This window comes from Sparus aurata, chromosome 5 (assembly GCF_900880675.1).
Source record: "Sparus aurata chromosome 5, fSpaAur1.1, whole genome shotgun sequence".
Lineage (NCBI taxonomy): Eukaryota > Metazoa > Chordata > Actinopteri > Spariformes > Sparidae > Sparus > Sparus aurata.
This window is the reverse complement of record NC_044191.1, coordinates 33,716,739-33,860,917: the sequence shown is the minus strand read 5'-3', so window position 1 is coordinate 33,860,917 and position 144,179 is coordinate 33,716,739. Positions and strand designations below refer to the sequence as shown.

General features: G+C 44.4%; 1 protein-coding gene across 2 annotated transcripts; it reads right to left on the bottom strand.

The window, feature by feature from the left end:
* Positions 1-27,057: 27,057 nt before the first annotated feature.
* Positions 27,058-139,951, bottom strand: zmat4a (zinc finger, matrin-type 4a). 2 transcript variants are annotated; one of them, XM_030418446.1, is made up of 7 exons: positions 139,752-139,951; positions 121,674-121,775; positions 97,762-97,851; positions 74,440-74,596; positions 61,675-61,896; positions 49,430-49,526; positions 27,058-30,386 (listed from the first exon to the last, which is right to left on the bottom strand). In XM_030418446.1, exons 1-7 carry the CDS (start codon positions 139,836-139,838, stop codon positions 30,359-30,361), a joined length of 783 nt encoding a protein of 260 aa, XP_030274306.1. In that variant the 5' UTR covers positions 139,839-139,951; the 3' UTR covers positions 27,058-30,358. The 2 variants fall into 2 exon arrangements, with proteins under 2 accessions (XP_030274306.1, XP_030274307.1); XM_030418447.1 differs by lacking the exon at positions 61,675-61,896.
* Between the last annotated feature and the right edge of the window lie 4,228 nt (positions 139,952-144,179).

Genomic DNA, 144,179 nt, shown 5'->3' with positions numbered 1-144,179 from the left:
CGTTCAAAGGCCCTAGCAACGATGTGCTCGCCTCGCTCCCCTGAGTCGCGTCCAGGATGTCTGTTGTCACCCTGCTTTGACTAGTGACGAACACGTCCGGACAAGTTTCTTGGTGCTACCGTGACGTGCCACTGCCAAGTAGCCTACGGATCATTCAATGGGCCAAATTTAAAATGCTCGCGCATTGAATTTGCCACTCAGAATCTCAGAATTAATTGCGTTACTTTTATAACGCGTTAATTTGCAGTGTAATTAATCTAATTAACGCATTAAACTGACAGCCCTAGTTATTACGAAGATGTTTTGTGTTGAGCAGATATCTACTAAAGTTAGCATGCTAACCAGCTAGCCCCAGGTATGACAACCTTCTTTCTCCCAGTGCTGCCAAGCTCCCTGTTCTAGCTGCAAGGCTAACTGAGCTAACAAGCTAACAGTAGCTACCATCAAAGAATGCAGTTAGCAGCAGTTAGCTGTTACTCTGGTGATGTGTTTCCCCTTTTTGCAGGGAGAATTAATTCAGTTCTTACATAATTTATTGAATCCGATATGACTTGAATAATGACAGTTTAACAATATATTGGATTTCGAGATGAGAATCAATACTCGTGACATGTACACATGATCCATACTTGCTGGCAGGAGGATGAAATTGTTATATATTATCATCTTGGGTTTCTATTGACTGCTTTAGTGCGGTTCAATAAGTGTCTCTTGCTGTTTTGCCCCCATGTGATGCTGAAGTTTCACCTTTCAGCGTATTACAAGTCAGCGTAGCATCAAAATGAATCTGAAGCAGTTAGTTTAAGGTTTAAAGTTGCTTTAAAGTCTCAAACTCAGAAGATTTTCCCTCCCAGTTGATTTGGCAACAGCTGTGTGTGCTGTTGCTAAAGTCCTGAGTGCTTATTTAAATAATAATAATGATGATAATACACATCCCGTTCTACAAGAAATCACAGGTGTATTAACCACTGAGGGCTGCAAACATCTTGAGCTGCTACTCAGTAATGCCAGAGAAGAAGAGCAGCTTGTGTTTATGCAAATATGCTGAATAAATACGGCTGAACAAAAGGCACATTATCCCAAAAATCATGTTTGTTATTATACCGATATTGGTCATAAAACTAAGTAAGTGACAAAGCAGTCACACCTGGGCCCACATGAAGGCCGGTCGGGTCAACGACTCAGAACTCAGAACTCACGTGTGTCCTTAACGACTCCCACACAGAGTTTAAAACCCTGCAGCTCCTCTCTGGTTAGTTAGAACTGAAGAAGCCTCTTGGATGAGACTTGAAACATCCTCAAGAAACCAAAACACATCTTGTTTCCACGATACGGCACCTAGATTTACCAAGACCTGGATAACTGAGAACCTTCATCTACATAACTGACTAAATGTAACCAAGTTGGAACACAGAGCATCACACATGACACTGATCTAATGCAGAACAATCTCTCTTCAGTCACTTAAATGTTGGACTGGAGGACATTTTGTCTTGAGACGTCTCTTCAGCTCACTTGGCATCATTGCTGACAGGTTTTTCTTTCCTGCAGAGGAGGCATTTCCGCGTGGGACAGCTCGGTTGGCTCAGGTTTGGTCATTTCAGACGGTGCTGAGGGCTGAGATGTTCTGTATCAGCACTTCTTTGAGCGCAGACAAATATTTCCATCATCCCACTTGCTCTGACAGTCGCTAACCAACAGCCAGAAAGTGTTAATGTGCAGCACAGTTTTCACAGCCACCATTTAACTGTCCGAGAGGCACCAGCAACTTCCTTCATCATGTTACAGCGTTTCAAGATCAGGTACCGGATGCCTCTGTACTTGATGAAGAGCCAACATAATAAAAGGGGGCACTGTTAAGTGTTGCCAGTCTTTGTTAAGACTAATTAAAATCACAAATCATTTGCCACGTCAGATGTGATGTGAGGAACCTCCAGTCTTGATGGTCTCTCTAGTCTCAAGAGTTCAAACAGGCTCTATGTCACAATTTGTAGCACTTTACATGAATTAATCCCTTTTTATTGGCTGTATGTGAGCGGATTGTGTTCTGACATGAACAAAGACACTTTCCCCATCTGTCTTTGTTGCCTGTACAAGCCTGCGGATGATTTGTTAAAGTTGTTCAACGCTGTCGGACTGTGGATTTCTTTGTGAAGGCCTCGGGTTGGGTGTCCTTGAATGACCGATGTGCCATTTACAGTAGCTGATAGTTGCTCCTAACACTGCTGTAGCATCACGGCTACAAGCTAACTATCTAACGGTAGCTTCGTAAGTGACACTTAGCGGTTTCTTCTGCAACAGAACTATCCGTCCATCAGGAAACTTGTTAAAGGGATATTCCAGTGTAAATTTAATCCCTGGTCTAAATCACCGTGAAACTGTGTTAGACTCCCTCTCGAGAGATGAAGTTAGCAGACCGCTAATTTACGGAGTTTTATCAACCTCAGAAACGACCGCACGACAACAATACACTGCAGTAAATGGATCCAAATATAAACCGCCACCAAAAAGCCACAAATAATGCTCAGAACAGCACCAAACTTCAGCAACAGTACAAATAGGGTCTCAGCACATAGTCCGGGGCATCTAACCTCCGCTAGCTTAGCTGGATTTCTACTGAAAAGCTGACTAAATTTACCACTCTTCTGCAGCAGCTTCCTGTTGACGGGAAGTCCCGACGAGTCGATTACCGAGTGCAGTAGAGTTCCGCGGCTCATGGATGAAAATGTATGATTATGACTCCATGGAAAAGCAATCAAAGTTCATATGTGTCTTACCTGCCAGTTTATAACAGTTATTATTGAGAGCGGACAGGGAAAAGAACGGAATTGAGCATTTCTAACCGCACTCGGTAATCGTCGCGTCGGGACTTCCCCGACCCGGAAGCTGATGGAGGAGAGTTGAACTCTGTTTTTAGCTTCACAGTAGAAATCCAGCTAAGCTAGCGGAGGTTAGATGCCCCGGACTATGTGCTGAGACCCTGTTTGTACTGTTGCTGAAGTTTGGTGCTGTTCTGAGCATTATTTGTGGCTTTTTGGTGGCGGTTTATATTTCGATCCATTTACTGCAGTGTATTGTTGTCGTGCGGTCGTTTCTGAGGTTGATAAAACTCCGTAAATTAGCGGTCTGCTAACTTGATCTCTCGAGAGGGAGTCTAACACAGTTTCACGGTGATTTAGACCATGGATTAAATTTACACTGGAATATCCCTTTAAATCCCCTTGGTACTGTAACTGGCCTCCATTGTTTAGAAGGCTGCCAGTTAGCAGTAGTTAGCAATTACTTTAGGAACAAGTAAACTGTCCAGATCTGTCAAGGAGGGTTTTGTATTTCCAGCTCCTACAAAAGAAAGAGCGGTAAAGTATGAAAGACATATTTCCTTGTGGATCTCATGGTGTCCACCCTCCTGTTGTCACCTGTGTAGGTTCTTTCCACATCTGCCGCTGTGTGTGCAGCTCTCAGGTGTAACACAAAGCGACTAAATGCACCTGAAGCTAAAAAAAACTCCATGAAGAACTCGAACAATCACATCAACCCTGTGTTGCAAACATTCCTTTGAACCGCTCACATACAGTTTCTGTCTGAGAGATACAAAACAAACAGAAACCCTCGCTAGATGACAATAAGATGTAAATGTGATCAGAACAGATGAATAACAAGAATAAACTGGATAACAAATACTCCGTTAATCTCATTATCAGGAGGGGACACCTTCACCTGATATGAATTGCTAATGTGAGAGCAGCAGTGCCGCTGATGTTTCTGCAGATAAGCGGCGGCGTGTAATTTGTTTGCCGATGTGATTACGTTTATCCCGCTTTAATGCAAAATGATTGGGTTACTGTTTGATATGGGACTGAGCCCGGTGCGCCGACTGATCCCAGAAAAATGAAAAAATTGAATCCTCTCGCTGTAAATAAAGCTGCTCGAGTCCATCCATTTGGGTTTGTACTCCGGTGTGGGCTGTTGTCTCTGAGGTACATCAAAGAGCTATTAAGACTCGTGAATCACACTGTGTTTTACCGCAGCGCCTGAGAAATGATATGATTACAGGCCAGGAACGGCCCCTCGTGGCCACTCAAGCTCCAGTGTGGCCCCGCTGTGGGCAGATGGGCTGTGAGAAAGAGAGAAAGGTCGAGTTTGGAAAAAGAAGGAAGATCCTGCTAATGTATTTAATTTAGAAATTGCAAAATGAGTCAGAGGATTGTACAAACAGGTGCTGGGAGCGCGGCTAATTTCAAATTCGACCGATCGCTGAGCAAACATTCCTGTAGCCGGGCTAAGAAGCAGCATCTGGTCCGTGAAGTACCACCTGTGTTAGCAGTTGTCCTCTTGAAACATCTCCATCGAGCTCCTGGCTGATGAAAATCACAATATTTAGCCGTACGCTGGGATGGGAACAGACAGCATTAGCTCAAATATTGTTGCTAATCAGCTGAACGCCTGGGATGTAAATGTAATCAGTGTACAGGCTTTTAAAGAAGTCTGTGGAGTCTCATGAACAGATCTGTCACAGTTGGTATCCTCGTCTTTGCAGACACAATCTGTGGACAGACACTCCTTCAGTTAAGACGCAGGACAAATTATACCCACATTTAACCAGGACGGAACAAAACATCTGTTGTACAAGATGCATGATTCAACTGGCTAAGTATAGCCAAAAGAGGCAGCTGTAATATTTATGAGAACGTGTTCTAAATCTCTGCCCGGAAAGTCAGACGATGCAACTGCAGTCTGAGAGGGGCCGGAGCAGACGGGGACAGTCCACACAAACACACTCTAATGGCTCTAATGGTGGACGAAGTCTGTGTCTGCAGAGCCGACTTCAGAGACGGAGTTAAACAAAGACATAATCAAAGATGGCAGAAGTGTTATATTGCATGTAAACACACATCTACTACTGCTCTGAGAGTTTGCCTGCAGGGCACATTGGGTTTTCAAAACACTTTTCCATCTAACGTTTTAAAAAGTTGTAGCTAACAAGATGTGAAGATCTTATTTTAATGTGAACATACGGTGCATTCTGAATATCCCAACATTTTTGCAATAAACTTCCGTACGCAACATTTACTGCTGGAGATGTTGCACGAGAGCAGCTCAGACCCAAACAAACAGGTGCATTGGGCCACACCAGACTCCATAGACAAAATCGTTAATTTTACTTAATTGTCTTCTCATCAGCAGCTCTGGTTCAGCTAGCGGTCCTATTTGTCGACTCAGCTGCAGGGTTAGGAGAAAACCTTCCTGCAGGCTGCTTGCTCCATGTCAGGGGCTTAACTTACATTCATGCCCCGATAAATAACTTTCCTCAAAGCTACCAGACTCCATAAACAAAAAACAGTATTTTTTTTCCACTTGAGGGGAATTTACTGCTGAAATCAACCCGTAATTCACCGAGTCAGATGTGAGAATATTCTGGGTCTACGTGATGTTTGTCCACACAGGCAGGTGAAGTTATCTTAAAGGGATATTCCGGTGTAAGTTGAGTCCATGGTCTAAAATCACCGTGAAACTGTGTTAGACTCCCTCTCGAGAGATCAAGTTAGCAGACCGCTAATTTACGGAGTTTTATCAACCTCAGAAACGACCGCACGACAACAATACACTGCAGTAAATGGATCCAAATATAAACCGCCACCAAAAAGCCACAAATAATGCTCAGCAACAGTACAAATAGGGTCTCAGCACATAGTCTGGGGCATCTAACCTCCGTTAGCTTAGTTGGATTTCTATTGTGAAGCTAAAAACAGAGTTCAACTCTCCTCCATCAGCTTCCGGGTCGGGGAAGTCCCGACGCGACGATTACCGAGTGCAGTTAGAAATGCTCAATTCCGTTCTTTTCCCTGTCCGCTCTCGATAATAACTGTTATAAACTGGCAGGTAAGACACATATGAACTTTGATTGCTTTTCCATGGAGTCATAATCATACATTTTCATCCATGAGCCGCGGAACTCTACTGCACTCGGTAATCGACTCGTCGGGACTTCCCGTCAACAGGAAGCTGCTGCAGAAGAGTGGTAAATTTAGTCAGCTTTTCAGTAGAAATCCAGCTAAGCTAGCGGAGGTTAGATGCCCCGGACTATGTGCTGAGACCCTATTTGTACTGTTGCTGAAGTTTGGTGCTTTTCTGAGCATTATTTGTGGCTTTTTGATGGCGAATTATATTTGGATCCATTTACTGCAGTGTATTGTTGTCGTGCGGTCGTTTCTGAGGTTGATAAAACTCTGTAAATTAGCGGTCTGCTAACTTGATCTCTCGAGAGGGAGTCTAACACAGTTTCACGGTGTGTTAGACCATGGACCTTACACCGGAATATCCCTTTAACACGGTCAATAGTTGAACATCTCTTATATAAAACCTTTAAAAAACAAAGCAACCTGATGCAGTGAGGTCCAGTGAGCTGTTCTGAATACATGTCGGCCTCCACTGTCTTGTATTCTCCCTCTGTTAGCCCCTCACACACCTGAACACAAATACCTTTTGTGTCACACCCTTATTAAATGCAGTGCCTGATGTGATGCATATAATGGCTTCAACTTTTCACACTGCATTTTGCTCAACTTGGTGAAGGTGGACCATTAACCCAGGGCTTATCTCAGCAGCTAATAGACTACAGCCAATCACAAAGTGGTGCTCCCAACTTTTGGGCCAGGACCCGTCCGCCCTCACATAAGAATATGTTGAGCTCCAACTTTTCTGCTAGCGAGGGCAGAGCTAAATGATGCAAAGCTAAATGAGGTACCATTTGCCAACAGCAACCTTCAGGTGAGAGTTGCCTCGGGCTAAATAGGGAACCATTAATAAGCACTCCTGCTTAGAATCAGCCGCCGTGAAAGAGAGAAAAGATGGTGTCGACTTTGTGTATATATGCAATAAGCCACAGCAGCATTTTACCAGTGACTAACTGAATAATTATGGAACAAATAAATATAAACACATAATGATGTCAAATACAAATGGGGCTTTGCTTTTAGTTGGTAGCCACGGGTGGCTGTAGCTCAGGGGGAGAGTGTTGTTATCAGATGGTCGCTGGTTTGATTCTCTTTGTCTGCATGTCATGAACGCGAAACTCTCGCCAAAATTCTGCTTTTTCCTTTGTGTAAAAGCATAAAAACAATAAAAGAGACACTCACGTTAGCAGTAGCTTGTTCCGCTCGCCGCCGTCCTGCCAGTGGAGAAGTGTCGATCTCAGAATGTGACGTAACCTGGAGGACAGTTAAGGTGGAACGCTCCTAAAGCTTAGTTCCATATAAACGCAGGATAATTTGTTGTTTTGTCGTTAGCGAAAAACAATATTGACCTTGAAGTTGAAAAAGGAGCCTCATATAAGAAACAATAGTAAAATCAAAAGCTGGAAAAGTCACGTGAGATCTGGCGTGGATAGTTGTTGCTGGAAGACAGTAGTTCCACCTTAACTGTCCTCCAGGTTACGTCACATTCTGAGATCGACACTTCTCCACTGGCAGGACGGCGGCGAGCGGAACAAGCTACTGCTAACGTGAGTTGTTCAAAAACATTCTTTTTAGTAAACTCTGTGTACACAAACAATGTTCTCAATGCTCGTGTTCATGTGTAGAGACCCTGGTGATACTACCAGCAAAGTTTCATGTTGTGTCGAGACTTCTTACTGTTTTAAAAATAGAGATATTGATGCTATCGCTAAAGTGTCCGTAGCACTCCCATTGAAAATGAGTTTGACCCGAAAACGAACATACAGTCAATCTTAAAAGTGTCTCTTTTGTTGTAATTCTGCTTTTATACGACGGTTTGACTCGGGTACATTCACAAAAAAAGGTTGCATTTTGGCGAGAGTTTCACTTTAAGTTACAGGTAGCTGTGAAGTTAGCTCGGGCTCGAGGTACCGAAGTAGCTCTTAGAGTCCTTCGCCCTGTACAACACCGATCAGCAACACGTCTTCTCGGGTCTGTGCGTCACACTTTCTTCCATCGGCGAGTTGTGACATTTGGCTGTCAGCCATCCTCGAACGCGCTGTTAACTTAACCTACAATAGACTTTGTTGCCTGTGCTTCACTTTGGACCTCAGACTGCTCAAAGAAAAAGCTGTTATCAGTTAGTTTGTCTGCATGCAAACTAACCTAAAGACCGACATGCACAAACATTCCCAGCAATTAACCGATGATTGTGTAAGAGATCGTAACTAATGTTGTTCACCATCATTAGTTACAGTCCTGCAGACGTCTGGCCCGCTCCGCTCTCACGTCAACATAACAAACAGTAAGGAGCAGTTAAGTATGCGAGTCGCACTCAAAATTAATGTGATAATAATTTGTTAACGTTAAAAAACATGTAACTGTGACTGTAGCCTCGTCAGCACTGGTGATATATGAAGTGCCCTCACTGCTCCTTTGCACTTTCCTTTTAAAAGCCGGCTCATGAAGCTCAGTCGTCACTCTTCAAAAATATTTATGCCATGTTTTTAATGACACCAACTTTATTCCACCACGTCGGCCTTCAAGTGTGCTATCATCCTGCGAGTGACATCCTCCGACCGCCGATTTTTTTTCTTGCGAGCGGGACAAAATTTCCAATGTTCCCGACCGGGTTAAGCAAAAGGTTTCTGCTGCATTATTGAAGAGGACGTTTTCTAAATCCTGCTGTCTCTGCAGCTTGTACCCGAGGGGAGATTGATGGGCAGATATTGCAGCAGGAGAAATATATTCTCATAGGTTTATTTTTTCCCCTTTTTTATTTATTTTCCTTAAGAGCAATTTATCAGCTACAGCGGGTGACATTTCAGACGACACTGCATCAAACAAAAACCTCGGATAAAATTACATTCTACTCTAAATATGATGCCTGATGTGTGTCTTTGCGTGTGTGTGTGTGTGTGTTGATTCAGCGGCAGGCTGCGGAAAATCCTTCACAACACGCGTATCTACATTGCATTTCACGTTACGGATGGAATTGAATTCACACGAACAGATCTGCTTCTTCTGGCTTCACACTTCTGACAGAACTTTTAAATTACCAAAATAAAACCACGTTTGCACAGACAATCAATATCACTCAGGTGACCGAAATTAATGAAAGCTTCGGCTCAAAACTGGTTTACAAGGTTGGCTGCTGACGTGATCTAGATTTAGTTTTCGTTGAAACGCAGACCTGGTGATTTCCCAGCGGAGATGTTGTTTCATAAACTATAAGTCACTTTCCTCGGGCGGTGATAGAACTGATGAGGAAGACTAAATGATTCAGCTGATCGCCATCGACTGTCTGTAATAATAAAACGACCATCAACAACTTTTGGTTAGTCGAAGTGTTTTTGTTTTCCACAGAGGTTTAAGTTGAAGATATAATATTGTTAAATCTCATTGCTTGTGTTTTCTTACAACTAGTTGCCAGTGAATACATCTCAAACACATAAATATGGTTCCCAGGTTTAAAAAATACTTGAAATTGCCCTTTAAAGTACACTGATCTGCAGCCTATGACTGTCAGATGCTTGTATTTTCTGATCTGTGATCTTTAAAAAGGAAAAGTGCCTTTCAGTCAACCGATCTCTTCCTCTGTGAGCCTGCAGAAATATTTTAGATACGTTTTAGCGTTTGAAGAGCCGGAATAAATAATCAGCGTGTACCGATCAAAAACACTTTGAAACTCTGCTGATAAATAATGGATAGTTTGTGCAACAAGGACCTGAAGTAGTCGTAAAGAACGGAGAGGCGCGAGGGACCGATGCTGACTCAGAAGATTTATAGACACGTTTTAATGGGATTTGGTTCCTGCCCTATTTTCTCTTGTTTGATTTCTGAAGTTTATAATAAAAAAATAAATACTTTAAATACATTTCCCACCATAAATATTTGATATGTTCTGATCTTGCATCTACATTAAGTCCTTTTCTCAGATCAAGAACAAAGCTGGAATATTTAATGTTGTATCTGTTCAGTTTTTTGGAGACTTGCACTCCCGGACGGTGGACAGTTTAATAGAGCCGATCAAATGAAGCCGATGCGATTCAGTGAGAGCGGCCGTAACTGGAGCGGTCACAGTTGGCCACCAGCGCCGGCGGCCTGTGTATTGAAGTGACACTCGATACGGGACGGGACGGCTTTTGTACAGAACCGGGCTGACGCTGATGCAGCCGGAGGATTGACAGCGGGACAGGAACTCTCTCCTGGCCTGTCCCGTCTCACTTCGGCTGATGAACACAACCTGATAGGGTTGAGAAAACACTTTGAGGGGGTGCTGCCTGATATCAGCTAGCCGGGGCCGCTCAGCTCGACAGCGAGCGAGCGAGCGAGCCGAGATCCTGTCGACAAGAGGCTTTCATATCTTTCCTGAGAAGCTTACGCAGCGCGTCACGCACAACACTCCAACACCCACGAGTGAGAGTGAGGGATGTTTCTGGGGCTTGTCGCTGAGCAAAGCATCCAGTGGACCCGTCATATTTGTGTGGTGTAGACTTTAGGATTAGGAAACAGATCATTTGTCGAAGGTCACAAGAGGGGGGCGGCTGACACCTGTGAGGTGAAGGTCAAGTGACCAACGGGGACGATGATCAGTATCAGTGGGTCACTTTTACTTTTCTCTGAAGCTTTGTTGTACCAAGAAGATCATCGATGAAGAAACACCTTAAACAAATTACTATATAAACTGTCTTAAGTGTCACATTCTTTGTGCTTTCATCTTTTGTTGACTTCTTTCAAAGCAGCCCTGAAAAAGTAATCAATGCAAAACTTCCCCTTCCACATATTTACCTGTGTTGCCATGACGACATCCCTCCTGTCGTCTCTCATGCTTAAATAAAGTGCACAAATATCTTCTGAGATATACCTGAAGCGGATCTGAGGCTTCAGCAGTCTGAGTTAATCACATCAGTTGGATGTTTTCCAACTTAACAGTCTTTTTATTACAGAACTCCCTCTTTGTGTTTCCACAGATGCTGTTTTTTCCGATCACTAACGTAACAAGTGAAATCTGGACTTTAGGTGGGACTGTAACTTTGGAAAAGTCTCCTCTTAACTCAGACTGCTGAAGCCTCATCAGATAAACTTCACAACACAATGAGGGCTGGATTTTTATGTCCCATCACTCAAGAAAGCTCTTCAGAAAGGGATTTTTGTGCAGAGCTGGACAGACGAAAAACTTCTACCCGATTTTAGCCCTATTTGCATGGGACTAGTATTACGAAGTTTGTGTTTTATCTCGAATTTACTGACATTATCCCCCGGGTCGATCGCACCGGAGCCCTTGCTGGAGCAGCACAACGGTTAGATATGGATATTTTTAATATAATAACTGGTGAGCCTGTTGAAAGATGGAAACATGTTCCGTACCGCATGCTGCCATGTAATCCATCTAATCATCTTTTGATATTTCGCTCTTCTGATGAGCCTCCTGAATTTGCACCCACAATGCTGTCAAAACTTTCATTTATAATTCCCAATGCAGCCTCCATAATTCTCGACCAGGAAAAAGGCAGAAAAAAGGTGTGGAAAACACACATTTTTTTTTTACAAATTAAGGACATGGCAGATTCGCACGGGATTAAGATCACAGACGACCTCCACAATCATTACAAATTACTGGATGTCCCCAGGTTATAGTAGTCCCGTGCGAATAGGGCTTTCTTCATGTATCTCTTTGTACATTTGAAGGCATTATACCTTTTTTAAAGTACATGGTTCAACATTCACTCATACACCAGCTGACCTCCATATCATCTTTCTAACATGGAGTGATGATGATGCATTCGGCTCAATAACTTTACTGAGCCCATCATTACAGATGTTTGTCCTGTGGATGCACTTTGGTCACGTCCTCATAACCCAGTTTTAAATGCTAAAGTTTAGTTTAGTTCACGTCCAGTTTGGGTATATGTGTGTTATGATGAGCCAACGAGGCCTTTAAGCTCATTTTAGTTGGATTAACGAGAGGAACTTGAATTCAGAAGGTGTACAGTCGTATTTTACTGTTTTGAAAGGAAGACGGACGCAAGAGTGTTTCATTTCTTGACATTTTGTGGATTTGTTTTGCTCATTTAAATCCCTAACTTGTGGTATATCTCCTCGCTGTAACGAGGGGATATCAGACTATTGCCTCTGGAGGGACAAGGTGGTTGTGGCTAGCCAGTTAGCATGCTAACTTCAGTAGTATCGATGCACAATGCGTGACGTCTCTGACATAACGTCAACACTGTTGTTTCCTCACACTCTGTTGATAGTGTTAATTTCTACACACTGTATCTATTCACAGGGACATCACATTTTCCTTACCTGAGATTTTACGTGTAAACTTCACATGTGTCGGCCTTTCTCTCACGTAGGATGTGGCTGGTGTAGGATTGCAGCCCTCCCGAGGTGCAGAGCTCTTAACACCTGCGGCAGTGTTTGTGAGGAGCAGTCTTTTCACCAGCCATTAGACTAATTGAACAATTAAGAGCTTAAGTGAAAAGAGAAACTCTCAGCTGGTCTCCGAGTCTCAATTTGTCTCACATCTGTCCCAATTACCAGGTGGTTTGTTAGGCGATACGTTTGCTTTTGTCTTGGCAGAGAGCAGCGAGAACTCGGGCCTGAAATATTATGTAAACTCTCATTAACACTCTGCTATTGAATCCTCATGAATGGAGGATGAAGCAGTGACATTTGACTGGGGGGGAACATTTCTGTGCCATTTATTTCTGGCAGCTACAGACAATTTAGTTTTTAAAGCAGTGCAGCAGACTGGTAATTATTCATTTGACCTTAAGAGTCCCAAAACCAGCGTCGTCGATCAAATTAGCCGAGTTCATCGCAGTTCAAGCTCCTCTGAGCATCAGCACGTGTCAATCGGAGGACTGAGCATCCAGTTTCCATCAACACTCTTGGGGCACAAGATTTTTTATACGGACACCATCCACTGGTTCCCAATCTAATCTATTCTCCATGCAAACAAAACTGTTTTGAAAGCAAATGCACAGCTGAGCACGAACGCAGAACATTACGCTGCGTTGGTTTTTGCAACAGTGGTTCTGAGACGAGCGTCCTGCAGTTAAAAGTATTAATCTTCTGGGTTAGGCGGCACCAGTGATGCAACGACTCCCTGCATTAAGCTTGTTAGTCTTCATGTTGCTAATTTGCACATCCATTTTTCATGCCTCGCGTCTCCCGTGAAATATACGATCATCAAAACATTGCAAATGAGGTACACGCAGAAATAATTAAAGAGGCTTCATGAAATATTTAAAAGGCGGAGGTCCATTTTTTTTTTTTTTTTTCCCTGATTTGCGTCTGTAATATTTCCATTTAGATTATTCTCTAATTGCAGAGTCAGTTGCTCAGATTAGTCGCCAACCAATTTGCTAAGCGTCTGAAACGGGAAAGAAATGTAGGAATGTGAAATCAAAAATAGTCGATAAGAGCTCTTTGAAACAAAGTCTGCAAAACATTACACATATAAATGATCAGGATGATGACATTAATCTCGCAGCTTCGGCCCGTTTGGCATGTTTATAAATTAAGTAGTAGTCGTACCCTCGCTCGCTTTAAACACGAGCGCTGCAGTCTACAGTTTCATACAACTTAATCTTCTCCTCCTCTGCTGCATCTTCTTCGAGTCGAGCTCATAAACTGACTGACGCTTGAGTAGAAGTGTACTTTCATTGCGGTTCAAAGATGTGGACAGTTTTCTTTAAGTTCCAGAGGACGACAGCACGATTCTGCAGGGGTTCTGAGAAGAGGACAAAGAGTCTCATGAGTCACAAAGGCGTATTAAAAGGAATACAAAGCGGCGGCGGCAGCAGCTCCGTGAGTGCTCCGCTGCCTACGCTCGTGCCTATTCAACAGGCATTTGAAAAAGTGCAGGACGTATTCTGAAGATAACCCAAAGGCCAAAGCAATTACCGACAATACTGACTTCACTGCACTTGACGACCGGCTCTTTTCCCGTGGTCGATGACCCGAGGATCTCTTGGGATAATGGCACACTTGGAGTCCAGGTATTCTCTGCTGAGCTGCCGCTACTTTGCAGACGTGTCCCTGCAGTCGCTGCCCTGTAGGACTCGGTCGCTACGCACACTCGTAGTCTGATTGATGACAAAGTGAGTGACAAGTTTGACCGCGGGCATACAGACTCAGATGTAGTGAGTAGAGATGGAGGATTTAATACGCCAAAGCTCTGACCAGCTCTGCAGTGTGAATACATAGTTTGTGTACATTTGAGGTCATAAAGGTGCACAGAGGTAAAGTGTATGTACTGTTCTTCTAAAGGTTAATGTACAAGTGTTTAGAGTGACTCTCAGGACCGTTGGGTGTTTGTAGGCACTGTAGGTGTCTTTAAAGGGATATTCTGGTGTAAGTTTAATCCATGGTCTAAATCACTGTGTTAGACTCCCTCTCGAGAGATCAAGTTGGCAGACCGCTAATTTAAAAATTTACGAGTTTTATCAACCTCAGAAACGACCGCACGACAACAATACACTGCAGTTAATGGATCCAAATATAAACTGCCACCGAAAAGCCACAAATAATGCTCAGAACAGCACCAAACTTCAGCAACAGTACAAATAGGGTCTCAGCACATAGTCCGGGGCATCTAACCTCCGCTAGCTTAGCTGGATTTCTATTGTGAAGCTAAAAACAGATTTCAACTCTCCTCCATCAGCTTCCGGGTCGGGGAAGTCCCGACGCGACGATTACCGAGTGCGGTTAGAAATGCTCAATTCCGTTCTTTTCCCTGTCCGCTCTCGATAATAACTGTTATAAACTGGCAGGTAAGACGCATATGAACTTTGATTGCTTTTCCATGGAGTCATAATCAGACATTTTCATCCATGAGCCGCGGAACTCTACTGCACTCGGTAATCGACTCGTCGGGACTTCCCGTCAACAGGAAGCTGCTGCAGAAGAGTGGTAAATTTAGTCAGCTTTTCAGTAGAAATCCAGCTAAGCTAGCGGAGGTTAGATGCCCCGGACTATGTGCTGAGACCCTATTTGTACTGTTGCTGAAGTTTGGTGCTGTTCTGAGCATTATTTGTGGCTTTATGGTGGCGGTTTATATTTGGATCCATTTACTGCAGTGTATTGTTGTCGTGCGGTCGTTTCTGAGGTTGATAAAACTCCGTAAATTAGCGGTCTGCTAACTTGATCTCTGGAGAGGGAGTCTAACACAGTTTCACGGTGTGTTAGACCATGGATTAAACATACACCGGAATATCCCTTTAAAAGATCGTTGCCATGAATTCTTGACGAGAAGTTTCGGTTTCCGGGGGACCATTTCTGTAAAAAAAGAGACAACTAAATGGGTGCTAGGATACGACCAAATCACATCCAAGACACCATCCTCGCTTGAAAAGATGGAGCCTTTGAATACAGCCACGTTTAAGATCTTTCCTGTTGACGTCTCTTTCACCCACTCTGAATCCTCCACAAACACACATCGCCATTTCTTTCCCGAGGATTTAGAAGTGACATTTCCATTTACCCCATGGAGAGCGAATTGGACAGTCTTCAACCACCATCTGTTTCGAAGAGCAGATTGTAGTGACGTGTCTCTGCAGGAATCTGATTAGTCACAAGCATTTTATTTTTCAAGGATTCTTAATTGAAGACTAGAAACACCTCAACATTTACAGAACAGACATATAACTATTAATCATTTAGAGACATCTCATGATATTGTCTGTGGCAGTTTAATCTATCTGAAAGTCATTTTTATTTCATTTCCAACCTGTTTTTTTCCCCCTTAAAATGTCTTTTTTTTTAAATTGAAAGAAAATATCTTCCATAAAACCTTATCTTTCATGCTCAGAGGACTTTGAATCAGAGTAGGTTTCACATTTTTTATTTTTTTTTTTTCTCCGTGGCTGTATTGCGTGGGAACAGCTCCTCAAGATATTCCCTTAATGTTATTTCATCAGGCCGTCACTCGCCAGCTTTTTAAATTGAAATTCCAGCAGCACGCACCCACATCTACCAGAGAGCCAAAGAAGATGGAGATGACATGCAGCAAAAAGAAAATGTGACCCACTCTCTGAGGGGAAAAACACAAAACACTCAGACTCAGTATCTGCACTCCATCACCACACACACACACACACACACACACACACACACACACACACACACACACACACACACACACACACACACACAGGATGGCATGTGCTTCCATTGCATCAGTCCCATAACTGTCATTAGAGGATTCCAACAGTACCGACCTCCCAGCCGGCGGATCAATATGCTGGCTGCCTTCTGGCCCGCAGCACATAATGGTGTCATCAGTCGGGCTGCAGTCGGCGCTGATAGAAGAGCTCGGTGTGCTACTTGGCAACTGAGAGGCCTCGGTAAAGTACATGAAGCAGGGGTTAACTGCCTTCTTCAAACCCACCTACGAGGAATCCTGTGTGGTGGTTTCAGCCGGTGTAGCGGTCCCAACATTTGTTCTTGATATCCTTTTTATTTCAGCTGAATTTCAAAGTGATCGCAGTGGATTCAGATCAGCTGTGTGCAGACTGGCTCATAATTAATGAGTGAAAGCAGCTTGTCAGGCAATCAGGGTGTGACGACGCCCTTTTTGTGAAAGCTTAAGAGAGGTGGTTCTGATTCTGTCCTTGACTCACTGCAGACCTCGGCCCAACAGAAACTCAGCTCTGTTGAGATTTATTTGCTGCCCCTGTTCTTCCTAATTGAGGGAGGTTGTGTGTATTCTGCAACCCAGTTGGGCGACCAATCGAAAGTATACTTACATATGTATTTTTTGTCTATATTTTTATGTGCATTTGTGCTGGTTTATACACATTGTACTGCCGGTACCGACACGCTGCTGACGCTTTTAGTCAAGAACACATCCAGATCGTCCTGCATATTTTATAAATGATTTATCACTAAATCAGATATTTATTTTCTGAATAGAAGAAAAGCAGGGAGCAATAATCTGGATGATCCAAGCATTTGAGAATTATGCACCTGCTGATCTGAAACAGGGCGGATACAAAAACATATTTTCACTTGTTTTGAATGCGAGATATGAAAATTGGCCCTGATGAGAAAAAATGTTAGAAAAACATAGCCGGCTGTGTCTGAGTCCACATTCACGGGGTCCAGTAATCCTCTGGGTCAGCCGGCACACACAAGTTGCTCAAACTTCATACAGAAAACAGTTAACAGCGCTCTTTAAGTGGCACAGGTAACACTAGTTTGCTCTTAAATATATGTGCCTGAAATTTGAACAGCTTAATTAAAAAAAAGGAAAATTAGGGACATTTTTATGTGTACTTTTATATATATTTAATTGGTACTTGCAAAATGATAAAATAAATGAATGTGGAATGCTTTGAATTCTAGTTTGGTTTAGTTTCTTGTAACGCAATTTGTTGAGATATCTCTGGGATTTAATTACCACCAAAGCTTTCAGCTGCAGCAGCTTCTAACAGCCACCTTAGATGCCTCGCTTGCTGACAACAGTACAGGATTCTGGCCTTACATGAACCCCGGCGAGCTTCAATCACATGCTGCAGTTGTTCCGCTCGTTACGGTGCATCCCTGCAGGGGCAGTCGCCACGTGGCGGTGCCGGCTCGCTCCGGTCGTCCTCTTGTTGTGCACCGAGCTCGGCGCTGGTTTCAGATCGTTTAGGTTAACAAACGGCTGCAGAGAGAAACCAACCTAAAGCTTTTTTGTATACAAGCATGTCAAGCACGCAAGAGAAGAAGTGCTCCAGGCTTTTTACCTAAATAAGAGAAGCGACACCAGTTTAGAAATACTGTGTTGCAACACTTCTGGGAACGAACGAGCACAAGAACCAGCGAAGAAGCGCCAAGATGGGAGCGACACCAGAGCCTAATGAGTGCAGACGATGAATCTTTGATTTGAGCCAGCAAGTCAGGAGTCGTCCCCTGCCACGGTGGCCGGGAGTGTCCCTGATGTGCACTTGCACGCAGATGTAAAAACACAGCACAGGCTACCACACACACACACACACACACACACACACACACACACACACACACACACACACACAGCCTTCAAGCAAAAAGTACAAAAAACAAGGGTGAAACGCTAATTAAAAATACATGACATGGCTTATGGGAGTGCCTGTGAATTTGCATACATTACTCAATACCCTGAAGGTGCTGCTGGAAATCGTGTGCCGCTGTACATGCAACATGCAACATACAGCCAAACACAACGTAATTAAACTTGTTGAACATGCGGCTATTGATTGTATTTAACCAGCGGCAGAGTCAGGAAGACACACTGTCAGCCAGCGCGGTCGACTGCAGACAAAGACGTCGACAGCAAACTCGATTTTGAAGTAGACAAGAAGACAAATCATCCTCAGGTTTGTATCAAAATCCTGCTTTTGTCTTTGCTTTACTACAGAAATCTTCAGCTTAAATTAAATCTGAAATTAAGCAACAACCAACAGCTTTACAAATTGTATTTTAGCTCTCTGGCAGATAAAGGAATAAAGAACTTGATGCTGATCCAGAAGCTGTTCTGTGTTGTGTTGTGTTGTTGTGTGAGAAGGAGGTTAGTGTGCCGTGCGTGGTTCTATCAGCCCTCGCTGGTGTGGGAGGTGTGATGGCAGGTGATGCAGCAACAGAAACGGTGCCTCATGGTAGTCCTGTTTGACTGGCAGCCATGCCTCACACACACACACACACACACACACACACACACACACACACACACACACACCTGTAACACTAAGCTTTCTCTTTCTTTGTTTGTCTCTAATTGAAAATACAACTTTGAGATTTTCAGGCCATCGATTAAAGATGTGGAAGTCAGTCACATTCATCTTATTCATCTTCAGTTCATCACATGTGACGCACATTGTTTGACATTTAATTGGAATTGTCTGCGGGAAGCCATTCTGATCGCATCCACGTACAAAATCATGATTGGATTCACCAAATTAATGTGATTATCACGGTGCGTCAGTGTCCCACTAGTGTGCCTGAAGACTTTAATCCACTAAAATGAATTAGCAAGATTAAAAGATCTGACACCTCAGGACGAGTGACAGCACAAAATACAGCTTTAATCTCACATCAGCTGTTGAATCTTTTAAGAAAATTACATTTTATATGTATAAACATAAATACTTTGACTTGTGACGGCACCACTCGAGTGACGGCTGGACGGATGCACCTCGACAAGCGTGAATTTCCTCCAGACGTAATCTGTGTGTTCCAATCGGCTTGCCGTAGAGAATGGATTGGAGGCAGGTGATCTCAATACTGGTCGTTCAAATCCTCCAGCTTCTACTGCACCTCACAGGGTGGAGGTTGACATCTGGTACCAGTCTTTCCATAAACCTTCATCTAAAGAGCGTAAAAGTTGTTTCTGACCATTTGGAGTATTTGTCTTTCACACAGTTAATGCACATGTTGGGTTTATTGTACTGTAAGGCTTTAATTTTATATAGAATATAATAGATCCTTTTAACCATCCGACAGTCGCACACATGAAATTTAAAACGTGCATCCTCACTCACAGATCCTTGCTCATTGTGTAACAGTAATAGCTCGATGAATCGCTGACTGCAAATTAAAAGTAACATTAACTCTGCCCGTCACAACGAGCCGTAACACACGACTGCTGAAAAAAATGATGTATTACAAAATCAAACAAAAAGCTTTTGCACATCTTAAGGTCGACAGGTGTGTAGGAGAAAACAAAAGGCCGACAAAATCAGGAAAAATACCCCTGCACACTGTCCACTTCAGTTGAAATTAATTTTACTGACAACAAAGTTTCAGTACTTAGACATGTTATCTTACAAGACAATGGGGAAGGCTGTCTTAAGTTGCAGTGGCGTGCACATACTTTTTGAAGGGCAGGGGCGAAAAGAAGGGCACTTTAGCACGCATTTTGGCTCCCAAGAAGGCACTTTAGTACGCATTTTGGCTCCCAAGAGGGCACTTTAGCACGCGTTTTGGCTCCCAAGAGGGCACTTTAGCACGCATTTTGGCTCCCAAGAGGGCACTTTAGCACGCGTTTTGGCTCCCAAGAGGGCACTTTAGCGCGCATTTGGCTCCCAAGAGGGCACTTTAGCGTGTGTTTTGGCTCCCAAGAGGGCACTTTAGCACGCGTTTTGGCTCCCAAGAGGGCACTTTAGCGCGCATTTTGGCTCCCAAGAGGGCACTTTAGCACGTGTTTTGGCTCCCAAGAGAGCAGTTTATCATGTTTTAACCAGCCAAGGGGGCAGTTTAGTTTGTTTTGCCAACCAAGAAGGCACTTTGGCACACGTTTTGGTTCCCAAGAGGGCACTTTAGTGCGCGTTTTTTAACAATTGCCCCCCCCTTGTGCACATCACTGTTAAGTAGGGATGTGGACTCACACCACAGGCGTAGTGTTGCTGGTCCAGGTGTGTTTGATGGGATTTTGAGGGATGTCTGATGTCAAGATCTTTTTTAAATTTGTTTTATTCTTGCAATAAATAAGAAACAAGCACAACTCACTTATATCAGTACGTGGTGCTGAATCCCTCTTGTAGCGAATAAACAAAAGAAAAATAAAGGACAGAACTCCCATCAAACTTTATTCTCGTGACACTGACCAGTCGACCTTCTTCAGCGTGTTTTTTGCCAGAATACACAGTGTGATGTCAAGAAGTCACAGGATTAAAGGAGCGATGAGGCTTTTCAGACGGTTCAGGTGCTCGACGGGAGAGAGGAGCTTCTGTCAGCGCCGACTTTGACCTCAGCCTCTTTCTTTTAGATGCACAAGAAGCTTCTTAAACTTTGAAGGAAAGGAGAAAAACAAAGCAAAAGAGGACACCACACAACTCTTTATTTGACATATTCAGTATCTGGATGAGCAGCTGGAGAGATGTCAGCCTAAAATGTGACAAGCTGGAGAAACAGAACGAGGACTGAGACATCTGAGTACATAGAGCGCTGTCCGGCTGCAAGAGACAGGAAGGTGGAGGAGCTGGCCGAGTGTCTGCAGGCCATCAGACAGGACGGAGAGCCCTGAAACTGCAGCACAGTCAGCAGAAAGACAAACTTAACTCGGGCGGCAAAGTGTGAGAAGTACTTTTACTCTTGCAGAGCAGATATCTGACCACTTCTGCACCGCTGCAGAGGAAGCATTAACTTCCACACCATCCACAAACGCCGCGTGTGCTGAAACTTCACGTTCTTGTATAAAACTGATGAAACCGCCCCTTGAAAAAAATAGCAACATCGCACCACCACGTTCACATTCACAGAAGATTAAAGATGATTCACTTCAGAAGGACTCATCAGCACCTCCTGCAGAGGCTCACATGTAGAGCTGTGGGTAATGATGCTGCCAGCAAATTGCTGATTAAACATGAGAAACTGAGATCATATTTATTTTACGGTACGCGCTTTTCTCCGAGCGGGTGATCTTTGATAAGCCGAGGAAGCGGTTCACTTTTCCCTGACTAAGGTTTTTTTTTTTTTTTTTTTAGTCCGGCTGTGTTTTAACGCATGTGAGACTGAATATACTTGATACTGTGTGTGTTCATGAGGTGGGCGAGGCGTCACATGTTGAAAATGAGCTCCTGTAATTACAGCAGAGCTCCGTCGGCTTCAGGGAAATTTTCAGAAAACCTGCGTTTCAGCCTCAGAAAATTATGAGGCAAAAAAATATATATATGTTTTATTAATGTGCCATTAAAAATTGATTCATGTTCATTACGTTCTCTGATAACTTTCATCCACTCTGCATGCAGAGAGGGAGAGAGAGAGAGGGAGAGAGGGGGAGAATTTCATTTCCTCGGTGAAGAGGCATCAGCGGTTTGATGCAATAACTTCTAAATAGTCGTTATCAGGAGACGGCTAAATCAGGGTCAGAGTGTGGAATCTGCTAAACGTCTCGTCGAGCTTTCACAGACTCAGTAGTGGAAAGAAAAATGTCTCAAATTGATTTTAAAGAATCCCTGTGTGAATAGAAAACCCGTCTTTTACTGGTGTTGTATGAAAGTGCAGTGGTTTTAGAAATGAGTCCATATCTCAACGTCTTTTACATCAGACAGCAAAGGTGAGTTTTTTTCAAATGAACAGGAAGACGCAGTCGTGGCGAGGGAGCACACGGGACGACGGCGAAGGCTGTGATGTCATAAGCACGTCGACAGTTTGTGTAATCGCTCTCACTGCCAGAAGCGGGAGATAAGAGTAAAAAAAAAAAGTAAAATTATCTATATATCTATCTAAAGAGGACATGAAACAACCTAATATTGCCAAATGTTATAACAGATTTATGTTTGGTACTAACCAACACTTTCGCTCTGTCTCGTCGCCGCTCTGACATCAATTCTTTTTACGTATATCTCATTTTAAAGCAGAAAAGAAGGCTGGTAAATAATAAACCCACAACAGTGACGATTGCACAGACGCTCACATCTGGTTATTACATCCATAACTTTATAAGAATAGAAACGCTTCTGTTTGACACGTCCAGGTTTATAGTCCCAGGTGTAAACAGACAGCGCTCAGCTTAATAAGTAATATTTGTCACACAGAATCGTGATAAGAGGCAGTTTTAAGCTTTGTTTTCTACACGTCTACATCATAAATTCATGTCACAGTATACATTTTTAAAATTTGAGTTGTTGGAGGCTGAACACATTTATTCTTTCTTTATTTCTTTCTGTTTTATTCGGGCGTCTTTAATCTTCCGTACAAAAAACCCATCCAAAGATGACCTAAATAATGTAGTGTAGTGTATCATAGATGGTATCAGCTCGCAGTATAAAGAGCCTGTACGTTTTTGTCCCCCTCGGATTGTTAACCCGGCTGCCGGCACGCGGCGCTTTAGCAAAGCTCCTTAAATCCCTGATTCTCTCAGTCCTGCAAAGAGCGGTAACGTTGGACGGGTTCTGTCCCAGATCCAGGAATCGTTCTCTCGTGTTTACTCTCTCGTGGATCAAAGACGCTGGAGGTGTTCATACATGTTGAGGTTATAAAGAGCTCACACTCACCTCAGCCCCAGTCCTCAAAATAACCCTCCTCTTCTTCTTCTTCTTCTTCTTCCTCTTCTTTCAGAGGCTGGGACAGAGCTGCACCAACCCCCACACATTCTCCCTCGCTCAGATGTTTTTCCAGCCTCCAGCTCCTCCTTTGTCGCTCTTATCACGCTCAGGTAGAACATTAGAGATGATCTGATTCCATCTCTGGAAGCCACACGTCTTCCGGATCAAAAGGATTCCTGCACGTCGGGTTTCATTTTGGGGGCGGTCAGGAGGCCACGACGTGAAACAGGATTACAGCGTGTCCAAACAATAAAGTTCGGGCCTCGACCGTCCAAACTGAGAGGGGAAGTTTTAGTGAAGTTACGCAGGAAAAATATACTTTACAAACTGAACAATTTGTTCAGGTTTTGATTGATGGCTCTGCTGGAGAAAAGGTGTCAGTGACAAATTGATGAATGCAGTCTGAAGCCTGAAAAGAGAATTTTAATGATCCCTTCAGAGGTCGACACTCGGGCTCCTTCTCCACCCAGAAACCAATTTGGGGAACCTTCCCCCCCCCCCCCCCCACGTTTACATTCAATTATTCAAATTTGAAAAGAGGTGAATTAATGAGTCTCGCTTCCTGATGGGAGGCTGTTGTGTGCGTAGATTAATACGAATCATTTATCTTCACGGGTCACGACGCGCTGAGTCCAACCCTCGCTGGAGAACTGTATCAGGAGGAGCTTCGCAGGAGGAGACACGGAGAGACTGCGATCGTATCGGTCAGTTGTTCAGGACGTTAATCGGTATTACACGACAAAACAATGTGATGCAACCAATCAGAATAAGCCCCACGTCAGTGTTCGGTGTGTTATTGTCATGATCCTGGTTTTATGTTCTCTTACTTCCTGTTTTATTGTGAAACTGTGTGTCTCCCGCCTCACTCCACCTGTACATCATCCCCCTTTGTCAGTTTGTTCCGTGTTCTCCGGAGTTTCGAACCCGTGTTGTCTCCAATGTCTCCGCGTAGGATGTTTTTGGTTTTTGTTCCTCGTATTTTCATTGATTTGTCTTTTTGTCTCAGTTCTGGTTCACCTGGATTCTTGTTTTTGGGGTATTCACTCAGCGTTTGTTTAAAGGGACAGTGTGTAACGATTTAAGTCATTTCGTCCATAAGTAAGTCCTCATTGGTGAACAATTACCTCTGCCAACAATCTGACTTATCCTCCTGAGCGAAGAATTACCTATCTGAATATACATAGTACGGGCAAGCTCTATGGAGGCCGCCATGTCTTTCCGGTTTTAAAAAAACTATGGACTGCCGAGAGGGACACAAAGCACTACGTGGTACTACGTAGTAAGGCTAAACGCTTTTTCGCTCAGAGCTAGCTTGACTGCTGAACTGAGAGATAACCTCTAGTTTTATAGCCTTAATAACTAACTACACCTTTACCTCATTACTTGAATCAGTAGAAAAACTCGACGCTGTTGGGAAAGAGTCCATATTTTGAAAATGAGTTTCTTGTCCGTCAGGGCCACCGTAGCTTCTGGAACGTCTCCAACGTCTTCAGAACGGGAGGGGTGAGCAAAGGAGTGTTGCAATGTAGAACCTCACAGCTAGATGGCGCTAAATACTTGATATATTACACACTGTCCCTTTAATAAAGCTCGCCTGTTGTTCTTGAATCCCGTCTGACTCCTGAGTGTTTTCTTTTCTGTCTTCCCCCTCTCTCGTCAGATTAAAACAGTTATTGTTTAATCCCAACGAGCAAAAACATCCAAAAGACGTTAACTCAGTCTTTGCCTACAGTGGGAAGACTTGATGTGACATCCTTGCAGGTTCAGGGATCTTTAGACAACGTCCACACTGTCTCAACTGTATTAAACACGTCATGATCTTTAATAAAGCTGACGAACAGCTCACCTGGTAAAGTGCACGCTCACGCAGGCTGCTGAGGTTTGCAGCTCGGGGTTTAAATCCATCCTGTAGCTTTTGCTGCATTAAGTAAAATTTTATACCGAGCCACAAAAAAGTTCTTCAGGCGTCTGTGACTGAAGTCGTAAAACACGTCTGAAAGTACATCGTAAAAACGGAAAGGATGTCAGTCGGACGTTACGAGTGAACGTTAAAAAGACGTCAAAGGGACGTTAATTCTGACTCCTCAACGTCGGCGGAGACGATGAACTGGCGTCTTCTGGACATGTTGTTGCTCGGTGGGTTATAAATGTTTCTCATCTGAGAGGAAGCTGCAGAATTAAACTAAACTTGAATAGACTCTTCTGACAGCTGACATTTTGCCAAAGGTTTAACAGACTACAACACTTCAGGGTCTCAATTCAGGGTCTGCATCCTTCAGAGGAGCATTTGAAGGCCAATAACGTCACAACACCGTGCGAAGGCTCCTCCAGATGCTCCTTCTTTCTCTCTCTTTTTAGAGGATGCACCGCTACGATCCTTCGTGGCTTCACATACCCCAAGATTCTTTGTGCGCCTGAAAAAGAAGAAAGAAAGCTAGAAAATGGCGACATCGCGTGGCGTAGATCTTCACTTTCGCGGGCCTGGGCGGCAGAAATCGTGACGTAAGGGTAAAACATCTGGTGACGCAACCAGGAAATGCTCCAAAGCAGTGGCGTGCGCAGACTTTTTGAAGGGCAGGGGCGAAAAGAAGGGCACTTTAGCGCGCGTTTTGGCTCCCAAGAGGGTACTTTAGCACGCGTTTTGGCTCCAAAGAGGGCAGTTTATCATGTTTTAACCAGCCAAGGGGGCAGTTTAGTGTGTTTTGCCAACCAAGAGGGCACTTTGGCACGCTATTTTGGCTCTCAGGAGGGCACTTTAGCGTGCATTTTGGCTCCCAAGAGGGCACTTTAGCGCGCGTTTTTCAACAATTGGGCCCCCCCTTTGTGCACATCACTGCTCCAAAGGCTAGACCGTCACATTTAACAACGGCTGACGAGGTTTACAAGGTCTCTCTGAAGGACTCGCCTTCAAAGACCACAAAGGCCGAGTCCTTCAGAGGATGCAGACCCTGAACTGAGACACAGCTGTCTGCTGCATCGTCAGCGTCCTCGTCTTTAACCCTGACACCTTTCTACATGGAAGACAAAAAGTGCTCAGCTTGTTTCTTCAGTCATGTAAAACAAACATTTGAGTTTATATTACCCACCGTAGCGCTCCTTCAGTGCTGCACATGTAGATGGGTGCGGTCCGTCCGTGCTTACTGAGTAATCCTGTAATAATGTAGTAACGATCACGGGTTTGGATCATCACGGCGCCGACTGTGGCTGAGCCCATCGAAAAACGCTCTGCAGTTTATTTATTTATATTTATTTGACACCTTTTTCTCTCGCTCTTATTTATTCAGCACCTCTCTGGCACACAGCCCGGCAGCGCTAACCAAGCGTTCACAGCCTGGTGCTCTGCCAGCAGTCGACGCTTCATCCCCACACAGAAACTGGAGTTTTTAAAAAAAAAACGTGTCTTATAATGAGATGATGTGTTATTTGTCATTATATTGGCGACGCTTGCGCCACGAGCAGGCTTATACGTGGACAGATGTGACGGAGAGCGACCCAAATAAACCAGAAGTGGGTCGAATCTGGCCGATCAGTGAAGGCCATCTTCAGTACTTTGACTTTGGTAAATGGACTTGAAATTTCTACAGCGCTTTTCCAGTCTACTGACCGCTCACAGCGCTTTACAACACTTGTCACATTCACCCATTCACACTCTGACGGCAGAAGCTGTCATGCAACGTGCCAACTGCTAATCAGAAGCAATTCAGGGTTCAGTATCTTGCTCAAGGACACGTCGGCATGCAGCCAGGGTGAGCCAGGGATTTGAACCAGCGACCTTTCTGATTACTAGATGACCTGCGCTTACTTATGAGCTCTTCTGGAGAATGTTTGTATAAGAAAAACCCCCAAAAACTCAAACTGTGATGTAGGAAGAAACTTTTCCTGTGGCAGGTTATACAGGACAGACCTTTTTAATTATCTGATTGTGTTTAAAATATGTCATTAAAACAGATAATAATGTGATGTATGTGCGACTCTAAACTTCCTTCTGCTTCTCCCATGATAAAGTTGCCGTGCTGCGCTAATTACCGTCATTGCAACGTAAGACGTGGCTGTAATTAATGTAAACAACGAGATTTAAAGAAAAACAACGGGATACAGAACGCAGCTCGTGTAGTTGCAAGTGTCTTTTTATTCTTTTTATCTCAGACACAATAGAGCACATAACCCAGAGCACAGGGGGACGAGAGGGTGAATGTATGTATGAGAGGCGGACCTGTGATTCAGGAGGAACGACCCGATCCGGAAGGAAACGTCTGGACGATGATGTCATCACTCGGGCTGAGCAAAGCAGTTCAGTGGATTTTTTTTTTTTTTTTTGTTTTTGTCGACTTGCAATAACGAATCATACGTGCACTTCTTATTTGCAATATTTAAAAAAACACATTTCTATAAATCGTCGTTGGTGGTGGAGCCTCTCGCGTCGGCTGGCGGTTCTGACATCAGCCAGCAGACGGGTTCTTTTCTGTTTCAGTCCGCTGATGATTGATGTTCTTCTCCTCGTCCTCCACAGTACAAATCTCCGGCTCTCGGTGGCGTTCGCGTGTGATTTCGGCTTTCAGTAAACTTTTAAGAGGTCGATGCAAAACATAAATAAATTAGAAATAAAGGAAACGCCTTAACAATGTGAGTCAAAGCTACATTTCTGATCGGACACAGCACAGAAACTGTAAACAGGTAACAAATCAATCTGATCCACAACAGTGATAAATATATATATTACTCATTTATCAGTTTTCCTCTTAAAATTTCATTTGTACAACACTGTCTTTAAAAGAGAACGAAAGAAAGAAAGAAAGAAAGAAGAATGCTACATTAGCTTTTTGAATAAGATATATTTAAATATACGTATATATAAAGCTGAATTACCCTTTTTTTTAAACACTCCACAATATCAATACTCTGTTACAGTTCTGGTTCTGTTCGTCGGACCTCATCTAAACCAACCACAAGGCTCTATAGTGGAATGGATTCAGTACAAGTGAATGTTTGACTCACTGAAGCAGCCACTTACACCTCCCTGAGATGAAGACCATGCTGAAATGAAAGCATCGTACCCAGAGAAAACGTTTCCGAGCCTGTGACACCGAACGCGTCCTGCGACTGAATCTGTCGCATCACTCTGAGTTTGTGAAAGACATCAGGTCCTCTATTACCTGTTCAAACTGGAAGAAATCTAAATATTTTATTTTCTGTCCCAGTTTTTGTAGTATTGGACATCATTTCTGGTATTTTGGCGTTTTTTGTTTTTGTTCCCATCACAGCTGCCGGCCCGGTTCTGCTCGGTTCTGCTCGGTTTGACAGGGATTTAGCATTTCCACCACAGCTGCACTACCTGCTCGAAGGTGCGTCTTTAATCTAATGACACACCTGCAGTGCTAATCGAAATAATCAGCGCTAATTCAGCTACAAATATGTTTCATTTCCTATAACTTCTTCACAATAAAAGCCTTTATTTAGTCATTTAGAAGCTTTTATTATGAAGCAGCGTCACAGGAAATGTTGTGTTTTCACCAACATGTCTCCTGAAACAGCTGAAGCGAAACAGTCGAGATATTTTAAAGAACAAAGAAACTAAAGATTCAGTTAGAAGCTACAAAAAGTACCGAAAGCTGAACACGCGGACTTTCTAAGTTCAGAACCGATTGTTTGAGACGGGTTCTTGTTACCGGTTTGGCCGCAGTAGAAACTGGTGATGGAAAAGCAAATCAGAACACAGCCGGGTTTTGACTCAGTGCTGTCGAACAAAAAAACAAAAAAAACGCCAAATGTCCTCACAGAAGTAACTGCTGAGATCTAGAAACACGGTGCAATTAGCAGAACAAATTGGGTCCAAGAAACCTGAGCAGTCGGGTCATCGGTTGTAAACAAGCCAGCAGTTTAGCCAGATCACCTAAAACCACTTCACCGGGAGGTCAAAGTGAAGGTGACACCGAGAGGGTGAGTAAAACGCTGCGCAGGTAGATACTGCTGTCTCACTCCTGTGCACTGATCTGAAGTCCAATTCTGAGGCGGTTCTGTAACTGGTTTTCTAATATTTGTCCTGTTCCACCCCCGAGTGCGAGCAGACAGATAATTCACTTCAGGCTGGATGATCACAAACGTCCCTCGAGGACACGTGTAGGTGAACAGGAACACGGTTGACCAGGTGTTGGTTTGTCAGCAGGATTACACAAATTCTACTGAACAGATTCTAACAAAACTTGGATGGAGGACGGGTCTCAGTCCAGAACAGACCCGGTTAACTTTTGGTACAGAACCGGACTCATGGAAGAATCCAGGATTTTTTTTTTCTCCCACGCTTTTAGACGGTGAGATTTTGACATTTTTCTTAAAATCTTGATTGGTATCTATGAGTGACTTTAATTTGATACAGATCCTCATAAATAATTCACATGTGGGTGTGACTGAACTGGGTTGAGGTGTAAGTCAATCAGCCAATCAGCTTGCACACTTCTGCACTTCATGTCGTTGAGATGTGGGACGATGAAGACGTGTCTCTGCACAAGAGTTTGTTCAGGTTTAGATGTTTCGAGAGCCTGAAGCCGAACATCTGTCCCTTCATCTTCACGTCCATCGATGGAGTTGGAGTAATAATATTCTGCTCGCTTCACTAATTTAAAGTTTTGTTTTAAAACCCGCCTGATCACCTGACTGCTCGTCTCTCGTCCCTCTTTAATATCGATGTCGTGTCATTCCCAGATCTCAGTAATCACTCTGAGTGTCGGCTATAACCTCAGAACAAGATTGGACCTAAATTGTAATCTGACTGAGCCTTTTTTGAAAAGCTTTAAAAAACTCATAACTGCATCACATTAACTCTGTTGGTCTCCTTTTTTTGAAAGCACTTTCAGAGCCACGGACAGAAGTCCTTCACTGTTCAGTACAGCAGACGAGATGGAACCATCACGGCGTGAAGCAGGAGTCCAACCAGTGTCATTATTGCCATCAACCCCCCTTTTTTTTTTTTAAAGCTGCAAAAGGGGGTTTAGCTCCGCTGCAAGCATATATGCAATAAAAGCAGTATAGTTGAGTTGCAGTGTGTGTGGATACAGCACGGTTAATGATCTCAGACTGTCAGTGGATTAAAAAAAAAAAACACAGTACAGAGCTGCAGTGGGATGTCAAAGGTCGATGTTTTTAGAGCGGCCAGCGATGCAGGAAAAAAAGGGTTTAAACTGTACCGTACACTGACAGGTGAGACAGTCGATGCAGTGCAGTGTTACAAAAAAAAAACACGTTGTTTTCCTCCTCGTCAGGGCGGCCGAGATAGAGAAAGAAGAGGGAGGGAGATTGAAGTGATGTGGAGGAGGGCAGAAGCAGGGCAGAGGCAGAAAAAAGCAGGGCAAGCTGACCACAGCTTGTCTGACATCAATCCAATAGTTGGTTTTTAAATCTTCGAACCCACGCTCACTGGACGCATATCTGATTCTTCAGGCTGTTGGATGAAAGACAACAGAGAGAGAGAAAGAAAGAAAGAAAGGAAGAAGAGGGTCGGGTTAATCAGGGACTCACTGAACGTCTCATCAGAGTTCTCAGACTTTTATTATTACTCACAATACAACACGAGAGAGAACGAGGTCATAATGCAAACTTTTTTTATAAACGAGCTGTTCTCAGAGGAAAATCAGGTCCCCAGAACACTGTGTGTAGCTGTGGCAGGGTCCGCCACATATAAACACGTCTGTGTATTCAGTCAGACTTTGAAAAAAGGTGCTCGTCTGTTGTTTCACGGTCAAACGCATCACAAACGTTCGACCATGACTTATTTTCAGAGACCTGTCGTCGTGAGAGAAACGGCAACGTCGGAGGTTTTTCAGAAAATGCTCCCCAAAAGACGTATGTGGACATTAAAGTGACAAAGAACGCCCCGGGTCGTTATTCTTACGGTTCTCGTCCGTACGTAGAGAAAACAGGAAGCGGTGTGAAGTTGTTATAAAGCCACGGAGTCGGAGACGTCAGGGTGGAGGAATGGAGCCACAAAACGTCACTGTAGGTGTTTTTAACCTCTAATGTTCACAAGCAACAAACAAATAACTTTCTGTTTTCTCCACAGAGAAGCAAACACAAACAACACGGGACAAAATGAGTTTATTCATTCATTCAGTCTTTAATGGAGACGTGAAAGCAGACAGAAATGGAAATCTCCTGGTAGAATGAAGCTGACGGGCGATGAAAACAAAACAGCAAAGTGAAGGTGAAGTTTATAGAAACCAAATCAATAGTTACTTTACAACAACAGCGAGGAAATAAAAGTATATATTGGTGTGAGATCAGAAACAACTGTGGTGTCTTTCAGATCAGAAAAAGCTTGTGTTCATCTGGAGGACAGACTTTGTCATTTATTTCAGACGACATATGTCATTTTCTCTTGGTATTTATCAAACAGAAACAGAAAACCGGATCAGTCTTCCGGGTCAGAGAGGCTGAGCTGTGCATCGTCAATCTGTGAAACTTCTACCTACATGTCTTCATTTCAAAGCGAGACCCGATATGTTTTTTACACTTTCAGCCCACGCTGCGTCATCGACATTAACTGCGTGCGAGCAGGGTGAGTCCCTCCGGTGTCGCCCCGGGAGAAACACTCATCATCGACCCATTTGGGGCTTTTTGAGCGTTAGAGAAGAAAACAGAGCTGTGAACGGACCGCTGCAGGCGAGCTGCCGCATAAATCAGCAAACTGTATTGTTCGATTTATCAGGGAATTAAATCACCTCCACTCCTGCCAGTTTAAAGAATCAATTATAATCCAGTTAAAAAAAAAACTAAAGGAACTGTTAGAGGTGATTAGTTTTGGCAGAGTTATTCGGACCCGGAGCTGTTTGGACGGATTGATGATCAAAACAGGAACTGCAGTTTTACATATCAGCAAAATCACGGTGTAATCGAGTACAGCAGGGACGTTCTGATGGGTTTAGTTCCTCTTCTTCTCTTCTAACAGCTGGTCAAGAGGTTGCGTGACCGAATAGCTGCGTGGAAACATTTCACGAAGCGCCGTGCAGCCGCTGTCTGTCTCTCCTCAGCGATCAGAACTCAATCAGTCGACCCACAGAGGACAAGGACTCACATGTCAAGACGAGCCCTCGGCTGTTTGCCTCGTCGACGGCATGAACAGCATCAGCGGCTGCCTGTGGTTTTAATAGCACAGATGGAAATAAATGGAGAGGAAAACCTGCAGCGTGCCCCGGTGGGGATACGCGGCGGCGGTGGAACCGGGGGCGGAAATGTGACAGATTGACAGTCGGCGTTGTCGGTGTTGTTTTTATCTTTACTGCATATAATCAATGCAGTTTCCTTCCTTTCTCTGAAAATGGGAACGTCGTCTTCAGGTGAGCTGAGCAGAGTAATCAGTGTGTGCAGAGACGTCCCGCTGCGTGAGACAAAACGCCGTCGACACAACAAACTGTCACGCTCATTTTACCGGAGAGCTTAATGTGGCAGAACGACGCAGGCAGACATCAACATGAACACACAGGATGAGTTACTGAGCTGAGTCTGTGGCGGCGACGTTTTCTAACCCTGAACCTTCAGGACGGACGCAGAGCAGCTGTCACTATCAAAGGATCACACACACACACACACACATCATGCCGATGCAACGTCAAGTAAAGTTTCGCAGTCCACGAAAACATTTTCTGGGACTCCACAGGAGAATAATGTTGCAGCGTTCTCCTCAACAATTCAAGCAGATGCATAAAATATCACCGCAGGACTCGTCTGGTGTTCTGGAGATCAAAAAGTTCTCTAAAAAGACGTTATCTGAACCTTTTTCTTAATGCCAAAAAATCTTTAGTGTGGCTGCTTTGCTAAAAGTGTTTATCTGAGGTGGGCGCAGAAGCTCGGCTACGTGTCGAGAGTGTAAACAGATACTTAGATTCGCCGGGACGAGCTTTATAGTTTGTTTTAAAAAAGTAAAAACAGCCCCGAAAGACTCCTCATCGACCCTGGAAAGGTTTTGTGGACCATGAAACGTCACCTGAGATCACCGAGTTATCTAAAAGACGTTACCTTCACCTTTTTTTTTTAATGCCAAAAAAATCTTTGGTGTAGCTACAAAGCTGCAGGCTCACGGGCTCGGCTACGTGTCTGGAGTGTAAATTACGCTTCAGATACTTCGACTGGCCAGGACGAGCTGCAAGGAGCCATTTCTAAGATTTTTCCGTTTGTTTTAAAAAGTTAAAAACAACCCAAATAAACTCCCAATCGACTTCAGCTGTTTGGGAAAACTTTGGAAAGTTTCTGTGGACTATGAAACGTCACCTGACTTTGCATCAGCATGACGGGTGAGGAGATAAAGACTGAATCCTCATTTTTGGGGGGAACTTGTCCTTTAATAACCAAAGCATACGGTTCTGTCACACGTATGGCTGCAGTGTCATCGAGCACAGGCGCATGAAAACGGGTAATAAAATGTGTTTCAGCACGATTTTATTGACTTTATTCTGGGCACGTTGCTGCTCTAAAAGCAGATGTAGCCCAGAAAAATGTAGAAATAGTTAAAAACACGTGTTGAAAACATGCAACTTGACAGAGACGATGTTCACACTGAACCACCAACATGATATTTTAAAGGTAACTTGCTTTGACACAACAGAACTGAAACTCTATAATCTTCTCTCTTGGCTGACTTCTGTGTGACTGTCTGTCTGAAAGCTGAGGCTGTGGCAGCAGTTCTGTCACAGAGGAAGCCATATTTCTTTTTCTTTTTCTTTTTTTTTGGGGGGATCCCACCTCTGCTGAATGAAAATCTCTCCCCTGACTGTCAAAGGAAACAAAAAGCAGATGCCGTCTGTGAGCTGTAATCTCAGTTCGGCGATAAGACGGTGATGCATCGAGGAGCAACAGTGCAGCTGTCAGGTAACACGCCGCCTCCATCAGCCTCCATCACAGCTGACAGGAAGGCACACGGACGCCCCGCCCCCCCCCCTCGCCAGAGCTCGTGGTATTTTCCTGGTGTTGAGGCTTTGAACATCCTCTGACTGTACGCATGGAGCTGTGAATAATTCATGCATGTGTAGACAAGCGTTAAAGGTCGCGTGGAAATCTGACACGACCATAAGTTGAGCTTTACGGTTTGGATTCATTCATCGGCTCGTTGAGGCGCCGTGCGTGGAAGCTTAAAGCTGCACTGATCAGTGTTAGCTTAACGATGGGTCACATGATCGTGTGTAACGTGAGAGGAGTCGCCGGCTGTGATGGAACCACCGAGCGAGCGCCGACCCAACTGTGCAGTTCCTCTCGGCTCTGCGCTGCTTTTTGCTGTTTGCTTTCACTCTTGCTGGTTGCTCATCTGTTGTCTGGAGAGCCAATCAGAGATCAATGTAGGGGAATGGGAGAAAACGAGGTTTAAGATTGATTGAGACATATCGGAGGAGCACATATAGAGATGACAGCCGGAGTGAAGCAGTCAGAACTACGTTTAACGAGGAGGTGAAGGATATTTGCAGACTGACGTATCCTGCAGTTAAAACTCTTGTTTCTGGCCGTTTGTTGACTCGTTTTCTGGAAGTTTAAAGAAAGGAAAAGTTTATTGTTCTCATGAACATTGGAAAAAGTCCCATTTAAACCCTAAAACATGGAGGTTTAAACGAGCAGCGCCACGAGAGACAGTTTCACTGTTTCCTGTGAAGCAGAGCTTAAAGGAGGATGAATATTGGACTTAAATTCACCATGTTAATAGAAATTTGACTGCAAATGAATGTTGCCTGGTCACTGTCAGATGTGGAAATATTACATTTATTGTGATGTTAAGGAGGAGAGGTATTGGAGAAAAGCATCTCGAGCAGAAAACACAAAAACAACCTTTAAGACCTCAATAAAAATGCCTTAAAGCGGGAAAAAATGCATTTTCTGAGAACAGCAGCAGCAGATTGCTTCATTTCTACACTCTTCCGGCGTCATTATATGTGTGAATACACACTCAATCACATCCTATACGTTGCAGTGTTAATTATAGTGCATTCAGGATTAGGTGGAATCTCTTCTTTTCATAATTCCCCAGATGAAACAACGGCAAAAATGACTTCCAGGCATCATTACGTTACACCAGTTCTTCTTACATGAAACCGCATTTCATTTGAAACGTCGAGCTGGAGTTAAAACACGAGTGTGCTTCGACACGGGAGGTCCCAGGAGTTCAAATTTGTCCAATTTAGCAGCTCATCACACCGGTGAGCAAACCAAACCGCCGACAGCTGGATTACAAGCCGCCTCTGAGAGCCGTTCTTACACTCGCCTGCTTCTCGTTGTCGGTTAACGCGGCCTGAAATGAAAGAGGCTGCCTGGTAAACAGCAGGTCAGCAGCTCGACGCCCTCGGCGGTCGCTCCCTTCTTCCCTGTTCGACTCTCAAAATATCCGACACACTCACCACAACACTAATTCACGAGCCTCCCGTTGGCTGTAAATACAGATGGACTTTTTCTTTCACGACAACCAGGAACATTTGACAATTTGGGGACAATTTCCCCAAAGCCAAGAGTTGTATTCAAGATTTAGGACGTGTGTTGTGAAGTGTAGAAATCAGGTTCAAGCACAGAAAATAAACTTGAATATAAAACTCGAATAAACCAAATAGTTTTGTTCCAGTAATCGCAGTGGATTCAGATCAGCTGCTGCAGACCGGCTCCTGATTTAATGAGTGAAAGCAGCTTGTCAGCCAATCAGGGTGTGACGACGCCCCTTTTTGTGAAGGCTTAAGAGAGCTGGGGCCTGACACCTGGGTCAGACTGGTTCTGATTCTGTCCTTGACTCACTGCAGAAAACCTGAGCTCCTCTACAAACCTTCAGTTGTCCCATTTTATTTCATTGAGGACTTGAGAGGTTGTCAAAGTATATTTTCAGTTTCTGATTATTTCTCTTTCGTGCCGGTCGGGCCGGGTATCGAGGGGGGAAGACAGCGGCACTGTGGTGGGACTGACGGGGTTTAATGAACTTTACTGCAACCTGTCGGAAAAGCTGAGTGACGAGCGTGGAGTGTAAACGGTTTGACTTCTGGCCAGGTTATTTTCTGCACATAAAGAACATCTGCATCGGTCTTGGATAGGGATGGACCGATCCGATATTAAGATCGGATATCAGCCCCGATATTTACGAAATAGTTTGTTTTTTCTCCTCCGTCGCAGCACATCCTACGTCATTCATCAGCAGCATGTGTGTCGCATGCTGATAGAGTTGAGTTAACTGTTAAGCAACATGGAGCGAGTCAACGAGTCGGCTGTGTGGAGATATTTCACGCTCGCCACGCCAACTAGTTCGACGGCTGTTTGCAATGTCTGTAAAGTAATGTTTCGAGGGGTGGTGGTAGTACTGCAGAGTACAATACTGCCAATTTAATCAAGCACAACCAAAAGCACCGTGCTGAGGAGCACGCCGAATTCCTGCAGCTCAACAAAACCAAAAAGGGAAAACAAAAAAGGAGCGGGAGACAGCACAGCCCAGCAACTAACTTTGGCAGATGCACTTCAATGACGCGAAAAGTTTCAGACGGAAAGTTTGAGTTTTAGAATTCATTGTTTTAGATGCTCAACCAATGTCGTTGTTGAAGAGGAGGGCTTCCGTCGTCTACTGGAATACTTGGAGCCAAGGTACTCTCTTCCATCACGCAAGTATTTTACCGAGACCGGTATACAGTTTATTATTAATTCAACAATGGTATTTGGTATCGACAGATACACAAAGCCCAGGCATCAGGATCGGGACTGAAAAAGTCGGCTCGGTGCGTCCCTAGCCTTGGAGGCCTTGACCGTGCAGACGTACTGTACAACACTTTTGCATATTGATTGCTGTGACTCTTCTCCACCTCTGAATGACAGACAAAGTGCTGGTTGTTTATTAAACTCCTCGGCGTTTCACGCGTTACTAATGAGCACTTTGAATAGATTAATCAGTCAAGTGAGCGCACCGACAAAAACATCTCACGGCCTTCTCGGTGACGGCGACAAGGGGGCAGATTCAGTTGTTGAACTCAGATTCTTGCGTCGAGTTCCTGAAATCGTTTGCCGCAGTTCGCCTCGCTCTCTATCAAAATGTCAGGCCTCAAATGTGCATCCTCCCCGAACCTGACAGCAGGACAGGCTTTTAAAGACGCTCGGGGATGATACATGGCCTTAAGCCCAGCCTTCAAATTCTGCTGCTCCACACACTCACAGATTTAAAGTGAGGAGTAGAAATTTTCAAAGCTACTCTGTATCAAGACTCCCAGCTTTCCTCTTAAGGCGAAGAGGGCTCTCATGAGTAATTCACCGTGCAGCGGGTGCAGGTTACACAGCTGCACGACCTCCAAAGTCCAAGAGAACCGACACCACGCTACACAACTCCTCGAAACATGGCTACTCTGCAACTTGTGTATTCCTGTGGCGTGTGACAAATTGTGTCAGCACATTACTCTGGTGAGGCATTTTTCATGCATAATTCATCCCGGCGCCTACATTCCACATGGACATTTTCAAATCCCTTTGAAGTTAATTCCCCTCTTCGTGATAAACAGCCTCGCTCGCTTCAGCTGCGTTGCGGCTTTATGATTGTCTGTGTCGTCTGTGTCGGAGGGAGTCACCTGTCCGAAACACTTTTGCTGTACAGTACCGAGGCGCCCCAGAGATTTACATCTGATAATCCACCGTGCAGAAAATAAAGCTTCCTGAGTAGTTTGGTGTGTTTTTTTTTGTACATTCGAGGAAAAATTCAAGGACAGTTAAACATGTTTTGCACTGCACACACAAACACACACAGTGACAAAGTGACTTGCACTGCTTGCAGCTGAATAAAAAAATAAAGCCTTGAGGGGAAAAAGCAAAGCACACATGCACATGTACTACTCCTGCATCCAACATTTGACTCCTCTGCATCCTCTGATTATTTTTGGTATTAATTGATCAGTTGCTGATATGAAACAATAATATAAAAATGTCAATCCATGTTTCATAAAGCCCAGGACAACCACCTTAAATGTCTTGTTTTGGTGACAACCCAAGATGTTTGGTTTTTACTCTCAGAGAGGAAAGAAACCAGAAATACATTTTGATAAAAAAAAAAATGGAAACAATTTTGTCCTCTTGATAAATGACTCAAACTGATGATCAAAACATTCTGTAATTAATATCATAGTTGATGACTGTGCTGAAAGTGCTGGATCGTAGGCAGCTGGACTTGTTTCAGTCTCATCCAAGAGGATTCCTCAGTTCTAACTAACTGGGGGGGAGCTGCAGGCTTTAAAACGATGTGTGGGAGTGTCCTTACAGAGTCATTAAGGCCACAAACTTGGAGCTCAAACCTGTCCTAATGACTCTGTAAGGACACTCCCACACATGGCGGGAGTGCCCTTTCAGAGCCGTTAAGGCCACAAACTTGGAGCTCAAACGTGTCCTTAACCACTCTGTAAGGACACTCCCACACATGGCGGGAGTGTCCTTACAGAGTCATTAAGGCCACAAACTTGGAGCTCAAACATGTCCTAATGACTCTGTAAGGACACTCCCACACATGGCGGGAGTGTCCTTTCAGAGCCGTTAAGGCCACAAACTTGGAGCTCAAACGTGTCCTAATGACTCTGTAAGGACACTCCCACACATGGCGGGAGTGCCCTTTCAGAGCCGTTAAGGCCACAAACTCGCAGCTCAAATGTGTCCTTAATGACTCTGTAAGGACAATCCCACACACAGTGTGTTAGAAGTGAAGTCAGGGGATTAGCAATATCATTAAGACTCATCTTCTGGGAACCACGACTGCTGGAACCAAAATTTATCAAGTAGACATTGATTAATTGCACTGGATCATCCTCTGGGAATCATGAATAAATGTTAAATATTTTAGGGAAATCCCTCCAGTAATTGTTGAGATATTTCAGTCTGACTAATGACCAAGGCACCATCTCCGCTATAAATGAGGAGCTAACAGCATCGATCATACCTCTGATTTAAAGCGGGACGCTTGGACAGATGGAGGTTGTACCGACGGGACGTTTCATGTTCTGAGGTGGTCTCTGTTACTACGGCAGACACTATTTAAAACCCTGTAACTAAATACTATGTACATGGACGTATGGACTGGCGTTCAGGAGTAAGAGATGATTTTCAGTATTATAAAACACAGAACAAAGCGTATACTTCCAGTGAAGTACAGGGAATTAAATGAATAATGGTTGGCATCTCATCTAGCATCAGTATCAGCGGGCCCCCAAGAGAATATTTGCAGAAGGGAAATGGAGAAAGAGAAGAAAGGCAGGTGAACCGACTGGCACTTGCCCCACTTGGAGGTTGACAATTGCCTCCTCTGTAGCCAACTGGGTCTCTGAGTTATCTCCCCGTGCACCGGGGAATTAATCAGCGGCTTGATGGTTGGGGAAATGAGGCTGAATAATAAAAAGCATTGCAATCTCTCTGGTGTGGTTTCCTTTTGTCCCTTTTTCCCACCCACCCCGAGATCATTGTCGTCCCTGGGAGCTGCGCTTCTCATCAATACCCACCTACCTCGCACACATAAAGCGGTTTGTAAAAAAAAAAAAAAAAAACCCTCCGCTGAGCAGCTAATGGGTGCAAGGTGTAGAAATGGCCTGGCCATTCGCGGAGCTCCCGCTGTGCATTGTTGTAAATCAGAGAGCCATTACACCGGGAGATGAGCGCTGCGAAAATATGGGCACTGAAAATTTCCCCTGCCTGGAGCTCTGGCTGTTTTCTGCTTCAGCACACAATGCACTGTACATGCTCAATATTTAGAAGTCCAGTCCTGCATTACCACAGGTACGAACAGACTAGGCCTGCACGATATGAGGAAAATCTGCGATGTGCGATAACACTGTTCAATATTGCGATGACGATATAACTTGCGATAAATAAACAAATATTGAAGTTTGCATGCTATTAACTATATAGTTAATGATGACGTCATTAACTATAACGTTAGTTTTGAATTGTTGGTGTAGGTCTTTATGGTTGTATTGCAGGTGGTGATGGAGGTTTGTTGTGTTTCCTCTAGAAGTTGCAACAACTGCTCAGCATGTTTTACACAGTACCTGGCAACCACCACCAAACTGATGCCGATTAATTCTGTCAGGGTAGCTAACGGCTAGCTGGGGCTTCATCTGATTGGCCCTTTGTATCCATGGCTCCGTCTTTAAATGTTGGCATGCTCACGGTGCATGCATGGCGCACGTAAACAAAATGATTGTTCTTATTCATCGCATGTCAGGCAGTCTTTTGCGATGTGTTTATCGCACATGTTCATATGATGATGATGATGATGATGATGATGATGATGATGATGATGATGATGATGATGATGATGATGATGATGATGATGATTCGATTTATTGGGCAGCCCTAGAACAGACCCAGAGAGCAAACATTGTTGTGGCCCAGAACTAGGGCTGGGTATCACCAGGTACCTCGCGATACGATGCTATCACGATATTTTGCCCACGATAACGATAATATCACGATACAGCGATTCTGCGATAATCGATATATTGCGAGGAATTTCATCCACGATACATCACGATATCTGTGTCACTGAAGAAATTCAGAATTTATTGACTGCACTGAATCCATTTCACAGGAATTACAAAACATTTAAACAAAGAGTATATTGCACAGTGTCTCTTCTTAACACACACACTGACTTCAACTATCATTAAATATCTATGTGTGGGTTTCAGAGCTACTTAAACCATTTTTTTTTATTTTATTTGGTTGTATACCTATGTTTGAATAAAGATAAAGCTGTCCTCCGAAGAGGGGTGGGTGGTGGTGGGCCAAAAAAAAAAAATATATATATATACTTTTTTTTTACATTTTTAAATAGCGATATTTGGCACCAGTGTATCGATAACGTACCTCAAGACGAAATATCGCGATATATCGTAGTATCGATATTTTGGCACACCCCTACCCAGAACAGACACGTTCATGTGGCCCACATACAGCGTTGAACGATGAAACTTGGGCGGTCCACTCCTGGAGCAAGTGGATAGTTTCGTCTAAATTGAACAATTCCACACCTCAAGATTTACATCCAGTGTCAAAGCCGGAACATGTTTACTTCAAGATGCAAGTTTCCTACAAAACGTTGTTCTGACGTAATGAGTTTTCTTTGTAGTTGTCACCTAACATTACGTCTGACAAACTGTCACAGAGTGGCGATTTGTATTTACGACAGTGGTGCTAAATGCTAATTTCTACATCGTGTTGCTTTAAAATGGGACACAGTATATTGTTGTTTTTTCAAGGATGCCCCAATGGCCATTTTGTTTATGCATCTAAATAAGCAGCAGTCAATTACCCAGCAGAGGCTGCAGCTCCACAACATCTGTACCGAGCAACCGGCTGAATCCTCGCCTCCTTTTCAACAACGTAAATATGTTGTCTGAATTGCAATGAGAGGAGCTGTCGAGGCTTATTAGAGAGCGTTCTTCCATGCTTTTGAAGATGTGATCATTTGTATGCGCATGTTTTACTTGTTTTGAAATGGGCTGAACGGGAGGGAAGAAGCGATGCTGGTGGTGATTTGTGGCAGGCGGAGCCTCAAGGGGCTGATCGCTCCCCGAGCCTCGCTTCTAACGGCGACTTCAACGCCTGAGAGAACAAGAAAGGGAAGACGGTGGATAGACCTATCGATGACGCCCAGAGGAATTCTGCATTGCTGGGTTGATGCTGTCAATTATAGGCAGTCGGTGGGGAAATACTGAAGAATAAGACGTAGAGTTATGAAGTTGCACTGGTCGACATTCAAACTACTGAAAACTGAGAAAAATATGAGATTGTGAGAGCAGGATGTTTATTTATTAATGACAGTGAGAGTTTAAAATTTCAATGAATTCAGCATCAACCAGATGAGAATTTACCTCAAGCTACAGAGTGATGGAGAGAAGACAGCTTCTGTCTAAACACATAACAATAAAAACGAAACTGTTCCATTTTTAAGCAGTTGTGTTTTCTGTAAATCACCTTATTTGCCTTTTGCATCAATTGCATCTAAAATATGGACCAAAGCCAAAGAATCCCCCATCCAGCAAAAAAACAATCAGGATTGTGTTGAGAAGATAAACTGCCAGAGAATTGGGGGAATGAGCAAAAAAATGCAGAGGAACGATTGGAAAGGAAATGTCATACAGCCAAACTGAGCTGGAGAATCAATACGCCTGCCTCTGTGCTGCCAGGCCTGTTTCTAAAAGGGGCATGTGTGATGTGCAGCTTCTGGGTGTTAAAGTGGACAGATGAGAGCAGAGGCACTCAACACAAGGCACGACCGGGGAGACACAGGTAGGAAGGCATCCAGGCTCCCGCATTACGCTATCACATTCTGTTTCATGTCTCTCTGGGCTGAAGCGTGTGCAGCGAGCGACCAGGACAAACAGAATAAATCCTGCTGCTGCTGTCAGACGAGCACAACCGGCTGGATTTAAGCCGGCTGAACACAATACATATTATTACAGAGCGTTCTGTTGGTGCAGAGAGGACACAGTGTGAGTCACAGCACAGCACCTTTACACATAATCATGTCATCTCCCCCGTCACACCATCGTATTGGGTTAAAATGACACCTTGAACTGAATCCCAACTCCTGAGGATGGCTCTGTAACTTTCAGCAAGCCAATACTGGTCAGTCCGACTCAAATACCTCAACAGCTGTTGGTTGGATTTCCAAGGACTTTTGTACAGACGTCTGAGAATAAAAAATCAGAAACATGTTTATGAATGTTGGACAAAAAATGTTTTTTTTCATACTTTTGATTTCAAGCTCGGATCAAATAACCTTTCAGGATTAAACTCCAGGTAGAATAAGTGTCCCACATATGAGTAGTAGGTTATTTTTACATTACGTCTCATGATGTATTGAACTGAGGAAGCTTCAAACTGAATGTCATCGCTTTGGCCCAAATAAAAAGATCCCAAATGGACCACAACTTCATATATATTCCAAACATTAAACCCACTGAAAGCTGAGCAATGTGCTGATGGAAAACATTGGATCCTGGAGTTCAATACACTCTACCAACACCCTCATGGAAACTTGCTGGACCCGCCAGCAAGACAGGAGTAACCCAAGGAACGCAACGAAGAGCTCAAGGCGCCAACATAAAGCACATCTCTGGGAAGTCAAATCCACAGAGACCCAACCTCACGGCCCACACAACTCAAAGGATCCACTACCAATGCCCTGGTGCCAGATACAGATACAGTTCACCCCCCAAGCCTTCACTGGTGGCTCTGGGGAATCTGGAGGCCGGGTTGATGCCTCGAGCTGTTTGTCAAGATCCTTGGGTTATTCCTGAGCAGTTGTTTGGTCCACATGAATGTCAGGACACAAGGTTTTCCTCTGGAAGCACCTCACAACACAAGTCAGTATTCCATCCATCCATCCATCCATCCAAAGCCATCCATCAGAAACAGACTCGGGTTAATTATCTTGCCAAAGGACACGTCAACATGTAAACTACAGGTGCTGGGGGATCGAACCGCTGACCCTCTAATTGCTGTACAAACCTCTCTGCCCCCTGAGCCACAATGTTGTGGCTTATCCTGATCAATTATATCGACGGCTTCCTAAACAATTCACAACCCGCTTTTGCAATCATGTTGAAATAACTGTCTACTGTCACAGCATCATGTGGTCTGTTTGCCTTCACGCCACAATCGAACTGCAATGAGACCAATTAACCAAAGGAATCGCACTAACTGGGCAAATTTACCGGAGTTTGTTTCGACTAAATCAAACAGGTAAGTTGTGACATCATCCTCAGGCTGTAGACTTTCGTTTGCAGGTAGTTCAGAATCTGGGAGATCAGGATAAAGTGGTTTTGATATCTCAGCCTTGATTTGAAGCCATGGATTTGCACGAGTTGATGAGATTCAGTGTGCACATCAGCCAGAGTGGATGATTATTATTATTATTAGACAGAAGCAAAAGTCTGCAGACATTAATTATGTATGACTGACCATTTCCTGAATATTTCTTTCTTTCCAATTGAGCGCTCACTGTCACAATATGCCACAGCTACAAAAAAAAATCTCCAATCTGGATGGTGAGATGTGCCTCACATTAGTGATTATTCAGGCTTCCTGCTGGGGCGGGTCGATGCATTCGACTGAACGCAAACTGTGTGTTTTCCCACAAATGAGTCGAGTTTTTCTAAGTTTTTAAAGTGGCCAGAGGTCAGCAAAACAACTCACCGGTGAGGAAAACAATGCATTTACAGTCCCTGTGCCTTTTTTTTTTTTTCCTTTTCCACAACAGCAGTCTCAAAAGAATAGATGTCAGACTCGCGAGATAGGAATACTAAACAGTCATCGTCAGGTTTACAGTTACATCCTGCAGCGGTGTTGGCAGACGGTATGTGGCTAATCAGTTTCTGCAGCCTGTTAGCATTAGCATGTGTTGTTCATGCATGTAGGATGTAAACACACACACAGACATGTAGCGGCCCGTGATGGATGGCTATCCTTGGAAGAGGTGATGGCACACTAATTACACTGTCAGCTCGGGTTGACCTATCGATGGCAGCAGAGTTGAATACACTGCAGGATCGCTCACATTAACAAGTGATTTGTCTTGTTTTTCGGTTTTAATGTGATGGCTTAAAGCTCGGGTCGGTTTGTTATTCCAGAAGTACCTTTGTGTTTGTACCCCGACGGCAATTGATAAATCTAACGTCCTCAAAGATCCTCTAATAAGCACTTTCAATCGTTCTATTCAGCTCGGAAAAAAAAGTAAAGAAAAGAGTTTTCCACAAGGTTAAGAGTGTATTTGCTGAAGATATTAGCAAGCTAGTGGCGCAAGAATGAGAAGAGAGTGCAGCTAAAACTTCTGTGTACATGCTAGCCTGACAGCGTTAATGCTAACAATAGCCATGTTTGCTCATTAATGTTCATTATGATAATTAGATGTTTCCTTACATGTGAGAGAGACATGAGGTAGCTGGATATGGTTAGCAATGATTCAGCTGTTTGCTAACTCCGTAGCACTGAGCTTTCAATCCACCAAAAGCCATTTGCATTGGAATATTCTTTTAAAAGCTTACAGCACATGTTGCCGTTTGCGATTAGTTTTGATTAATTCACTACAAAGCTTGTAATCATTCGATGAAAAAATGTTTTTAATCACTTGACAGCCCTGAATAATAATTCAAATTGAACTCTGGTGTTTTCATTAAATGGCTGCCAGCCCAGATAGAGAAGTTAATCAGTGATGAGAGACAGCAGACAGGTAGCACCGCGTCCACGTCTCCAACACTGTTTTAAAATGTGGAGAATCATCAACAGGCCGACAGTCAGAAGTTGTTTCCATCTTTCTGAGGAACACAAGCTCTGTATCTGTTGTGTATTGTGTCTGTGTATCTATTGTTTTGGCTCCTGAATGAAGTCATGGATGGATGTAAAACCATGTTCCTCATCTAACTGAGAGACCGACTGCAGTCCCTGTCACTGATTTCAGTTTTGGCTGGTGAAAAGACGCTTCGTGATGCTCGAGATGTTGATTTCACAGTGCACAGGTACAAATGTGACAAAACTACAGTTCTGTGAAATGTGGTTAGCTGTCAAATGTTGTTATCTTGGCATTCAAATGACCAAACTGTGTCGGTTTACACGAGAGGAGAGGTGGAGTAACAGTGTGTGTCAGCGATTGGACTGGCTGTTTTGAATATGTGAAGGTGGCGTGTTCAAGGTTAAACTGATATTAAAACTGGTATTAAACAACTTGGAGTAAACATTAGCCCTTTTTTAGATAGAAAAGGCGGCACATTTGCTCCAAGGTAAGGAGGGCAATGTGCCGGCCTGTCTTTCTAAAACCGAGGCGTAATATTCCTCCTTTTCCAAAAGCCGCCTCTGAGGTAGGCGTAAACATGTGACGTGAAGCTCGAAGTTGGGCTGTGAATGGTGACATAGAATTTGTCTTCAAAATAAGAGCTTTACATTGCACCCCATTGGAGTTTAGAACTGGGTTCTTAGCAGGGGGGTTTTAATTTGAAAGTAGCGACCGTCCTTAGCTTGCCAACACAACAACAAGCTAACACAACCAAACAGCTACAGAGAGCGAGGAGACGCTAGCATCTCCTGGATCTCAGCGGCTGTCCAGTTGTTCATCTTAATAACCGTGGATGAAGTGGTGGACTGACTGCTGTGATCAGCTGTTTCCTGGTTTTAAAACTCCCCGGCTGTGGGTCGCACAACAGTGCAGGTCATCGACACCTCCGCCCACCTCACGCAGAGGCTAGCACATTTCCGCATCGTTTGTAGATAGCAGGCGAGGCGGAAATAAGTGTACCCTCCGAGGCGGAAACTGGTGGACCAAAACAGACCCCCAATTTGCTCGCCTCTGTCTAAAACCGCGGACCGATGCCGCCAAAAGGACGGGCAAATTGGCTGCTTGGTGCTCTGTCTAAAAACGGCTACTGACAGCACAGTGTAATGGAGGTGGAGGATGACACCATCCCTTTATATTGTGAGCTGGATTTTTCCACGTTTAGGTTGAGTTTTGACAAAAAGGAAGCGAGTCTGAGGAAGAGGCATCATCATTTTAGTCACTTGATGAGTTGCTCTGTTGTCGTGTCAAAGTCTGTTCCCCCGTTCATTTGTCTCATCTCACCACCAGGACTTGAGAGGGATCAAAACCGGCGTTCTTTCTACAAAATCTGCCCACTTATTTTTTACAACCGGCTGTTTTACTGCCTATTTTATAGAACGAAGATCAGTGTTCGCCATTGTCCATCTACAGAGCCTTTTGTTTAACCTGTTAGCTTGTCTTGCTTGGTTGTTAGTTGCTTGTTGCCAACAATATCACCAAACATTTCCCCTTCCATGATGAACTTGTTGGTAAAATGACTTAATACTCGTCCTGTTGAGTGCTTATCTTGGCCTCAGCGACGAGAGGCCGTACTTCAGGTATTCTCTGCTACAGGTGTAGAAACTGTGGAGGTGAGAGCTGCGACAGAGCACGACTGTAAAGAGGTGGAGGAGGTGGTGATGGTGGTGGTGGTGGTGGTGTGTGTGTGGGGGGGGGAATACCATAAAACTACATCAAACTAGTAATTCACAAAGACACAGAGTCCATTAGGTTAGAGTTTCCTGCTCTGGATGCATCGGGGTTGTTGCACTCGTGTAGCTCGTTAGAGGAGTTATCGATCACACCTCTCATTAGCACACCTGTCATGAACGGGTCATTTGTTCCCCTCCTGACTCAAAATTGAATTTTCCCGCCCCCTCAGCTCATCTGAGCCGAGAACAGTCGCGTAGCTGTGAGCTCGGTACAATCCGACCCTCTTCGTTCTGATGTGATATCAACACGGCGACCGTAGAAAATCCCCAAACGTCGTCTTGTTTTAACTTCCTCCTCGTTTCGCTCGACTGTTCTCCTGTCACTTTATCTTCCTGTGTGTCCTGCTTTTGCTCCGTCCGTCAAAGCACTTTATAAACTGCTTTTTAAAAGATGCTCTATAAATATTAGATATTAAGTTATTATTAATTGTGCAGCTATACGAGGACAAGCTCCCGCTCGCTCCTGTGAGGCTCAGATGGACTGTAAATTCCGCTGTGTGTGATTCTGTTCCCGGTCCTGCAGTGATAAAGGACGACGGACACATTTGGAACAGATAAGCTTTTATTTGCTTCGTGTAAACTGGCATTAAGCAAATGACCTCAATAGACCCGAGGCACCTTTTTGTGGGTTATGTGGATGAAATCAGGCTGGTTGGGGTGGAGGTGGAGGTGGAGGTGGAGGCTCGGGGGCTCGCGTGTGGTCTGAAATCCCTGCGAGAGATTTGTCCGTGTGTGTGTGTGTGTGTGTGTTCTGCATGGAGCCCCGGTGGCTCCAACATGGCGGTGCAGCCATCCGTGACTAAAGCACGGGGCTTTTAAACGGCATGTCACGTCTCCTGATGCCAGCAAATCCCCCCCGTGGATGTGTGCAGCCAGAAACTGGCCAACAGGGGGAATTAATTCCAGGACATGTACCATGGAAGCCCCCTTCACTTCACACCTCCTGCCTGCGACCAACGCAAAAACACACACACACGGTTTACAGTCCTGTTAATCCTGCTGAAACTGCTTTGGGTCAAGAACCCGACGCAGAGGAGACGCCGAGAAAACAGAAGAATAAATAAGCAAACGTGGGAGTCGAGTTTGAAGGACATCGTTCGCCCTGAAGTCACCTGACATCGTGTCGGCTGCTGCCGGCCGTTTTCATTTGACTTTTCGTGTCGACTGAGCAACACCAGAATTCAACCCAACATTTAACTGACCAGCATTCGCTTCTTTTTACATCAACATCTGGTGGGCCTTTTTGCTCCCTGGATGCCCTGATGTCCCGCATCGTTACGCAAATATCCCTCCGTCACACCATCTGACGGACGGATGGCATCGTGGGGTTGTTTGTGTGGTATTTGTCTGCAGAGAAAACACAGTGTCTGCTGGATGTGTACCTTTTTCAGTCATTGATCTAATCAATTTTAGCATTCAACACGTTCCTACTATCTTGCAATCAAGTTTTAAAACTCACCAAAACACTTATATAATACATAAGTACATATATATATTGATTAAGCATCAATCTATCCCTTTTTTTTCTGTCTTACTATCATATGAAGCCAGATTTCTTTCATTGACTGAGAGTACTGCATCTCCACAACAGGTCGACTCATTATCCGTATCAGCATTTTAATTTTCCTGGTTGTGGTCTACTTTGGCTCCGCCCACAACACTTCTCTGATTGGTTATTATTCTAATGACCTGTAACCAATCAACATTGACGGGGTAAAAGTACATGTGATCGAGCCGTGATTTGCGTTTGATATTCACGTGGGTATGAACTGCGTCAATATTTGGAATAAAACATCAAGCTTGCTGTTTTTCATGACGTGTTGTCTGACGCAGTATTACAGCCAGCGTCACCTCAGCACCAGTTTCTTTTGGTGGGGAAACTTGTAGATTTGTTTAACGGCGCTTGAAATCTTCAAAAAGCCTAATTGCGGTATTCATTTACGATACCTGTTGTGACTGGCGGGGAAGCGGCTGTGTTCAGTTTTTTTGTAAAATGAGCTTTTGTTTTATAGCTTGTTCCTCAAACAGAAGCCTGCTGGAGAGCGACTTCCAGCAGGCCGCGGGTTTGTTGTGACTAAACTGTTCGAGCTTGTTGATTCACAGCTTGAGTTTGGCTGCTGCCGGCGCCGCAGCCTCCAGGTAGCTTAAGTATAAAAGCAGGAAAAAGGACTCAATTAGAGAATTTTCTTTCAAACTGTATGCTGAGTGCCCCTCGGCGAAAGTGAACTCATCAGTTATTCCTGTCTCGGTTATGCAGCTCTCTACGATACTATCATCGTGCAACGCAGAGTGAATCTGAGGAGCAAAGCCTTCGTTAGGATGCACAAGATTTCAAGGCTGCAGATGAAAGCAAAGTAAACAACGTATTTTGAGCGGAGCGTTTAGCACCGCAGCATTAATAGTTAACAGTGGGAAATGGCTCTGCTGCCGCAGTGAGCGGTGGCGTGATCCACTCACTTGTTTTGGTGCTTTGAGCCCTGCAGATGTGCGTGGTACTGTGCCACCGAGTTCAGTGTGACGCTGCAGACTTCACAGCTGTAGCTCCGTTTCAGTCCTGCAAGTACAAAGAGACACACGTTACATAAACAGATACAGGACGTGAACAATCTTATAATTTCACAGCCTTATTCAGTACAGTTGTAGGACTCACGCTGTCCCACGCACAACAAATACCGAATCAATCAGACCAGAACGAGGACGCATCTCAGTCTCACTGCAGGTGAGTGTTCCTGTGTGTTGTCACGTCTGCAGTAAGAGGCTGCCGATGCTGATGGAGCGTGAAAAATCAATCGCAACCATAAACAATGACATTTCATTCATTTCAAATCCCGGGGAAATAAATGTCACAGCTGAATCTGAGAGCTTGTTCTTCACACACGTATGCTTCAGTTGTTGTTTTTTCCAGAGAGAGAAATATTTCAATGTACTTGAACCAAGGACGACTGATGATACCTCACCTATACGCCTGTGTTCTGGTGTGTTTTTTTAAAAGCCAGCTCAATTTGAGCTTCTGGATTTAGTGTGTTAGCATGCCAACGTGTGTGAATTGGCACTAAACACAACAGAGTTGAGGTTGACGGAGATGTTGTTGGTTTTGACCTGATGTCAGGCGTTTACCGAACCACGGTAATTAAAATTGATCCTGGCAGGAAACGGGTTGTTGTAGTTGAGATATTTGTGGACAGACTGACTGACAGATTTGTCTCAATTCAGGGTCTGCATCCTTCTAAAGGACTCGGCCTTTGTGGTCTTGGAAGGCGAGTCCTTCAGAGAGACCTTGTTAACCTCATCAGCCGTTGTTAAATGTGACGGTCTAGCCTTTGGAGCATTTCCTGGTTGCGTCACCAGATGTTTTACCCTTACGTCACAATTTCTGCCGCCCAGGCCCGTGAAAGTGACGATCTACGCCTTCAAATGCTCCTCTGAAGGATGCAGACTCTGAATTAAGACACAGCAACTGTCTTCCTGTATTTAAAGTTACATTTCTGAGCTCATTTATATCTTCATACATCTATTTTGGATCTCTACTGGAAAGAGTTTAAACGCTTTAATGTGCAAACAACGCTGTCCATTGCTGCAGCACCTCGATTCACCCTCTGTTTTTAGTGCCTGTCTCTTTAAGAAGCCTCCTTCTGTAAGAGCGCTGTCTGCTCTGATTGGTCAGCTCTTACAGGTCTGAGTAGGCACCGCCCACCGTGTCCCCACATCGGCTCATGGGGTGTTTGTGAGGCGTGGCTGTGGTTACAAAGTGACATCACAACCTCAAGGAAGCCCTGATGGCTCATTTCTGAATACCGGCTGTGTGTTTCCAGCATTCACAGTATTAATAAAACTCCTCGATCTGCTTTCCATTCAAAACAGACACGGAAATTTAAATTTCTTTTAAAATATGATACCTTTTTACAAAATAATTCCTTTTCTGGAGCCTGATTTAATGACATTTAAAGAGGAAAGTCACTGAGAATAAAGAATAAACTCAACTCAGGAAAGATTCAGTACCTGAGACCTTGAGCTGTCTGATTTATTCCGAATAAACAAAATGTAATAAACTGTCTCATTTCTTAAAAGATCGTACATCAGCGATGCCCTCAGTGTGATTGCGGTTGTACACAGCCAAGCTCCCTGTTGCCGCAAATTACGAGCATCCCGTGTAATCGCTGTCATGTCGTACTAATCTTATTGTGGTATGAAAGATGGCCGTCCTCATTGCCTCGCTCTCACAATTGAGTTAGCTCCTCCATAAATATGCCTCGGAGCAAAAGGCCAGGAGAAAATAAATGTCGCCCTGCGCTCATTGAATCACATTTCCATATCGTCTTCAATCAAATTTCCCCGCATGAATGATACGTTTGCTCTCCGTCATCACACCAGAGAACGCGCCGCCGAATCTTTAGCGAAACGGTGGCGGGTGATGCTGAAACGTTGACGTTCGCTGACATCTCGCTCCTCAGAAGTTGATGTCAGCTGTTTACTTCCCAACGTTTTGATGGAGGGGAAATATTCTGCAGACAGAGGGAGAAGCAAATCCCTCCCTTTCACTTAACCCCCCCGATAAGCTGCACAATAACCACCCTGTCAGTGGGCTGCCACCGGGATTGAGATTTCAATTTTGCGCGGCCGTCCCCAGACGCAGTCATGAGCTGACATTAAAGTTCTGCAGCGGGCGGCGAGGGTCTGGCTCTGCAGTGGCCCCCCTTTGACAGCTTGCTTCTCAAACAATTTCTGAAAGGGTGAGAGATTGTACAGCAGCCCAGGAATCCATCACTGCCAGCCACCTGCGGCTCTTCCCTCGCGGTGCTGCCCTGCATGAGCGATGAAGCACCGGGAGCCTGTAGGCCTTTCTGCAGTGCCTCCATTCGATCACCTTTACTTCCTGCTTTCTGAGGCATCACCGGCGTGTCACTGGAGACTCGTTTGTTTTGGTTAACTTGTCCCTTCGTGGAGAGCAGAGGCAGCTTAGGAGAGCGCGCGGAGGAAGACAAATGTGCTCTGCAGCCTCATTTATTTGGGGAAAGGCTGGAATTGTATAAAACTATAGTTAGAGATCGTGGAGCTGATGCATGCAGAGGGAAACTCTCTCTGATGTCTTATATCTTCATTTGATATCATAAGTCACTTTTTAGAAGGCAGCAGGGATGTAAAGGTGTGCACTGACAGAAAAGTTATTGCCATCATTCTTCTACCTGGCTCTAACTTCTCCTGGGCCTGAAACCATGTGCTGATTTATTTACAGAATAATAATTTAGAATAATGGCACCGACCCACTGAGCAAAAACATGACGCCCAAGAGACGTCAAATTAACGTCATCGTCTCAAGATGTTCACTGAGGATCCAGAGTGCAACGCAGACTTAATAAAAATGTTTTAAACCACAAGCAGCTGTCCTCCGGATGTCGATGTTGTAGAGATGTCTTAATTATAATCTTCAGGGGGTCTTTGGAGATCATCTTGTCACTGAGATACTTTGAGATTGACTTCATCTTTGTACCAGTTTAATATCATCCAAGTATGAAAGTGTGAGGGAGTGAAATGATGACGAACAATGTTTTCATTATTGTAAAACTAGACAACCGTGACTTATCCCAAAAAGTAGCCTATTAAAGACACACAGCAAGTTTCCGTCGAGCTCTATTTGTTTTCTTAAAGCTGAGAAAAAGTGAATCAAACTCAGAATTCTAATATTTACAACATAAATGAGGTTATATCAGAAAATCAGACATATTTATTTGTTCCATCAGTGAATAAACGAGCTGTTCTCAGAAAACAAGGTCCAATAACACTGTTTGGTGTTAGAAAGGTGGCAGGGTCCGCCACATGTAAACAAAGGAAGAGAGTAATGTGTTGTCCTTTAAGATCTTGTTTTTGTTTATTCAGTTTATTCAGTCATGAAGACAAAGAGAGGTTGATTATTTAGCTTGTTTAGAGAGTAAAACATGAAGATCTTTCTCTTTACTGTCTCAAAACTACAGAATGCTCCTTTAAGTTAACAGGAAAAGCTCAATAGATACAGCTAAGATCCTGTATGATTTATTCTTTAGAGTGCTTCTGAATCAGTATATTAAAAACTAAAGTTGAGGACGCTGATTCATTTTGTCCGATACAGATTCTGCAGATACTTTAAAAGCTCTATTTTGAAAGTTAATAAGCTGCTAACCAATTCAACACACTGGAAGGCTCATAGAAACAGATCTCTGGTCTGCGTCTGTATATCAGTTGGGTTATTTCATTTGCAGCGTAGTAAATCTCTAGTTGTCTCTCAGCTAATTGAGACCTATTGCCGGAGCCCCTGGGAGGGAGCACGGTGGCGGGTTCTGACTGATCATCAGCTGTGCGGTCCTCTCTGTGTGGACTGTTTTATGAGCAGGGAGGACGCTGGTGCAGGTTCCAGGGGTTCATGCTAAATTAACCAGCAGCCATCTGCCCCCACTCAGATGGCTGCTGGTTGAGCTCGTTCCCTCTCTCGCTCTCTGACTTGCAGCGGCCGGGCTGAAAGAGCATACGTTAAATCTGAATCCGTACGAAAAACAAATTGTTTGCGACTGCTGGCTGGATTATAATGAACTGCTTTGTGAAATCGACTTTCCGGGGTGAAAATCATCACTCAAAAAGTGTTTTCAGCCCCCTTGAAGCGACACTCACCAAATCACGGATAAGATTGGTATCTGAAATTGGACGCAGTTAGGAAATGGGCAGTAGGTAGAGATGTAATGTCTTGATGAGAACGGGCACAAGCTGGAAACAAACGGCCGGCCCGCTGCTGCTCCGATCCAGCGTTTAAATTGAACCAGTTAGCGGACGCGAGGACACATTTTGCCCTTTTTGTTATCTGCTGAAGAGGACCTTGATCAGCTTGTTGTAATTTGCCGGTCTCGGGCAATAATAGGTCTATTTTAGGGTCGGGGGTGGGGAGGAGGTGGGGAATGTAACACACAGCCAAGAGCAACAGCTTGAGAGCTGCAATTGCAGCGATCGACAGAAGGAAAAGGAGGAAGTGAGAAACAGTGGAGACAAAGTGCTAAATCACATCTGTCACAAACCCGTCTCCGATTAACAGCGATGATGGAGTCTGGAAAAACACAATTTGTCTGTCGGGGATGTTTGACAGGCCAGACTACCGTCTAAATTTAGTGGGTTTTTTGGCGGCTACACGAGAAATCAAAAAGAAAAACCGATGGGTGACCAAAAATAATAGCGATGAAGGAGCCGACTGCAGCTCGATCAATGAGAGCATGACAGACAGCTCGGACGGGCAGTGTTATCATCATTTCTCCTTTCATGGCATAAAGAGGCCACTTCAGGTCAGACCGCCAGGCTGGAACCTTTTTATACCTGCACACTATTGAACTACATCACTCTCCAGGTGTCAAACTGTATATTGAGGTTCAAAGCCCTCAACAAGCTTTAAAATGACATGAAACCATTAATGTTCTGGATCTGTGGTGAATACAGACGCCATCCTGGTTTCTTCTGAATGGTTGCTGGTTTCATGCTCCACCACGGTTTTGCTCCGTCGTCTGTTCCGGCGATAATTACAGAATCACGCCCGACCACAGTTATACGTATGTGTTAAAAACACAACAACAAACAGACAAAAGCTGATCGTTCCCAACCTAAGGATTAGAAGAAGTGCTCCGATTTGTCTTTTTTTTTTTTTTAGATCCTTGTGCTGACTTCAACACCGGGGGTTTTATTGTGAATATTAACCTGATGGTATGTTGTTGTTCAGTTTGCTTCATGAAATCTTGCCGCTTCACACCATCAAACTTGTAATGATGTTGGATAAAATGTCTCTCTGTCAAAGGTAAAAATAACTGGCAAGATCATAAAAGTAAACAAAGTTTTCTAGAGAGTAACATTTTTATTAGACTCAAGCTTCGGAGCGTTTTGTTTACAGGACATGGACACGATGATGATGATGATGAAAATAAATCAGATTTTTTGGATAGTAATTATTTATTCTGCATGCTTTCCTGTTTCAAAACAAGGAAGCGTTTGTGTTTCCACTGCAGGAAGCGTTGGATCAGATGATCTATAGTAAAGCCACATCACTTGAAGAAAATGTGCCGGTCCAGAACTGATCTGTGGACAGTTTAATAACAGGAGTTAAATTAAAAATATTCGTCTAAATTCTAGATCATCTATGAGTTTTTCACACCACAGCTGCTCAGTTTCACACCACTCCTACAACCCTCCTCTCGTACCGCACTGGACCAGAACAATGTCGTGTCATTGCGAGAGTACAAACTGGCACCTCTCTAGATTTATAACGCGCTCTTAACAGTGATTTTAATCACACTGGGCGCCATTAATTTCTCTTGTATCAGTACTTTTGAATAACGTTTTACATGAGGACATTCAGGATGAGGACTTGGAAAGCCTCAGTTTTGATTCTGAGCTCTCTGCGGTTCACTGGTCTGTGTTTGAGCTTGTTTGAAACATTATACACACATTATTATATACACGGATGAATAAGCACAATATAAGACGGGGAACTAGACTTAAACAAACAAAGACAAATAAAAAAAGAGAATAAACCAGCTGGAGAAGCAAAAACAATACAACAAAATACAAACGCAACAACAGAAATACACAGCGCACTAAACAGAGAGAGGAAAAAGAAAATATTAATAAAATTAATGTGGATGGATGGAAAGGGAGAGAGGATGGAAAGGAAGGGATGATGGAAAGGGAGAGAGGATGGAAAGGGAGAGAGGACAGAAAGGGAGGATGGAAAAGGAGGACATAAAGGAAGGGAGGAGGGAAAGGAGGGGAGGAGGGAAAGGGAGGACATAAAGGAAGGGGGGAGTGAAAGGGAAGGAGGACGGAAAGGATGAGAGGATGAAAAGGAAGGATGGAAAGGAAGGGAGGATTGGAGGACAGAAAAAATCAGATCTGAATTTAGAGACAAGGAGCTCTCAGAAGCAGTGAACACTTGCTGCCGTTTACTTTATTGATGAAAGGTGTGGATGGAGCCAGGTGGCCCAGTGAGAGGTGACCCACTGAGAGGTGACACGATGAGAATTGACCCAGTGAGAGGGGACACTGAGAGGCGACCCAGTGAGAGGGGACACTGAGAGGTGACCCAGTGAGAGATGACCCAGTGAGAGGGGACACTGAGAGGTGACCCAGGTGGACATGAAGGGTGTTTCAGATGTTTCCATGCAGACTTCACAGCAGCCTAACTTCACAGCCAATGAGATCAGTGGGAGATGACATCACTCTATATTAAAGCAATTAGAAACTGAACGATCAGGAGGGGGAGCTCTGCAGCATGTGTGTGTGTTCACCCTGTTTCAAATATAATGACTCTCAGTAGGAACATATATCAAGCCTCTCCATGTGAAGAGCTCCCTGCACCCAGGAGGAGCTACGTCACCAGGACGAGCTACGTCACCAGGAGGAGCTACGTCACCAGGAGGAGCTACGTCACCAGGTCGAGCTACGTCACCAGGAGGAGCTACGTCACCAGGAGGAGCTACGTCACCAGGACGAGCTACGTCACCAGGAGGAGCTACGTCACCAGGACGAGCTACGTCACCAGGACGAGCTGCGTCACCAGGAGGAGCTACGTCACCAGGAGGAGCTGCGTCACCAGGACGAGCTACGGTACGTCACCAGGAGGAGCCATGTCACCAGGAGGAGCTACGTCACCAGGAGGAGCTACGTCACCAGGAGGAGCTACATCACCAGGAGGAGCTACATGGAAACCACTGACAGTGTTAACTGACTCACAGGTTGAGCTCACAAAATTATAATGTTTATATTTTATTTTTTTTAGATAAACAGGATAGAAATCACTTCCTGCCAGGGTTCAGTTTGTGGTTCAGTTATTTCCTGTTTTATTTTGAAGTTCTGTCCTGTCACGTGACACGCTTTGCTTTTCATTTCCTCCCTTTGTCTGTTTCCTCGCCTGTATATAATCGGCTTTTGGTTCCTAATTCCTCGCGTTATTCCTGATTTGTACTTTGTTGTTTGATTCCTTTTGTGTTGTTTTCTGCCTTTTCGTTGCAACATTTTTGGATTTATTGCACTTGAATTTAGGACTTTATGTTACCTGCCAGCCTGTGTGTTGGTGTTTGAGTCCTCTTTGTTTAACTGTGACACGTTCTGTACAGTAAACAGCCGAAACAAGAAAAATAATAAAAGGAAATGACATGCTGTGCTTCAGACACTCCCCCCCTTGAAGCTTCACAGAGTCGGAGACTGCAGCTCCTGTTTCATGGAGACAGTGTAGGAAGAATAAAGAGTCTCTTACAGCCGACCCATTATATCCCCATGCATTAAAGAGATTTCGTAGCAATCATCTCTTTGTAGTCTTCCAGTTGTAGATAATTGCCTTCATCTACGGCAACATGTGCTCTCATTGGCCAGGAATTTACCAGAGTAAGACTTTCACTTTCCACCCTTACAGGAAATGAATGTTTAATACTTAGAATTAATTCCAAAATCTGTCTTTTATCACATAATCTTTTATCACATAAATATGAATCAGGGTTTGAGAGATGCAGTGGTTTTCAGAAAGTCTGCAGCTGAGATTATTGCCTTTATCAGATAATATGCTGATTATAAATTCTGAAAAATGCTAGTCACAATTTCCTAAAGTTCCTAACGTCTTCAGATGGCTTCTTTTGTCCGACCAGCAGTCCAAAGACTCTTCAATCACTGTTATAAAAGAAAAGAAAGAACGGCAGCAAATCCTCACATTTAAGAAGCTGAACCAGCAAAGTTTTGACATTTTTGTTTGCAAAATGATTGAAACGATGAATCAACAACTCCTACATTAATCGATCACTGCATTCCTAATTGACAGCATCCTTATCAGAACAAACGTGGACCATAAATAGTTGCCTCAATAAATTAACTGAGACTGAGTTATAGAAATAAACTTGACATGTTAATTCTGAACTGTGTCTGGATTTATAACGAGGACTGGTTTCACACTGGTTCTGGGTCCTGACCGGTCAGCTTCATAGTACAGATGAGCTCCTGCAGCAGTCAGCTCCACTATCTGAACATTTATTCCTTCATATATGCATTTGCTCAATTATACATTGATTGAGGCATTTTAAGTTTGCCCGTTGTTTTCCACATATGCAGCCGTCCACTACGGTGACGTGTCGTCAGACTACATCCTGGTTGTGTTTACATTTTGGGGACTCTATGGAAAGCAAAACCACAATATTGACAGATTACAGTGTCATGAAACTTCTGTTTAATCAGTTAACAGCAGATTTATTTAACACAGACGGTCGGTTAAATGTAATGATTCTACACGCCAATAAAAAAGGGCTGCATCAGTCAGATCTGTCAGATCGGCCGCGGATGATACTGACTTTATTAAGCGCACGATCGCCGATCTATCTGACCCCCTGATGATTACACCGTCACTTCTTCTATAACCAGGACAAAGTGCTTTCACAAATTGCCCTCTTGGACAATCAACTGCAAAATGATAACTCTGCAAACATCACAGTCCTCACTGTGACGGGAAAATGAAACGTCCCATCTCAGCAAAATATTCACATAGAATTAGATTTCCTCTCGTTCCTGACGCTCATTCGGTTCAGACTCCCTGCGTGTGTTGGACGTTTTACAAACTACAGCTATTTGCAGTAAAATATAAAAAATGACCAAATGACTTGGGCGCGCAGGTGGACCGGAGGACCTCTGCTGCATGTCACATCCCCTCTCTTTCCCATATTTCCTATCTGTCTACTGCTTAATAAAGTTGTCTATGCTGGAAAAAATCTTGAAAAAAAAAAAATGACCAAATGACTAAAAGCAATTTGTGAGCGCACAGATCAGTTTTACAAAGGCTATATTTTCTCAAACAGGACGGAGAATACGCGCATATATGTGTCGTTATGGTGTATACAGACAGCTATAAAAGTTTTAACAACGTCGTCTTACAGAATGGTTTTTCATCATGTGAGGGTCGCGGCTAAGAGCTCGCTCTGCCTCCGACATATTTGACCCCTCGACGTTCTTCTGCTCTTCAAACCAAACGCAGGACGGGTGGAGCTCTAATGGCCCGACGCTGCATTTACTCTCTTTCTCTGTTTGTTTGCCATCAACCCTCCACAGCCGCACCGCAACAACAATATGCAGACTCCGGGATGATGGCACCTCCTCCTCCTCCTTTTTTTTTTTTTTTATGGGAGCTGTTGAATATTTCATCTCATGGCAATCTTTCAGAGTCAGACTGCACATTTTGTTTTTTTTTCTCAGCGAGTTGAGAAAGTGCGCGAGGACGTGCTGGAGGTCAGGGAGAGGGAACGGCGAGCAGAGGACGGGCGGAGGGAAGAAGGAAAAACTCGGCACAAAGGAGATGCAGAGAAAGATGAAAAGAAGGAATAAAAAAACAAAAAGAAAAGTGCTCCCAGTTCCCCAGTTGCAGCTTCACCACCCTCCCTCCCTTCTGTCCCGACCGCCTGGTCGCCCGCTACGCCTGCTGAGGTCCCATTCTCTTCTCCGCAGGCTCACAGTGCTGGTTTTGCCTGATAGGATGATTTGCCACTTCATTACTAATTGATAATCACCGGAGAGAGATACTCATTAGCCCAAGTGCTGAATAGTGCAGCGAGCATGCTGACATTTTCAGCCTCTCGATAATGACTGTGTTGATGTTGGCAAATCCGTCTCCTCCTGACACAGGGAGGGTGTGAGAGAGATGGAGTCAGAGATGGGGACGGCTTCAACTTCGAGTGGGGAGAATCATAACCCGTCCGCAGGAAAGTGCTCATGGCTCGGTACCTCAGATACAATCACATCAATTCTCAGTGCAGCTGTACTGACAATATTTCAACCACAAACGTACAAACCAGATTTTTATATCCAGCAACAACACCGACTATCATCAGTCCGAATCTCTAGTGTTGTTGTTATTGAGAGCATTGCTTATAATAAAAAAGGGGAATTGCAGGAACGGGATGTTCACATAATCACACAGTTTAGACTCTAATCCTCAAACAATGAGAAGAACTTAGCACTGAGCTTCCTCATGATCTCTGCATGACTGGGAAATGTTCAGATTCGGTTTGTTTGAGACACTGGATCGTGCAGTTTAAAGTTATTCTGGAAGCATATTTTGTTATATTTGCATATCATCACGGCAATCAACAAATCAAGGCCGTCACAGGGCTCTAATAAGCCGGTCCGATTGTCTCGTCGGTGTCTGTTTGAGTAGCTTTTTAGCATTTTAAGTGGGCCAAAAGTTCTTTACCTGAAATAGAAATATCATGTACATGCAACCTCAATATCCAACACGACAAAGCTGAACCGATTCACTCAATTTGCCCTCGACCAGACACAGTGCACCTATAGGCATGAAGAGCCAATCAGGCCCACAGTTTGGGGTCCGTGTCCAATCGGTTCTGAGGACTTGTTCCTCCCCTTGGTCACGGTCACGCTCCGGTGCCCTCTACAACACCTCTGGGCTCCCTCCGCTCTTCTGGCAGCCGGCCTCCTCCGCCGACTGGAATAATACTGTGTAATTGTTATTGACATATTGTGACTGCGAGAGGATAAGCAAGAACATTCTCTCCACCTCCTGCGTGAAATTAACAGCTTGTGACAGCCCGGTGGACTGCAGAGGGAGTCGAGCTGACAGCTCCAGCCAAGAGGGCTGCCGTTCAGCACGACGGAGGACGGAGGACTTACAAACGATCAGAAGTCTTTCCAAACGTAATCAGGATTATACTGACACATTATTGGCTGATCTTACAATGTGTAGTTTGTAAGAAATGTCCAGAATTTGATAGGAACTACAGGAAGTACAAAGTGTGGTATTACGAGACAGGACAGGCCGGGTTAGCTAGTTAGCATGCTGTAAGCTGTATTTAGCTGTTCAGCTCTGGTTTCATTTGGTCGGCTCTTGGCTGACATCTGGCCATGCTGTGGCCTGCTCGTGGCTCGGTTCTGGCAGACAGGAGCTGCCCGCCCACGCGCCATCAGTCCATGCAGTACGTGGGCCGGATGAGGGTGTCTGGTGCCGCCTTGCTATCAGGGAATGAACTGGTGAACATGTTGGAGCATCGAGCCGCTAAAGAAACAGAGTTGTTGTTTACAGGATCAGAAAAAAGCCCATAAAAAGGAACTTTCACGGGGTTTAATAACAAATAATGACATGAAGTGCCTGCTGTCAGGTTCAAGCAGGTCAGAGGTCACCCCTGGGACCCTGCAGGGTGTTTGTGTCCTGCTCAAGGACACTTCAGCTCGATTCAGCCTCAGTCTGCCGGCTGACGAGGCACTCGGACCATCGCTCTGTTAAAGGATGTGTCTCCTAACACCAGGTCACCCCCCCCTCGTCCACTGAGGTACATTATACAGTGGATGAGAGGCCCCGGGGTCGACTGGACTCTATATCACTACTTAACACCTTGCCATAGTCGCTCTCTCGGTCACAGTGCATAAGTCTGAGTCTGACACAGCCACTGGCACCGGGACACGACGGAGGAAGCTGTCCAGGACACCGAGGTGGTGCACAAAGAGCTTGGCACAGCACCAACGCCCGGCTGTAAGCGCATGCAGGACTGTGGTGTCGACCCGCTCCACCCCGCCTTAAATCCGTCATTTTAAACTAGAAGGTGCGATGCAAACGGATAGTGTTTCAACCGCGACGTGCTTCATATCAATAAACCATGACCAGACGATTTAAAAAAAAGCATGAATGTGATTTCAAATGTCCGCAGCAGCGTCCGTACCTTTCATCTCTCCCATGTCCAGGGTCTTGCCCAGCTGCTCCAGCAGGTCGGCTCTGGCGGCGTTCTTCTTGTGCTTTTTGCCATCGTAGTGTTGTTGAGCCATGCCGGGGTTGTTGAACCAGGCGTTGCATAGCTGGCAGTAGCGGTCCGAGTCGCGGCGCTGTCGCGGGGAGGTCATGGGAGACGTGTCTGGGGAGCTCTTTACAGGACTGGGGGACGCCTCTGAAGGGAAGATGAACAAGAAAAACACAAAATGGGGATTCTGCAGTGGGTCCAGAGACAAGGCACCAAGAAGCATGTAGCTCATGAGAAGTTGTGCTTTTACTTCCATAATCTGATAACTCTCAAGAAAAAACACGCCTTCATAATCACTCCACAGCCTATTTTCTCTAAATACATCCAACTAATGTACGTCCCAGATCTGTGAGATGTGCGAGCGCCCTTCCTGTATTACTGAGTCATCAAGATATCGATTTATGTGGGAAAGTAAACAAAAAAAACCCCCCAAAAAACGTTTTTACGATCACAAAAAATCTTTTATTGGCATCTAAAATTCCACAAAGACAGCAGCACCTCCTTCTGACGCTCTCAACACTCGAGTATAAAACAAATCTCAAAAGAGTAAAAAAACAACTTTAATTCAAAATGAGAACGAGGATTCAAAGTGTTAAGTGGTGTTAGCGCGCGGTCTCGGCTCAGTCGAGGTGTCGGAACAGAATCAATCTCTGTTCCTTCACATTCACACAGAAAACCCCTCGCAGTGTTGGAGCCCAGCTGTCGTTAACGAGAAGGTAACGAAACGATTAGCTAGAATGTTGCCAGTCCTTAAAGGGGCACTACGTAGTTTTGGAGAGGGAAAATAAGGTCCCATAACACAGATTGATGTTGCGGCAGGGTCCGCCACATGTAAACAAAGTAAAAGTAAAACACTGCGTCGTCCTTTAAGCTCAGTTTGTTTGTTCTGTTCCGTCGTGTGAATCATACTTTTTATTGTCCAGCGTTAATTAGCCAGCATTTCTTTTCACCTTGCCCCATACTGGAGTTGCCTCGCTCTTCACTCTTCACTCTGAGTGTGATTTTGGCCCTAATTGTTTTGGCTAAAGGCAAATGCAAACTGAGCAGGATGATCACCTCTTTCCTCTCTTTGCAGGATTGTCTGCTCGATTCTCTGCTTCAGGATAATAAAAAAAAAAAAAGAGCTCCACTGTGCTTCAAAACATATTTCCTTAAAAGTGAATCATGTTGGCGATATTTTAGCTTATTTTTATAACCACATTGCAGACCACTAATGACATGTCACCACAGCCTTAAACCACAAGTTGGCTTTTTTTCAAAGTGTGGCCCTGCAGCCGGCAGACCGAGGACAAGGCGAGGGCTTTTAATGAGCGCTGATCAGCAGCCACGTAACGATGACCGCGGCTCGGCGGAGTGCAGCCCTCTGAATAACAAGCCGTTATCTCCATTAAATGCCTGAAGTGGAAAACCCAAATTCTACTTGGCAAACGGATTAAAGAGCCTGCTCTCCTCGTGGCTGCCCACTTGTGCCGTCATGCATGGATGACAGCGTTAACCCCCCCCGAACGAGCGCCGCGCTGCACCGAGAGCTCCCCGACACAAAACAGCACTATCAACTTAATCAGTTTTAACACTCGAGTGCTCGACGCGGCCTAAGTCAACATTTAGTGTTGTCCCATTATGTTCCATTACACCAGTCAACATCTCAGAGTGGCGACCCGAGAACCTCCGCTGTCAGCGTTTTCGTTCGCTGCGTTCAGCCTTCAGTGAGTCCGAGCTGCGATATAAGCAGAGCTCACATCTGCATTATATTTCACATTCAGCGCTCTGTTTGGAGCGCTCGCGTCCACGGGAAGCTGGATATTATGTGGGATTGAATCCGTGACTTTGTGGTTACAGGGTGACCTCGCCCACTAATAGGCCAATGTAAACTGTCAGACTTGATTTAATCCCTGTAGTCCCCCTTTTGCAAGGATGTCAGAGGTCGGCTGCAGAATAGAAGCCCGGGAGCTGTTGTGGGCGTAACTCCTCCCTCAAAGGAGAGCAGCTTTCAGACAGCGAGGCTGCGCGTCCGCCATCAAGCTCCCATACCGAATCCAAGAACTTAAACTAAAACCATCCACTAAAGGACCACACACAGGAAACCCACCTGCTCCTTCTGATGACTACAGTTTGCATCCTGACGCACACTGTGTAGAGAACTGAGAGCTGTTCTCGACACCTCTGGCATCTGAAAACATAACCAAACATAAGCGCAGCTCTCGCTTTCGATAATAACATTCAGGCAATTACCTGCGAGAACAGAGAGAGGTGTGACATAAAGTGGAGGAGAGGATTTAAAGGCTGAGCGAAACTCAAAGAGGGTGAGATATTTACTGTTTGAGGAGAAGCCGAAGAACAGAAAGGAGGAAATTACTGATCCTATAAAAACAGCTGCGTGACTTTAACAGCAGTGACGGTGTTTACTGTATCACATCAGCGTCCTCGTCGTCCTCTGACATGATCTGAATTAGTGATTATTTAAACATGGCCTCCTTCACGTCACCCAGTCTGTGACCTTTTTGCAGCGCAGATCCAAAATGCACAGCTCACTCAGCATGTAATGGACACGAGTCGTTTCCAAATCATCTTCTCCCCCCTCGGTCCGAAAGTCATTTTCACCCACTAAACGTCTCTAACTGGTGAATACACAGGGGCACCATCACATTTAGGGGAGCTTTTAAGGCTTCAGAGTGCAGGAGGAAACCAGCCGAGTGCTCTCAAACAACCTTTTTTATACAAAACTACAGCAGCGATAAGAATTCACATAACGACGGCTTTTACAAATGATCATGACAGCTCAACTAAACACCGCAAAAATAGAGAAAACACATTAATACAGACGTGCTGCAGTCTGGAAACACTTCCCGCTGCAGTTTGTGTATTTGTTTGTCTTCTTTATAACCTCAATTTAAAAAAAAAAAAAACCTTGTTGACATTTGTGAAAGGGTTTCGCTCATCACGAACCTCGGCTCGGCCTCACTGAGCCTCACAGCGAGTTTCAGCTCATTGTTTCCACCGTCCAGCTGCAAAACGCTGTCTTAGCTCTCTCGCTGCCCTCACAGCGCTGTCTCACCTGCAGCAGGCAGCTGTTCCTGCAGAAATCACCGCTGTACACTAACCTGCTCGGCACCAAACAGCAGATGGACACAGTTTTGTTTTATCCGCCTGCTGCCGGAGACGAAGCTGAGGGGAGCGAACCAACACAGAAAAGTTGTGGGCTTGAAAAAAAACCCCAAAACAATGAGCTGAAAGAGATGCTAAAAATGATCTCTAGAGCTGAGTGGGACTGCAGATAGTGGGTGATGGTTATCTGTAGATTTGTCATTGTAAGTCTCGCTGCGGCTTCTCGGACTGGAATAAATCCGGAAGATAAAACGAGCGCAGGGGAAACGGAGACAAGCGGAAGATTTATCGGCCGTATCTCCTGTGTTTTTTTTAAAAGACGGCCAAAAAGTTAAGAGGAAGAGGAAAATGAGAAGCAAGGAGGAGAAACTCCTGCTCGGGGAAATTAAAGGAGCGTGATTACAAGACCCAAACAAAGATCATTTATCATCATCAGTGTGACCTCGCCGCACAGCATCCTCCTCCAGCCAAGTGTAATCACGCTGATTCAATATTCAGACGACTCGTATGTCAGAGTGTCCTCGCCGTTCGTCTCGCAGCCCACCGGATTTTTTACCTAAAGTATTTACGTTCTCTTGGAGGTGGCGCGCTCCTCATTCATATCCGGAAGCTGTGTTATTTGCGAGGATGACTCTCCAAGTCCCATAAATAACCCAGCGGGCGCACAAAGGAATGAAACCCTCTTCCTCGCATTTAGCGCGTCATTAGAGCCATACTGTTTGACACCCCATCCTGCGCTTTGATTGAGGGGGGTTCAGCTCGGTTCAGACGGCGGGGCTCTTCGCCATCGCCGAGAGGCAGATGGCGTCGGCTCGGCGTGGCACCTGCTGCGTGGAGGACACTTTAAACTCTGTGAAAAGGCCCCTCGCTTCTTCTTTATTACAGGTTTAGGAATCGGCGCGATAAAGAAAGAAACGTGCCTTTATTTTCGCTGCACGGAGACGAATTCACAAGCTTTGGACACCCGAGTACGAAGCTGCAGCTCTTTCCTGAAGGCGTACGATTTCTTCTGACGTCTGAGAAGAACATTTTTTCTTTTTTTTGGGGGGGGGTTGGGGGGAGAATCGTCAGCACACGAGGGGATGAATCATCCCGGCCTGATGGTCCTGATTTATCATCATCAAGTCAAGGAGACAGTACACATGCCACATTTCATAATGGCAGCCATGTAGCTGGTTAGTCAGAGGACGGACGCACACACACACACACACACACACACACACACACACACACACACACACACACACACACACACACACACACACACACACTGCAGCAGTTTATTGGCCTGATGAGCTCTCGGCTCTCTGACCAAATGTGAGGGTGAGGAGCTCTGCCTGTTGGATCAGATTGTAAAAAAAAAATAAAAATACTGAAGCGATCCAGCACATCTAAACTCCTTCTGTCTCAGTTTAGAGCTGAAACCACTTCAGCAAAACGCTTCGTACCGTCTGCATCACCAACACTTCGCCTCCAAAACTCACTCGAACCGGCAAAACACCTCAGACGTGTCTCCAAATGGGCTCGACTAAGACACGACTTAACCCGAATAAATATCAAGTCATTCTTTGGAAACGAGAGTGTGATCTCTATCAAAGGGGATCATAGAGTCAGAACTGGAATCCTACTGTTCTACCTGCAGACAACAGACATTATGACATCCAGCGTTATCAATAAAACATCATTTAGGTGACTGGTATTTGATTTTGTATTTCCATTTTTTTAAATGTAGAGTTGAAATAAAGGGCTTTGCTGATGGGCTTTTTCTAGTTACTTTCATTCTTAAAGTGGAACTTTTGCCAAAATGCAACCTAGTCTTTTTTTGTGAATGTACCCGAGTCAAACGTTCGTGTAAAAGCATAATTACGACGAAAGAGGAACTTTTAAGATTTACCGTATTTTTGTTTTCGGGTCAAACTCATTTTCAATGGGAGTGCTACGGGCACTTTTACGATAGCATCAAATCTCTATTTTTAAAACAGTAAGAAGTCTCGACACAACATGAAACTTTGCTGGTAGTATCACCAGGGTCTCTACACATGAACACGAGCATTGAGAACATTGTTTGTGTACACAGAGTTTACTAAAAAGAAGGTTTTTGAACAACTCACGTTAGCAGTAGCTTGTTCCGCTCGCCGCCGTCCTGCCAGTGGAGAAGTGTCGATCTCAGAATGTGACGTAACCTGGAGGACAGTTAAGGTGGAACTACTGTCTTCCAGCAACAACTATCCACGCCAGATCTCACGTGACTTTTCCAGCTTTTTATTTTAGTATTGTTTCTTATACGAGGCTCCTTTTTCAACTTCAAGGTCAATATTGTTTTTCGCTAACGACAAAACAACAAATTATCCTGCATTTATGTGGAACTAAGCTTTAGGAGCGTTCCACCTTAACTGTCCTCCAGGTTACGTCACATTCTGAGATCGACACTTCTCCACTGGCAGGACGGAAGGCGAGCGGAACAAGCTACTGCTAACGTGAGTTGTTCAAAAACCTTTTTTTAGTAAACTCTGTGTACACAAACAATGTTCTCAATGCTCGTGTTCATGTGTAGAGACCCTGGTGATACTACCAGCAAAGTTTCATGTTGTGTCGAGCCTTCTTACTGTTTTAAAAATAGAGATTTGATGCTATCGCTAATTTGCCCATAGCACTCCCACTGAAAATGAGTTTGACAAGAAAACGAAAATATGATAAATCTTAATCTATTTCGTCATAATTATGCTTTTACACGAAGGTTTGACTCATAAACATTCACAAAAAAAGAGAGTTTCACTTTAAATCTTCTCTCTTCTCTCACCTTTACCTGTAAATCACAGCTGTCTTGTTTGGAGATTAATTTCTCCCGTAGTAAAAAGATGAATATATCAGGCCCGAACACATCTACTACTATTCAAAGTATCATTTACATCAGCTGGAGGAACAGCAGCTAACAAGAGGAATCAGACGGGAAGCTGTTTGTCCAACTATGAGGCTATTCCTGTAAATGTGTGTTCTGACCGCTGTGGAAAGTGTTTGTGGGTAATCTGTAGGCGCCGGATGCAGGTTTGTTTCCGGTTCTGGAGACAGATAGAGGCGTCCCCGTCCTTCAGCAGACTCTTCTCTATGGTGGTAATTAGTCACATTCAAATCAGCCGGCGTTTGTCTCCGGGGAGACGCACAGCAGTCGTGTCACATGAAAAGCTTACATTTCAAAAAGGCAGCTTTGCATAAACATCCCTTTTTCTTTTCTTACATTAATGCAAATGCATTTTTACAAACTACAGAGCAACGTTCAGGCTGTATTATTGACAAGGAGCTGAAAGCAGCTCTGAGAAGCCGCCCCGCTGCGAGCACTAAACGCTGCTCTGTGTCGTCACTTATTCATTCAGCTCTCTGATTTGTGCATTAGGAGAGTATTTGTGTGAAGATTTAGTTAAACCAGTCTTGGTTAATGAAAGGAGACTAAAAAACCCATTAGTAGTGGATTAAACATGTCATTTCTCCGGCACTAGTTTGGAGCAGCGAGTTGTGCTGGAGAGCCCGATCCTCCTCCTCGCCTGGCATTTGTATGCAGACGGCGACGCAGTACAAAGTAGACCTATTTAGCGTGAACAGAGTTATAAATCTGAGGCGATTCAGCATCTGTGAGGAGAGAGAGAGGGGGGGATCAAAGTGCTCCGAATCCGTGCAGTTATCTCTTCCTACAATGCCGCTGCTCCCTTTTGGGGCTTTTTCGACTCACCAGCTTCTCGTCTGCCTGCAAACCAGGAAACGAAATATATTCTCATATTTTTATTTCGTCTCTGAGGAAGAATCCACTGCAAACCAAACAAACATCTCCATCTCTGAGACTGATTAATGTTTGCGAGGCTGAAGTCTGACTGCAGACTGTTTGTCCTTTTAGACAAAGAAGGTGGAAATGGGAAAACAAGTTTGAGGAAGTTATCTACGAGATTGCTGTCGGGGGTGCGACATTTTCTCATTTAAACTACTCGTATTAGGCTGAAGTCAGGAGAAAGTGGGAGAGGGAGGGAGAGAACAGGAAGCTGCAGAGGTATGATGTCGATATGACTGTCTACAGGTCGCCTTCAGGTCTATTTTTGCAGAGATGTCACGGTAAGAACAGGCGAAATCCACATTTCTAAATAAAGCGCGACTCTGAACTGCTAACACAGACGCCAGAAACATCACACATTTGGGTTAAAAATGCTAAAATATAAGAAATGCATCTCTGCAGCTTCTGTTTCTCTTCCCATCATCATTACACAAGTTAAAGGGATATTCTGGTGTAAGTTTAATCCATGGTCTAACACACTGTGAAACTGTGTTAGACTCCCTCTGGAGAGATCAAGTTAGCAGACCGCTAATTTACGGAGTTTTATCAACCTCAGAAACGACCGCACTGACAACAATACACTGCAGTAAATGGATCCAAATATAAACCGCCACCAAAAAGCCACAAATAATGCTCAGAACAGCACCAAACTTCAGCAAAAGTACAAATAGGGTCTCAGCACATAGTCCGGGGCATCTAACCTCCGCTAGCTTAGCTGGATTTCTACTGAAAAGCTGACTAAATTTACCACTCTTCTGCAGCAGCTTCCTGTTGACGGGAAGTCCCGACGAGTCGATTACCGAGTGCAGTAGAGTTCCGCGGCTCATGGATGCAAATGTGTGATTATGACTCCATGGAAAAGCAATCAAAGTTCATATGTGTCTTACCTGCCAGTTTATAACAGTTAATTATCGAGAGCGGACAGGGAAAAGAACGGAATTGAGCATTTCTAACCGCACTCGGTAATCGTCGCGTCGGGACTTCCCCGACCCGGAAGCTGATGGAGGAGAGTTGAAGTCTGTTTTTAGCTTCCCAATAGAAATCCAGCTAAGCTAGCGGAGGTTAGATGCCCCGGACTATGTGCTGAGACCCTATTTGTACTGTTGCTGAAGTTTGGTGCTGTTCTGAGCATTATTTGTGGCTTTTTGGTGGCGGTTTATATTTGGATCCATTTACTGCAGTGTATTGTTGTCGTGCGGTCGTTTCTGAGGTTGATAAAACTCCGTAAATTAGCGGTCTGCTAACTTGATCTCTCGAGAGGGAGTCTAACACAGTTTCACGGTGATTTAGACCATGGATTAAACTTATACTGGAATATCCCTTTAATGACGATAAAGATATTGTAAAAGCACTATCGGAGGGTCTCGAGCTGCTGCACTGCACCAGACTGTGAGCAGAATCCCTCCTAAATGTGTGAACATGTAAATGTATATAGTTTGCACAGCAGAGAGGCCAGAACGGGATTTATTCATGTTAACACTTCAGTTTAATTGTTAATAGACGGAGACATTTAGAGTCATCAGATAACAGTCTCAGTTAAAACCATGGTCGTGTTGCCATACGAACACTTTAGCTGCACATTTTCTCCAAATCACTTCCCAGTAAAAAAAAAAAAAAAAATCAGTTCAGGGGGGAAAATAGGTCCCGACATTAAGCTGCAGATGTTAAAGGAAGTGACATTCATGGCGAAGCTATTGCGCTTACGGCCCAGACAATTGGAAACAGGCCAGGAATGTGCAAATAGAGAAACCATGTGACTGTGATTCTATAAAAAAAAATAGCAAATTAACATTCATTCAGCTCCAAAATAGACCCTGAATAGGAATTGCAGCTCATTGCAACACTGGCAGGTTGAGATTCAGCTGCAAATGCACGCAGATGAGCGTGTTGCTATATGGGTCAGTGGAAGTATTCCCATTAGCACGACGGCGCCGGAATAAAGGGCAAACAGGGGCTTTCTGTTAGCTTACAGAGGCTAACGTGTGTGAGAGGAAACAGCCTGTGGGAGCGGCATTAAACATTCATCTCAACTGTCGGGTGAAATTCCTGAATGTTTGAAAAACTTAATCGGAAATTCAGAACAGGAGCTCACGCAGGACTTCTTCCAAAGTGGATTTCAGAACGATAACTTTGCGTTTTTTTTTTTTTTTAAAGTTCAACGTTGGTTCTGAGCAGTCGGTGCTCATCACTCACATTCAAAAAGTCCCGTGACACCAGAGCAGAGATGCTCAGGGATCTTTGCTGTTTTGGGGTGAATGAGGAAAAAGAAAAAAAGATTTTTGCAACTGTATAGCGTCTGACAGCAGGCCGGAACAACAGGCCGTCCCCAGAGGCAGGCGGTTCAACAGAGGAACTCGGCCAGTCCGCTGACGTTACTTATGTAGAAATCAATAGCCCGGGCCTCCCGGTGCCCTGGATTTATCTTCCTGACATTTTCTATTTGTGACAGATCTGGGTGCCTGTACAATAGAAGTGCTCTAAATGTTTCAGAGAAAGCGAGCAGCTCCTGGATTTCAGCCGGATGGAGGCTTGTTTGGACAAGTGTAACAGATCCAACATTTTAGTGACAGACTCTTTCCCCTTCATGAGCTTTCTGATGCTTTATATGCAACTACTGTGACGCTATTGTGTTAAAGTCTAAAAAGGATCCGTAAGAAGGACTGAATGTTTGTACGTTTTATGATTTTTAGTGGTAAATATTGTCAAATATCTGGATATCAGCAGCTGAAATCAAAGAGAAGAAGGTATTTTCTGCCACATGAGGAGGAGGAGGCTCCTCAGGAGCTCGCTGGGTGTCAGTACGATTGATGGCTGCGTCTCCCCCTCGTTTGGCCGGGACGGAGCTGCCTCGGTTCTGAACCATTGGCCACAGATGGCATGCTTAATGGCCGTGTCCGTCACTGACATGTGGCAGAGAGAGCAAATGGCAAAAGGGCGCCGGCTGAGCTCGACACCATCAGACTGCAATCAAAGTTGTTAGGAAGTTAAGTACAAATGCAATTAAACCGAGTCAAAGTTTCCTCGAGGTTATTTAACTGCGAGGCAGCTGGACCGGAATCCAACTTTCTCCAGGCCCGAGTTACGGGCCTCTAGCCGAACACAGGCGGTAAACAATTTAAAGTTTGTTTTTTGTTAATCCAAGAGTTGAATAGGAACACTGCACCGAGCTCGTCCAGGCTCTGCTTCATACGCTCCCCAACACCATCAATATTTCAACCAGTCAAAGCAGGAGCAGGGCGAGATCGATCCGAACCCCCAGAATAAGAAGAAGAAGAACAGAGCACACAGGTGGACGCTGAACTGTAAATGCCCAGGAAGGAGTGAAGGAGCTTGGTGAACATTTTGCTTGTGACAGCAGCGATGACCCAGAGTGCCGAGCTGCTCAAGATTTCTTTTTTGTATACAAATAAAAAACAAGTGGAGCCCCTGTTGTCATTTCTGTCACGTCAGGTGTGCAGCGGAAACAAAACTCATTTCCCTTCCGCCTGAGCGAGCCCTGCAGACTTTACAGCCCAGCCTCTGTCCTGTCCTCTGTGCTAAAATGATATTCTGGCGCTGCTACAAAGCAATGAATTAATCTTTTCTCTCTTCTATTCAGCGAGCGAGTTCCAGGATTTGTCCGACAAACATTAACTCGAAGAGGAGAGCTTTGTGCGCCAATCTACCGATTCGATCCTTCCACTTTAGAGGGGAAATAGGCTGCGGCGGCTGAAGCGGCGCTAATGCAGGATAAACTCAGGACGCTTCAACAATGGGAGACTGGAGATAATACCTCTATAAAAATGCACCGCCTTATCAGCCAACAGACAACTTCCAACACATTTGAATAAAAGCAGCGGTGGCGATCTGAGGGCAGGAAGTTAAACTCAGAGTGCATATAAATGACTCGGTCATCTGCAGCAAACACGCCGCAGTAAACAAACAAAGGCTCGCGGCTCATCTGTCCACACCCACACTGCTCGTTATGGACTCAGGTGTCGGCCTCCAAAAAACAAAAGTTCCTCCTTCACTTCCCCCCTCTGTGATCTTCACTCATTATTCAAGCACAACTGCCAATTTGTAAGCAGATTCAAGGAGAGCAGCTGTCAGTGTTTCACAGCAGCAGCAGACTTCAGTCGGCCCAAAGGTAAAAAGAGCAGTTGGTGATTAAATCTAAATAAAAACACACAGAGACTCGAGTCAAAGCAGCCGACTGCAGCAGCTTGCAGGGGTTCAGTTGCTGTGAATAAGTTGTAATTGGCCCCAAAAAACACGACATGCAACATTTTTCTTTTTTAACAGACACGGATTCCACCGGGCCGGGTTCAGCAGCGGCGGTGGAGAACACGCACCACGTTTTATTTCTGATGGAAGCGGACTGATGCCGCCTCGACCTCCACCGAGCAGGTCGAGCCAGACGGGAAGTCAGACAGCGGAACGGCGCAGTGCATCGCGAGAGTTTTCAAAATAAAACTGATAATAAAGTCTGGCGCTGACTTACAGGAGATACAGCGCAACAACGTCTGAAATAGTGCCAATAAAAAACAGACAAGTAACGAAACAGTTTAACTATGTAGAGGCACAACAATCACGGAAACAAAAGGGAGGTGTAATATTCCTTCTTTTCCAAAAAGCCGCCACTTGGGGTAGGCGTAAACGTGACGTGACGTGAAGCACGAAGTTTGGCGTGAACAGTGAAGCAGGTCGAATTTGTCTTCAAAATAAGAGCTTTACATTGCACCCCATTGGAGTTTAGAACTAGGTTCTTAGCGGGGGGCTTTTAATTTGAAAGTAGCGACTGTTAGTAGCTTGCCGCTGCAACAACAAGCGGACAACGAAGACGGCTAGAAAGACCGAGGAGACGCTAGCATCTCCTGGATCTCAGCGGCGGTCCAGTTGCTCATCTTGACGTCTGGACTGACTGCTGTGATCAGCTGTTTCCTGGTTTTCAAACTCCCCGGCTGTGTGTCGCACAACAGTGCAGGTCATCGACACTTCTGCCCACCTCACGTAATTGCCGGCACATCGACAGCTCGGATTTACATAGAAATGGAGGTGGAAATAAGTGTACCCTCCGAGGCGTCACATTGGAGGACCAGAACAGACCCCCAATTTACCGCCTTCTGTCTAAATCTGCAGACCTAGACCTAGACCTAAAAACGACGGCCACATTGGTGGCTTGCTGCCCTGTATAAAACCGGCCACTGAGCAACAAAAAACAAACTTCACATGGACTGAAAGAAAGCAGCATGGCTTTTAGAGCGCTAGCAGCTCAAGCTAACAGACACCAGTGTTTTCCTGTGGACACGGGTGCTGATAACGAAGAAGTGACAGCAGATGTTTGGTTCCAGGAACAACAACTGGAATGAAAAAGTTCCTTTTACGTTCTGACCCTCACACCATCTGTGTGTGTGTGTGTGTGTGTGTGTTTGTGTGTGTGTGTGACGTCACAGAGCACTTTAAATCAGAACCGTGCACTCGCACACGAACACACACACTGGGAGGGAAAGGCTGCTCGCTTGGACTCAAAGTCAGAAACAACAGAGGGAGAGTGAGGCGGACACACACGTCGGGTCTGAAGCGAGAGCTGCTGCATAATTATTTAAAATCCGCTCCGTGGTTCTACTCCACTTCACACGTACATAACAACACCACCGCACATTATCAACACATATGGCATCTTACGCCTCATTCCTTGGTTATTTTCCTCCTCAATAATGAATACCCTGTGGAGACGTTTCGCTCCTCTATCATTTATACTCACAATGTATTTTTAACAGGGGCTATACCTTTGGTTGTGATAGCAGGCTGCTCCCCCAGTAGTAGCTTTAGCCTCTTGGCGTGGATTTTACCCTGGTAGTGTGACTGTGCCACCACCGCTGAGGTGAAGGACATGTTACACAGCGTGCAGCACTTATTCTTGTCCACGTCGCCCTCGTCGCTGCCCTAAAAAAAAAACATAAAAGCACAGTGACATCTCATCAATGATGAATCAAAGCATCCGACATGACAATTATTTATCTTTGGCAGCTTTTAAAAACAGGATTCAATCACACCCGAGTCAAATGTTTTATGAAGAAAGAGCAGCACAGTGTGAAAGCAGGACAGCTGCACATTGAACACATCACTAATCTCCACCTCTCCTCCCCTAAAGTGTTTAGATCCTGGCGGGATGCAAATTAAGTCGACTCTGCATTTTCAAGGGGTGATAGTCGGGCCAGTACAGCCAATGGTGGACCGCTCTCTGAGCCTCCATCTGTGCAAGCTGCACCAAAACCCATTATCCTCAGAGAGCGAGGAGGACGCAGAGCAACCCGCCATTGCACGCAGCAAGACAATGGGATGCTACTGAGAAATGAGAGGGAGGAGGGAGGAAACACAGCGGCCCGCCGGGCAGGCCGGGTCAAGAGAGGGATGATACTCAGAGAGGAGGAAGAAGAGGAAGCGAGGGAACTCCACGACCTCACTCAGATGTCTGTTTGCACCACACATAGCCAGCGAACAGCGTGGAGCGATGTGTGTGTGTGTCTTTACAGGCGGATTGCCTCAGCTTGAGAGGAGATGAGATACAAGCTCGTTCACCTTCATGCTGTACGTACGGCTGACTTTCTGCTGCGTGTTTCTTCGAATGCAGCTTTGATATACGCTCACGACGGACGTGTTTGGATTCGAGCTGACTTGTGATATCTGGGCCCGATCCCGATACATGCCCTGTTGGGATAGATATCTCTGTAGCTAAGTAGCAAGTTAATGTTACATCTCATCGCTGATTTGTTCAAGACAGTCCCAGAAATGTCCGGTTTTATCTGTTTGAATAAGCGCCACATCTACGGATGATATATCAGGGTTTTGAAGGGTTGTCATATTTCATGCAGGGAGATTTTACTGTATGGATTCAGAACAAACCTGCTTACTGACATTAGATGAAGCTGCCAAACTTTCTGTTGCACGTTTCTTCGAATGCAGCTTTTAAATACGCTGATGACAGATGTGTTTGGATTCGAGCTGTCTTGTGATATTTGGGCCTGATCCCGATTGACCCGCCCACTCAGCCGGACCCCTCCGTTTGGTGCCTTCAGACCGAGTGGTCAGGTGTCCTGAGTCATGTTGGGGTAGATATCTCTCTAGCTAAGTAGCTAGCAAGCTAATGTTACATTTCCATTGCTGATTTGTGCAGGACAGTCCCAGAAATGTCCGGTTTTATCCGTTTGAGTAAGCGCCACATCAACGGATGATATATCAAGTTTTGAAGGGTATTTCATGCAGGGAGATTTTACAGTATGGACTCAGTACAAACCTGCTTCCTGACATGAGATGAAGCCGCCAATCAGCTTGTTTGACGTGCAAATCCACACAACATGTTTGAAAGATTTGCACGCTGCAAGCCGCTGTACTTTCAGCTTCTGGCAAAAAAAATAGTAGTACAATGATTTTGTATAATCAAGGTTTGATTTAAAGCATTTGTTAGCTTATTCATTAACACATGTATCTATCTTCACTGTCCAAAATCATTTGGACGTCAGCCAAACTAATAACAGATGCAAACTTCTGCTTTCAGCCCTCCGCACACTGTTTGTGCTCATTACGGCTGCTGGATGTGAGCCGCGACACAACAGCTGCCAGCTTACACCGACTTTATTTTAGAGCTTTTTAAACAGCGTTTAATTTTTATTCCGCTCGGAAAAAAACTAATAGGTTATTTCAGCACTACTCAATTACTCCCAGCACCACTCGATCGCTTTCAATTATCCGGCAGACGTACATTTATATTCACTGCATTAGTCTGCGGCCTGCGCTCGGAGAGGAGTGTTTGTTCTGTCTCGAGGAATCAACGTGTGGACGAAATCATAAATATGACAAGAGGTTCCGGTAATTGCACCTTTCATCTGACCATTTCTTTTTATTTCACATTTGAAGAAATGAACGCCGTCAATTCAGCAGCTTTATACTCTCGTCAGAGGAAGACTTTGAGATGATCTCTGCCCACAGCAGCCAACCTGACCAGCCAGAACACCTAGAGAGGAGACGGAGAGATCCAGGAGGGTAGCGATGCTCATCCAGCTTAGATTCAAGGCTCCTGGCTGAAATCTGGTCGCAAGAAAAACAAAAATGGGACCCAAACAACGGGACATCAGAGACTGGAATGCACAGTGTTTCCCAGATGTCGGACTTTTAATGTAAGGTGGGAACACTCCGGCCCAAATGTTTGGGGAAACTCAGACGAGTTCGGGAACAAATCTGTTCGGTGTGCTCAGCTGTGTTGGAAGCTTTTGGAACCGCGCGGACGTTGTCTGATCAGATTCAACTTCCAAAGTCTGAGAGTGCCGGCAGTCGGAGGATTGGACGCCATCGGATACTCTGATTGGCGGCGTGCTAGTGTGTGGGAGGGGCGGAAGTGACGATGGTAAACAAACCACTTAAAAAGCGATTTCTCTGTTTCACCTGGGTTACTTTTTCCCTCCTGCGACGTCTTCGTGTAATAACGAGCTTGAGAGCAGACTGTTTTCATGTTTTGGATTACTGGCACGAAACTAGCGCCACCTGATGTTAAGGAGAATTATTGCATCTCGCGCAAGTGCAGAGCGTACGCGCTACTGTGTAGCTGGCAGCAGCCGAGGCGGTCTGTTTCAATGCAACTTTTCTGCTGAATGGGTCAGACGAGAGGCAACAGAGTGGTTGGATAAAGGCAGTTGGCCGTTGGTTTGAGTCTGGGCCGTGTGTGGGCCCTCCACATTATCACCACCATTGCAAATTCAAAAGATGCACTACATGTTTACAGTATATTTGCATATAAACAGCTTAATATAGGATCTGTGTTTTGTAGCAAGAAGGAGTTTATGAACTTCCTTGTACCTCGTGCCTTATACTAAGCCAAGCTGATCAATAGGCAAACTAATCCTTTACAGGCCAGCACACTACTTTTTAAACTATCCATCTAACCCTCCTGCTTTCTACATGACACCATGACACATTATGGCGGGTTCGCTGCTCTGGTGCACAAACTGTACACGGAGAGAAACTATTGATCAGCCTCATTCCATCCCCGTAACCGCAGGGAGAAATGCATGAAATTAGCGAAATGTGACGCTGTTATTGGTCTGCTGGAGCTATGAAATTGGAAAAAACCAACAGCGTTGTTTGTGCTTTGATGCGCTGGATCAAAGCTGCATTGACTGATGGAGCTGCACGCCCTGACTGCATGTGACACGACTCGCAATTATTATTCCAGGGGAGCAAAAAAAGTGTTTGTTTACTTCGGAGGCATTTGCATACAGTACAGTCGCTACATTAACACAGGTGACATTACACATTCACCTGTCTTCATCAAACAACCCGTTCTCCATCTCATTATGTTCCCTTGCACTCCCAGTGGAGGGTGATTGTGACTTTTCACCACATTCTCACATAAACACACAGCGTGATGAGCCAACATGTGTCCAACTAACACACCGTGTGTTTCATGGGGCACTTTAACTAGTGATGAAAGCAATTAAGCTAATTAATGATTCAATGATGAACTGCACACAGGCCTCCACAAGTCTGTTTCCACTGCACGATATTTATCTTCAACGTCGACATGTTTCTCATATCGGGTCCATGACAGGATCAGAGTTCTGAGAGGTCAGCTGGTATCGGCTCCAGCCACTCGCGACCATTAATGGATGAGCAGTTACGGATGAGAAAATTGGGCCGAGTTGTTATTAATTTTGGGGATGGTCAATGGTCAATGGAGTCCACCTCTCTTGGGCTCTGTTGGCTCAGAACCTGGTCCGCCCATCAAAGTAAAACAGCTTGTTGTGATGGAGACAGGTCTCTGTGAACATGTGGGTCCAACAGTCCCTGTCGTGCATTTGTTCATTTCCTTACACATTACATCAGCAAGCCTTAAACCCAAGCTGGGTCAGTACGACTCCCGGATCTCTCACTTCTCCTCCCCGGTGCCGTCCGGCTGGTCGGGATGAATGAGAGAGTGATAGCCTCAAAGTCCAGTGCTCTTACTCCAGAACCAACGCTTCCTTTTTTCCAATGCTGATTAATGTGTTTCTGTCATAGGTACTGTGTGCGTTACAGTGATAAAGCCAAAGAAATACCAAAAATGCAGCATCTCATTGCGTGTTCATGCCTATGAGATGCTGTGAGGCGATCAAAGCTTCACTTCTGACTTTTGTATTTGTCTCTTCTGACAGACGCATCAGTGTTGCACAGCATCGTCTTCTACTGTTAATACGCTGGCTGTCATTGTCGAGCGTTCCCAAAACATCTCCTGCCTTAATAACGGCTAAGATACGACCGAGTTCCTTTGTGAAGAAGCGCTTTTACTTCTCGACCAACACACCTTGTCAGAATTGTTATTGACTGCTTTCCTCCGGTCCGATTATATACTCACAACATGCGTAAGAATTTATGTTCATCCACGTCGAACGATATGATCGAAGAATAAAATATATCCTGCAGTCGAGATCATCACAGCGTAAATAAAGCTGCAGATGTGTTTCACCAGCGGGGGCTCCCGTATTGGACCTTTTACTGGAAATGGTATTTGTAGTAAGCTGTAATCTAGTACAGATCAACCACTGTGTGTGTGTATGTGTGTGTGTGTGTGTGTGTGTGTGTGTGTGTGTGTGTGTGTGTGTGTGTGTGTGTGTGTGTGTGTGTGGATGAGGGAAAAGGACAAAGACACACAGCTTTTCCTCCCACAGTGTGTGATAACTGAGGAGCACTGCTGCACACTGAGTCATTCCGACACACACACACACACGCACACACACACACACACACACACACACACACATATAGCCCCTCCTCCTGCCCTTGGCCTTGTCCTTCAGTAACTCTTAGCACACTCATGTATGCACACACACACACAGACACACACTGACATGCGCACACACGCACGCACGAACACACACACACTTCTTTCAGCTACCGAGGTGGTGGCAGCACATCCACTAGATTGCAGGATTTCATCGCCATAATGAGCAAATATATATTCAGGAAGGGACCAAAATACACCAGGAGATGAGACGCCACCTCCAAGTAGGAAGGATCCATAATTTCATGGTTAATTAAAACTGGATAAACGAAGAGCTAATTGCAGTGAAATGTGATTAATGAAGCGGCGGGTTTCGTTGTCGATGATGCCAGATTGACAATCGCAGTTAAACATCCAGAGAGCGGCTCTACCGCTGTCCTATATTCTGGATCTGGGCCGGTTACAGCACGTGCAGTGGAGCAATAATTCTAATGTGACTTGATTACCGCGAGTATCTGAAGGAACGGTGGAGGGATTTCTGATAAGCTCAGCAGCACAGATTTTAAAAAAATTATCTTTGTTTCTTTCCATATTGGTTTCCGGAAAGAAAAAAAAAGAAAAATCCATGAGTCATCTGAAAAAAAACCCAAAAAACGCAACATATCCAACCTCTGCCATATTTCAGCAGTCATGTGTGTGTAGTCTCAACCCAACAGTGAGGAATAATTGGAGTTCTGCATTGGCAGAATATACTGCTGCGCTGCACTTCTCTGAATATGTAACTGATGGAGGCAGGGAGACAGAGAGCGAGGGAGAAACGTTGCATTTGGAGAGGAGAAAGTGGGAGAGAGAGCGAGCGAGAGGAGGGGTCCGCCTCATTCCCATTCATGTGAGGCATAATAAAATAATCTTTTTGATTTGCAGGCAGTAAATTCTCTTTGCTGTCAGCGCCGTGCTGCACATTTTCATCTTGGTTTAAGTGAGGCGCTGTGTCCCTGCCCGCCTGTGTTTGTGGCGTAATGCAGTCGGGCTGTGATGTCTTACTGCACCGGACCGTTGTTGTTGTTATTCTTTTGTGACTGCATCAGAAATGCCGCGGCGTCGACATGCACGAGCTCGCTAGACAACACTTTCTTTCTCCAGCGCTAGAGTCAACAAGCCGCACTGCTTCTTGAGGTAATAGCTTTACCCTGCGACCAGCCTGGACGGGATTGGCCTGATCTTGGCCCGGTTTAGCAACCCGTATAATGCCTGAGCTAAATCTGGAGGTCAGGGATCTCTCACTACTCATGTGCATCTCCCCTAAGGCACATGCAGAAGAAATAGAACAGCCAAGTGCAAGGGTAACCCTGCAAAAAAAACAAAAAGACCTGCTCCAGACATGGCTGTGGACAATGCAGTCCATTGCTGCCAAGCGGAGCATACAGGGGAGCACTAAACAGGTCGGACACAGCCACAGCTGCTGCTGCTGCTGCTGCTTCAGCCACACGCAATCAAATGACCTTCAAATGAATCAGCAGGCAGCGCCGGGCCAGGACTCACCTAAAATGTGTGTCACAAGGACACGGTGATAGAGAGTGAAAGTGGCTTCACACGTTCTGCTCTCAATGTTTTACTTTCCCGTTTTAAGCCTCAGGCACAAACACATGAAGCACACACGAGATTTACTTCTTGCATTTCACACTGCACAGATGTGTGAAACATCGCGTGATGAAATGTCTTCTCTCGTTCAAAACTGTTAGGTAACAAATGAAAAAAGGATTTATCACCCCTCCGCTTTAATTCAGTCGGTTGTGATTGAACAGTACCAACAATGGAACTGCTGAGATTTTGCGATGCACTGGAAAAAAACTGTTGGCTTATTTACAACCTATCTACCACTTTAGTTGGAGGTCAAATGTTGGAAGACCAACAACGCTCAACTTTCGTCATTGGAGGCATATTTACTAATTTTGCGTCAAACTTGGCAGGTTTGTTGCAGAGAATCCAACGAAGTACAGCGTGGAATGTGCTGCAAATATTTTTATACAGAGTTTCTGAAGCGAGGGGGCGTGGACATATGACCCCCTCACAGGATCTCATGGGGAAGCAGATGTAGACAAAATGGAGATCAGCACATTGTAGTGTGAAAACGAGTATGGATGTCTGGAGAGACGCGGTCAACACAGGATTTCTATTCCTCAGAGAGAGCTGGAGGTGAGATTTTAAGTTTCGGTCAAATCAAATCAATTGTATTTATATTGCTTCAGTGGACGTTACAATCTGTACAGTCAACATCTTCTGTCCTTGAACCCTCTTTTACCCTCTCTAACAGTAACATGCTACTTAACGTTAGCCTCAAGGGCTAGAATGTTTATCATCGCATGGCAGCACCGGCAGCTACTCCGGGACGCCTCTGACTGTTTGTAGGATCCTGCTCAGAAAGTACTGATGCAATCATCCAGATTCTATATTGTCAAAATCAAATATGTTTCTATATAAACATGGCTCAGTTTTGGAGAAGTTTATACTCCATTCACTTTAAGATCAGCATGGTCAAGACAGTTTTCTACTGGTCTACGGCACAAATTTGAATGTCACAGCTCGCTACAGATGAAGTTGACTTAAAAAAAGTGGGATTACTTTGTCCCTTGTGACATGAATTAATCAAATAAAATGACAAAATGTTCCATGAACATGCCTCAACTCGCATACAGGTCACACTGATCGAGTTAATAAAAGCAACTGACGACACATTTCTACAGTTCAGAGCGTTTGCTGAGTCGGACTGAACACTTGAACGAGAACACCTCAAAGACAAAAACAGAGATTGACGATAAGAATACCAAAATGTCCTGAATGAGGCTCCTTGATTGACAGACTTGTCTTCATCCATTATCTGCCGCTGTCTCTTTGTCTTTTCACAAGGTTAAAGAATTTCCTGCTCATCCTTATCTAAGCTTTTCACAGTGTAACATAATTGTGAACAGCGGGTTCACACCGTGGATGACCCAGCTGAGGGACCCGGAGGATATTCTGATCAGTTACACCAACTCAGCAGAACGCACAGCTGTGATAACTGCGTGCTCAGCACTTTCAATGAACCATATGAAGCTGACATATTCAACCAAATTAGTTTTTCCATTGTTGGACTCACCCCTCACCTCGATGATGAGGTCCGGACAGCTTCCTAAATAAATTCACGGTTCGAAAATGACGACAAGCATCGGGCCTGCAGGAGAATGTTGCACCATCCTCCAAATCACATAAATCAAAACATTGGTACTGAGCAACAGAGCTGAACACACTAACGTTAGATTTTCTTGCTCTCTCATTCTTTTGGAATCCTTCATTGGGAAACATCACAGACCACCCGGTGTGCCAGACGTGCTCAGTAGAGTTCAAACACTTGACTCTCAAACGGTTTCCTCTCGCTGTGAGTGGAGTGCAAAAGTGGGCAACGTGTCTGGTGTGGCTAATGACTGGGAACAAGTCGAATTCGGAGGGGAACTTTTAGAAGACTCTGCTGGTGGTGCTTTTCCTGTACTGTTTCTGAAGCTAATTTCAAGGTTTGAACTTGCTGAACTTCCGGTCCCAAACCAACACATTCTCACTCCCGACTCGTCAAATACGAGAGCATGGTCAAGAACCCTTCAGCTTCAAATGATGGTGCTCTACCTACTGCTCTTACATCAGTTATACATGTGAAGGACTGCACAGTTGAGTTCGGCCTGTTAGCTACGATGGTTAGACTTCAAAATAAAGCTTGATGACAAACATTTCACATACTGTAACTTTGGGACTTTTGGTTAGGTTTAGGCAACAATACACTTGGTAAGGTTCAGGCAACAAGACTACTTGGTTATGTTTAGGCAACAATACTACTTGGTTACATTAGGCAACAAGACTACTTTGGTAGGTTTAGGCCACAAGACTACTTGGTTAGGTTTAGGCCACAAGACTACTTGGTTAGGTTTAGGCCACAAGACTACTTGGTTAGGTTTAGGCAACAATACACTTGGTTAGGTTTAGGCAACAAGACTATTTGGTTAGGTTAAGGAAACAAGACTGGTTGGTTATGTTTAGGCAACAAAACTACTTGGTTAGGTTTAGGCAACAACACACTTGAGTGGGTTTAGGAAACAAGACTACTTGGTTTTATTTAGGCAGCAATACTTAAAATCAGTGTGTCACAAACCCTGGTCTCCTGCTGGAAAGTAGTACCTATTACCAACCTGACCGCTCCCTGACTTGGACATTTCCTGCTCTTTATACTGCTACACTAAAGGAGAGCTTCAAGAAGTGATGTGTAATTACAGTGGCAAACCTAGAAATTAAAGACAACTGACCAGGCTGCTGTATCTGACATACTGGGAGTGAGAACAAGCTTTTCTTAAGCCTTTCATCGCTTCATGCTGTCTTGAAAAGGCCCACTGTGAAAGTGAACTACTAAAATGACTCTTATTAATAAGAAATAAGGGTTACACACAGTCCCATGTGGTGTACACTTGGTAAGGTTCAGGCAACAAGACTACTTGGTTATGTTTAGGCAACAATACTACTTGGTTACATCAGGCAACAAGACTACTTTGGTAGGTTTAGGCAACAAAACTACTTTGGTAGGTTTAGGCAACAATACACTTGGTAAGGTTTAGGCAACAAGACTAGTTGGTTAAGTTAAGGAAACAAGACTACTTGGTTACATTAGGCAACAAGACTACTTTTGTAGGTTTAGGTAACAAGACTACTTGGTTAGGTTTAGGCAACAATACACTTGGTAAGGTTTAGGCAACAAGACTTCTTTGGTAGGTTTAGGCAACAAGACTACTTAGTTAGGTTAAGGAAACAAGATTGGTAATGTTTAGGCAACAAGACTACTTGGTTAGGTTTAGGCAACAAGATTACTTGGTTAGGTTTAGGCAACAATACTTAAAATCAGTGTGTCACAAACCCTGGTCTCCTGCTGGAAAGTAGTACCTATTACCAACCTGACCGCTCCCTGACTTGGACATTTCCTGCTCTTTATACTGCTACACTAAAGGAGAGCTTCAAGAAGTGATGTGTAATTACAGTGGCAAACCTAGAAATTAAAGACAACTGACCAGGCTGCTGTATCTGACATACTGGGAGTGAGAACAAGCTTTTCTTAAGCCTTTCATCGCTTCATGCTGTCTTGAAAAGGCCCACTGTGAAAGTGAACTACTAAAATGACTCTTATTAATAAGAAATAAGGGTTACACACAGTCCCATGTGGTGTAAAGGGTTCATTTGCTGTTCCAGTCTACCCGAGGAGGAACAGCATTGTCAGCTCTCACACCTTACCGTAGCTAAAATCTGGTTTTCTTTCTAAAGAAAATTAGTCAGATCCCTTTTGGAGGTTCCGTTTATCAAATTAGTTAATTGCCCATAGACCTGTACTGTACCTCTGGACCCCTTCACTGGGAATAATAATCCACCTTCCCTCACAGAGCACCGACTCACATCCATCCCGCTTTACAAAGAAGCTCAGAGGACATTTGCACATTTAGAAGACAAATGGCAGTGTGGTGTCCAGGTTACATACTGAAGGGAGCTGCAAATACAGTTAGGGAGGCGTAGAGGCATCATCCTCTCCTCGGTTCATTTTTCAAAGGGGAGAGGATTGACACTTCAGTTCTCTGGAAATATTTGATATTATATCTAACAGTCTGAGGTGCCTTTATGTTTATTCAGCATTATGTTCAATAGAGTCAGTGTGCATTTATCTGTCAGTGGTAAGCCGTAAAGTGATATTTAACGGCTATTTCTCGAAATGTCACGCATTACAGATGAGATTTAAAGTTTTGTTTCCAGGCGAAAGTGTCTAAAAATGCTTCAAAAGCAGCAGCTCGGTCCAAAACTTGTTCAAATCCATCATCACAGCCAAATCGGCTCAACAACTATAACGTCTTTTCCCGTCGTAAAATTATAGAGCCAACGCTATTATACCAAATAATTCTTTATGTATTCATCTTTGTGAAGCAATACAAATGTCAGCTACATGCATTATCTGAGTCATCTGGTTATTTCCTCTTATCCTGATTTTGCTCTGCACAGCTTTGTTTAAACATGATTTGAAACCACCTGGCACGGCATTCGAAAAAAAAGCTTAGAAACAAAGATACATGAGGGACAGTATGTTTCGTACATGTGGTACCTCCATCTGTCGTTAAACCGAGGCGAACAAGCGGTAGTGCAATTATGCAAATACATTTTTTGCACATACATTACGGCCACGTGTGAGTAATAGTTTACACTTTCTGCACGGTACATCCATCTGTGGACCAGACCATTTTAATTTCCCGTTGCGCTTGTCACATTATACATTCCATTTGTCTAAATTACTACTTCTATGTGTTGGTGCGTAGTGCATTTAGCAATTGGTGGTCTTGACTCCTGTATCAGCACTTAACTACTGCATATATACTGAGGAAAAAATGTGTGTATCGCTGCATTTGGAAGATAAATATAGTTACTGTTTTTGTAGTTTTTTTGTAGTTTTGAGATAAAGTGGATCCTTACGTACAGTAACTGTATGCTGGGTATTAAAACTAGGAAAAGTAAACGTTGATTGCACATTGTAGTGGATATGGAAAAGTCAGGCCATCACTGTTCGATTTCTTCCCTATAATCCTCACTTTCACTTCGCTATTTTGTCTGCCAACATCCGTGAAAATCTCCCGGGTCCAGGCTGGCAGCCTGACACCCGTTTCCACCTGCTTCATTTCACCATCTCTTCATTAGAGACTGAGTTAATGAATAAACTCACTTTTTTTCCTGAGTTGTTGGTTGTTGCTACTCTGAGAAAAATGGAAAGTCATCCAGTTGTCTTTGAGACAGCGACAGCACCAATAATACCACTTGGAAACACGAGGGTTGGACAGAGCTGAGCTCTAGATTTGTGCGTGTTATCCCTCCGTGAACTTTTATTCCGTCCCTGGTGCTTTCAGGCCAAATACGATTTACGGTACTATGCATGCTATAAGAGATGTGTGTATTTGCTATAAGTGGATGTGCGCCAAGTGTGCAGTATGTTGGATATTGCTCAAGGAGTGGTTGAGGCAACGAAGCATAAGACTGCAGTCATTTCTCATTCAGTCAAGACACCTGTGCCATCTCCAGTGCGACCGTTGCAGCTCTCCACCAGGTTCCAGTGGCGACGCTGCCGGCTTGATTTTAATGGAAACTGGCAGCTGGATAAACTGACAGGCGAGCGCCACAAAACCAAGTCTGCACACGTGAACATTTACAGTGTAATGGATATTACTTCTGCTTGACAAAGTACTAAATCGTGCCTTGAATAGTAAGTGCAACATATAATATAATGAGAGAATTCTATGTTTAGATGTTCTCACTGATGAAAGTCTGGATCCCTGAGAGACTGTTGGGAAGAGGTGCTGCAATCATCCTGCCATACAGAAAGGTTTGGATGTAAGATTAAAAAGTGTGACGTTAAGGTGTCAGTCTTGAGATCTTCACTTTAGTTATATATAGTAGAAAATGGTCTAGCTAGCTTCAATCTGCTGTTTAATTCCTTTCCTCACTGGGAGTCGGTCCTGCACTTCTCTGCAGACAGAAGTATCTCAACAACTATTGGATGGACTGGTGTGAAATGTTGTACATATATGCATGTTTCCCAGAGGATGAACCCTACTGACTTTGGTGATCCTTTGACTTTTCCCATTTGTGTCACCAGCAGATCAAAGTTTTCATTATCCTGTGAAATATCTCGACATCTACTCGATGCTTTATGGCTCCTAGATGATGTTTCTGACTGACTTTACTGATCCTCTGACTTTCCCCAAAGTGTCACCACGAGGTTGCCAGAAGTAATTATAAGTGAAATGCCTCAGAGGCTTCTGGATGGATGTCAGTAAGTTTGGCACGGATGTTCATATTCGCAATAACGATGATGGCGAAACTCCACCATCATTGCTTTATGGTCAAATTCAAATCAAACGAATGACACTTCTATTAGCCTCATAGCTATTTTGTTTTGCAAGATAATAAGCTGAAATAAGATGACAAACATTACCTGCTTAACATCAGCATCAGCATTGTCATTTTGAGCATTTTAGTACTGAAGTTAGCCTCGCAGCTGCGCATCAGTGCAGCCTAACAGCGCTGCTAGCATGGCTGCAGACTGTTAGTCTACTTAACAGAGCCAACAGGGACATAACGCCACCAGAATACAACTACACTCTTCTACTTTTGGCTACAGAGCAGCTTCCAGGGAGCAATTCTGGGTTTAAATGCTTTTTCCAAGGGCATCTTGACAGCTATTTTAGAGGCAGGGGGCAGTTACTCTTTCACATTTCCCTCTTTCAGCTGCTGTGAGGATTTGATTCACCAACATTACTATCAAAAGGAGGATTCTCAGAGCTCTCGTCTGCCGCCAGCTTAGCAGGGTCCATTATACAGGTGAGGCACCTCGATGGATTTTTGCTTAGCATCACCTTTAGATTGAAAATAAAACAGGAAATACAAAATGTGTGTCGCAGATATGCCCGTAGTGAATTGGTTTGGTGATCAAAGAGCCCATGTATTCCTCTGGCGTTCATGTAATTTCATGACGTTTGCATGTGCAGCCTTGTAATCTGCCCTGAAACATGTAAAACCAATCACGACCATGTTCTGTGGCCATCATTAGACCTAGTTGAGGGGGAACAAATGTCTCCTCCTGTGCTGCTGAAACATTAAAACCACGATCCCCTGGGTGAGGTGGGCAGAACCCGGGTGATGAGGCAGAACAAAGCATCTGAGGAACCATCTATGCAAACTGAAGTTGTAACGAGTGTCTACAGCGTTCAGACAACACACTGAGACCAATAAAAACATGTTCACAAACGGAGCTGCGGTGGTTCCTCGGAGCGAGTGTGTAAACGTGGAGCGCCGTTTTCTTCGATTAACAGCGTCGCCTCATGCTGCATCTCTGCAAGGGGCATTTCATCAAACGCCGAGCTGTCCTAGTTTATACGGGCTGCCTCTCGGATGCTCAACTCTATTTCTCCGATGTAATTTGAACGGAGGTAAGGGGCAGTAACTCAGTGGATGCTTGGGAGCTCAGTGCGATATTGGGCAACTGTGAGCAACACAAGAGGAAATGATGAAGGTGCTGATGCTGGAAGCAAACTGTGAGCTTCACCTGTGTCGATTCCTATATGAACCTCTCACGGTGGTGTCCAACCAATGCCAATAGAGTTCAACAGCGGATCGATTTATTGATGCATCGTTCTTGCATCACTGTTCTAATTAAAGTTGGTTTGGTTATTCATTCCTTTAATAACGCTGACATCTATTTTTTTATAATCTGAAAGCTTTTGCCAGAAATTTCTGCAAAAATAAATCTGGCAACTATGAATGGAAACCGATAAAAATACACAATAAATGACTCACGAGGATTCAACACAACGTCCTTCTGTGGTATAGTTTAGTGTCTAAACATATGTTGGTGTGTGTATACTTTCACAGACGGCATAAACACACACATTCACACAGCAGTGACCATAATAGATCAGCCTGAAGTTGATCAGTAGCAGTCTCATTGTGTAGGACTTGCTATATTTTTAATTCAGTCTGAATTTAAACCTCTTTATTGATTAGAGTGGATTCAGATCAGCTGTGTGCAGACTGGCTCCTAATTAATGAGCGAAAGGAGCTTGCGGCGTTCCCCTCTCAGCCAATCAGGTTGCGACAACACCCTTCTTGTGAAGGCTTAAGAGAGGTGAGGTCAGACCGGTTCTGATTCTGTCCTTGACTCACTGCAGACCTCATCCTGATAGACTGTTGGCCCTGTTCTTTCTAGTTGAGGGAAGTTGTGTGTGTGAACAAGTCGACCTGCATCCAGTGTGTCTCGCCTGTCAAACAGCCCGACGCCTGCAGGTTGTCTTTAGTTTACTGAACACCTTCAGTGCTCCCATTTTATTCCATTAACATACATCCGATCATTTTTCTGTCCACCAACTAATTGATTAATGTGCTCAACATTTCAGTACTTTAACAATAAACACATCATGCCAGTAAATGCAGTAACAAAAAACCTTCCCACCACAAATGTTTCATCAAAATCTGATATTTCATATTTTGCATCAAAAGTTTTAGCTCATCGGCCTGGCTGATTATCAGAGGACGACATTTAGCATCTCTGAGTATCTGTGTTTTTTGTGTCTTCCCAATCACATAAATGATGCAGCATCCTTCTTCTGTCTGTAGTCACCACTCATCATCCCGCCCACAACAATATCTGACCAATAACCTGTAACAATTCACAGCTTATTAGCACTGAATCATGTGAATCTGCAAAGTTATTTAAGTTATTTTGCGGAGCGGAAGTACCCGCGCCTGTCCTGTATCTGTTTAATTAGCCCCGCCCTTTTACCTGAGCTTTTCACCCAGTCTGCTTTCCCTCCTCACCTTCACGTCGGTGTTTCTCAACTCCACCAACTCATTCTGTCATTTATTTGGTTTCTTCCTCTCGTGCTTGTTCCCCTGATGTTCCTTCGTGTTCGTCTGTTCCCTGTATTGCCCTCATCCAGAATAAAACCTCATCTATTCCACTTTCACACATTCAGGGTCCACAATCCTTACTCCAGTGTTACAGTACCTTTTTTCTAAAATCGTACCAAAGTACAGTGCTTGAGTAAAATGTAATTTGTTAGATTTCATCACTGGTTATTCTCGACTTGACACTAAGCTTTTTTTACTGCAAATATTTAACAGTTATCTGTGTCGACTCTGAGGGAAAAATTGCAATAATGATTTTGAAAACCACTCAGTAGAGTCAAAACCACGTCCCCGACTGGCAAACCTGCAGCCTGGATACAGATTAATTGTCTCTCAGGTTTGTTTTACGTCAAAATATCACCTGAACGTATTTCTGTTCTGCATATTTGACTACTGAACAAACCGAACTAAAACACAATGACACTGGTCCAAACATGCACACGCTATTTCACCTTGTTAATCCTCAAAGCCCTGAGAACATGCTACGTGACACTCCCTCCCCGCATGAGAGCAGGTTATCACAGCAACTAGCATGACCAGCAGCGTGTACAGTTGTCAGATGCCATCAGCTCAACCGGGTCCAGACGCGGGCCGCGCCAGGCCATACGCACTCCCACAGTCTCTGGAGGCGGTGCTGCCGCGTGTATTTTTAGACGGTGCCACCTTATAAGCACAGCCTGGTCGCATCACATCTGTGTAGTTTAAGTGGAGCCCCTCTCCTGTGAGGGCAATGTGCCCTTTTACCAGGAGCCTAAGGTCAGCCTGCAGACCCAACGCAGATTTATTGTGACACTTGAAAAAAACAAGGATGAAACGATGTGTGAGGCAGGTCCTGATGTGGTCGTCCTGCTTCAGAAAGCCAAACCACAGTTAATGTACAGTAAGACTCAGATGTGCCACTGAATATCATGTTTACCTTTTGTGCAGTCAAAAATGTCAAGTTTGACATAATTGTTGTTGGTAAATGTGCTGCAGCTGAGCAGCTAATTAGCAATTTAGCCTGCAAACTGACGTTAGCGGTGCACAAAAACCCGGTGATAGTTTGGTTTTGTGAATAACACAAGGTCAGCATGTTACCATTTGTATAGCGGGGGCAGATGGGAATTTAATTCAAGCTCAAGGTTTTAAAATGGAATGAGAGTTTTGCGGGTGAAAATGAGAAATCGGCTGATCGTTTTGTATTTATTACAAATCCCCTCAGGGCTGCATGAACGTCTGTCTGCCACAAATTTCCCGCCAATCCATCCAATAATTGAGATATTTCACTCAAATACTTAAATGTCAACCTGCTGGTGGTGCTACATAAAAGGTCAGGCGATCACCACAGTCAATACGATCCATCCTCTGGGGATCCTGAATGTCTGAGCAAAATGTCACTGCAGTTGTTGGAGATAAATCAGCGGTGGACAGACCATCCGACTGAGCAACAATGATGTTGATTTGTGTGATGATGATTCAATCGAGAGAGTTCAGAGTCCATTAGAGAGTGGAGCGACATCGTTGGTGCAGAACATGTGTTGCATTTGTACACCTGAAACCACGAAGACCCTAAAGTCCACCGGATCTGTGTTCGGTCCGTCTGTGAACCGCCATGGCAGTCTTGTCAGGGTTCGTACACATTTTTCAAGGTCAAATTCAAGCACTTTTCAAGCACTTTTAAGGGTAATTTTCAAGATTTTCCAGCACCTTATTGCTGGGGTAAAGTACTTATCTACAGGAATATATATACTCATGATTTTATTCTTCACTTTTTATCACAATCATGTACATTATATTATGCCGTAAACATCTAAAATTATGTTTCATGATAGCAAAAACTTCAGAAATTAATTATCCGGTCTGACCCCAATTTTGTGAAAGACAGAGTTATAATGTCAAGCACTTTCAAGCACTTAAACCAAAATCCAAGCACTTTTCAGACCTTGAAAACACAACATTGAAATTCAAGCACTTTCAAGGATTTCAAGCACCAGTCCGGACCCTTCTAGACTTCTATTCCCGCCGGATACCGAAAGCATGGCGCATCAATTTATCCATTCAGCACAGATAGTCAGACGCCCAAACAACAACATATCATCCGGTTAACTTTCATAATAGAACATTGTTGACGGAGCAAAACTTTTCCAACTTCGATCCAAAAGCAAAAGTAACAGCAGCTGACCATCACGAGGCCGAGCCACCAACAGAACCGCCGTGTCCCTCCATCACTGACCCATTTTCTATAAAAAGAGGTGTTAATACAGTATTTAAAATCCGCTGCAAATGTTGTGCTTGGAGCTTAATTCAACCACTTCATTTGACTACTCATCTTTTAAAGATGCTCAGTTGTGTAAAACTGGACTCATCTCCATGATCCAAATACATAATAGATGACGCAAAACAGAATCCAGAGGCTGCAGCCAGTGAACCCTCAGAGGGACGCCGAGTGGCTGCAGCAGAAGAGAGTGAAGGATAGTAAATCCCATCCTCACAACCCCCCCCCCCCCCCCCCCTCATCGCCGTCTCTCCTGAACAGATATTAACCCCAAGGTAGATTTAATTTGAATAGCGGTGTGGCTCAGAGACGTTCTCAGCTCTGAACTCCTCCCGTGGCTCTCGTTCTCGTCCCCTGACAGGATTCTGCAGCGAGTTACACAACATCGAGATTTTTCTGTCCTCGTCCCGCCGAGGTCCATTAGCGGGGCTGACGCTGGCAGTTGATTTGTGAAATGCGCTGCATAGGGAGGGGGTACGCGTCCCTTTGGGCAGATTTGATGGTTGTTGTCCTGGTGGATGGCATCTCGTTATAAGCAGACACTCCTCGTCAACGATGGGTGTCAAATGGAAACGTGCTGGAGCTGAGTTTTGGTTTGATGGATGCCTCGCACAGACATTTTTATCGCGTCTCGCTGCAGCCACAGCGACAATAGTTTTAGGATGGAGCCGCCTGAAGGAAAAATATCCTGAAGTTGAAGCATTCGCATTGAATTTAAGTCGGGCACAAGGCTTTTACACTTAATGAGCTGCATTTTATTGTAGTTTTTATAGGTGTGGATTGCAGGATACATAAAGCCGTCCCTCACTTCATGGCATTATTAAAATAGGCCTGCCTGAGCCACGGCAGAATGCATCCTGGGATATGCGAGGAGCTTCAGAGAGAGGCTTACAAATCATCCGAGTTTGTAACCTAACGACTAAAACAAAATGCAGCCCGGGGGGCAAATACAATACATGCTGATTTATTGAACAGGCTTAGTGACTTTATGGTCATTGACTTAATCCTATTAGATGAGCTTTCATTTTAAAACTTTAATTTATCTGTCGAGAACAATTTGTAAAACATTTTCACACAACAACGATACGAGTCGTCATCCTGGAGAGCAGTGGAGGAAGCTCAGGACAACCAGGTAGAGCTCCTGACACCACGGCAATTAAATGTGACTAATCATCATTTTGTTCATCATTTTGTTCATCATTTTGTTTATCATTTCTTCTTGGCTGTGTGTCCCGAGTCCTGACAAATGCCTGTTAAACAGTTTTTTGTTTGTTTTTTTGCCTATGCAGATTGTATCCAGATTGATTTTGGGAAGTCTGAATGACAAAAAAAAGGGCAATTCAATCTTTGCAAATCGGGTCCGAACCTCCATTCGAAGGTGGTTTTTAAAATGTGATTATAACGCGACGCCACACACTGTACAACAACAAATCAATCACAGGAAGTGCTTCAGAGCAGCGGAGCAGAATCCACTTAGGACGAACGTCTCTTCACGAGCACTTTGGTTCAAACCCTGTTTGTTCTTTAAAGCGCTCTATAAATACATTTGACTTTGACCACAGTCTGTAATAATAATATTAGCAATCTGAAATCAAGACTGATCTTGGTGATGCACTATATTCTGTTAACTGTCAACAAATCAATAATAAATGAATGAATTGTCTGTGTATGAACGTCTGATATCTTTTTTCCTCTGTCCACTGTTGTTGCCTAAAAAAACAATCCCCCTTCACTCATTGGAGCAAATCAAATTTGAGGTAAAACAATCCCCCAGAATGCACTATTTCATTTGTTTAAAAACTACAGCGAGCAGCTGTTTCAGTCAAAACAGATTTTCATGAGCCATGTTTTTAAGATTTTACATCATCAGGGCTGAGAGCCACAGACAGGACGGGGATCTCCATAACAAATATTTTTAAAAAACTGTAGCCTCGTTATTTAAATGTTAATGTTACATAAAAGGATTTTATTTCAAATACACACAGCGCTCTCGACCGAGGCACTGGCTAAAATCTGCAGACGTCGCCCACCAGTTTGCTGCACATTGTACGATACGTGATCGAATAAAGATTCTTCTCCTCTACAACATGCCTCGTCTTCATCTTTTCCCCAGCACAGACACATTGTGTATCTGTGTGCCTCTGCTGTCAGACTCCACATCCAGAGCGCTGCAGAGATAAAAGCAGCTCCCAGACATTTACATCATAGACTTACAAAGAAACACTGAGCGCAGCCCCTCCCCCACACCGATGCCTTTTTAGATGACACAAGCCATCAAGGTCACCTCACATGAACCGGCACTGAGCGCTCGACGAGAGACCGCGGTTTCCTCTTAACTCCGCTGCAGCCTGGACGCTTTCTGGTAAAACAACAGTATCCATGTAGGAAACAATTTCCCTGCCATGCCTGCGAACAGACGACTCCAACGCAGACGCAGATTCTACCTGACAGCCAAACACAAAATACAAACAGCTTTTGATATTGAGAGCAGCCGGAGTAATAGTAAAGGCCAGAGGAAAAGAATACAGCTGCCTCTACATCACACACTCCTGAACGATTCTGCATAAATGTGCTTTACTACCAACGTTTACTGCTGAGAATTTTTTTTTATTTTCTGAACATCAGCGAGTAATACAAGACCATAAACAGGCTGGATGCATCGCATTCATACCTGTCCAGACTCTTGTGATCTATGTAGGGAAGGCTTTGTAGGTATTTTGAGAAAAAAATGGTATTAAGTGTGTTTTTTGGCGGCGTAGAAGTCGTCATTATATCGACACACATGTCAGGACAGTATCCTTTTTGGAGGTCTCAGTGTCGTATCCAAATAATCCACTTTTTTACTCAGTCTAGTCTCAGAGAAAAGGACTTTTGTTGGGATAAAGCTGTATTGATTCACACTGTAGTTACTGACGGTTTCTGCAGGAAGAAAAGACGACGAGTGCAATTTCTATTGTGTTGAGTTGATGGTAAAACAGAGAAGAAGGAGCGCTGGATGTTTGACTTCAGCTCCTTCCATTTGTTTGTTTGCTCACAGAAAACAAAGTAAGATTCACACCCACACGTACAATTCAAGTCTGCAATCCCTTTTGATCATTTCAAGCCGCGTTGTGGGAATGTGGCTGTTTTCAGATTTGATCTTTTATAAAACATTTGTGTGAAATGATATCATAACTACCTCCTATGTGTTCAGCCACATCCGTGTGTGTGTGTTGATTGGTCGGTAGACTTCTGTGTCAGCAGGATTATACGGAAAACTGTCGGTTGGATTTCTCTTGTATTCGGACGGATGATGGATCTCGACATTTTGTTTAATTCTCAGGGAATAATGCACGGATGTATTATTCCACAACACAATGAAGATTATGATTTAATCTGCATTGTTGTCTTAGTGGTTAGCTGTTTCAGATCTAATAAGCTTAAAGAGTCATATCACGCTGATGTTCAGGTTCATACTTGGTACAAAAGATTTACACACTTTTAGTTTTCAGAAAGTTATTTTTCTCATGTGGTGCATCGCTGCAGCGTCCCTTTTCACACTGTACCTTAAATGCTCTGTTTTAGCTACAGAGTGAGACATCTCGCCTCTGTGCGCATTACTTAACAGGCAGGATGTAGCCAATCAGAGGCAGAGTAGAGGCAGGTCATGCCGAGCAAGGTAGTGAGATCTAAAATAACGCGGCTACAGCAGAAGCAACTGTAGTGTTAGTGTATAAATACATATATTTTTCTGTTTGTCTGTTACATAGTGACACACATGTTAAAAAAATAGAGGCTCGACTCCAAACCAGGCATTTCCGGCCGCGCAGTGTTTTCTGTGGGAGAGAGTAACTTTGACTTTGGGCTTTTTCACTTTTCAGACCTTTTACACGCACAAAAATGCTTCAGAACACAACAAAGGAAAGGAAAAAACACCCAAAAGCACTTTATGACCTCTTAGAAGCCTCCCTCCGCTGTATTTTGGTATTTTTATGATCTCTCATATCTTTTCTGAATCCTTTCCTGACAACGTCGAGCCACACACTTCGACAATTTGACTTTTGAGTATGACTATAGCAGAATCTGGGAGTCGTACATCATCCTACAATAAGGGGTTATAAAAGCAGCGTAGCTCCTTTTTTTTTTTAAGAAAACAGGGCAGTGTGTACTCTGCAGCTCGTCAACACACTCCCTGCTAATATTCATGCTGCTTCTCCACGACAACAACACGGCCGTTCTCTATAATATCCGGTGTGATCTTGGATTGAGCTTGACTCAATTGAAGGGAACAGTTGGGCCTTGATGGAGGGATGAACTCATGAGTAATGGCCAAACGTCAGAGTGAACTTTAAGCCTAACCCTCACGCAGTTCCTGAGAGATATCACGTTCACGAGAATGTTGCAGACGTACACAGTGCCTCTGTCCGCGGTTATCACAGGCGCAGAGGCGTAACAACAATATGACACTATGCATCAAACAGTCAGACGGCAAGATGTAAGTAATGGGAAGCGCAAACCGCCGCCTAGAACCGAGTCGTATCAGTCGTCGCTCTGATTCGATGATTCCAGTGCCAGTGATAAAAGTTTCAGCACAATGCTGACAGGAGATAAGAGCGCGAGTCGTCCTGCGTCTGAGAGATCGCAGAACAATCTAATCACAGAAACAGTCGCAGAAAGGAGGAGGAGGAGGAGGAGACGAGGGAAGACGAAAAGGTGGGAAGTGGAAAAGGGAGCAGGCGAGAGGAAAAGGCGTGTGGGGACACGGGGCGGATGAGGAGATGGGAACGAAAGAAGACAGGGAGGCAGCGAAGGGATCACTGGGTGAGAGGGGGAAAGTACAGTGAAACAAAGGGAACAGCAGGACCGGAAGATGACAGAGGCAGCCAGAGGAAGCGATGGCGTCTCTTGATGCGTCCTTATCCGGCTCAGTAACCCAGATTTCTACACTGATATCTCACAAACTCCTCAGTAATCAGTCTCTCCACAGCTTCTCTTCCCTTCCAACATCACGCCGAGACAAACCCCCAAAACTCCACTTGAAAGGAACGTGGAGGGAAGCGTTCCCTTTCAGCGTGACACAAACATGAGATCTCAACACTGCGATGCTTATCTGAGAGTTCTGTTTTTTTTTTTGTCTTTGCCTCACGGTTGACAAGAGGGACCAGAAGTTGCTTTTTGAGCGGTTAAAGGCTACGCGAAAAAACCACCGACACACATCACCAGCAGAGCACTTATCGAACAGGAAACGACAGGCCACATAATTGCGCCTGTCAAACACATCATGTACTCCCAATTTACATGACAGGGGAGGGCTGGGAGGGCCGGATACCTCACAATGTGTCTTTGTGTTCAATGCGTCAGACCACAGCGCTGTCACTGTCGCATTGTTCATTGGTCTAGGAATGTGGCGCTGCTGTTTATCTGTCAGCCTTTCTGGGGAGCGAGGGGGGGGAGCGGGGGCGGTCACACTGGTGTCGGAGGGGAAAAAAAGCAGAAAATCCATTAAGAGTGAGGGTTGGCGTATGAGACTGGCGAGCTGTGGACGGATGTGTGCATGTTTCTCAGTGATTACCGACACCGTGGGGAGCGAGCAGCAGCAGCACAGTGTTACACAGGAGGACTCACATTGTCTGTTCTGAGCTTCTTGGCAGGGCAGCCTCCATCCACAGGATGTAGCATGTAATACAGCCGCACTTTGTTGGCGTGTTTCCGACTCTGAGAGAAAGAAAGAAAGAGGGGAAAAACGTCAGAAAGGACTCATTCAAGAGAGTGGTTAGTAAACACTTCACCAGTTAAAATCCTCTCTAAGACGAGGTCACCGTTTTTCATTCCGCTCCAAACTCTAAAAAGGACTCGCTTCACTTTCTGTGTATAATATCTTCTAATAATTACTTGTAATGGAGTTTCGCATCTCCCACGATCCAAGCTCGATTCACAAATGATTTTCTAAACGTTGGTAGCGTAGTGATGGACACTTTACAACGCGCACGCCAGAGTTATCTTGAAAATCGTGTTCAAACAAGGCAGCAGCCGCAAGCGCGTCGTTTATTCAACCTCTTGAGAGAGAAACCGCATGTTTGTGGACTCTTTCTGTTCAGTCACGAGACGTTAGGATGAAGAAAACAACTCTGCTATAACACTTTGCTCAGTGTTTTGTACACCGATAGATCCCCGGAGCTCACGGTGCAGCAGAGCGCTAATAAGACAGTGAAACACACACACACACACACATGCATGCTTTCAAATGAATTAATTAATGAATTGATGCTGTTTGTTAAATTAAAAGGTTGCAGACGGTTTATCTTCATTTCCAGTCGTGTCTCATTTGGTATTTCAGCAGATTAATTAACCACTATTAACGGTTTAGCAGTAAATTGGAGGAAAAGAGCAAAAACTAGCTCCCCTTTTCTATTCGTTCAATCGATAATCAATTCTGAATGGAATCTGGCACCAATGAATTGAAAAGATCAGAGAGAGAGAGAGATCACATCCCGACACTTTGACCTTTCTAACCACTCCAGCCGACTCCGTCTACGTGGGTTTAGTGGCTCTGTGACACCACCTCCTCCTTCACTACCAGCGTCATCCTCCCCACAGCTGCCGGTTGGTTTTGGCACCTGAAGGAAAATCTGCTGAAACAACGATTCTGTCGTTTTTCTTGGAAGGAGACTCTCGTCTGTCCACGCTGGAGAACCCAAATCATTCCGAGGCCCGTCAGGATATTTAATCCCTCGAGCTGCGGCTATTTTAAGCACACCGGATGCACCAATAATAACCTCGCCGAGCGGTGAGTATCCAGGAGTAATCTATTGATGCCTGAACTATCATCTGACATATAAGAACCTAAATTCAATATTGAGGTCAAAGAACAGAGGAAGCAGTTCTGCATCTGAGAGTTTGATTGTTAACACATGCTTTTAGAGCAAAAGGCCACGAGATATTGAACCAGGTTGAGGTTCATGGTCTGTGTCACAACATGGAGCTTATTTGAAAAAGCTGCACATTATTTACAAGACTGAACCTGAACACCGCACTCCTGTTTTTTTTAAAAGATCTTCTTTTTACATTTGTGCCAGCAGGAGGTCCCGTTAAAGACGGGAGACGACTGTCAAATGAAGTGCTCGCTGCCGCTTCCCTGACACTGGATTGAATGGATAATTAGTGCTCGGTTCACTGAGGGTGAAGCCGGAGTCTTCTTACCAGCAGCCCATCGATCCCCCCCAGGATCTGATAGCACCGCCGCCGCGGCAGGAGAAAAGACGGGATTTGGAAGGACGGGGAGTAGTTTATCTCAAAATGATTCTGCTTTTTTTTTTTTTACAAGGAGAAGCCTCAGATGTCACGATACAGAAAGAGGAGGCAAATCCCTCCTGTGATATTGTCATGGCATCGTCAGGGGGAAGCCACGGATGACGGGGGGAGTTTACAGTTACAAGAGAGCGTCTACTGAGGCGTGCAGCAGCGTGGACAGGTGCCCGATGCGTTACGCTGTCAGGCAGAAGGACAGCCATCGGCTTCTCTTCACAAGGGCATGACAGACAAACTCATCCCGTCTGGTCGGGGGGTGAGAGCAGAGCTGAGAGAATCTATTTGTCTTGCCTGTCTGCTTTCCTGGCAGAGACGTCGCAACCTGAGCTGTGCTGCTGCTTTGAGGGGGGGGAAAAAATTATCCATCTTGAAAAGCGTGGATACACGGCAGTTAACTGTCTACACTTTTAATCAAAACTGGCTCCGGTTTGATCAACTCCTCTTTTTTTATTAAACAAATACTTGCTGAAATATAAAAAGTGATTCTGACACTTTCAGCTGAGATGAACGAGGGGGAAAAAAGCAGATTCCGCCTCTTTATATATAAAAAACCAGGCTTGTTATGTATTTTGGAAATGTGAAGCGCTTCTATTCATATTGTATTACCCTTTTAAATATAACATGCTCACTGCAAGAGCAGCCGTGTCTCAAACTAAACAGAGAGGAAGGAAAAATCGGAGCATTTGAAATTCAAATTTTCTCCCAAACTAACCGATAAATAGCCTGAATCAGCCTCGTACTGTTCAAACTGTTTGCTCCTGTTCTCAAAATATGCTTTTTAGGATCTTTTTTAGAGATTTTGATGAGGGATAATCAAATGCAGAAAATGCTTCGCTCACTTTTGCCACTGATGTGAACATGAATAAGACAATCAGCCAGAGCTGAACGTAATTTTCCTGAGAGGTCACGGTCTTCACAGAGATACTATCTGCAGCTAACTGGGTTTTAAATCACCTCCTTAAATCATATCGCTGCTTTGTTCACCTACAATCAATTGCACTTCCAGTGCCCAGACACATTATTTGTTATGTCACCCTGAAGTGCCTTTTATGCACTGAGGTAACATCTCTTCTTTGCAGTAGTACTTAGATATCTGCAGTGCAAACACTTCCAGCTCCAAACGGGATGAAAATGTTCCACTTCACCAGCTAACAGAGGACGCTGCAGCAACCGGACCATCCTGCACACTGGCCTCTGGTATTTATACATTTAGAAGTCTTATAAGCCAATTGTGACTTGTTTATATACAAATATTCTAAATTCCCAATTAAAAAGGTCTTTCAAGGACTGACTACTGCCGAGTCGAGGAATGATTCATTTTGCTGTTGAGATTATTCACTTTCTTCCTCGACACTGGAGACAGCTGGTCTGAGATTCACCAACCAGCACCTCTTAAACAAGATAAATAAAAAATATATTTCATCTGACATGTTTTCTTTATACGAGGGTTCATGTTTCTGATTATTTCTGTGGCGAGGATCAAAGAGAAGAAGAAATAATCTGGCGACGTGACGAGTGGTGTCGTCTCCATCCTACAAGATGAAGGTTATTTTGGTGATTTGTTCCGTAACCGGTTCGTTTTGAAAATTTGATGAAAGGGCGCATCTGTGAAGCCGATGTCGTTCATGTGGAATCATTCCTATCGTTTCTGCCAGCAGGCCCCCTGTTGCGTCCTCCCACTGTACCTCACCAAAGGTCAAACCTGGAAACTATTCCATGCATCTTTCAAAACTGCTAAACAAGCACAAAACTATTGAGACTCGAGCTCTGGATGTTAACAGTAGCTTGCTCGAGATGGATGCAAATAAGCCTAACGATGATTACAAAAATGGCTACAAGACCCAGATAAGTACACAGGTAGGAAACATGGATATCATTAAAAAGGTTAAACAGCAGCTGCTTGGTGATTGATCATCAAGAAGACGGGATGGTAATGTTGGTCAGTCCGAAACATTTGGTCCAAACTGAAATGTTTAACAGTTTTCACAATGCGGTACAAAAGATGCCATCGACAATTATTGGAAGGCTCCACATGACATTTGGTACAGACATTTTGTGTTCCCCTCAGGATGAATTGTAATAACTTCAGCACCCGTCATCAGCTCTACATTTCTAATTGTGCTTTGTTCGGTGTATACGAAGCCTGGAGGGTGATGAGGTGGGAAAAACTCCAAATAAAAACATGATTGGTGTCTCTCAGCATCGGCCGCATTTTGTGTTTAGTGCAAATTAACGGATGTTAAAGCGAGGTAACGCACAAACTGCACCCCATCTTTGTGCTGTACCATGCAACAATGGCAGAAAATTGTGTTTTTTGTTCAACCTATAGTCCAAACTTGAATGTATAACAGAAGAAATTAAGTCGGAGAAGCTGAGAAAACCAGAGAATCTTTTGAATTTTGACTGAAGCAATTATTTGATAATCAAAGTATTTGCTGATTCATCTTCTGTACATCGACTCATCAATCGTTTGACTAATCGTTGCAGCAGCAGTTCGCCGTGCTGGATTAAGCTCTGTGCTACATTTACAACACGTTTTAAAGTCTCTGCATGTTGATGTTCATTCATATACATGGAATATAGAGCGAGCCTAATGGACCAGAGGGACAGAAAACAGAACAGTGTGTTTGGGAAGTGGCCCGGAGGTTTGTCAGGTTTATTGTGCTTTTGACTAAATGGGCCAAAACAAACCAAAACAATAGAAAGAGTCCAGAAAAAAAAACGAGTCACGAGGGAAGAAAACTCTGCGCAGGTATCGGCGAGGAGACTGAATGGACTGAAGTGATGGGAGCCTGCAGGTTATTAGTGTAAATCTGTGTGTACCGCAGATTTACAGCTTGTTCAGGCATGTTCCAGCTCATCAGTTTGTCAGACGACCCTCGTTAGAAAAATGACCACGGACTGGGAATGTAACTGAACGGTATTGGAACAGTGTGAGAGAGAGAAGCTCAGTGCACGCTCTGACATGATCAGGACTGAAGAAAAAATCCATACTGCATTACCACCTCATCAGAGAGCTGATCGGTGGAGGCTCGGACGCTCCCCTCCCCAGGATCAGGGTGGGTACTGTACAATAGAAGTGATAAACACCCCCCAACCAAGCGTAACGTCACGGCCAATTAGAAACCAGCCTTGTTATACTATATACAAAAACAGGAATCTTCTGCCTCCCACACCATCATTTGTGTGGGAGGCAGAAGATCTGTTTTCTAGACGCGTAGATGAGCCGGGTGCAGTTGACCCGAACAATCTACTTTCCGAGGTGCTACATAAAAGGACAACTGAATGTTATACAGTCGGATTAAAAGTCAAAGCTGCAATCATCAGACTGTGTACACACTGTGAATCTATCTGAAGTTGTGGGTGTCCATGGGTGAGTCCAGCTAGCGATATGGGTCTGATCTGATATCGCTGTGTTGGTGTTGCCCCGGGAAAAATCATTGCAACCGACCAATCAAATTGTCTAATGTCAAAGCTCGGTGACTCTCGAAGAAGGGGAGAATGTATCATCTCAAACAAAGTCTTCTTAAACCCAACCAAGCAGCAGAACCTTGAAAAAACATGTGAACACTTAAAGGTTGAATATGTAATATGCTTATTAAAAGCTATGTTTTTTCAAAAATAATACATCCACGGGGCGTTTAGAGGGGCGCAGATTAAAAGTAATGCGTTTCCTTGAAAAATTATATTTAGTCTGAAATAAATAATTTAAGAAATTTTGACGGGTTCGACAATGATTTCCTGTTTACATCGTACCAGCCAAATACCGGCCGGCATTGCGGGTTGCCAATTTCGCAACCTTGGCAATGCTCGGCACAGCTCGGCACAGCTAGGCTGACACTGGGTAAAATGGCGGAGTCTGCAAGCTCTTCAGAGCCCCAGCGAACGGTGCGTTATCTGCCCCAGCAGCTGAGTGACCGGAGAAGAGCAAAAACCAGAGTAAATATCGGTGAAGCGTTCGCTCGATGGACTCAGGTAAAGGATTTCCACGGCATCAAAACACACGCGGAAATGGCGAACTTTCTCCTGGATCGTTAAGCTAACTCGCTTGCTAACTTGGCTAACGTTACCTGTCGGTCAAACTCCTCTGCTATACTTATTTTCATTATATCACGTTGATCCTAGATATGAGAATACTGATCGTGACCCATCGACCTCCACACCCAGTAAACGGAGGAAACGGAGGCGGCTCAATCCTCCTGCCCTGTCCAAACCTGGCAACCCGACCGCTGGAATGACCTTGTTGTTGTCGCGACTACGATCTTGAGACACTAGATGGCGGCATTCAGCTCATATTCCATATTCCACCGTTAAGTGAACATCATCACATCGTCGGCATGGGATAAATTGTCCGGACACTCGTTTTTACTGATGCCTCACATCCGCAGTTTGTCAGCTTAATATCACACGGTCTGATCTGAATATAAGACGGATCTCTGTATCGGCAATATCAGGAACTGGGACTCGTTTTGATCGTCTCAAAATGGCAGAGCGATCTGTGAGTCCTGTTCTGAAGAGCTGCTTTGACAAATAACTGTCAAGTGTTGGACCGTACCAGTGGCTGCACATGTTTAAAAGACATCATAACCTGCCTGTTTTGCCACCAAGTTGAGTATTTGTATTTCATTCCAGCTCCAAACGCTCACCTCTCTTGTGCCCTGGAGGACGAGGCAAGTAGCATCATTAGTGCCAATCTCCGCTCGTCACAGCGCTCTTTACTGCCTCGCGTTGACGCCTGTTACACAACTCGGATGAACCTCTCTACCTCCCTGGCAATTTTTGGAGCCCTTTACCAAAACACAGCCCTGAGTGTTTTTGTGATCAAGAATAGACCAGTGACTGTGTGCTGGCAGCCTCGGCGAGTCCTCCTAATTATAGAAAAATCAGACAAAAACAGTTGTGACAGAGGTCAGGTAAGCACCGAGACACTGGGTGCTGAGCTGTGTTACTTAGCTGTCCCTGGATGATTTAGGTTTGTTAGTGTCGTGTGCGTACCAGTCAGCCCGCGGCTCTGCGTTGTTACTACTATTGCTACTGTTGTTGTACACCCTCCAGTCGATGACAAAGCTCTCCACTGCATGGAACCATGGGAAAAGCAGCACAGTCCCCACTCGAACAGGCATTATCTCATGAATCATCCCTCGTTTACATCTAAACAGCAGGCTCGCGCAGTGTTTTGTGGGGGGGGATTACAGTGTGTTTACTCAGGAAAAACCTCTGAGGATTTGATGCTTCCAGCACAGAAAGATGGAAAAGTTCTGCTAAAGTTCGTCAAAACCCAAGACGGTTTAACTTTCCTCACACCGGCGGCCTGCGGCACGTTTGCGCCAGTAAACGGCGTAAGTAGTCCATGAATGATTTCCATTAATTGGCTTATTTTTGAAAACAGCTGTGAAGAAATCAACCTTACTTCTAAATGCCCACTCGAGACCTGCACTCTATCACAAAGACTAACACAAGGAAGCTCTACCCTTTACAGTCTCTGCATCCATTTAACCAAACTGTCAAAAACACTTAAAGGGATATTCCGGTGTAAGTTTAATCCATGTTCAAACACACCGTGACACCGAGTGGGAGATAAAGTTTGCAGAGCGCTAGCTCACGTAGCTTTATCAACCTCAGAAACGACCGCACGACAACAATACACCGCAGTAAATGGATCCAAATATAAACCGCCACCAAAAAGCCACAAATAATGCTCAGAACAGCACCAAACTTCAGCAACAGTACAAATAGGGTCTCAGCACATAGTCCGGGGCATCTAACCTCTGCTAGCTTAGCTGGATTTCTACTGTGAAGCTAAAAACAGAGTTCAACTCTCCTCCATCAGCTTCCGGGTCGGGGAAGTCCCGACGCGACGATTACCGAGTGCGGTTAGAAATGCTCAATTCCGTTCTTTTCCCTGTCCGCTCTCGATAATAACTGTTATAAACTGGCAGGTAAGACACATATGAACTTTGATTGCTTTTCCATGGAGTCATAATCATACATTTTCATCCATGAGCCGCGGAACTCTACTGCACTCGGTAATCGACTCGTCGGGACTTCCCGTCAACAGGAAGCTGCTGCAGAAGAGTGGTAAATTTAGTCAGCTTTTCCGTAGAAATCCAGCTAAGCTAGCGGAGGTTAGATGCCCCGGACTATGTGCTGAGACCCTATTTGTACTGTTGCTGAAGTTTGGTGCTGTTCTGAGCATTATTTGTGGCTTTTTGGTGGCGGTTTATATTTGGATCCATTTACTGCAGTGTATTGTTGTCGTGCGGTCGTTTCTGAGGTTGATAAAACTCCGTAAATTAGCGGTCTGCTAACTTGATCTCTCGAGAGGGAGTCTAACACAGTTTCACTGTGATTTAGACCATGGATTAAACTTACACCGGGATATCCCTTTAAACCTTTGTTTTCCTTTTTCTATATCTATTTCACTGTCTAACACCTTTTCATTGGGTGTTGGGCTTCACCACTCACCTCTCTGGGGTGAGGAGAGAGTCCGGTTCGTGAATCTCAGAACCATGTCCCTGAATTTTGCAGAAGACGCCATTAGGTTGGCTTCGGTTGGAATGAGAGTCAGCAGCTTAAAGTCTGAGACTCTGGTGATTTGTTCAAGAGGAATGGTAAAAAAAAAAAATGGAGCGTGAGATTGACAGGCTTGCTTGGTGTGGCGCTGAACCAATGTGGTAAAAAGGGAGTCGAGCTGGAATGCAAAGCTTTTGACCAACGATCATCCTTAACCTTCAGTCGTGAGCTAGAAAATGAGATCACGAATTGAAGCAGCCGAAATGAGTTTCCTCTGCAGAGTGGCTGGGCTCAGCTTTAGAAACGGGGTTGAGGAGCTCGGAGTACAGCGGCTGCTCCTTTGTGTTGAAAGGAGACGCTGAGGAGCTTCACTCGAGTGGATTTCTTTTTTAGTATTCAGCATCCTTCAGCTCTGAGAAGCACTCGCTGTGAAAGAACAACACAGAACGAACAACAGTCTCTGCTGAAGAACACAAGCTGAGTGATCTTATAGCAAAGTTGCTCTTCATACTTTCCCTCTTTTCACTTGTTTCCTTCTTGGTGGAACATGTTTTATGGTATCTGGGTGTTGATTACACTGACCTGTAATATCATGCTCCTGTTACGGGAGCATGAAACTGTGTTGTGACACTCGACAGCATCATTTTTAAGAACACTGTCTGCAAACTGAGAGGGAACTCTTCTTATCGCTGCTTTAATTTAAACTACAGTTATAGTTGGGCAGTCACAGGAAGTGCTGTCATAAGCGCAAGGGTAAGTGACAACTTGCAAATTTACAGTTAATAAAAATTGATTCACATTTAGGTTTGGACACTTTACAGCAAAATGAACTCCTAAACGGCACGCTGCTTTGATTTTTTTTTTCTCAAGTCACAAGTTCTTAACTTGTGGTGTACACGAGTGAAATACAAACTGTTTACCAAACCACTACCAAGTCTTCAGATACAGCAGCTTGTTTAGTAGCCTTCAGCTTCAAATTATAATACATTCGAAGGGCTCACGACACTCAAGTCATCAAAAAAACGTAATATACAACTTTGGTTAGACTTTCAACATGAAGGCTGTGCTGTCAGGTCAACAATAATACGCAATAGTCAACGTCCAGTTAAGAAGTTTTGACTGTTGGTGTCAAACGGGACACAAACGCTGGTAGCTCCAGTGTCCGACCACCCAGACCACCCCTGATTTGATGGATGGATAATTACGGATTAAAGTAATTTGCATCTTTAATTAGGAGTCTAAACGGGATACCCAGACAGCGTGGAGCAAGAGGTCCGTCCAGAGAAAGCTGGACTCACACTGAGCATCACAAACCAGCCAGAACAAACAACATGATGCAACTTGAATCATGCGAAGGTGTTTCCAAGTAAGGATTTTTTTTTAGCAAACGCACTGAATGACTTCACATTGAAGCACAAATTCATAAGAGTTCTGTGTGCATGAAATGAGAAATGGTGGAGGAATAATAGAAAGAGTCGGGCGGAGGAGCAGCGACGCTCCTGCTGAGCTCCACTCGGAATAGACTCATCGATCAGAACAACCTGCGCTCTTCTTACGGACCGGGACGCTCTGATCTATTACTGCTTTTCACCAGAGCCCCTACCTGTGTGTTATTATGAATGTTATTATCATGATTGTTTCGTATCGCTTAGATTAATTTGTTTTTTTTTAATCATTACTATCATTCCCCCCCGACTTTAAAACACGAGGCTGTTCTGTAGCTCGAGGGGGGTTTGTCCTTAAAATCTGAAATATGACAGACCAGCCCAACACCTGTCGTCTGTCTTCACCTGTCGTCTTGTATCTGTCACGCTAATACCAACATAAGCAACTGCAATCAGAGCGTATATCATAGCAGGAGCTCAGTTCGTTCCTTCGGACAGGAACCTACTTAATTCTTCACTGCTGACAGCCTGATGTAAATAAACAGCCGCCTCGCCACCTCATCGCTCTTACAGCAGATTTGAAACCTCAGATGATTTCTGGATGGATTCATGGTCTTCACGCTGGGAGCTGATTGGGCCACTTTGTGAGCGAGCAGAGGGATTGTTGAGCAGAGATCAGTAGACAATACGGGGAGCGATCCCCGAGACGGCTGGCGGAACGCTGTCGTGAGAAAAAGTAGGCCACGCAGTCAATCCTCAAACTCCCACTAAAAACAACGAATCGACCGCGAAACAAAGCCCTCTGAGATCAGAGACAACAGGCCCGCCGGCTTTACGCGACAGCTCGTATTAGAAAGCACAAATGCAGCGATTTCCCCCGCAGCTTCCGGAGAAATGACATCATGCGCGTACGTATGTCGCCGCAGTTTTATCGTTACACCACCGACGATGTCACCGGCAGACACAGAACAACCCCGTCAGTGTTCGGGTGATGTACACACTTAACGTCTGCTTGTAACGCTGCAAAGGTTTACATATTTCAAGGAAACAATGCAGCGTCACATTCTGATGTACAGAGTTAATATATTATGATTCTTTGGGCGATTCAAGCTCGACGTCTCCTCTCAAACCCTCAGGTCTTCTCACTCCGATGCTTTTCTTTTTATGACGGATCCGAACATTATTTCCCGTCGTTCCCCGAAGCTCAGAGGGCTTTTTGTTCTTCAGTGGGTTTTAAGATGATTCCTCGTGAACGTTGGACTGATGAAAACAGAGTCTGAGCACCGTAACACAGCGTGCAGACTGCTTTCTTCTCCTCTGGAAAAACCTCAACATAACTCCATCAAAGCACATACTATATAATAATGCGTTACTTCTACGAATGTGGAGCAGAGGGAAAGGTAAGCTGAGTTGTCTATCTGGCGGTGAATGTACAGTTATAATGTGACAGGTAATAACTGCAGCAGCTTCCTCTGACCAATAAAAGTCTTTTCTATTGTTTTTTTCCTCAGATGCTGGAAAAGTAAAGCAGGTTAGCTCGAGCAAACATCCCCCCTGTACTCCCAACTACAGTCTGGAAGCTGAGCAATTAAGCTAACGTACATTTCTGGGGTTGTTATGTAACGTTAGCTTCATTTATCGGATGCATCGTTAACTGGGCCGACTTCAGCTGCATGTAGTTACCGACTATGTGTTCAGTGTTAAGAATTTTAGTTTGATGATACGACAAACGTAACGATAATTCATGGGTGATTATGTCCACGTATTAGCCGGCCCGTCCTGTGAGCGCTGTTTGGAGTTTCCTCAGCGACAACATTAAGCGTTGAGCTTTTCTTTTGTTATATTACAATTTGTTATATTTTGATTATTCTTGACGACGTTCCAAACTGTCTTTCTCTCGTGACAGACACAGCTAAACTTCAGAATATTAAAGTTAAAGTTTATCTGAGATATTACAGACTTTAAACTGCCAACAAACACTTTTTGCTTTAATGTGTCATTATAAAGTTAATGTTGATTGCACAGTGTAATAGCTATAGAATAAACACCATCAGTGTTTATCAGTGTTTCTCCTGCTGGGCACGAAATCACCCGGAAAAAGAATTCCTGTCTGTCTTTATGTCTCCGCTGAAGACTACGTTGATGAATGAACTCATGTTTTGTCCTGCGTTGGTGGTAGTTGGTACTCGTAGGAGAAAAAAACAATCCAGCTGTCTTTGGGTCGGACTAAGAAAGTTTAAATTTAAAATACAGATAATTTATTCTACACTGACTCTCTCATACCTCATGTGCAAACACAGAGACGCTCATCACCAGTCAGACATGATGGCGGCTCGCTCTTCAACCAACATCATCTCGCTCAATTTCACGGCCCTCTGCAGCGAACCAGAACGATTTAAATCGAGTTTACTCCCGTTAATTTCTTCACCTCGAGTCATTTAAGTCAAGTTACATCACAGAGACATGGGCTGGTGTCATTAAAAAGAAAGACGTGCCCACATTTCACACATTAGTTTTATATATTCTGAACATCTCGAGTCCCAGATTTAAATATAATAATGTACAGACCTCCTTAAATGTAAATTCAACACTGTATGCTCCTCAAAATAAGAGACTCCTCCTGTATTAATCTGTGGAGTGCTGCATGGAAAAAAAAATCCAGGAGTTCAGCTTTAACTCGTTAAACTGTCAGCAGCTTTTAGTCCACAGGGCTGAAGAGGAACGGGGCCTATTAGCACAGAGAGCTTAAAGCAAGAATCAATTTCTATACTGTGATTTTATTTTCTACATCCTACAACCCCAAACCACCGACGTCTGTGCATATGCAGTTGTTTTCCATTTCAAAAAAATGCAAACATTGGCCCCAAACCTCGACAACAGCTCGATCAAAGGCTGCAGAAAATGTTAATGACTACAGTGTTTTATCTCTACAGGTTTCACGGCGCGCTAACATCCTCTGTGTTTTCCCACACCACGGAAGGCGAGGTTCACCATGATTGGGGTTAAAAAAAAAATGAAAATGCAGCTTGTTGTTTTTGACTTCACGCCTCATGAGGCCGGAAGCACATGTGGTGACGAAGCCGAGGGGAGGGGGGAGACGACGAGGGGTGTCGTACTGAAATTAAAATCCTGCTCCGGGATTATGAGCCGAGTCATCCCGGGAAGTGTGAAAAATTTCAATCCGAGTGCGAGTGGAATCTGCGTCTCACGCTCTCTTGATTTGACGCGCTTCGTCGGCTAATCGCCTCCCTGTCAGAAAGATTCTGGGCTGTTTCGAACTCGTTTAATCATCTTTCGAGAGCCGAGAGGACCGTTTCACCTATCTCCCTCCCCTCCCCCTCTCTCCCTCCCTCTTTTTTTAAAAGGGCGGACTAACAACTGATCTCTCAGGACTATTTCCATTAATAACCCCTCCTTCGCTCCACTGTGTCCCGGCGAGACGGGCTCATAATTAAACTGTGTAAACGCTGTTGCATCAGACTGAACTAAAAAGCATCTCAGTGGTGCAGTTTTTTGCTTACATGAGAGGCTTTGGGCCACTTTTCTTTGAGCCAACATGTTTGTAAGCATTTTAATCACCTTCTTCCTGCGCGTGTTGTTAGCACACGGAGCGACGATACATTCTTGAGGACGGTCGCGTTTGTCTCTGTCCCATTTTTTAATTTAATGAGATGGACTTTAACAAAGGCGCAAAACAGCTTTACAGTTGATTATGCTTTCCAGACGAGAGGCTCGTTTGGAATGGCACTTTTTCAGCCTCTTCAATTATCAGCAGGCGCCGTGATGATGATGATGATGATGATGATGGTGATGATGATTCAGCCTCATTTCACTACTGTAGATTATTTTCCGTCAGCACTAGAAATTGCTAATATTTCCATCCCATTAACTCCAGAGCCTTTGAAAATGACAGCGGATGATGGATGGGCGCGGCGTGGACATCAGTCTTGCAGACGCAGACAAGAGCATCTATAAACTCTCTGACCGCCCGGCTGAAACTATTAGGAGACCTCACCGGACTAATGGTGCATGAGAAGTAATTAAGAAGGGATCATGGAAATTAGTTTCTTTCTTTATCTGACAAACACGTTCGACTGGTGACAGACTGAAGGGGCCGAGCAGGGCCGCAAAGAAACTACTAACACTGCAAATTTGCTCTTTTGGACGTATCAGTCTCCTGTGCGGGTATACATTTATTAAAAACCAATTTCAGTGCCTTGGATGATATGTGTCGGTGTATGTATACGGGCTCCATCAAACTGATGAGTCAGTCGCTGCATTTACAAATGAGCTGCCGCGTGTGTTTGCCAAGCGCGAGTGTAAATTGACGTGTTCTTTGTGTGTGTTTGGAGTGATATAATGTGAACCACGGGGCAGCTCCTAGTACTCACAGTGACGGAGCTCCTGCGCTTCACTAATCCTCTCCTCCCAAACAAAAATCAATATTTGCAAAGGTCAAACCGAGCAGGCATGGAAAATGCAGATTAGCTCGTCAATAGCTGACACTCTGCTACGCCCACATGCTACGAGCTGGTGAGGAGCTGATGAAAACGCTGCGAGTGGTGGGAGGTGAAACCGCTCAGGGTTCGTAAAATGTGAACGTGAAGGCAGTCAAAGGTCGCCTTGGAGGAAAATGTGAAGGAAATGTGTGAGTATGCCTCGCCATGTCCATTCATGGTTTCCTCACCGTGCGTGTACTTTGCTGATCTGCTGAGTTTTGGCGACTAACAATCATCATCGAATAATCTGATGAATCTTATGTTCACGATTAACCGTTTATGCACTCGATGGCAAAAACCAAAAGTGACGTCTTCATGTTGCTCCTTTGATCCAGATTTCTCATGAAACACTGAATTGTTAAAAATCAGTCAACCCCACTCTTCACCTGTCGAACTGTGTAAGGACACTCCCACACAGAGTTTGAAACCCTGCGACTCCCCTCCAGTTAGTTAGAAGCGAAGAGGCCTTTTGGATGAGAGGTGAAACGTCTTCAAGAAACTGAAACAAGTCCAGCTGCCTACGATACAGCACTTAGCTTTACCATGACCTGCATGACTGAGAACCTTCATCAACACATCGCACCTTTTTTAAATCGAAGAATAAAAGTAAGAAGGTCGTGAAGCCTTGGCAGAGACGCTTCCAGCTCTCTTATATGCATTATCAAAACGGAAATTACAGAAGTCCAATTATTGGTTAAAGATCTGTTTTCACTCTCTGTAGGAGGAAAGTTTGTGTTGAATTACAACAGAGAATGAAAAGCACCTTTAAAAGTGGAACAGTTTGCATTGGCAGAAGCAAAGCTCAACTCGTTTAATGATTGTGATAACCTTTCTGCCTGCAGAGGCAGAGGCATAATGCCAGAGAACATTTTACTTTGAGCTTTTGATATTTTCAGCAATTTTGACTGGATGCAAATGCAGGATTTTATATTAGAACCAAAAATCAATATTCCAGCACACACCAGGATACGACTGACGCTGTTTCGCCAACAGTTAAAAACAAGAGTGAACTGCACGTTTCACATGAAGCTTCAGGCTGTTTTGTATCATCTTTGGTGCAAAGACTTGAATCCACACCAGTTATCAGTCATGCATCCAGTCCAGACCGTAACTGAACTAAGTGAAGTGTATCACTCCGCAGTGTTGGACCTTATTTTCTAATTTAATATATTTTTACTTTGACCACAGCTCCTAAAATGTCCCCCGGAGGTCCTTCACACTCCAATAAATTGTAAAGTCTTCAGCACCCTCCTACATTTAACTCGGCACATAATATTTTTTGTCTTTTTTTTCCAAAGCTTCTCAGCTCCAGACTCCAGCGAAACATTAATCAGCATTTCTGCAACAACCGAGTGTGGATTTATGATCCTTCCTTTCACTCAGGATGAAAGGATATAAAACATCTGATGTTAACAGCAGGCGCACATCTGCATCCAGCCTGAATGACACACAGAAGGCTGATCATCACATACTACATGCATGTGTGTTGGTAACCGAAGGTAAGTGAGGATGAGACATCCATGCAGACATCCTTCAGGGCAGGTGAGCCAAGTCCAGTAAGAAGGTCTCCTCCACATATAGCTGCATACATATTCAGGAGCCTGATCGGACCAATGAACGTGAGGCTACTACAAGCAAACCATCCAGGACAAGGATGACACAGTTACTGTGTCTCAGTTCAGGGTCTGCATCCTTCAGAGGAGCATTGGAAGGCTCCTTCTTTTCCATCTTTTTGGAGGATGCACAGCTACGATCCTTCGTGGACTCACATATCCCAAGATTCTTTGCACGCCCCAAAAAAGAAGAAAGAAAGAGAGAAAATGGTAGGGCTGCCCCCAAATAGTCGACCAAGCACTGGTCGACCAAAAACTCATTAGCTGACCAAAATTTCATTTGTCGATTGGTCGCAGGAAAAATAAATAAACATTTCGAGCCGTTTTTTTAATTTTGTCAAAATTAAGTCAAAATCTATGTGACTGGCGGCTGGCCTGTGTACAAAAGGCTGGAGGGCTTTTAATTTGAAGGGCCAGATACAGGAAGTCGTGATACTCACTCACTGTCAGTGTTTTTTTTTTAACACGGCAGGTCCCTTCGACATCGCGGTTAGACAGTTAACAATTAATAGCCAACCATGTCGGGAAAGACGTCTAAATTATGGGATCATTTTGAAAAGAAGGATGACCCCAAGATGGTGACATGCAAACTTTGCAAGAAAAACTTCGCCTGTCACTCCTCCACAACGAACATGATGTACCACCTTAAACATGTAAGTAGCCTAGCTACCTGCCCATGGCGACATCGCGTGGCGTAGATCGTCACTTTCGCGGGCCTGGAACCAGGAAATGCTCCAAATGCTAGACCGTCACATTTAACAACGGCTGACGAGGTTAACAAGGTCTCTCTGAAGGACTCGCCTTCAAAGACTGCAAAGGCCGAGTCCTTCAGAGGATGCAGACCCTGAACTGAGACACAGCAAGTGGCTCCTGTCATGATTTATCCCCTATACTTCTGCAGCTTTTTGTCTTCAAGGTTCATCGCAACGACAACCTCAGCAACCACAGAATGCCCAACAGATACAGAAGTATCCGCTGTCGCACCACCAGCCCACTGAGCAGCTTCACTCCCTCCATTCATCATCAACAATCACATGTTCTGTGTTTATGTGACACGTCTTCACTCAAATTGCGAAGCTGGTTGAGGTTTTATACGTCCTGATATCACAAGGCAAGACACCGTCCGGGTTTTTATGGTGGTACACTCTCTTGAAAACATTTATCTAACAAATGAGCTGAATAAACAAAAGTCTGTATTCTACGTCCAGTGGGATGTAGAGGGCATCATTATACGTGATGATGTGCTGTGAGGTCACACTGTGTATCTGTTGAACTCTCTGCTCACCTTCCGAGCATTGCCAAACGATGAGCAGCACAAACAAACCGGCACATAAAGCGTTGATGGGCAAAAGTCATTTCACGATGCACCCGAGATAATGGAAACCGATTAGTGAAGACGTGAAGTGGACGAAGAGCTCGGCGGTCAGAACAGACGGCCGAGAGCGGGAACGTTAGAGACTCCACCGTGCAGCCGAGTACTGCCGCTAACGGTCACTGCTGCAGCTCTAAGAGCCGAGAAGATGATTACACTCTGTGTTTCTGAGGACTAGATTGTATATGTACGGTGGCATTTTGCAATAAGACTCTCTATGGCTGTCCCTAGATACACTTAATGGCATTATTCAGGCTAAAGTGGATGAATATATACTCCTGTAGAAGGATAAAAGTGTACTAAAGATGTTTTTTTTGTAGTTAATGCGGCTAAAAATGTACAATTTCCGGTTCGCACTCTTTAAAATAAATCACAGACCTGGACACTAATGCTGCATATTTCCTGTGGTGGCTGTTTAATAGTTCAAGAAGAAACTAGTTTGGGTCTCCAGGATGTCTGAATGGTGCACGTACACGGCACGGACACTTAGCAGCTAGAATGGCACTCAGGTAGAGTGCATACCTCTGTCGTGACCCAACAGTCCCCGCGAATTCAGTCAAGACTCATCAAAAATCAAACTGTATCACTCCACAGATGTGAAACAACCGTCCACAAGGACAACAAAAGAATGCAGCTGGAATCATAACCTTCATATATTCGAATTTGCAAAGTGTGCTGAGTCCAAGAGGTCCGACTGGCTGACTGATGTCAGGCTCCGGGTTGCCGGGAGCCAAACAAAAACCTCTTGGTAATAGGGGTGTTCCAACAAGGGCACCTCACGATTCAACTTGATTTCTATTATGGGAGCTTCGATTATAACGATTGTCGATTCGATTCGATTATTGGTGCCACAATTCTTCGATTATTCGGTTGATTTTGTCTTCATCTGTGGCTACATTTGTAAATAAAAAGCCTATCAGTTAACTCAGTTCCTCTAAAACTACACTCATTAAGTAAATAAAAAGGTTTTTTGAACATTTGACTTGTATTTTTCAAAAACACAAAATATTTTATTTTATGACTATGTAAACTGTTGCTCTTTGACCTACTTAACTTTGACCAGGGAAAGCTCCACTCGCACGAGAGCCCCGTCTATTGGCGGAAAACACTGAAAAAAGCAAATCGCGTAGGTCTTGTCAGCCGCTCTGCTGTTGCCATTTTGCAAAGAAACTAACGTTACTGCTCCGTTTGTTGTGGTCCCACTCGCGAAACAGTCCGGGCGGCGCGTGCTACGGTTACGTGTTTTTTTTGTTCCGGCCTTGCGGCAAAGCATCAACGTTAATGAATCGATGCCAAATCGTCATGTAACGCATGGCGAAGCATCGCCACATCGAGGAATTGCACCCACTTCTACTTGGTAATGTATTCCCTGTCATCCACAGCTGGCGATCTCCATGTTAACTGTATGTAGTGGGGGTAAGCGGTCAGGCCGCGTTGGCTACATCAACGTCTAGCTAAATGGCAGCAGGGGGCGGGATTCACGTTCAGTGCTAACGCTACTGGCTACCAGAAACAGCAAAACATTTCCTCGACATGTTCCTCCCTACATGACCGTTCTTACGGGAAACGTGTCAATGAGAAATTCCTGGATCCAACCAGATTATCATCGGATTATCTGGATTCACAACCAAAAGTTAATGGGGTCTATTCTGGGCGACTGTATCGTTTTGGCTGAACAGCAACAGGCTGCGATTTCCAAAGAGAAAGTTCTGCTGCACGCTAACAATAGACGGACAAATCTGCTGTGATTAGCTGGTGAGCATGTTGAAGAGCCACATATTCACATCAAGAACCAAGCAGGAATACTAATACGTGAGCATATTTCTGCACAGCTAATGGGATATTCTTCTGTGGGAGGCGAAATACATTATATCTTAACCTCATTTAACAAAAGCTCTGTAATGGGACATCCTTATCAAGTGTTATGATGTTCTGTATGTGCCCAATAATGACTGCAGCCCCTGAAACACGACAACACCTGAGCTACATACAGATACACATGCATGTAAGAGTACCGGCGGATGTACTGCGATGGTTTTGCCTTAAATAAGAGATGCAGGTACGTCACTCGCTTTCAGAGCTGCGATATATTCCTCCTTCCTTGAATTAATTGCTCTGCCAGCGCACATACATTACTACCCCCGCACCTCGCTTAATAACTACTCCCGGGGTCACTCCCCATTCTATTTTCTCTGTGAAGTAACAGGCAGGGATTTTAAGAAAAGAAGCTCTCCCGCAGCGCGTGAAGCCGTGCAGCCTGTCAGCGGAGTAGCCGATCCACTACGCATGCAAAGAGACGGATGCATAAATTAACACGAGCCACTCGAGTCTTTGAACTGTGAACCAGAGACGGCTCTGATCCCCTCTGAAAAAAGGAGCGCAGGCTTTGATGTGTTCTGAAAAGGAGGCTTAAAGATCAATTACTTCTCCAGTCTGTAGCGTCACCCGAGCCACTGCTTTAACTCGGCAATTTCTAAAATTCGATTAAAAAAAGCAACGTATGGAAAATTCAAAGGGACGTCGGCGAGATCAGAGATCATCGTATCAGTGCGAGTTAGATGACCAGTCTGTCAAGAATGTTTCGATTTGATGTTAAATTCATCTTAAAGCTTTAATAACTCCTCCGCTTGGTTTTAGAAATGAATACTCCACATGCACAAATGTCACACCGCGACAATGAGGATGTTACGAGTTCCTCCGTCCATACACGCTTGCATGTGCTCAACGCTCGCTCGCTCTATGACATTTTTGATTGGAAGTTTGATCCCTGACGCAGTCAAAGACAAAAGCCTCTTTCATGGAAGCATCATGTTGAAGTCTTCCACCCAGTAAACATCTTTGAAAGATGAAGGTTTTAATAATGTAACACCGGCTTTATATTCTGTTCTAACCAGACAAACAGCCTGTTTGATGATGAATAAGCTACTATCACCGTGCAAAGGTTGCGTTTGAAGTGACCAATCAAAGGAGGGGAGACATCAACAGCAATCTCTTCCATCCTCATCAAAACCTGCAGGATCAGATTCAGGCTTTGAAGCCGAATTGAAGGACTACTTGTGTCGTAACGCATCGCGAGGTGCGAACTGGCCCGGAGACCTTTTCGCTGAGCAAAAAAGTATCATGGACAACCGACTAGCCATTTTCGTTGTCTTCTTGTTGTGTTCGGTTTTTTCTTCTTCTGTTTGTATACAGTGCACAAGCTTCATGCACACGCTCCGTCTCTTTTTTGTGAATTTCAAGCGTCACATATAGACCTGGAATATGAACTACAGCGTGTTGAGTCGTTTACAATGGATCCATTTGGACGCAAATATTCTAAATGATTCCGATGAAGACGGGGGGGAAAAAAAGATTGTTTTAGTACGTGTGGACATGGCCTTAAATCATAAAAGAAGCAACTGTAAAACGCTGTTTCAACATTTGGAAAGTGAGGAAGAGCCGCAGCATTAAATCATTAAATCCCCTTTGAAATTAGCAGACGGCTAAACTGGAAGAAGCTTCTAGTACTCGCACAGTCTGTGTGAAAGCTAAGACTGCTTTGTTGAATATTGACAATGTGTCTTTGGGCAAAATATCTTTTTATCAGCGATCATAATCATCATAATAAAATCGTGGCTCGTCGCTGACTTGCATCTCATTCCTCAACTCGAGGGAGGCGACATATTTGTTTGGAATAAATCTGAATAATGATCAGAGAAAACATTATAATATAGAGCGATGCAGGAAGCCAAAAAAGTTTGACTTCCTGAGCATGAAGTCAAATATCAGTACTGTTCATATTTCATGTTCACATGACTTCTTCCCCTCAGGAGAGCTGGATGATTTAAAATCGAGTTGACCTCACCACACCGGGAGAATCACTGCATAAAACAGGTCACACTGTCTGTTTCATACATTACAGAATACATATGCAGCCCTCTCAAAAATGAGCTGTTTCCGACGCGGAGACAATCTGGAGCGCTCTTCATTTGAAGCACACTTTAATGTCTGTACAGTAAAATGTTTGTGTCTGTTTGGCACGGTGGCCGCCACCACTCATGATCATTACTCTGATTTATTCCAAACGAGTGTGTTTATTACGGTAGATGTCGTGATGCTGTGCTGGATCCCCAGACTCCACATTGAGATGCAAGTCAGGGACAATCTATATTCTTATCATCATTATTATTATTATTATGACTGTGCAAACCACTGAACGTCTTTCAGCTCAGGCATCACGTCTAATTATCGCTGAAACGAAGACATTCTGCTCAAAGAGAACATTCATATCACAGCCGCGAAACTCAACAAAGCGGCCTGATTTTGTTGTTAAAGACCAAATCCACAAACACAGTACAAAAGGAATAAATATAGACAAATCTATGCAAACTGAAGCGAAGCCGCTCATCTTCCTAAGTGCATAACGACCTTCTGCATCTAAGAAAAGAGGAAAGTTTTGTACGCTCTTTATTCCCATCTGTTTTTTTTTTGTTCTTACTGTCGTCACTGTGACCCAAACATGTCACGATGCATTAGACCCAAACTGCGCTAAAAGAGAATTCAAATACGCCCTCATCTCCAGGAGGCAACAGGCCAAGTGCTGCATTCAGCATCCACCACACAATAACAAAATGAATATTTGATTTGCATCGGTACAGCCACTTCCTGTCTCCTGCAACGCCCCGAAGAACAAAGCAGTTCTCCTGTTTCCTCGTGGACAGTCAGGACTACTTTAAATAGCTCTCCACAGCAGCGCAGTGAGCACAGCGCCCTGCAGGAAACACACTGTGACTTGTTAAGAGATGGAGAAGAAAAGTTGACTCCGAGGAAAAAAAAAACCACTGCAAACTTTGAACAAAGTGATGATGCCACATCAAATTAAAGACTTTTTAGATGAGATTTTATATTTTCAGCAGCAGCCTGGTCTTTATTTGGAACGACAAAACTGATTCAAGGTCTCCAACTATTTTTTTTGTTGAACCACAACTGGCCAACCTTTTGTGAAAACGTACTGAGTTGACCACGGTGTTCATGTGAGTCATTTCAACCCCGCTGCTGCAGACGTCCACCAGCAGCAGGCCTTTGCTGTCGGACTGGTCGTATAATTCAAAGTGACAGTCGGTGAGAGGCAGCATCTGCAGAGGGGGGGGGAGAGGTCCGCCACCTGACAACACTCGGGCAGGAGGAAGGAAACCGACTGTCAGCTTTTCGTCACGCCGTCCTTGAGGTGACTGATCAGGGCGACTCGTACGGGTGTCACGGTGCACGGAGGTCACGGCGCGCCATGTTACGTTGGATTTGGAGCCACGGCTTGGTACGAGTTCAGTACAACGTGAAAACGGCTACAAATAATCCAAAAATCCATAAAGTTCTGTTTCATTTATTTTCAACAGACAGCAGGGGAAGTTGGTTTGTTCCACCCAGTTCCACTTGACATAGTCGGAACAGTCTGCAGTGGATTAAAACAGCAGGGGCGAGTTGTTGGACGGGGAAGGAATCACGGCGTAACCCAAGACATGATACGACTCACGATACATTACCCACCGTAAAGACAGACGCCGATTCAGCGATTCTGCGACTACAGATACATTGAAAAACAAACATCTGATTATACATCCTGATATCTAACTGAAGAATACAAATACAACCTGTAACTCCTCGTTGATGGCGTGCTCTTTGTGCGTCAATGTAATGGCAACGTCCAAGCATGCATGTGTGTTTGTGGATAACAAAATAAGCGCTCTGCTGTTTATAAGAGACACGGAAAATCTTTGACATTTGGTCAAATTCAGACACATCGATTCTGAATCGTGGAAGATGAGATTCCTCTCGACTTTCTCTCCACTTTCACCCAGTCCTCCTGAAGAGAATCACTATTTTAAGAATGAATTCCATCCTGTTGGCTTCAAGGAAGGATACACAATGGAAGGGTACATTTTGGAACACTGATAACTAGCTGACAGGGCACACACACACACACGGCGACAAATCAGAAGTAATGAACCAACGAACATTAAATAAACTTAAGAAAGACGGTAAGAATAAGAAATTGTCAGTCCAAAGACATAAATGGTGATGAGCGGCAGCAAATCCTCACAATTAAGACGCTTCAACCAGCAAATGTTTGACATCAACGATGGAACCAATTAATCAATTATGAAAATAAATGCCAATTAATTCTATTTCCAGCATCTGACTCGACAGGAGGAGCTGGGGATCTCTCCACCAACCCTCTGAGCTGCTGAATTAAACATGTTGCCCAACACCAATATAACCGATATAACTGCAAAGCGCCGGTGCAGCCAATCATGAAGAAAGGCCACTTAACACACACATAACGTTGGCATCGTTGTCTTTCAGTGTGTGGACTATGATCTCAGTCATTATTGTTGCTTTCAGCTGCTGGATCAGCTGCAGTGTTTGCAGCACAAGCTGGGTGATATCAGAGCGTAGAGCCACGCAACGTAAAAAGCAGTGTAGCCTCTCAGTGATGGCTTTGCTTGTTGTCTGTAATTATACTAATGAGTCACAAGAATATGGCAATTATCTAATACTGCTAAAAAGCCGCGCACGGCACCTTTAACATCTGTGCTTCAGACGGGATGCATTCACAACACTCAAGTAACAGAAGTTCAGTGTCTGCTGCTGTTTTCTGCCGCTTGCCGTCGTTTCCTGCTGAGGTCTAATGAAGAGATAACTGAGTAAACGCAGGTGTGTTGTGTGTTTTATTGACAGCGTATGTCAGCTGCAGGGCTCAGGTGAATAGATCAGCCAAGAGTCTCTAGAGGCAGAGATAAAAACAGACCCTCAGCCTTTCATTAACGCTGAAAGAGTGTAGTGTGAGGTAATGTAAGGGGGGCGTCTCCACCTCATAATGGGCGACCCTCTGGGACTCGGAGATGAGCTGAGCGCTGCACACTTTGCAGTAGCTGTCTGTGAAAAGCCCTTGGTCCACCTCTGTTGACTTCATCTGCAGGAAGAAGACAGACACACACATGGTTACTGAAACTGGAGGCCACACATGTTTTATTCACAAATTTCAAGGCAGCATGTGTTGGACAGATTTGGCACATCTAACAGAATCATAAGAAATATGAGGAAATTTGGGGGAAAAACAGACTGATGGAGAGACTTGATGTCACGTGCAGCGTTGCCTTCATGAACACGCTACTTTGAGGCTATTTAATTGACACGTCAGAGACAAATCATTACAACAGAGAGGTCAAAACAAAGCTCTCTGGAGGGAGAAACAGACAACAGCAGTCAGAAAAGAGGAAAACTTGACCGATTCAACCCAACCCAAAACCGACTGGGTAGGTTTCTAGTTTTGTTGGCCCAGTGTACGAGCGTCAACCAGTCTGATTTCTGTTAAAACACATTCCAAAAGCACTTCCTGCAGCATCTGTTTCAAATTAAAGTCCCTCTAACACTTCAGTGGACAGAAATCCTTCATTTCTTAACGATGCTTTTGTTTTGAAACATCTGCAGGAATGTGTTGCTGAAAACTGACTTCTACTAGCTCCTTGAACTGTTGCTTCAGTAATTTCTCCAGTTTCACTCGACTGAAGTCTTATTTCTGTTCAATATTTTAATGTTAAACTTTAGAAAAAGAAACGCTAAGTTGGATTGTTGTGAGAAATAAAAACTGCATGTGTCACAGTTGTCCTGATGGACTAGGTTGCTGCTGTTGTTCATGGGATCTAATTACGTTTCCTTTGGGAGGGGCTGAATAATGTGCGACAAATAGTGGTGAAATTCAATATGACTGGACTGATCCTCATATCCAGCACACCACTGCAGGTGCCACAACTCAAGGTTCGAGACTGCTGCAACAGTTGTCCTATACATTTATCGTAGGGCTGGGTATCACCAGGTACCTTGTGATATGATACTATCACGATATTTTGCCAACGATAACGATAATATCAAGATACAGCGATTTTGTGATAATCGATATATTGCAAGTAATTTCATCCACGATACATCACGATTTCAGAAATTATTGACTGCACTGAATCCATTTCACAGGAATTACAAAACACTGTCGATCGATTTCACATGAATGACAGCCAAGTAAAACTAACTGTATACTGCACAGTGGCACAACTTAAATATATTAAATATCGATATTTGGCGCCAGTGTATCGATAACGTACCTCAAGACGAAATATCGCGATATATCATCGTATTGATATTTTGGTACACCCCTAATTTATTGGGAAATGTATTCCTGCAATTAATTAAGAAATGAAGTTGCAGCTCGTCTCCGCTGCAGTATCTCTAAAAGAGCAACAGTTAACAATACCAGTACCCTGCTGAGGATAAAACTTTAAATACTGTTTTCATGTCCACAAGATTTACTATTCATTCATTTAGGGAAAGAAAGCATCAGATTGTTGCTGTCACTCTCACGCAGCCTCGCTCTGCAGGTCTGCAGGGTGCTGAGACAAACCAACCAAGATGTAACAGAGCAAGTAAACAATAATCTCATCTCGTACTTTCATCAGCGCTAATCAATATTTCATCATCTCAAGCATTTGAGTTAGTGACAGACGCTGAGCAGCTTTCGCAAGTAATGAGTCAGAAAAAAAACATTTCATGTCAGACCTCCCACTAAAACTTCAGCCACACAGCCGAAAATAAATTTCATGATAAATAAATAAGGATAAAAGATCACGCCGACAGTTTTTCCCTGGAAATTCATTTAAAGATGGCTGAACTCGTGTTGGAGGAAAAAGGGGGACAGAGGCGGCAGCCAAAAAGCTTTTTATGTCCTCCGACACAGCTGAGCCATCTCTGCTTTCTATTACTAATTCAGCCCGCCTTCCATTAGAGGCTCACATTTCATATTTGGAGGCAGTCAGGCTCAACTCATCCTCATTTACATAGGCACGTCTTCATTAGGAGCAGCAGGGCAGATGAGAGCTGAGGTCATGTGGGCATCGCGGCGGATTCTCCGACTTGTTTGAGTTTTTTTCTTCGCCGAGAAAGGGAGGCAAATGAGAAGTTTTAGAGCTAATGTTAAAGTCTGTTTAGGTCTGCTCTGTTTTGCATACAAATGATGGTCTCAAGATGAAATGCCGCTTTCGGATATTCACAAACACACAGCTGGTAGTCGAGGCGTCGCACAGACGGGAGGAAAAAACTGCAGGACGCTTTAATAATTCTCTATAAATACCGACCAGTCTGCAGCGACATCTGATCTCAGACTCTGTCCCGCAGCAGAAATCATCACGAAAGCTTTCTTCAGACTCTTGTTTATGGACACATCAACATATTTTCAACATTAGGAGCATCAGATATCTTAAGTGTATCGGATGTTATGAGCTGTAATGTGCACTGTGTATTTCCCACATCGCCTCCTGATGGTGTTTAAATAAATGATGTTCAGATTGGTTCTGTGGGCTGCAGACAATTCCTACATGTTGTGTTTCTGCCTGGAGCTACAGGTAAGGTGAATAATACATATGAGAAGTTTAAGTTTAAAAGTTACTTTTTAGAGTTTTTTTTTCCCGACCACAGTGAAACTTCAGCTCACAGCTTGGTTTTAAGGCTGCTCCTGGCTAATGTCCCGACACAGGAAAAAGGAAATGGACAAAATGGGACTCACGCTGGCAGAACAACTCCACCTCAACACCTCTGATCCAGCTGTTGCACTCGACGGGCGGACCGTGTTCAGAGCCAACAGAGCGCAGGTCCTGTTCAGGTAGACTGCCGGTTTAAAGAAAGATGATGTGACACTTTGGAGTTTGCATTTATTGCTCATTTCAAAATGCTGAGCTCTGACAGGATACAGCCGCTGGCTGAGAGCAGAGATGAATCATGGTGGATCTTTGCCGATAGTCAATATTTTTCAACTCATCTCACTGGCTGACAGCCGATATATGCACCCTTTTTTTCCACCTAATGGCAAAGAAGATGAATTGGCTCATACAGTATACCACTATACTGTATGAGCCAATTTATCTATTAAAGTGACATATTGTGTTTCCTCTACATTCAGTCATAAGTGGATTGATTAATTGTTTGAGTCATTTCTCTGGAGAAAATGTCAAATATCTGCTGGTTCCATCTTCTTAATTGTGAGGTTTGGATGCTTTTCTTTGTCGTTTACGGTGGTAAATCAACAGTGTTTAGGTTCCGACTGTTGGTCGGACAAAAGAAGCGATCTGAAGACTTCAAATTGTAACATGTAGGGTTCCAGTTCTGCTGGTCTGTTCCGGTTCATGAGCTGCAACGTTAGTTACTGCAGTCAGATATGAGACTAGTTGAACTGTCGCTGCTCTTCTCCAGTTTCGTTCCGCTAAAATCTTATTTTAAACATTTTTGATGCTCAACTTTAGACGAAAACAAGTTAAGTTGTTGTGGGAAATGAATACCTGATGTGTTGCAGTTGCCCTGATGGACTGTAATGCAGCTCATCATGTTCCCCTCGAGTCTCAAGCGACATCTAGTGGTGACATTCGATATCACCGGTACGATCTCCGGTCTGGACATTTATAGACTCAACACTTCCTCGTGTAGTGCAGAAAATGATCACCAGAATGATCCATGATGAAAGAAGTCTTTAGTTGCAGCTCTACTTTTGTCGGATAATTTCATACTATCACGTCCCCACCTTTGAGGACATGACATGACCTAAACGGTGACTCACAGCAGGATGTAATCTGCCTCTGAGCTGCTGCCACGCTGCTCTCTGGTACCCAGCAGCCCAGAGGCCACGACCAGACCGACACGACAAGGATAAAACATTTCAAGGGCCAACGTGTCCTGAAAGAAGAGACGTATAAATAAATCAGCAAAGCCACTCTGGTCTTCAGACTTATAATACGTCGAGAGCAGCGCGATTTCTTGTTCAGATTCTACAGGACAAACAACATAAATGAGCAGCTTTCAGAGCTATATCAGTTCGTGCCAGAGTCGGGCTCGCTGCCTGTTTTCTTTTTGTTTTTGTTTTAGCAGGGGGGGGCACAGATGCTGCAAATGAATGATTAATCACCCTAAATTCAGTTAAAAAACAGAAGCATCAGCGGCAACATCAGCAGCGGCACGGGGAAATGCAGCAGCAGCAGCAGCCTGGGAACGAAAACAGCTCTCATCTGAGACGTTGTTGTTCTCCGCAGCGAGAAGAGGGCTTTATTTCTGTTGTTTCACTGTCAAGTTTGCATTTTCAGCTCGGTTTGATAACAAAATGTCCCGACCTAGCAATGTGGAATAAACTGATAAAGAAGACAAATGAACAGATTGTGTGTCTTTTTCCACAGTATGTCTCAATAGTGCATCTTCGTGCTGAGGACTCAAACACTTTCAGTAATCACAGGAGTTTAAAATCAGCATTGTTTTGTGGGTGTGACCGCGACTAAAGAGGAAACATGCAGCACAGACACGGTTTAGTAATTATTTAGCTTGTTTGCCGAATCGGAATCAATCTGGAGCAAATTTCAGCTCAGATTTAATTTGTTCAAATAAATCAGAACTCGGTCTGTGTAGTCTGAAAGACACTGCAGAACTCGTGTTGTTCTGTTCAGTGATCAACTTCTTCACCTGAGTGACAAACAATCAGATATTGTTTGACGGAGATTTAGCCTCTGGGAGCATCAGCCAATGTTTCAGGGCGAAATATCCAGATCACGGATAATTGGATGCCAGTCATTAATTACTGTCCAATGACGAGGGACGACTTCTCCAACTGGACTGTTTCAGAAATATCAAGTAAAAAGCTAAATCACCATCGGACAATAACAAGTCAACGGACTGTGTTCTGCCTCTTTTGCTCTCCATACGGACCGCTGACTGCCAACCAGACGTCGCTCAAGAATAGTCGAGTTCGACAAAGTCAGCAGACACACTCTGCGACACGAGCTGGTTTGCACAAACTGCTGGAAATAAATGGGTTTCAGAGCGCACTAATGCCGATGTCACATTCTGTATGAACAACCGTTCACATGTTTCCGTTTTGATTTATGGTGTTGAATCCAACATGCTCCCACTCAGAGGAAATTAGTGAGCCATGCTAAATGGATAATCATGACACCGAACCATCTATTTACGTGAGCGGTAACGGCGACAGCAGCTTATAGCTTACTGACAGGACAACAGGGCGAGCAGACATTTAGAAGAACGGGTCGTTTTGGGAAGTTTTTGAACCTCAGGGCTCGTTTAAAAAGTATCTGATGGCTTTAATTGTTCGCTTTGTCAGACTATGTTGCTGCATTTTTCAGATCTCGGCAAACTCACTAACAGGAGGCCAAAATTACTAAATGATAATAAACCAGAATTGGCTTTTAACCTGTTCCTTGACAGCAGGCCTCCCTCCTCGTCTCAGAGTGTGTCCATCACTCAGCAGCGCCGGAGCGAGGTCGAGAAAAAGCCCCGCTGAGTGTGAAGCACAGCTCTCCAAAGAGCGACCACCGCTCACTGAATTAACATGTCCTCCTCCTTGGCGATCAATTCATTAAGCTAATGGATTTTACTGTCAGATACGCCGCTGTAATTGCAAGAGGTTGACTCTCGTCTAAATGAGACGCTGCGAAAAATATTAATTTTCACCCGGTGTAATTGGATAAGGGAAGACATCACAATCACAAACCAACAGGGGGGTTCTCCACACAATTCAATCATCAATATCTGATCAGAGCAGCTGTCGTTACAGCCCGGCTCTGTGAGAACAGCGCCGTGAGCTCATTACAGAAGTCGAACCACCTCTTTTGGTGAAGGAGAAACACGGGAGAGAGAAGTCGTAGACGAAACAACGTAATGTGCCTCTTGTTGATCATGAAATCAGCAGGAAGTCGGCTCGTTTCTCACACCTAGTCAACACCGTTTACCGTCTTACTTCGACTATGACGAGCCACCAGCTAGGAAAAAAAAAAAAATCAGTCAAAGTAAGATGTGCGAGCCTGGAGGGGGAGAATGGAAAAAGCTGATGAAAACAGTAGGAGGGACGGAGTGCAGGGATGAAAGGGAGGTCACAGCAGCGAGTGGCCAGCAGATGTTGTGGCTATAAAAGGTCATTTGTAATTCATTAGAGAGGAGTGTTGAGCGGGGGAGCTGGACAAATGCCCGCACAGACAAGCTGGACTCGTACCGGCCTTTCCAGTAGGTGTTCCTTTTGGCTGAGGACGGTTCAGAATCTGGATTCTGATCAGCAGCTCCGCGGGACACAAGGCTGACTTTAATGCCCAAAAAACTAGGGATCAACCTAATGGATTTCTCAGGGTCAGAACCGATACTGACTGCAAGTAATCAAGGAGACATATAGTTTGCAAAGTCAGATTTTCACCCTGGATCTTATTTCCAAATCTTTGTCCATCACAGAAGTTCTGTGGACCTGTGGACGCTCCAGTCATCGTCAACGGTGCACGGTGAGCCAGGATGTTTCTCTGTTGGAGACTCTAATTCATCTTGACTGTGTGTGCATGATAAAAAAGGTCTGTAACTCAAAAAACTAATGACACAGTTGAAGGCAGGGGTGGGACAGAATATCGACACGGCAACGTAACGTATCAATCCTCCTTACGACAGGATAATCGATACACTGGGGCCAAACATCCACTTTTTTATTAAAACGTTGGACTCAAAACAGATTCTCCTGGCGATGTGATTTACCGGTGTCACTACATCGTAAATCTCTCTAGTGTCTAGATCTGTAAACTGAACTATGTCAAGCCGTTAAACATTTTACGACACCTCTGTTCCGCTTTCTGGCAGTTTTGACTTTTTGCAAGTTTATGGACAAGTCGGTCAGTGTGTGTGTGTGTGTTCAAAAGCACTAACTTAAGACTATTTGCACTTTTTAATACATGTTTTCCTCTTCATTCATGACAAATTAATTAATAAGATGCAGTGAATAAACACATAAGCCCTGAACTTTGTGGTTTTAGGGGTATTTTGTTTTCTTCGGTTAGACAGATAACGTGATGTGTCATCAGCGTATCGTCTTGCAACTATCGTCATCGTGGGAAAAGTTCAAAGAAGCACCAGGAGCACAGTCCGGTTCTGTGACGATCTTGTGCCTTTCTGCTCTTTGAAAGGCTTTTAAAAGTGGATGATTAATGAATTTCCAGCCACACTAGCAGCTCTGTGAGGCTGTACGTCTCTCCAGTTATATGCTAATGTCAGCATGTAAGTGACGCCCAGGGGAATCTCATCAGTTTTGCAGGTTTTCATTCGTGCTTACTCGACAAATTAAACACACAATATGTAACTTCTGCTGCTATTAGTGTCTCTATCAAAACAAAGCAAGACATGTTTGCAGAGTGTTGTGGAGGGCCGGGCTCTGTCGGATTCAAATACACACTTTAACTAATATTTTGACTTTGGGAGCAGAAAAATAATAATTTATGAACATCTGACAATTAATGGGCCAGACTGTTGCAATATCCTTCACATATAAAGTACGGACCTGCTAAATGAAGACTGATAACTACACATGGACCATCGCGGTAGCTCATAAATTAGAAGTCGGCCGTTCATTCCATATGCAGTATTAGCGGTAGTTAAACTGCAGATTAATCATAGCTGCTGCACACATTAAGAGTATCAGCCGCAGACAGAAGTGCTGGCAGGCCGTGGCTTTGAGCTGCTGTCGCAAAGAACTGCTGAAGCGCCGGAAGCAGTAAAAGTCATAATGAGGTCCTGTTGAAAAAGGCGCATAGTCGGCACACCGCACTCTAAAAGTCAGGGAGAAGTGTTGGTGGCTGAACAGCATTTCTCCTCAGGCACTCGATCACGACCGACCTGTTAGGTGTTGTTTACCACGATGACGTGTTGGAGGTCCTCTGCTGCTCCATCTGCAGAAATGTTATTTTCTCTCTAGTCACCATCGGTTGACGGCAAAAACCTGTTTTGGTTTGAACCAAGCACAGTGGATGTTGGTGTAATTACCCTGTGAGGCTGCAGTGGAAGCAAACCACAGGATACGTTCAAGGTTGGCATTTGCACAAAACGTTGTGTGTCACATTAACGTTAAACGCTCATTAGCTGACTTTCAGGGAAGGTGGTGGCGTTGGCACCAACCACAAGTCTGCCAAGTAAGAATCTATGGGGAGATTTCTAGTATTTTTGGGTTTCTTTCAAACCCTAATCAAGTGGTTTTGAAAGGAATTAAACAAACGTCAAAGTTTCTTTATCTGTGTTTTTGCATAAATGTGCTGTTATTCTGGCGACTGATCTGAGAAAATTAACCATCAAGCAAACTGAATGTCTATCTTGTGTTGTTTGTTGTTTACTCACTGAAGGATGACATTTTTTCTTGAACTCTTGAATCTTTAGATATGAACAGAATTCTCCAAAAATAATGAATACATAATTACTCTCCCTAAACTGCAGAAAACCCACCAGGACGAAGTCAAGCTGCTGATGTCAAATACCCCCAGAAGACTGTGATGGCTGTTGTCAGGCCATAAAATCAAAGATCTGTTGATCTTTACAAATCAAGATGCAACAGTCTAACAATGGCACAGAACAGTTAACCTTTTATCTGAGCAATTATGACGGAAAATTAAGAAGAAAATGTGTTTTGACAGCTGAATACTCTTTGACGTTTTGGAATTAACAAATTCAAAAAAGCCTGCCATGAATATAGTTTTAGTCGTGTTTATGATTGGAGTTAGATAATCTTTCCTGGCGATCTTTTAATATCCAGTACGGGCCAATGTGGTCAATCATTGGTTCACTCTTTCACCACAACTCTGTGGTTTCAGTAAATCACCCGAGAGCTGCAGATCCTGCAGAAGTAGTTCAGTGTGGCTGCAGAATTGATTTGAGTTTTACAGTAAACCATGTGGTCTTAATGCTGTTAAGTTTTCCAGCTTCAGTCAATGTCCGTAAAACCTGGTGCTTAAAGAGAAAACGTAGTTAAAAGTTGAAAGATCCCTCTTTGGAGCGGCTCCTTGGAGGCAATCAATACATCGTCCTCTTTCGCTGATACGCAGCAAATTAAAGCATCCAGATGAAATTTGCAATCCATACAGTCGGTGATGATTAAGCTGTCAGAGGTTCTGGTCCTCACGGTCAACCATTTATTCATATTCTCCTGAAGTCGTCCTCGCACACCTACATCTTTTCTCATTTTGTCCCGACTTTGCAGTGAGTTTTAAACGCCCAGCGCAGCAGAACGAATCAATCACTGCTTTGGCACAATAGCCAGAATTGTTCCCTTTTTGAAATGAATGGTAGTTATCTTTGCTGACCTGTTGCCGACAGTGAATGATGATGAGGAATAAAGTGAGTTTGACACGGTGATGGATTTTTAGAGGGGCCTCCAGTGCGTCTCTTCGGGGGGCCAGATATGAGTGTAAAACCCGGCGTAGGCAAGAATCCTCGGGCTGATAAAGACGCAATCTAAACCGGCTCAAGTCACAGATGGACGAGCTGAGAGGCGAACTCTTCACTCTCTGAGTGGAGGGAAAAAACTTCTGGCCTGATGCCACGACAGAAAAAAAGACACATTTGCGATTATGTATCACATCTACACTGAAACTCCACGAGTCACACAGCCAAGCAAATACAAAATCATGCCTGTTTAATCACCGTTTCACTAGAATAAATTGACTTATTTAACTTGTTATCAGCAACGTTACGGGTGCTCGTTTGCTTTACTGCTTAATAAAGCAGCTGCTAATTTAGAAATCTGATTGTCTGACGCCTACTGTGTGCAACTAGTTTTAGCAAAGTCGCTTTTGATATTAGCGACTTATTATTTTGGCGAGTACCGTGTTATCATAACTGTCAGGACCAATCGCGACAAAAATACACTTTAATTAACTACAGTTTTCCATGCAGGGTCTCGTTCTGTGCCGTACGCCGCCGCTAGGCACGTAATCCACTTTATCTACCGTCACCATCGTCACCTTCCTCATCAGCTTAATCAAACATCGTTGCCGTCATCATGCGGTCTCGCCACCGCAAAGTCATCTGCACGAGTGGCAATCACTGCTCCAGCCAGCCTCTGAATGTTGATGAGGCTACCTCTGCCACTTGATTGCAACAGACCTCATTCTCTCCTCTCAGCTGAGGTCCCATGTTCCCACTAATTGAATGCCTTGTTAGCCCAGTGCAGTCACCACATCTGCTGCCTGGTGAGACAAAACCCAAAAGGTATGGCTCCACACGTCGGCACCAGGTGATAGATCTCTTTCAATATGGCTGCTTCAAAACAACACATTCAGTCGTTGGTTGAAACACTTTAAATACCTGATCAATGACAAAAAGTTGTAGTGATAAAGTTCTCCTCTCACTACAGTTCATATCCCTCGAACAATACGAAGACGCAACAGCATGCTAGCAGCTCTGTGAGGCACTCTGAGCTACATGCTAATGCTAACACGCCAATGTTAAGGGTGAGGGGTTATAAAGCCCTGTGAGCGGTCAGCAGACTGGAAAAGCGCTAAAGAAATGCAGGTCCATTAACCGTATTTGAATACTAACGTTTGCAAATAAGCGCTCAACAATAAGTAATGCTGAGACTCCGGGGAACACGGATCTATTAAGGGGAAATTCAGACAGTGTCGGAGCCCAGAGTCCAGATCGTTCCTTTGAAAACTGCTCAGTGGTGCATGAAGACAAATAAACATTCGACTTCTCAGCTGTAACATCACCGTCTTCCACATAAACCAGCCCTCTGCATTGTGCGACACATTCAGCACCAGCACGAGACACTTCCACTGGCTCTTTTCAGACTTTCTAATTGTTCTTGGACTGCAGTGGATCATCTTTGTGGGTTGTGATGCTTAAAAAAAAGTATAAACTGTATCTGGAAAAGAGTTTTGAGGCAGTGTGCATAACACGATGCTGCAATGACACGGTTTGGCCACTATGTCCAATTGACTTCAAAGCCCTGCTGCTATTTCTGGTAGCTTGTTTGAAAATGACACTTCCATCTATACAGCCGCGCTGCCGGCACACCACCAGACCAGTTTATATAAAAGAAAACAAAAAAAGAGAATTACAGCCTCGCAGTTGTGTGCCTGCACATACAAGTGCAAGACTTGTACATTTCTCACTGTACTTGACATGTTGTTACACTCTGATCGCAGAGATGTTTCATCTTTCCTTCAGCGTTCTCTCTGAGTTTTGCTCTCCTGGCTACGAAAAGCTTGTATCTCGACTGTGTACATGAAACATAATGTAACATAAAGGAAACCAGCTGGTGAGTGATTTAGGCCACGTCCACACGTACCAGAACGATCTTTGTTTACCCCGTCTTCCTCGGCATCGTTTCAAGAATATTTGCGCTCGAAATGGATCGATTGCAAACAACTCAACACGCTGTAGTTTATACTCCAGGTCATAGGTGGCGCTTGAAACTCACCAAAAACGGAGAAGAGGAGACGGAGCATGTGCATAAAACTTGCGGGCTGTATACAAACAGAAAGTAGAAGAAGAAACCGAACACAGCAAGAGGAACGCGAAAACGCTCGACTACAAGGTGAAGGCTGGAGGTCGAGGGGTGGGGCAATGGCGTCATTGATACGCAAAGTATGCGGATTCTGTCCAAACGAGAACGCAAGGGTGCCGTTTTTTAATTCTCCACCCTGAGACCAGGTTTCATAAAAGTGCCTTTACAGGATCCACGTGGACGATCGGCCAAAACGATGCAACGGTGCGTTTACACACAGAAGCGTTTCCATGCGGGCGACCCCTGAGTAAGCGAGGCAGCTGCCGGGCCTCCCCGGGCTCACTGTGACCTGTAAGCTCTATAGAAATTGTTGCCTCTCCAGCTGGTGCTCAAGGGCCAGTGAGAGAGACGGCAACACCCCAGATGGATGAATGAGGCTGCACACTCTCTCAGCAGAGAGAGAGAGAGACTGTAACTTCCTCTCCCAGAGCCTTTTGCACTTATCAGACTCCCATTCTGTCTCTATCATTCTGCTGCTTTGGCTTTCGGGGGAGGCAGAGGCGAGCCAAATTGTAATGCCATGCCTCGAGGTCAAAACAATGAGCAGTTACTTTTGTGTTTGCCGCTAAGTGGCCTATTCCCATGCAGTGTGACCTGAGCGGCCGTCCACACAGATCTGCTGAGTGAAAACATTAGCACGCGCGCTGGGCAGGCTGCCTGCGCTCCAGTAATATAATCAGCCTGGTGTTCGGCCAGCGCAGACATTCAGGGCAAATGTTGAGTCGGTGCGACAATAAAATTGTGGTCAGCCTAATGAGATTAATTCTTTCCGGTGCGGGCTTTCCATCAGGGCCGGAGGATTCAAACTCACATCATCCGCAGTTAAAGGAAATAACAAAGCCAGCACCTGTTGCAAAGAGACTGTTGATTCAGTCGCTCTTAGATTTTCACCCAGATACAATCTGGCTGAGGTGAAATTCCCTCTCTGATAAAAAAGCCTTTAAGTCACTCAAGTCTTATTCACAAAGCACTCAGCCGTGGAGTGCGTGGATCCATATATCGAGCAGGCTTAAGATTTAAACGACTCTCTTGTTGCAGCAGCAGCTAATCAAAACCACCAAATAATGTATTTTTTTTTTCTCTCTCCCGTAGCTTGAAATACATCCACTAAGCTGTGGAGTTAATTATGTGCAGCAGCAGCAGCAGCAGCAGCTCGGAGTGTGGAATCATTACTCGACATTCATCCTGCGATCTATGATTTGTATCGGTCGCTATTGGTGACCAGTGCAGACTGCAACAGGATACATGCATACATCAGCCCTCTTTTTCCCCTTAAACTACAGAATGATGGGCTGCTATTTAAGGACGTTTCATTGTCGTAGTTATTGGAGTAAATCTGCAACGATTAATCCCTAACTCCTCACATTATTCTAATAATCGAGGTCTCTAATTCCAGCTTCTAAAATGTGAAAATGTTCTGCTTTCCGCGCTCCTCTGTTACAGTAAACTAACATTTAAGGACGTCATCTCAGGCTTTAGGAAACACTAATCAACGTTTTCTGGCAAACAACTAATCAAGAAAATTAAAAAAGAAAATATTTGCAGCCCTACAGCAGAACCAAAGTGTTTACAGGATCAGTGAACTTCATCTGTTTTCCCTGACGTTGATGCTTGTGAACAACACACGCTCGTCTTTGCACAGATTAGATCTTGTGCAAGTGCAACTTTTGCTGCATCGAGGCCCGGAGGTCATAAAACAAACCCACGGCGGTCAGGAGTCAGGAACTGATTAATGCTGACAAACAAGAGAAGTGCTCACGCTGTGAGAAATTACAACTTCAACTGACCTCCCACTGTTTGCTTCACGCTTCTATCTTTTACGTCCGTGTGATTTAAATATTCAGCTGAACGTTATCTGTGGATATCACTTGTACTCACACCTGCAGTTAATAACAAGCAGACACACACGCCTTGTCATTCAGCCACAGTAACATCAAACACAATTTGAAGGGCCGTCCACACCGAGAACGATAAACTGTGACAGTAAATATAATGAGAGCCGTGCGAGCATCCACGCTGATGATCGATAGCGATCTGTAAACACTGCTGCTAAGCGGTAGCCGCGTGCTCCAGCTGTGTCGGCAGCTCAGGAGCACGCAGGATATTGATGACCTGCTACCGCTGCATGTCGCGGAGAGAAACAACGAGAGAACCAGAGGAATGACGGTGAAATCCTTCAGAGATGACGGGAGGAAGGAGAATCCAACACTGTTTTTAATGAGGGCGCTGCACGACGCTGCGACCAGCGAACTGTGAGCTGCACCAACAGTCCTGATCGGAGCGCTCGACCGATTATCTTACTGAAAAATTAACTTTCAGGGACAGTTTGTGAGAACGTCTCAGGTTTTTTAATGTGCGTAATCTTCATGTCGAGATCCCAAAGATATTGTTCGGCTGTTCTGTGTCGTGCGCTCGCTCACAGTCTCCATGTGATCACAGCGAGCGCTTCAGGAACATCAGAGTTACGTTTCATTAAAGTCTGCGCGGCCCCAGACTGCAGGACCCCGGGGCCCACATCTGAATCCAGCTGATGCGTCTGTATCTGCTGCATCACATTTGACCACTCTTTTCTTTTCTTTTTTTACCTGCTTTTCTGAAGTCCCACAGCTGGAGCACTTCCTTTAAAACTACCTGCTCATCTGCTTTATTGACCTAATTTGGTGGTAGAAGTATACGAAGCGTCGTAACTTCACTTCTGTCTTTGAAAGAGTTTGATTTATACACGCAGCGCTGTCAATCAGCTGTAAGAACAGATGCCACTGTTTTCTTTTTTGAGGATATCTCTTAGAAACTACAGATAAAGACGGTCTTTGCATGTTTTTAATAAAGATACAAGTTGTTCTGCAGATCTGAAGCCGGTCTGGAACACTTTGAAGTTGAAACTGAAGAACACGATTCATCACCTTTTGATAAAGTACACACTTTTCTTCATGTGATTTTTTTTTTTTTTTTTTTTTGGCTTCGTTATTTTCTTCAAAACAACTTCTGCACGGCGTGAACAGAAATGTGTTGGGCTCAGATTATGATGCTCTTTGTTGCTCGGGCGAGCTATTTATACGAACGCTCGCACACATCTCAGATGACCTTCTGAGGAAGAAATAATGGAGACAGAGCTGCGAAACACTGCGGGAAGGAGGGAACGGAAGGCAACAAAGACGGAGAGGAAATTTTAACTTTACAAAAGCAAACAATTATTGATGACATCGAAGCCCTGAGCTTCAAAGTGTTTTATTTATAGGCACCGCAAATTGCTGCGAGCAGACGGGGGAATTAGGGTTTCTTTGCAATACTTGAAGTTTTGCAAAATCAGGAAGGATGACTGGAGGGCCCGAGCAGACGCAGGGAAATCACTGGGATATGAAAGCGAGGGGTCGATGGAGGAGCTGCACGATCTGAGGCCGTGAGTAACATGTAACTGTGTCAGAAGAGAGATGAGACGATGGAGACGGGCATCGCGTCCCTGGCAGGACTTCCTAGAAAGCGTCCTCGGTGCCAAGATGGAGCCATCTTGTGGTTTGCTGGAGGAGAGGGGGATTATATCATGCAGCTTCTCGGGGGGGGGGAAAGAGACAACTTTAACTGAGGCAGATGGAGATGGAGCTCCGAGCGCCTGCTTGGAGAAATGCTGCATTCTTCTTCTCTCTCTCTCTCTTTCACTCTCTTTTTTTTGTTTTTTTGTTCTCACCCTGCTGGAGGCTGCAGAACAAAAAAAACCACTTCACCCATCTCTGGATCTCAAGTATGTGTTGAACCGGTGCAGCAGGAGGAAAGAGAAAAGGACGGCTCCTCTTTCAGAATGAATTATCTAACGTTTGAACAAAGCGACACCTTCTGTACTCGTAGAAAACAAGTCAGACAAAGGATGCAGCTCAGTTTGTAGACTAATTACACATTTCAGAGGTTGTTTTTAACAGTTACTGCGGTCATCCATCCCTCAACTCGTCAGCAGAAGAACGTGTTTTTCAGTTCCATCTGTACTTCTTTGGTTTGAACCCTTTTAGTTTTTGTCATTTTAAACTTCTTTGTTCTTCACTCTTTTTTTATGCCTACCTTTTTGTTCTTGCATTTGACATTTGGATTTAATATTGTTTTGGTTTTGGACCCGTCAGCTTAATATTAAAGCTCACTTTCTGTCTCACCCCGCCTCGCCTTTTCTGTTTATCCCCCGACAATCAATCTTCAACTGAGCTTACATTTTCTATTCAGAGAGACGCAGCTGCAGCAGATTGTTTCCAGGGCCGGTCCTCACTGATTACCGCACAAAAACACACATTTCTATCTTTTATTCCCTGATTCGGGGATGAGACTGCATCGTCTTCTTGCAGGGACCATATTTTCTGTCCTCCGGCTGCTCTGCCTGAACCCTCTGTGACTTGCAGAGCTTCCTGTTGAACAGATGGCTTCACTTGTGGCTAAATAACAGCGGCTAACTGAGTTCAAGTGAACACGTTCAGTGTCGGGACACAAACTCAGAGATCAGCTGCAGCCAGTTTGATGACGGGGGATCCAGCGCTGAGGTGGTTAAGCTGCTGTTAAACCGTCACCAGTCGCTCGTTTGGTCGTGCAGCTAACACGCTCGGTCCTGTTGGCCGTGTAACGTTAAGCTACACCACGTTGGTACTATGATGTCAGCGGTCCGTCTCAGATGTTGCCATGTTTGCCAAGTCGTCCTATCACTGACCATCTTACAGGAAACATGCTGAAGCAAATAAAACTCTGCCTTCATGGAGGCTTTAGACAAGGAAACTGAGAAACACGTCCAACCAAGTTTCATTGAAATCCGTTCAGCAGTTTTCGTGTCGTCCTGCTGACAAACCAACCGACCAACAAATGGACGCAGGTGAAAACTTCACCTCCATAGCGAGGTAATGAAATCTGATCCTCTGGTATCATTAGGAAATAAGAGATACAGTTCATGAGCAGCAATTCTGATAATTAATTCGCATTTTTCAAGCAAAAATCTTTAAATTTCACGAGCTCTGAGGATATAAACGGTTTTTCTTCCTTTAATGACAAACTGAATATCCCGTCGGTGAAACATAAAAGAAAAGCGGTGTGAAGACGGTGTGATGGACATTCTCTGCCTGTTTTTATAGACCAGACAATTAACCGATCAATCAGTAAAACTAATCAGCAGATGAATCAATGATGACGCTCATTAGCTGCAGCCCCCGACTCAGAGTGCCGACCGTGCGAATCCCACGAGGTGGAAACATTTCAGCTCATTTTCAAAAATAAGCAACAGCTTCACTGCTGATGAAATAAAATCCACCTGGGAGACTTCAAAACAACCGCGCTCTACATTTTATACTTTGTTTGCTTTTCTCTGCAGAAGGAGGAAAAACAAGATTTTTGATTTATTTTTTCGCCGGCTGATATATTTTCCAGCTGAAACTGTTAGTAGATGAATCGACTGGTTAATCAACAAGTCGTCAGCGGCTGAACTGCTGATACGTTTTGCATCGTTGCGTGTTTTTTTTGGAGAGCTGTTGAGATGTGAAGAATAATTCACGGCCTCTGGGAGATTATAGTGGATGTTTTATCAGCACAGATCAATTCAGGAGAAACTTAAAAGAGATTATCGGATAAGGAGAATAAGCCGTACTCGCAGCTCTAACGTGTTTGCCAATATGTTCTCCAGAGCGGATTCATCAGAAGTCTCTTTTTGTTCTTCTTCTTCTTCTTTTATCCTGCTGAGCTACTTTATGTTACATTCCAGCAGGACTCAGGTGTGATCAGGTGAACTCTGACCTCCTGTCAGCTGAGGAGAGTTCCTCTGCTGTCAGTGTGGCAGGATGTGATGAGGACCCACATCAGCTGGAGGCAGCACTGTTAACCCCCTCCACTCCTCTCCACTCAGAGGTGGAGGTGAAGCTGCCTCTGCTCCATCTCTGCTTTCTAATCCACTTTAAATGTCACCTTGAGAGAATCGACCAGCCGTCGTGCAGCATGCGGAGCCGCGCTGGGACGACATGTGGAGGCTGTTGATGCCGCTCACACTGACTGTGACTCTGCTCATGCACATGTTGGATGCAAAGAGACACGCTGCAGAATTAAGCTTATTTTGAAACTCCGGAGCAGATTCCTTCAGGAGGATTTCGCCTCTGAGGCTGCAGGAGTTCAACACGCCGGGATCATTTCTGTCTCAGTCAGAGGCTATCAGGGACCCCCCGGAGCGTCCCGAGCCGGTCCCCTCTCACGGACCCCGCATGCTTATGAGTCGTGAGGTCAACATCCACCACGCGTTTACTTTTAAAAACCCCATGCGCACCGCAGCGCACCGCGCACCGCGCAGCCATCCAGGCGGTCAGGCGGTCAGCCACCGCTCCGGCTCCCGGCGGCAAGCAACAAGAATCTCAGAGAGGGAGAAAAAAAATCTGCATGCAACACGACATCCTGCCTTTCTCCCGCAGTAAATCATCCCCACAAAGTCACACTCACACCTCTGCACGCATGCACGCCTCTCATCATGGATAGTACAGAAGAGGAAGAAGAGAAGAAGAGGAGGAGGAGGAGGAGGAGGACGGGCTGTCACGATGGCAGTACCTGTAACTCCACGCTGTAGCCCTGGTAGAAGTGCGTCGGGAACACCGCCAGCTGATGTTTCACTTTGAGGGAAACTGTGTAATCCATGAACCAGAGGATGCTGTGGAGCGGCGGGCTGAGCGGGAGACGCGTCCACACTGTTGGCGGCAGAACTCCGCTGTAGTACGACGCGCGCTCTCTCCGCCCCGCTGCGCTCCCATTGGCCGCGCGGCGCTCAGCAGCCGCGTCAGTGGCGCTCGAGGCAGGGCAGGAAGTGGCAGCTCACATCAGCCGTCTGTCTGTCTGACTGCCTGTCTGTCTGCCTGTCTGTCTGTCTGACTGTAAGTCTGACTGACTGACTGACTGTCTGACTGCCTGTCTGTCTGTCTGACTGTATGTCTGACTGCCTGTCTGCCTGTCTGTCTGTCTGTCTGACTGTAAGTCTGACTGACTGACTGACTGTCTGACTGCCTGTCTGTCTGTCTGACTGTATGTCTGACTGACTGTCTGACTGCCTGTCTGACTGCCTGTCTGTCTGTCTGACTGCCTGTCTGTCTGTCTGACTGTATGTCTGTCTGTCTGTCTGACTGCCTGTCTGTCTGTCTGACTGTAAGTCTGACTGACTGACTGACTGACTGTCTTTCTGCTGCCAGGACCATTCATACAGACAGCAGCCTGGACCAGAACCGGGATGACAGCCGGTACCAGAGCCAGGACCAGAGCTGGCACGTTGCTGTCAAATTGTAATAGATTACATATCACTAGTTTTCATACAGTGAGCAGCCAGGACCAGAGCCAGAACCAGAGCCAAGACCAGTGCCGGGACCATTTATACAGAGAGCAGCCTAGACCAAGGCTGGGACCAGAACCAGGAACAGAGCAGGGACCAAAGCCAGGAACAGAGCCAGGGCGAGAGCCGGGACCATAGATTAAATATTACTAGTTAAAGTAATTAATTGTGTTACAATAGTACTGTAAGTACTAAGTAATAGATTACTTATTACACTAGTTTTAAGCCACTTTCAATGAAAAGCCCAAATAACCTGTAACCTGTGTGCAAAGAGTAATATATTACTCATTACACTACTTTTTAGTTACTTCAAACAAAATGCAACATATTACACATTACTAGTTACATTCATTTTTTAAGTAATATATTATGTTAAAATATGACTGTCCGTCTAGAGTAATCTATTACTTATTACTCTACTTTTTAGTTACTTCTGTATGGAACAGTTAAATAGATGTTTTTACATACAGGATGAGCAGACAGAGGGTCAGTCTGATATATCATGAGACAGGAACACATATTTTGAATTGCAGGCTCAGTCGTATGAAACACATCAGACCTGCAGCTTCCATAATGTCGCCATGTGACGACACGACGAGACAAAATCTCTTCTTCTCTGCCTTTTTTATTTTAGTCCACAGAACAAAGAACACACGGTGCGATTCAAGAATTTAAATTAAAGCGCGCTCGGAGGATGAGACTTCATCATTTCAGTCACACAGACTGAACACAGAACTTATTAATAAACAAACAGAATCTATATTAATGTGGTCATGTTTGTTTGGATGGGTTCTTAAAAAAAACACCAATAAACGCTTCATTTCAGTCGGTACATGACATCACTGTTGTAATATATTACTGAAATATCATAAGTAACACCTGCCAGTAAATTAAAGTCCATTCTTTAATATTCTCTTAATTACAACTTTCCCTACGTGTCTTTTTGTTCTTGTAGTTTGCCACCATAAATAGCTAATTACCAATAAATGATCTATCTCTTAAGAATCAGTAATGTGAGCTGTTGTCCCGGTAAACACACCTCCCCGCAGTGTCTCTGGGCTCGTTAGGTAAGATTGCGCCGACTAACGAGCGCAGAGACACTGTAAATCAAAAACTGCTGAAAACAGACACCAGAGCTGCTGTGTGAGTGAACAGTTTGGATCTAGCTGGATCCGGGTCTAGCTGTGATTGCGGTGCCGTTCAGACTCGCTGCAACTTCTGTAATCTCCCGAGGATACGCGTCAAAGTCGTCAGCAGTGTGTGGATAATAAAGTCTGTGTCTTTTCTGCCTTTTGTTAATCACAGACCCTGACATTAGCTAACGTCAGAACTTGTTCCAGCAGGACCACCAGACCAGAATAATTAAAAATGAGCTTTAATCCAGCCCGGTTCTGTGTGAGAGAACAGCCGCAGAGAGAAACGGACTCGGCAAACCTGCAGTTTGGAAAGTTTCCGGTGAAATCGTGGGAGCTGTGTGCTCACGTCAGAGATGTATCGGCTCCACAACAGCGAATCACAGTCAGGGAAGTTTCCTCATTAGTATGCAGATATGCAAATCACACTCAAATCATCAAAACCCTTGCCCCTCCCCCTCGGACCCTCCTCTCCAGACAGACAGCTGAACCTGAAAATCAGTGACGTTAACGTCATAGAAATCCTGTCTTCTAAAAAACACATAAAACACCCAAAAATATCTCAATAAAACAACATTTTCGACTGGTCCTTATTGTTGTGGTTCACTCTCAGACTGTTTTCAGCCTCTGCAGATGGATCTTTTCTCTAAATCTTTAAAAAAACGCACACACTGCTGTATCCAACAGGAGACAGTGGTGCCAGCTTGGCTTAAACAGCAGGTGGCAACAAAAAAGAAGGTAATGTTTGGCGACATCCTCTCGTGAGGAAACGCCACCTGGGTTTAAGGTGGTTAATCACTATAATTAACTGCAGGTGCAGAAAAGATTCCAGTGTGTGGGCTGCGAAATAACAAAAGATAACAGAACATTCGGCGATCAATCATCCGACTCGCTGATGTGTGTACACTTTCTCCTCCTTAATGTTCTTTTAGTCGCTGGCCGTCGAGCTTTTCAGTCATTTATATAACACTTAAACATAAACATAAACGACGCACAGAGCGGGTCGTCTAGTCATCGTGAGGTTGCTCCCACAGCTGAGTGTCGAAGCATCCTTGAGCGAGACGCTGAATCCGTCTGATGAGCAGCTGGCACCTCGAGTCGCAGCCTCTGCCATCAGCGTGTGAATGTATGGGTGAAAGTGACAAGTGTTGTCAAGTGCTTTGAGAGCTTAGTACACTGGAAAATGTAATTTACCAAAACTGAATGGAAATGTGCATTTAAATATAACAAAGTACACATTTTTTACAATCCGTAGAAGGACGCTTGCTCGAGGGCCTGATTTCAATGTCAGTGTGACGTGTCGATGGCGGTTGACCAACGTAACAAAGTTTATAGGTAAATAAACTGCTGCGACAATGTTCATGACAGTAAAAGTCAGTTGCTGTAATGTGTTTTAGTAATAACCCACTAATCACGGAGCCCGTAGGCACCAGGTTCCTCAACGTACTCAACTTCTTGTGTGTCGGTAACGCAGCAGCTGTCATGCTACGTGAACAGCGTGAGTCAAACGAGTATAAAATAGACAGTGATAAGACGAGCAGCCGGAGACGGCACCAGCGCCTCCTCCTCCTCCGAGGTCCGCTCCAGAATGTGGGCTGACGTTTAAAAGCCGCAGGACAGCGTTTACGTGCAAATAGGGTCGGCGATGCAATTTGCAAAAATATCTCCACAGCTGATTATTTCATCTAGGTCAGAATATCAGGTCGGAAATCAGCACAGGATTGCAGAAAGAAAAAAACAGCGGGCAAATGTCTTTTATCTGCCCTTGAGCACGGCGCCCGTGGTCCAGATGGTTGGACTGTCACAACAAGCTATGTTTGCAGCAGGAAACGTGTCACATCCTCGGGGGCTTGTGCGCGCCACATTAACATTTTCGGCACGTATTCGGAGCGTGAGGCAGTTTAGCGAGCAGGTAGGGATTCGCCGGCCGCACCTGACCGATAATTGACGCGCCGCCTGCTGAGGGAATCGCACCCGTGACCTTCCAGTTATGAACAGAGTCGGGCCTCACCGCCGGGCCGCCCTGCTCCCCCCCTGGAGAAGCGCTCTTTTGATCACAGCTGCATGTTGGCCACCAAACGGAGCTGTGGGGAGAGAAAACGTGTCAGGGCCAGATGATCTATTTTTGTTCATTTGTAGATTTCTTTGCATCTCATTACTCGGCGCTCGGCAGAGGAATATATTCATGATATGCATTATGGAGGAGTGGTTGTATCTGAGAAGTGAATATTAATTCTTCCCCCCTTTTTACATTGTTTCCAAAATAGGATTCCCACCCTCCTTTAGCGGCTTAGCACATTAGCTGCGTATTTGCATCCACTTGAATGTATTTAAAGGACTCTGTCAACAAGGATTGTCACAAACTGCTGCTCTTGGCAACAAGGGATGTAAATGCAAAAGACTCCTATGCAACAAAAAAAAAAAAAAAAAAGCACTAATACCCTGATGGCTTATGAAGCGTGAGCAGCTAAATATAGGCCACTCCTAAAGGTTGTGGATATATGGGTGAAATCCCCGCCGCTGGTG

Bases quoted from the DNA above. Each gene is read 5' to 3' on its own strand.
- zmat4a (XM_030418446.1), bottom strand. From the start codon at position 139,838: ATGGATTACACAGTTTCCCTCAAAGTGAAACATCAGCTGGCGGTGTTC. The intron at 121,776-139,751 runs GTACTGCCATCG...TTCTTCCTGCAG, and splicing joins GCTACAGCGTGGAGTTACAG to ATGAAGTCAACAGAGGTGGA. The intron at 97,852-121,673 runs GTGGAGACGCCC...TCTTTCTCTCAG, and splicing joins AGAGGGTCGCCCATTATGAG to AGTCGGAAACACGCCAACAA.